Here is a 144179-nt window from a genome sequence, read left to right on the forward strand (position 1 = left end):
GAAGACTGAGGCCAGAGAAACAGTAGAATGTGAGGTTATATAACAGGCTTGTAGAAAACGCTGATGAAGAATTTATAGTAGGGTTAAATTCTGGAGTGACTTTCTGAGACTTAGTGAGACTATATTGTATTAATTATTTATTACTATATTGCCAGTTATCCCAAAATTGTTAAAAGAATAAACATTTAGTATCTCTGTTTGGGGTCAGGAATTTGGGCACAGCCTAGCTTGGTGCCTTTGCTTCGAAGTCTCTCACAAGGCTGCAGTCAAGGTGGCAACCAGGGCTGGGGTCTCATCTGAAGGCTCGACTGGGGGAAGATTTGCTTCTAAGCTCACTCACGTAACTGTTGGCAGGATTCAGTTTCTCGCAGGCTGTTGGACTGAGGGCCTCAGCTCTTCACCGGCTCTTGGCCTATGGCCTCTTTCAGTTCCTTAGCAGGTGGGATTCTCCAAAGGTCAGCTCACAATATGGCAGCTGGCCTCTCTCAGGGCAAGTGAGAGTGAGGGAGGGTGTGCAGATGGAAGACGTGCTCTCTTTGTGACCTTATCTCAGAATTGGTATACCATTGGTTTTGCCTTACTCATATGGTAGAAGATGCTCCCCACGCATAGCAACTCTCAAGAGGAAGGGATTACGCAAGGATGGGAACACCAGGAGGTGGGGATGATTGGGGCCATCTCAGAGGCTGCCTGCCACATTGCATGGAGTGTGCATCATAGGAGATAAGGCTGGGGAAGGGCTTTGGTCAGGTTGTGAAGGCCACGGACACCAAACTAAGGGATTGGAGTTTCATCGCACAGACTATTGGAGTCATGGGCGATTTTGAGGCAGGAGGGTGGCAGATCAGTTTTTAAAAGGTTTACTCTGGGTCAGGGTGGATGATGGTTTGGTTAGGGAGAGAGAAGAGGTTCAGGTAGAAGAGCCAGGAGCCTGTCTATAGCAATAGTCTCGAGAGAGTGATGATTTAAACTGGAAATTGAGAGTGGTTATAGGGAGGGAAAAATGGATTCAAGAGGCAGCTGAGCATTATTACAGGGTTCTCAGCCAGTCCTCCTGGTTGTGGCCCAAGGGGCTGCCCTCGATGAGGAGTTGAGCTGGGGTCTTGGGTATTTTAAATATTGGGAGGAAAGACAGTGGGAATCTCCCCAGCATGAGGTGGTAGCTGTTTCACCTTTGTAAGATGAGTGTGCCCAGAGGTAGGGGAGCCTCTGAGAGGGTGGAAGGGGTTGTAGATGGATCAAGTCATTCAGGGAAGGTGGGGACTTTTGTATAGAAAAACAGCTTTAGGAAAAAATGCAGATTTTTGAGAAGCGAATGAGGGTGAGCTGATTCAGAGTAACCAACTCAATAGGAAAACTTAAAGAGTAAGAGAAGGAGGAAACAGGAAGCAGAGAGCTGCTGGGTGGAGCCCGGGGGGTGGGGGCGACTGAGGTGGAGACTCAGCCACAGAGCTGAGTGGCGGGGCACTGGGCCAGGGAAGTCAGCTATGTCACAGGTTCATGGGAGGGGGCCCGGTCGGGGCAGGGTCATAACCGCTTGCATTTATACAGCATTTGACAGCTGGCAGAACGCTTCCACATAGGTTCTATTGTAATTTCACAACAGCGTGGAGAGGCAGGCAGGGCAAGGATCACAGCCTCCGTGTTAGAGGTGAAGAAAGAGAGGTTCAAGGAATTCAGATGACTTGTTCAAGGTGACCCAGCTAGTACTTGGGCCAGGTGCAGGGTGCTCCTAGGACGCCCGAGTCCAGGCCCAGTGCTCTCTCGGCTTCACTGTGTTGCCTAGAGCCAGGCAGCCAGTGTAGGAGGTCCCACTCCTGCAGGCATGCAGATGGCCAAAAGAGAGAGCACCTTCTAGGTCTGAAGAATGAGAAGAATCCCAGAAGTTGGGCTCCAGAGTTCACTTAGGAGAAACAAAGGGTGAGGTGGGAGTAATTGCAGAGATACAGGGATATCTGGTGGAATCCAAGGGTAGGAACCCAAGGGGCCCTCTCCAGGGAGGCACGGGAACCAGGAACCTGAAGCTGTTAGGAACCCCAAAGGCGACCTCTCTTCCTCTCTCAACACCCAGCTCCCCAGGCCCAATAGGAAAACCGAAAGGGTAAGAGAAGGAGGAAACAGGCAAGACTGTTTCCCCTATCTCTGTATCTTTATGTCGGTCACTCTGGTCTCCCTGCCTGTGTTGATCTCTGTCTGTGTCTCATGCCTTACCTCTCTCCCTCTCTCTGCACATCTGCTTCACCATCTCTTCATCAGCTGTTTTCTCTGCTTGTGTGTGTGTATGTGGGAGGGGGGTGTAAATGGGGCTGCCCCCTGGCTCTAGAAGCCACATCACAGCTCTACCTGAGAACAGACCAGACCATTAACAGAGTCTCCTGGAAGACGGGATCTGATAGGCTGAGGGAGAGCCAACACAACTGCCACCCCTGTGACTTTTAGAAAAGGGGGTCCCTGTGAGTTGAGACCTGAGAACCAGAGTCCTCAGTGGGGAGTAGAAGAGACTGTTTGATGCTGTATGGAATAATCCACCTCCAGGGACGCAACAGGTACTCACCTTGGCTAGACCCATTCCAGCCCCAGGGCCTGTGCACTTGCATTTCTTCTCTCTGGAATGCACTTCCCACATAGCCACGTGACTTGTTCTCTAACCCTCCTCAGGGCTTTGCTAAATGTAACCTTCTCTGCTAGCCCTTTCCTGACCTCCCAGTCTAAAAGCACACTCCCAGCCCCATTAGGCATTCCTGACCCACTGCTTCATATTTCTCCATCACACATCACTCTCAGGCCCACTATACATTTTGGTATTTATTTCTTATTGTCTATCTCCTCCTGCTAGCATGTGAGCTCCACACAGGCAGGGATCTTTGACTGCTCTACTCGTTTCTGCATCCCCAGAGCTTAGCAAATAGTAGGTGCTCAGTGAAGATTTGCTGAATGAACTAATTAATAAGTAAAATATATCTTGTCTTCCCAAGTGCCCTCTCCCTGCAGAAGTGAATGTGAAATGACTGAGTCTCATGAAGCGGGGACCACGGGGTCCCCTGAATGGATGAAAAAATAAGAAAGATTGTGAACCTAGAGGTAGACCTTTAGAAAGGAAATCTTTCTTTCTCTGGTCCTTACGGGTTGGCAGAATTAGCTAATGGTTTGGGAACGAATACAAATAAAGACTTTCTAGGTAAAATAAGAATAACTATAGATTATCCCATAGAATGACAAACCCTATGAAATGGAGTAAGTGGCATAAATGTTATTAGTGAGGGCTGCCACGGGGTGGGGTTCACCATGGTCCCTCCAGTGACACCCTATGGGCAAACACCTAGCCTTTTTATGACTAAAGCCGGCTTTCTGTGACCTGACTCCTTCCCTTAGGAATACAGAACATGCTACCAAGTGAGGAACTCTTGGCACAAGATGTTGTTGTCCAGCGTGCCAGGAGGAACCATCCAGCCTGGGCAAGATGCAGGCGGGGCTCAGAGCACAGAATTTAAGGAGGCACCCACTCTGGGGTTCATGACAGAGCAGGGTCAGTTCTTGTAGGAACCTGAAAACGGGAGCCTCCTTAAATCCTGTGCTCTTAATAGGATGCTCACTCTCAGGGCAAGAACCGTGATGACTTTTGGGTTCCTAGGCACTTTTGCCTTTGTTGACCCCTTCCTCACTAAGAAATATACATTAAAATTATATTTCAAGCTGTGTTGAAATAAAGAAAAATACAATCCAAGCCAGATTATATTTCTTTCTTTCTTATGACTTTAAAATAAATTAAAACAGCTTCATGGTTCCTAAACGGGTCCTGGGCCCTAGGCACTGTGCCTACTGTGTCTGATGGCTGTTAGCCCTAGTGAGGGGTTGCACAAACCCGAGAGTGAGTCCTCCTAGATTTTGCACCCTGGCTGCCTCACTTGCCTCACCCTAGTCCCAGTCCTGGGTGCAGGAAGATTGACAGCCCCTAAGTCAGCCACCTCCATTGAGTGATTTCATTTCCTTCACTTCTCTGAGCTGTAGTATCCTCAGGTCTAAAATGGTTATAATCAAGTAAGAATTCTTTATCCAATATAACTAGGAGAATACAATAAAATCACCATATGATCCAGCAATTCCACTCCTATGTAATACCCAGAAGAATTGAAAGCAGCGACTCAAACAGGAACTAGTACACCCATGTTCACAGCATCATTATTCACAATACCCAAAAGGCCAAATGTCCATTGACAGATGAGTAGATAGACAAAATGCAGTATCCACATACAATGGAGTATTATTCATCCACAAAAAGGAATGAAATTCTGATATAGGCTACAACATGGATGAACCTGAAAACATTATGCTAAGTGAACTAATCATATACAAAAGGACAAATGGCGTACGATTCCATTTATATGAAGTACCCAGAATAGGCAAACTCAGACAGAAAGAAGTTCAGGGTTTCTGTCTGGGATGTTGAAAAAGTTCTGAAAATAGATAGCGGTGATGGTTGTGCAATATCATGACTATACCTAATGCCACTGAATTGGAAACTTAAAATGGTACTTTTTATATACATTTTACCACAATAAAAAAAATAGGTTAAATGTCATACGAATGTAAGAAATCATTATTATTCATAATTACCATGTTGCTATGGTGGACGAGTGTTCCAAAGTTCACAGACAGACGGGCAGGCATAAAACTGCTTCGTGAACACAGCCTTCTCCAGCCTGGACCTGTTGCTCACCGCTCACTGATTTAATGACCAAGTTGAAGAATGAATGGATGATAGTCAAGATTCTTGAACCCTGAGTATCATAGAGCGTGCACTTTCAGCCTGGAAGCCTATTCTTCCTTGTTCTCCAATAGCACTCCTGTTGGGAGACTAAGGATTATGGGCGTGACCAAGAGATCTGAGATAGTCCTGGTGTTGGCGGCACCAGGAGACCCACCAGGCCCTGACAGTGGGCACTTTGTGCTGAGGTTAGCCTGATTCAATTTCCTGCTTTGGAAAGAATGTCCTGGCATCTGAATGAGCTGAGAGGAGAGCTCTGGGGGCATTATGACCTGGGACAGGGACCCAGAGGCCTCAGTGTCAGAGCTCCTTCTCTTTCCATGAGTAAACTTTATTTGCCAAGATAAGGTCTTAGAAAACACACAAAAGGGATGAGGTGGGACAAGGAATTCACAGGACAGGACACTACCCAAATGAATTCACCACAGGGTTTCTTCAGATAATAAGGCTGCCCAATGCAATTTTGGTTCCAGGTACACCCCACCTCTCAGGGGAGTCTGTGAATTTTCTGGAATCTGTAAGCAATGCATTGGTATTTGTGGGGAGAAAGTCTATAGCTTCCATTAGATTCTCAAAGGGGAGCATGACCCAAAAAATGCCTTTGAAACCACTGTTCCTGAGAATGTAAGATGTGGTCTTAGAGATCAATGTTTAACTTATACCCAGTTTTGGGGGCGGGGCTGGGGGCATATGCGTTGTTTCAATGACGTGTTGGCCTGTACACATCTAGCAGCAGAAGAGGTACGATGCTCCAGTGGGGTCACTGCTCAGTCCTCCAACCTTCTTCTCCTAAGGGAAGTGATTCATTTTTGAACAAGCAAGCTTTACATCTGTGCACAAACCAAGTGACAGCACAGCTCCTTGTTGACCATGACATTCCTCTGGCTTTTGTAGATACGTGTAAATGACACGCCCAAGTCACAAGTCAGCCCGGAGCACAGAGCCTGTAAAAGAATGACCCTCCAAGGCACACTGATCCCTTTAAGGACTCTTTGTGGTCTATTTTAATCCCCCAGTGTCTTAGGCAATGTGCAGGGACTTTTGGCCAGGCTGGCAAGCGTCAGGCGAATGGCAGCCTACGTGGCCCGGCACTTTCCCGCACAGGGCGGGGAGGCGGTAAGGAGAAGGGTCATAATGAACGGGTAATTTAAAGGCTCTGAAGAGTGACTCAGACATTCCAATGGGGCTTTTATTTTTCCTTTTTGTTGATGTGTGAAATGTAATTGTAGTCATTTTTTCCAGTGAGTTGATAAACAGTGATTATCCATGGCAGCTTCTGAGCTGGGGCCATCATGAACCCATCCACGTGCCAACATTTTTCTCTCCCCGACCCCCAACACCTAAGATAACCACCCCGAGCTTAAGGTCAGAGGTTTCTTGGTCCCAGGAATTTCAGCAAAGCTGCAGGCTGCAAGGGGTCAGAGGAGGCTTCCCAGAAAGGGTGGGCACAGTGGGAGGTTGGAAGCTTGTGAGCTCAGGCCTGACCCCTCTACACACACACACACACACACACATTTTGTTACCTGGGATGAAGGACGAGCAGAGAAATGGCTTGTTCCGCATCAGAGAGATGGTAATTGAGAAAGGGACAGAAGAGATATAACATTTGGTGAGCACTTTCTGTGGCCCAGGAACTCAGCTAACTGACCCCTTCCACATGCATCCTTTCATGTAATCCTCACAATAGGAGAGAATTATTGAAACCTAAAAACATTCTAAATGCCAGACATTACAATAATTATTTTACAATAATTACCTTAATTGGGTATTATTGTCTCCCTTCAATTTACAGAGGATGACACTGAAGCACAGAGAATTGAGTCACATGACCAGTCAGTGAGTAGCAGGGGAATCGGAATTTGAACCCAGGTCTCTCTAACTCTAAAACCCCTTCTCTCTCCATCACACATGGCTGCCTGCCGTCAGAGAGCTGGTCTTGCTGACCCACAGTAGAGAAATTCTCTTGGGTAGCAGGACTGTTGGTGGATCTCCAGGCCAGGATCCTATAGCCCAAACCTAGCTGGTGGTGTGGGCAAAGGATGGAGAAGCCAGCCAGGATTGGGGTGGTTCTTTGGGGGGCTGTTGAAGAGCATTCTAGCTGGACCGCTCTGGCGAACCCTTTTGGTGAGAAGCCCTGTCATAGTCCTGCGGGGTGGTGTTGGCACCAGCCTGGGGTGGGGCAGTAACAGTGGTGAGAGATGGAACCGAGTTTTAGAAAGGAAGTGCTGGCAAAGGTTTGACTGGGCAGGGCAAGGAATCAGGGGAATTGGAAGTGAACAAGAGATCTGAGGCAGAGATTAGAAAAATGGCAGCCCTTTTTTCTAGCAGTTTGTACTAAAGACTGGGTGAGGTTGGACCTCCAAGTAAACTTTTAATTAGATCCAAAACCATAATACTCACAATTTTAAAAGGGGGTGGGTAGAGAGGGGCAAGTGATTAACATGGCCACTGACACTGTGGGTCTCTGAGCCACCGTTTCTCATCATTAAAATGGGAGTGATCGCTCCTCAAAGCTGGTTTGTTTTGTTTTGTTTCTTGGGAGGACATTCAGGAGTCACTTGAATATTAATTCTGCTGAAGTTAATTGTCTTTTCCTTCCTGGCTGCTTTTCGGGTTTCCTTTCGTCTTAGGTGTTCTACATTTTAATTTGTGGTATGGGGGCTGGCCAGGTGGCACAGCAGTTACGTTCACACACTCCGCTTCAGCAGCCCGGGGTTCACGGGCTCAGATCCCGGGTGCAGACCTAGCACTGCATGTTAAGCCACGCTGTGGCGGCATTCCACATGAAAGAGAGGAAGATTGGCACAGATGTTAGCTCAGTAACAATCTTCCTCACCAAAAAAAAAAAAGTAATTTATGGTGTGTATTTCTCTTCATCTTTTCTGGGGGGATTCAAAAGCCTTCACAAATCTGTGGAATATTGTTTTTAATCATTTATGACAAATTCTCATCCATTTTCTTGTTGAATATTGTATTCCTTTCATTTTCTTGCTCATCTCCTTCAGGATCCCCAACTGGATATGTATTAGATATTCTGTCACTGCTCTCTCTGTCTCTACTCTATTTCTCTATCCTCAAAGTTATTGAGGACAATATTTGGAGCACAGAAAGGAGTACCTTTCTTGGTAAAGGTGAGTGGATATATAATTATTTGAGGGAGTGGCTGAGCCTTATATTTAAAAGACAAACTGAAACATGAATCATTGCAAAATACATTTATATGAAGAGGCATTGGGATGCAGAGTGGTCCTCTGTATCTTAGGTATTCAAGGAGTGGTGGTTCCTGGACCGGTAGCATCATCCTCACTGGGCAGCTTATCAGAAATGCAGAATCTCCGGCCCACCCCAGACCTGCTGAATCAGAATCTGTATTTTAACAGGAGCCCCAGAAGATTCATATGTATTGTAAAGTTTGAGAAGTGCAATTGCTTTACAAACTTAGCTGAATATTGGAATCGCCTGAGGCGTTTTACAAAACATGGGTGCCAGGGTCTCACTCCCAGAGACAGTGATTTCGTCGGTTTGGGGTGAGGGCCGGAAATCGAGACTTGGTGAAGCTCTCCTGAGATTCTAACGTGCAGCAAGCACTGAGAGCGCAACTCTGCAGCCCTGTGGTTCAGGCGCGGGGGGTGTTGGCAGGAGAAGCAGGATGTCTGCTCGGCTTTCCCAGGCAAAACCCACCTTGCCAGCAGGTGTCAGCCCTGGCTTTTGCCCAAAGGAGGTCGCCCTGGGATTCTAGGTTCTAATCCCAATTCTGCCTCCCCAAACAGGCTGTGTTTCGAGCCCAGTCACCATTAGTCAAAGGAAGGACCGAGTAAGTCAACTGTCCTTCTCTGAGTCCTGGTATCCTCACTTGAAAGTGAGGCTATTTATTCCCTCCAGCCATAAGGTCTAAAATTTCCCCTACATTTTCTGTCCCCCACTCTTCACGGTCCTGCTGAAGTGGGCTTCTCCCAGCCAGGTTGGCAGCACGGGGACCAGAAGCAGCTTAGACAGGGCAGGTGTGCTCCTGAGGGGTGCAGGGGGCGCAATTCCATTTACAGGAAGGTGGCGGCGGTCAGAATGGGGGTGACCCTTTGGAAGAGTAATTGACAGTGAAGGGACCCTGGGAAGCCTTCTGAGTGTAAAGGCATTCTTTATCTAGACCTGGGTGGTGGTTTTATGGGTGTATAAACCTTCACTGAGCTATTCACCTGGAAAGTGAGCACTTTATGTAAATTATACCTCAATTAAAAACGAAGAGCAAGTAGTGCTCAGCAGGCCCCCAGGGGAATGAAAAGTTCAAGTCACTTGACAGCCAGGAGCTGGGGGCAATGACTAGCTTGGGGACTAAAGCAGAAACTGGGTAGAGGGGGAGAAAGTGAGAGCCAGACAGACCCAGATAGACAGATACAGGCAGGGATGGACAAACAGACAGAGAAGGTGCTTGTGGGAATAAGCTGACCCAAATTCCAGGCAATTGAATTTGTCCCAGGTCAAAAAGGTGAGATTTGGCTTCCAAGTAGCATGACCGACTGTACTGGTTTGCCCAGGACTCCTGGTTTTTGCAACGGAAGTTCTGTATTCCTGGAAACATCTCAGGCCAAGTGGCGACAGCTCATTGCTCCGCTCCCAGGCCCAGGGCTGGGGCTGCTGGGGAAAGTGGAACAGGCCCCGGGTGAAGCTGTCCCCACCCAGGGCCCCAAGCTGTTCGGGAGCATCCCACGATGGGCTAAGTAGATGGGCTCTCTCCTCTTTGGCCAGAATTGGCCATGAATCACAGAGAGACTAAAATGAGGTAGTGGCCACCTGCTTAATGGTCCCCTCAGGTTTTCCCCAGCTATGCCCTCTGTCCATACAGCCTCAGCCTTCACAGCACCACCAGCTTAGTTTACGGTTGTTGATTTGCTTATGGGTATTTCTCTGGCTTTGAGCCCCTGGGGTTGTGGGTAAGGCTTCCTCGCCTGCACAGTCTACTCTGGCTCTGCTTGGGGCCCCAGCACCAGTGCCTCAGGAGGCTCTTAATATGTTTGTGCCATGAATCCTTTTGGTAGCTTGGAGGAGTTTTAATCTTCTCAGAATAATGCTTTAAATGCATAAAATAAAGTACAGAATGTTGCAAAGAAAACCTGAGATACAGCTATCAAAAGGGTTTTTAAAAACACATTTGTGATCAAGTCATAAATGTCCTTTTATTTTTTTGGTCAGGAAGATTGGCCCTGAGCTAACACCTGTGCCAACCTTCCTCTATTTTTTGTATGTGGGATGCCACCATAGTATAGGTTGCTGAGTGGTGTGTAGGTCTGCACCTGGGATCCAAACCCACAAACCCCAGGCCACCAAAGTGGAGCACATGAATTTAACCACTAGGCCAGCAGGCCGGGCCCGAATGTCCCCCTTTATTAATACTTTATCTAACGCAATCCAGCGGCAGGTGTGATTTTGAGGTAGTCATGACTACCATGGTAATTCATGATACCCGCAAGAAGCGTACTGGGAAAGTGAAAATACGTGTTTTCTGTTGGTGACAACCACAGGTGCTGCTGACGCTCCTGCGGTTTGTTGCCTACATTCCTAATAGCAGGAAATGCTAAATTTCACTTAATAGTTAATGAAAATATAATGTCATTTTTGTCCCATCAGAATTCACACGCACCCTTAAATTCTACCTATTGTCCCAGGTTAAAAAATGCTGTGTGAATGTGTATTGTAAACTGTAGAGTGCAGTGCCCTTGTGAATATTTTAAGTCCTGGAGGGATGGGGGTGCCTCTGGGATAGGCAGGGGAGGCTGGGAAGCAGGCTGAAATCAGCAGAGTGTAGGCCAGAAGCAAACAGGGGAGACTCTCTCTGTGTTTCAGAGCCGGCTGCCAATCCTCAATAGGCTTTGTTGTGGTAAAATGACACTTGGTATGACCCTCACCCCCTCCCTCCATGCCCCCGTGCGTGGGAGGCCTGGAGGCTGCCAGAGCTCGGGGACTGAGGGGAAGCAGGGAGCCTGTCTCTTCAGTCTGGAGAGAGGCCTTTGGGGAACAGTGGGAGGTGCTTTGGGGTCAGCACAGGGTCAGACCCAGGGGAGCCAAAGGAGAGGCTTCAGGGCTGCCGAGAAGGCCTCTGTCCCCACGGGTGCCCCGAACATGCCGCCTGTGAGACAAGCTTCGGGTAAGCCCTCCTGTGCCCTCCTTTCAGGTGAAGGCCCACCTGGGAGAGGTGGCACATTCAGACCTCAAGGTCTTAGCATGAGTGATTTTTCACATCCCCCTGTGCAAGAGTGTAGAGGAGCAGAGACCCTGGGGGCAAGGGGCCCTGTTCCTGGCACCAGCCCAACTGACCTCTGGTTGGAAAACTGCCCTCTAATTAGCAATCAGGAAATCAAGGCATAGCACGGCGCCAAGCAGCATGACCCCAGCTGTAGCCTGGTGACATTTCAGCCCTCAAACAGCAAGCCCCTGTCCTGCACGGCAGGGCTGCAGACTCCTCGGGTTATTTTTATCTAATGGCGCTATTGTTGGTCGTCTGGTAGCTGCTGTCGTGGGTTCCAGCGGCAGCGAGCTTGCAGCGAGGATTTCCTGTGCAGCTTCCTCCTCCTCCCTCATGTGAGGTTCCCTCCCTCCTCCAGTGCTCACCAGGCAATTGCCAAGGGCTGCGTGGAGACTAACCCTGGCCTCGGAGGAGGCCAAGGGCATCATGGCCTTCCCTGGCTTGTCCCCCACAACAGCCACTCAGGCTCTGCCCTTGGGTGCCTCAGTCCCTTTTCCTCTGCAGAGGAGGATGGAAAGCCAGTTTTCCTAGTCGCCTCTCTCCCACCCTACAACTCTCTAAGGCAAAAGCAGTGCTTTCTAGAAAGCCAGGTTCACTAAGTCAGTGGCCCTCAAACTGTGTGGAGTGGGACCTACAGCAAGAAAAATATCTTTCAAGACCCAGTACACACATCCATACAGATGTAGGAATGAAACAGTTTCAGGGAACAACACGACCTTCCTGTGTCTGCTACACTCTGATTTCTTCTTGTTCTAATCTAGCCTTTTCTATTTGTTTTCTTTTTGAAATTCTGGTTGCAATCCACAAATTAATCCATTTCACAACCCAATAAGGATTCGTGAGTCAGTTTGAAAGATACTGCACCAGCTACCTCATTCTGGAGCGATCTCTCTTTTCTGGATGAAAGAAGGGCACTCGAGTTTAGAGGGGCCCTCAGAACCAGCCACTGCCCTGGTTTTGGAGTTATATCCACTTTACAGAAAAGGAAGCTGCGACTCAGACAGGTTGAGAAGCTTGTCCACAAAGTCAGCCATGGTGGGAGCATTTACACCATGGAAACCGGCAAATGCTGCAAATCAGGGCTTTTTTTTTCCCCCTTGGAGAGCCAGCTCTTACACATTTACCAGCACACCATTGACTCTAACCCTGCTCTTTCTGGTTCCAGAGTCAGTATATTTCAAAGCCCTTTAACCTCAGCTTCCTCATCTGTAAAAAAAAAAAAAAAAACATTAAAAATGCCTACTTCATGGGAAAAAAATTATATCTATTGAGCACATTCTGGTAAGTATGAGGGACGACTGGAAGGAAATAAAAATGCAAATAATTGATTTGCCACTGTCATGGGATTTGAAAGATGAGGTCCCCAGATTCCACCATCTTATATAATTTCCATCATTGCCAAATGTAGTTTGTACAGAAAAAAGTTCTCTATAACAACATACACTGTGCAAAACTGTTGTGAGAATTAGAAGAAATGAAGATAAACCTCTAGCCTAGAGCTCTGTAAATGGTAGCAATATTAGAAAAGAGTGAATTCATGTTTTTCTGATTGGAAATGGCAAAGGAAGATTGCAAATGAACTGCATTTCAAAGTAGGATCTTCTACACAGGTAAATGGAGAGAAGGGAGCATTCTAATGAATATTCTGATTCGTAGACTAGGCCAACAAGCATCTCATACACTAATCACTAATTTTCAAAATTCTAGAATGAAGGCTCTACAGCCTCCAATTTATCCAGTGCCAGTGCAGTGGTGTCCCCTCCAACTGATGGATACTTCTGCCTGGTGACACCCAGAGAAGACTCTGAGCCTTAGGACAGTGTGGGCGCCAACGCTGGACAGTGGCCTTGGCCTGCCTGATAACCCCTCACATTCATTGCCATCTTGTCTCTAAGGCCACAAAGGAAAAGTCTGCGTCGTCATCATCATAGTTATGATAATAATGGCTGTATTAATCTCCTATTGTGGCTGTAACAAACTACCGCAAATTTAATGACTCAACATAAATTATCTTACCATTTTAGAAGTCAGAAGTCTGAAATGGCTGTCATTAGGCTAAAATCATGATGTTGGCAGGGCCGTGTCCCTTCCGGAGGTTTCTAGGAGAGTCGTTTCCTTGCCTTTTCTAGGGGTGCCTGCATTCCTTAGCTGGCAGCCGCTTCCTCCATCTTCAAAGCATTTCATCTTCAAATCTTCCTCTGACTCTGGCGCTCACTCACTGCCTCCCCCTTTCATTATAAGAACCTTGTAATTAGATTGGACTCAGCTGGATAATCCAGGATCTCCCAAACCAATGTCGGCTAATTAGCAACTTTATTTCCACCTGCAACCTTAATTCCCACCTGCCGTGTAACATAACATACTTGCAGGTTCCTAAGATTAGGACACAGAAATCTTTGGGGTGGGGGGCATTACTCTGCCTACCACAATGGTTAACATTTTGAACACTTACCATGTGCCTGGTATAGTTCTAAGCACGTTACTAGTAATAATGCATTTAAACCTCACCACAGCTCCATGAGGTGGGTACCCATTTTACAGATGAGAAAAGTGAGGCACAGAGGAGAAGGATAACTTGCCCAAGGTAACACAGCTAGTAAGAGGCAGGGCTGAGCTGCAGATCCAGGAGTCTGATCTCAGATCCCATTCTCCTAGCCACAACCGCCCTTCAGTAATTGGAGGACAGATATACAAAATGAATTCTGCCTAATTTAATCCTCCTTTGACAACCCAGCAGCTCCTTCAGGATGTGACAGTGCCTCAGATCCATCAATATGGACTGCCATTTGCCACCAGTCAGCCAACTCTGGATGGGCTGACTGGTGGACTTCCATGGGCTGCTTCCTTCCCCAGTGGGGTTCTCATGATGAGCAACAGAGATTCTAAACTCCGCTCTGTGGTATCAGACTTCAGCTACTTCTCTTTCCCTCTACTCTCGCCATACTAGCTTCACAGACATTCCTCAAAAAAGTCAAGTCAATTTCTACCACAGGGCCTTTGCATTTGCTGTCACCCCACCTGGAATCTCTCCCCAATTTACACAAAGCTCAACCACCACTTCAAACAGGCCTCTGTCCTTGTTATTTTTATTTATTTATTTTATTTTTTGGTAAGGAAGATTGGCTCTGAGCCAACATCTGTCGCCAATCTTCCTCCCTTTTATTCCCCTTTTTTTCCCTCCCTAAAGCCCCAGCACGTAGTTGTACTTCCTAGTTGCAGGTCATTCCAGTTTCTCTATGTGGGATGCCTCCACAGCATGGCCTGATGAGCAGTGCACAGCTCTGTGCCCAGGATCAGAACCAGTGAACCGTGGGCCACTGAAGCAGGGTGTGTCACCTTAACCACTTGGCCATGGGGCTGGTCCCAGTGTCACCTTTTTAAACAGCAGCTGAGCTTCAGGCCCACTGTCATGGGAATTGTCTCCTCCTTCCCTCGCCAATATTCGGGGAGGGGGGGAGGGGTGGAGGGGAGGCATTGAATTCCTTTCTTCTCTCTGCTTTTCCCCCCTCATGGTGATGAACAAAAGGGGGCAGACTAAGGGGGTTGCGTTTGTGAGCAGGGAGGTGTCTTCACCTAGAAGCTCCCCTTGACTCTGGTGAACACAAAGGACCTGGAGCAAAAAGCAGGGAACAGAAGACCGGGGCCAGTTCCTTAGCCACCAGATCTTCAAAGGGAAGAGAGAAGAAAGTCTTGACTTGTGGAGCACCTTCTGAGCACTCGACCTTCCTACCCGTGTGCAGGAGGTGCTAGTCTTATCCCCATTCCACAGACGGGAACTGAGGATCCTGGACATTAAGAAACTGGCCTCAGATCATGTCTGGAGGGGCTGAGCAGGACGTGGATGCAAGCCAGCCTGAATAACACAGCAAATTCACCAGCTGCCGCCCAATGCTCCTCCTTTAGGGAGAGAAGAGGCAAACTGGGGTGGAGTGGGGGCTGTGTTGAAGGGATTGGTCAACTATGAAAAAGGATTTTTTTTTTCTGAATGAGTAGTTATTCTATTTAGAAGGTCACAAGGAGACAATGGGAGAAAGAAGTGAAGACTCAGGTTTGCGTCCCCCAGGAGACTTTTGTACAAGAATATCTGATTGTTCCAGTACCATTTGTTGAAAAGACTATCCTTTCTCTGCTGAGTTGCCTTGGCACCTTGGTCAAAATTCAGTCAACCACAGACGTGTGGGTCTATTTCTAGACTCTGTGCTGTTCTGTGGATCTGTGGTCTGTCTCAATTCCAATACCACACTGTTTTGGTTACTGTAGCTTTGTAGTAAGGTTTGACATCAACATTTGAGTCCTCCAACTTTGTTCTTCTTTTTCAAAGTTATTCTGATTATGCTAGGGCCTTTATATTTCCACATGAATTTCACAATCAGATCGTCAATTTCCGCCAAAAGGCTTGTTGGGATTTTGATTGTGTTGAATCTGTAGATCAACGATGTCTATTTGGAGAGAATGGACATCTTACCAACATCGCGTCTTCAGATCCATGGACATACTGTACCTCTCCATTTATGTAGATCTTATTTAATTTCTCTCAGCAGTGTTTTGTAGTTTTCGTTGAAAAGATTTAGCACATCTTTTGTCAGATCTATCCCAAAATTATTTATTTATTTTTTTATTGAAGATTAGCCCTGAGCTAACATCTGCTGCCAATCCTCCTCTTTTTGCTGAGGAAGACTAGCCCTGAGCTAACATCCATGCCCACCTTTCTCTACTTTATATGTGGGACGCCTGCCACAGCATGGCTTGACAAGCAGTGTGTAGGTCCACAGCTGGGATCCAAACCCTTGAACCCCGGGCTGCTGAAGTGAAACATGTGAACTTAACCACTGTACCACCGGGCTGGCCCTAGTAGTTTATATTTTTTGATGGTAAGTGGTATTTTAAATTTCAATTTCCAATTGTTCGTTGCTGCTATATAGAAATGCAGTCAATTTTTGTATATTGATTGATCTTAGATCCTGCAACCATGCTGAACTCACGCGTCAGTTCTAGTAGCTTTTCCTTTTTTCTTTTTTTAGATTTCATAGGCTTTTCTACATAGACAATGTCATCCATGAATAAAGACAGTCATCTGAGAGGCTGTGTTCTAATAAACTCCATCCTCAGGCTGCAGAAGGAAATAGAGGGACAATCCAAGCTGAAGATGGTCGAGGCCAGCAAGTTACCCCACGGGAGCAGATCCATAGACCTAATGGTTCTGCTTAGGCTAATGTTACAATGGACTGACATTCTATTAACACCGGGGGACACCCTCAGTGTAGATCACTTGATTATCTATTCTCACCATGGTTATGAGCCCAGATGTAGGCTGACTAAAGGCAAAAATATCCAGCCTCGGGTTAGAAAAATGTCACCAACCCCGTCCACAAAGCACCACCTTCCCTCACTTCGACCTGCACGAAACTCCATCCCAGTCTCCAGGCCTTCCGTCTTGCCACTCCAGTCCCATCTCCATAGAGCCAGACGGCATAAACACGTAAGTGACAGCATTCCAGCCCTGCACGCAGAATAACACAATCCACCCTCCCCACCAGGCCTAAGCAGCCCTCTGGACTATTTCTTCCCCGTCTCCCCCAGCCAAGCTCGTGCCAAGGCTTCTCTCTGCGGGAAACATTCCCTCCACGCACCCTGTTTTCCCTGCCTTCCACTCACCACATTTGTCGTTTAATTTTACATTAACACAGCACTAGGAGGGCTGGGACCACGGCTCTTTTGTTTATCCCAATGTCTTAACAATGCCTGAGAACTGCTCAGTTGAACAAAGTAAATGGTTTGAATGACTGCCAAGCTCTCTCCAGCTACATACCCCCTCATCTACTCACGCCCAGTCTTTGTGAAGGAACTTACCCTGTATCTCGGGTGTTTCTCTTCCCTTAGAAAGGTGGCTTAAAACTGTGGCCGCGTGTTAGAATCTCCTCAGATGATTCTAGAACATAGTAACACTTGGACCTTCCGGCAGCCCACAGAAATCCAAGTCTCTGGGGGTAGGACCCACGGATTTTTTTTTTTTTTTTAAGCTCTCTTGGTGATTCTGATGTGCATCCAGAGTTGAGACCTACCAGCATAGAAGGAAAGGCTGTTTTCATTCAGCCAGGGGAGAAAGAACCGTTGAGGGGCTCACCCCGGAAAGGCCAGCAGGTGGGCTATGTCAGGAACCCCACCCACCTCGACTTCCCCCAGCTCGGCCTCCTGCCAGAGCTGCAGCTTAGTCCTGGGCTCTGTTCATTCCAGTGGAGCAGGAAGAAAGCAGGAAACCAGACCAGAGTGGAAAGCATTTTCAAACTTTATTTACAACTGTCACAGTGACAAAAAGTAGTTTGGAAAAAAAAAAAAATGCTAGTTTCTCCCTGAGCCTCAAAAAAGAACAGATAGAAGTTACAGGAGGTTCATCTTACAACAGGCATTTTTACTGAAATACTAGGGGTTTTTTTTCAATACGATCAGTTAGAAATACACACGTTACTTAAAAAAAAAAAAAAATAGAGGAGGCCAGACAGGAGCTCAGCCATTTATCCAAGAGTGGCTGGGTTCCCCCAACAGGCTCACCGCTGAGGGTTCTGACTTCAGCTGTCAGCCTCTGGCCCACTCAGACTCCAAATGGTCATACAAAGGGGTCTAGCGACCAGCAAAAATAATAAACCACCTCCATAAACACACATATACACAAAGTAGATTTGTTATGCAGTTTACAAGCACGTTCCCATCACACGGCAAGACCAGGACAGATGATAGAGAGGAGCAGATGAGAGGGGGACACAGAAACACGGGATTTTAAAAGGCAAGACCCCATCCACAAAGGGAGGTGGGATGAGAATGCAGCTGTGGGGAAGGAGAGCGAGGAGACTCTGCAGCCAAAACAGAAGGAAAGGGAGAGCGCGCATGAGAGAGAAACCCCACAGTGCAGGCTGCAGGCCTCTCCGCCTTCCACAAGGAGCTGGAAGAAGTTATTGCCATTGGTGTGTAACACAAGCAAACAACACAGAGGGAGGGAGCAGGGGGCTGGGGTGAGCATCGGCTCCCCGGGACCAAATCCTGCTGACCGGCAACAGCACACCTTCATCTTTTGTCTTCCTGCCTCAACACTGCCCAGAGCCACACTGACCTTGAGGTATTAAATACATCTCTACACTCAAATTCAAAACCGGGGTCAACCTGGACCAACTGGACACCTGAGGGGACATGGTCGGTGCCTTGGCTCCAGGGAGGCTCTTGAGCCCACCTCTTGGCCACTCAGTCCTGCTCTGAGATGGAGCCGGTTTGAAGTGTGTCCTGCAACCTGCTGCACCACATGGTCCCTAACTATGACAAGAAGCTCTAAGTCCAAGGCTAGCTTTCTCATACAACAGCCCTTGCAGTGGACAGGTGGGAGGTGGGGAGGGGTGAGGACCACTGTTCAGTGCTCCCTCATCACACCGTCTTCCCACTGGCATCCAGGAACAACATGGGGAGAAGCCAGGGCTCTCAGGACACCCTTTGGTTTCAGACTTCGATCCCCAGGCTGCAATACAAGAGCCTCATCACCCGCATCCAAAATTCCCAGCTTAGCCAGCTCTCGGCACCTGCGTTAAAGCTCACCTCCCCAACAATAAGCAGAAAAAGCCGCCTCTGCTCGCCACTCAGCTCCCACCAGAAAAACAGGCCACGCGCCCACAGGGGTGTGGCGTTCAGGCTGGCTGGAACCCACAGCACTCTGGGAACCACCTCTGCCTGACTGCCGTGGCCAGGGACCAGGCAGGGTGGCGGTAGGAGAAGGAGCGAGCAGCCTGGGAGAGCCCACCTGCTCTGCACTTCCACTCAGACTGGGGCAAGTCTGGGGAGCAGTTGGGGAGGGCCCTTCACGTGCAAGTGTCCACTTCAGGGGCAGCAACCAGGGTGGGAAGTGTTCTCACTACTCCAAAAGGGCCAGGGAGCAAAAAAGATAAATCAGGGGAGAGAAGCTCAAAAGCCCTGGCTCCTAAAACCCTCCCGGTTACCGCGGGTCCGTGAACACGCCACAGCGGGAGCACAGGGTCGGCAGAGAAGGAAAAGGGAGACCTTTTTCTCTCCTGCGCATCACCTCCAGCTGGCTTTGCAGGCAGCCAGTTTCCATGGCTCTCCTTTACCTGCCTCCCGGTATCAACACACCAGAAAAAAAGCAAAGGCAGCAGTGGGCGAAACCAGAAAGAGATGAAGACTCTGTTTTCTGATACCCCAGCAGCCAGAGAGAAGGCTCACTGGATACTTCCTGGCTGTACTTCTCTGCTCAATGTCTTCTTTAAAACGTGCATTTTCTCTTTCGTCTCGTGTTTGTTTTCTTACCCCAAATGTTCCTCGCTCGCTGTGCACAGCCCCTATGCCCCCCGCCCCCAGAGCCCACTGGAATCCCACCTCGGCCTCTAGCCTGCTTGAGTTCAGATAATGATCTCACAGGCGCACCCACTTCCCCACATCCCCCACCCCTGCTCTAAGCAGCTTCCTTTCTCAGAAGGCCTTGCAAATTGTCGCAGAGGGCTCCACTGCCCGACACATTTCAAAAAAAGAAAAGAAAAGAAAAGAAAATCAACTCAGTGATTTGCAGGTGCAAAACGGAAGCCATCGTTTGACATTTTCAGAACTATTGTGGCTCACTCTCTTCTTCCATCATAATGGGAAAGAACAGTTCAGGTACAGATGCTGTCTGGCACGACCCCGTGGGAATTGGCGGGGACTCTACTGCTCCTTGCTCTCTTTCACCGTCTCTTCACAGTTGTCCTGCTCATCCTCCTGGACCAAGAACTCCTCAGGGGGCCACCGGAGCTCCCCGCTCTCCACCTCCCCCTCTGTGGGTTCCACCACAATGGAGGGGAGGCGGTCCTTCAGTTTGCAGCAGCGGTCGAAGTCTGACGGGTCGGGGAAGATCTGAAATAAAAGCAGAGCGAACACCGGTCACATACAGATCCAAGCAGAGAAATCCCATTCCTTCATCTCTCAGACACACAGAGAACTGAGCACCCGCTGTATGCCAGGGACGGCGCTCAGCCCTCGGGATACTCAGGGGCACAGGCAGGAGCCAGGGAGTAAATTCTGGGGCAACATAGGAAAGCATCCCTCCGCAGACTCGGACTCTACTCCTGAAGCTCAAAGTTTTCAGGGCAGCGCCACAGAGTCTAAACGGGGCTGTAGCTCTGTTTGTATTTTTTATTTTATTTTCAAATGAAAGACTTCAAAATCATGTCATCCACAGTAAATCACACCTCTATTTGCATCAAGCATTTTACTCAAGCAGTCCAAAGCAGACAACAGGTTCCACGACATGAAATTCCTCCCATGTCGATTATTGGCACCTAGTATGAGCCACTACCAACTGCTTTGCATATATAATTTTGAACCAACACAGACATGCTAAAGGACAGGTGTTGCTGTGCCATCTTTAAAAAATTTCAGGCTTGGAGAAGGAGGTTGCCTAAACCATACAGCCTGGAAATGAGAGGTGGTTGACTGAGATTCTAACCATGTCTGTTTGACTCCCATGCCCCAATGCCACCTGCCCCTCAAGCACATGGGTCCTATCTTGCTGCAACTGTAAAGTCAAGGCCAAATCAGGGTTGAGGGCGTGGCCCCAGCCACAGGCAAGCTGGGAACAAAACCCCAGGCTCCTTTTTCACCTGTGAACAACTCCTGGCTCCTGGACGGCTCTGCACCTGGAAGAGTCTGTTTCTCTTCCCAGAGTCCCGTCAACGAGGCTTGTTTTTTCAATGCCTACTGTGTGTCCTACCCAGAGCTGGGAGAAATCCCAAACCAGGCTATAAAATCGAGGGCCATGTCAGGCTCTGTGGATTCCCTTTGCACACACTGCCCTGTGACTACCGCTGACCCAATTCTTTGCTTAAGCTCTTAATCCGATGGGCTGCTGGCCCCTTGCCACTCACAGTCCTCAGTGACACACCGAGAGCCAGAGAGAGGAGTCTCTGTCTGGGACACGGGGGCTCACAGAATCACAGATGTCGAGAGCCACATGGCACCTTCAAGCCCATCTCTTCAAACCTCTCCATTTAATAGACCAGGAAACCATGGCCCAGAGGGGTCAGGAGAATTGCTCAAGGCCACACAGCTTGTTAATGACAAGAGAAAGGAAAGCAAAACCAGGAGTAGGTGGAGACACACACATGAAGAGATCCTGGGGCTTGCCTGAGCCTGGCTCAGCTCGAGACAGGCCCACGGCAGCAGACAGGTATCCTCTGTTCTCAGGAGGTAGGAGAAATGCTCTCCTACAAACTCAGGCCATCTCAACTTCCGTGGTGCCTAACCTTACTGCACCCCAACCCCAAGCAGTGCTGTCCCAGTCAAGTCACTGAGCACGTCACAGGCCACGTGAGGCTTCTGGGAATCACGGGCCTCAACAAAACCTCCCCAATCCCTGTAGACGAGTGATTATTAACCATTTATCCAATAAAGCCCGATTGCTGGGGATTAAGCCTTAAGCCAGCTGCACAACCAGGCATCATTAAAGACTTAACAAGGCTCATAAAAAGTATAGTAATGGCAGCCAGGAGGAAAACAAGCCGGGGAAGGGGTTTGGCTAGTGGGGTGAAAGGAGGCGTGGGGAAAGTTCACCCCTACTCCAGGCTTTCTCTTCCTGATGCGGCCAGCCCTGCAGTCCTACCCTTGGACTGTGCTCTGCTCACGGATCCACAGGTACCGATAAGGGAGAGGGTCCGGTGGCCTCTATGGGCCCCTCCTCACTTCTCCTCTTGTGGAGCTCAAGCCCCTCCCTGGGGGTGAGGACACAGGCAGCTTCCAAGCACAAGCTTTTGGGAGTGAGCGAGGGGAACCCCAACGCGTGGAGAGCACGCCCTGGTTGACAAAGCTCTTTCAGACATCACCTAGATCTGCTGTTTTCAGCGTCTGTGCCTTTTGGAAAATGAATGGATGCCTCGGGGTCAACACACCCATTTCATAGATAGAAAACTGACCAGGGAGAGTGGGCAAGACTCTGAGCCCATTCAGCTGCTGGAGGCCCCAGTTTTAGGCACCAGGATGACCACCTGGGCTGCCAGGTCCAGAAGATAAGCTTCCCAGTCTGGACAGTTGTTCTAAATCCTCAGGACCCAAGACGGAGCTGTGAAACATCAGGAGGGGATGGACATCTGGCCCAGTACAGACCTGGGCCCTCCCTCTGCCCTCCAGGCCAGGGCAGCGCCCACCCTGTGACTCCCTGCTGAGAGATGTGGCAACCGGATTCTAATGATGATCCCCCAAGCCCAGGAAGAGCAAAAGGGACAAGAAGCAGCAAGGCCGGCAGAAGGACGAGGAGGACGGTAAGGGCGGAGAGTCCGTGATTTCATTTCAGGCTGGGAATAGGTCTTTAGCTAAAATTAGAGGAAAAAATGTTAAAATGATAATGATGATGATTATAGAAGATATGCCAGGGACATTTTCTGAGTAGCATCTCAACCTTTACAATAATCCCATGAAGTATGTAGTGGTGTGATCCCCATCTTATAGATGAGGAAACTGAAGCACAGAGAGGGCAGGTGACTCGCTTAAGGCCACAGGCTAGGAAGCGGTTAAATGGAGACCCAAACTCAGATGTATAAGACTCCCAATGAGCCATTCATTTGATGACACGTTGTGTCAAGCCAGAGACCCCACTCTCTCTATGTCCTTGACATCAACTGTATACCTTACCAATCCTCTCAACCACCTGTGCCTCGGTTTCTCTTTTTGAGAAGCGAAGTGACCTTCTTGTCTCACTGGATAGGTACAAGGTTTTGGCAAATACAAAGATAAAACGCTTTGAGGACATATGCTAAATTCGAACTGGCATGTCCTCTTTGGAGCCGTTTCAACAGGACAACGGTAAGTGATCTGCGAGCAAGAGGCAGCGGTACTAATACAGTAATTAAAATAACTCCAAACAATGCCTTTCATACCCAGAGCGGCACAATTAAGTCTTTTAAGTCCTTGGGGGAAGTCTGAGCATTGAACTTCTGATACTGCTTAGCTGCCAGAGAACTTTGCTCCTGGAATTACTCAAAGCAGGTGCCATTAAAATTTTCCTTTTACAAAGCCTGTTAATTGCATTTTAAAAAAGAACTATAATCATCTAACCCATCAGAGATTTTATTTTATTATCAGATAACGTCAATTTATGCCTCTGAAGATGGTAGCTTTCTCCACAGACAAACAAGATGCACCCAGAACCAAACAGCTTCTCATTTCCTTACACGCAGACAGAAAGCCTCGCAAAGTGTTGCTGAGTATTTTGCCAGCACAATCTTATCTCCAACAGCTGCTTAAGAGGCTGACCCTAAGGAGGTCAAGATTTTTCCACTAAGTCATGCTTTTTAATCATCTAGGCAGCAGAAAAATGAGAGGTTGCAACTGCAATTTGAAGGGGTGGGGAAGGCAGTGGAAAAAAGGACTCAAGTCAGACTTGCCAAGCACATGACAGGTACAGTTGATGCGGCAGGCCAGCCCAGTATGCTGTTTGCCTGCAGGAGCTGGCAGGGAATAAAGAACTGCCCCTGTTCCAAAAGGAAACTGCTTCTGGTTAAACCTCTTACACCAAAGAGCCCTTTCTCGCTGGATGGAGAAAGGAAAAAAAAAATCTTTTTCTCTTCTCTCTTCAGCAAAGGCTCATCTCCAAGAGTCCAGAAAGGAAGATAGGGAGGCTCTGAGAAGCATTTCCCACCCACACCCCCAGGGCAGGGCAGATCTAGAAGCATCCATCCCACACTGGGATTCCCTCAGCCCTGCCCCTTCCTCTCTCTGCCAACACTGGACTGCACATCCAGCTGTCACCTTTGGCTGCCAGGGCTCATGGCTTGGATGAAACTAATAGACACCAAGTCCCTCCTTTGCAAATGGAGTGAAGTCTTGAAGATCAAACACATCAAGAAGATCCTAGGTCCCTCATGTCCCCTGTGTAGGAATAGCAGGCATTCAAACTTGGTAATGGTGAAATTTATAGAACACATTTCTTCAGAGGCATCCTTTGCCAGGTGGCCTTCAAACCCAACAGGCCCTGACGTTCGGGGAACTCAAATGAGTTCACTGGAAAGGTCAAGGGAGCTTAGGACCTTCTAGGGGGAAGAAATGGTCTGTGTGATATAGTTTGGATGCCAATATACTGGAATTTCTGGTTGTATAGATCTGAGCTGTCCAATAGAACTTTCTGCGATAATGGAAATATTTTCTATCTGCACTGTCCAACAGTAGCCACTAGCCGCATGTGGCTACTGAGCACTTGAAACGAGGCTAAAACTTTTAATTTTCTTTAATTTTTATTAATATAAATTTATATGATATATGTAAATATAATATAAAATTAAATAGCTACATGTGGCCAGTGGCTACCACATTGGACAGCGCAAATAAATGGTTAAGTATGAGGAGAATGAAAGCAGGATTGTCCAGGAAAACTCAGGATGTTTGGTTGATGGACCCACGTGGGCAGCCTCAGAGCAGAGAAGTCTGGGGTTGAGTGTGAGCTCCTGCAGATGAGAAATTAGTCAATAGTCTCTTTGCTTAAGTATAAAAGTTGCCGGTCAGTCAGCTCCCATTTCACTCCTGGAGGGGAACTGAAAGGTAATACCAGGGCTCCAAAGGCCTGAAATTTGGGGGCCTAGCTATCAACTGTCTGCCTCTATGCCAGGTGACCTAAACCTGGCTGCCTCTGGGGTGGGGACAAGAGAGAGATGTCTGGCACCTAGGATGGAAAATGTGAGCGATTCTGGTTGGAGCAGCCCTGCCCTGTGTGTGTGCATCCCTTAGCCGTCATCCCTGACAAAGGACCCGAGCTGGCCACAAAGAGGGAGGAGGGCTCCGCAAAGAGCTGAGAGACGCTAATAGGGAAAGCGGACACCAGCAGGTGGAGGAGATGAAAGGTGGTTAACTGGACACAAAGGGCTAATTACTAGCTCTGCAAGCTGAGACCTCGACAGCTGAGACATCCTGCTCCTCTTTGCTGGGGTGGAACAGAGGAAAGAGGCATGCTAGGGTAGGGTGGAGAGGGGAGGTCGGGCAGAGGGCCTGAGATGAATAACCAGGTAGCTCCCCAAGGCACTGAGAGGGATCTGCTTCAGCATACAAAACCACACGGTGAGCCTCTCCCCTCTCTGGTTCCAAAGGGAAAAAAATCAACCTCAAACTTGCTATGGAAAATCACCACTCCCACAGGTAGACCGGAGTCTGAAAGACCTGGCTTTTACCTTGCCCCCATGTCGTCTTATCTTTACGACCGTAGTCAAGTCATTTTAACTTCTCTGAGCCCCAGCTGCCTCCTGAGTTAAACGAGGAAGGAATTTCCATTTTACAGTATTATTGGAGGGATTACAGGATGCTGCACGTGGGGTGCCAGCACAGAACCCAACAGGCTCAGAGATATGCAGGCCCATCCTCCTCCTGTCCTCATCTATACATTGGGATTAATCCCAATTCCCATCTTGTATGGCTTTGGAGTTCTGAAAACTTTAAATTCCTGATGACGATTCTTATTAGATAAAGCTGGGGTCCCTAAGGAGCATTTAGAATAAGAGACCAGAAAGTCAATAGCTGTGGCTTGGGACAGGAGCAAATTAGCATTCCTAGGCTTGTGCTCACAAATCCTAGGCCAGGTTCTTTGGAGAAATGGTTGCAACTTCATCACTTCCCTGCAGTGCCTCTGTTTTCCCAGGGCATGGGTTAGGCCAGCCGGAAGGGAAGCCACTGCTTTGTCCTGACCCCAGTCTTTCAATGGCAGCCCCTGCAACTAGAGGTCTTCCCATTACACACCTCCCCCTCAGCCCACTCCAGGGCCTGCCACCTGGGTAAGTCAGACCCTGTCCTGCCCCTCAGCTTCCCGAAGTCTGGAGTTCTTATTTTTCCTGGAGAACAACAATGGATTGGCTTTGTGTGTTTATTCCTTCCTAGGAGGAGCTGGTTTATAACAATAGGCAGATCTCTACCAGCATCCTGCTCTGCCAAGGGCTGAATGAATGAGCAGCAGCTAATTCAAATGAAAAGTACACCCTGTTTTTTGTCCTCTAACAATATGTGAAGGCAAGAAACATGTTCTTTGGAATTCTTGCCTCCCACTATTTTATCATCATCATCACCATCATCATCATTATTATTATTTGTATTTTACTGACTTTTCAAAGTGAAATGTGGCTGGTAAGAACAGAAAGAATTATAGCAAAGGGGCAGAGTGGCTACTGTCTGGATTCAGAGAGGGAAGAACATTCTCCAGTCTCCATTCGGATGCTAGTCACCTTATTCTCCATCCTTGAGACTCTTACCTAGCTCAAATCTGCCCTGGACCGGGACTGTGGGGTATCCACCTCACCCACTCCTAGCCTTCTCTGCTGTCTCTAATCCTATAAGAGACTTGAGCAGAGATTTGTGGCTTTATAACAACTGTTGGTTCTCCTTCCTTTGGATTAAAGAAGTTTAAGCCTCCAGCCTTGAAACTTAAAAGAAAAGGAAATCCTCTGGATAAACACCATCTTTCATAAACATCTCGCAAACACACACCCATCCTGCAAGTCAAGACTTCCAAATTCCATTAATTAGCACTAATTGCTACTATCTCTGAGCCCAGCTGACGGGGCTTTTGGAATGTTAGAGAATATTTCTCAAAGTTCTCCAGGGCAGTAGATCTGGCATAAGTGATTTCAAATACCCACATCCTATCAACTATGTCATCACTGCCCTTTGGAGAAAAGATATGCCTCCCAGTCACCTCTGGGCCTCTAGGGATGACAGCTCCCTTTCTCCATCCTCCTCTATTGGTACTACCCAAATGTCCCATAGTCACACCTCCTCTCTCTCAGAAAGCCCAGACTGACACGGCTACCATTTCCAACCATTCCCTCATTCTTTGTTTTGGAGACGAAAATTTTGGATATTTGGCCTGGTCCCACCACCTTCTCGTCCTTTTCTGGAGTTCCCTTCCTACTCCCTACCACATGGCTTCCAAACCCATCCTTGTACAGAAACAACTCTTTCGAGTCTCTAAGGACTTCATTACAGCCCTGCCCCATGGCCTTTGCTCAGCCCTCAGTCACCACCTCCTCTGCAGCACACTACCAGACCAGTCAGCCTACTTCATGCCTTAGGCTCTCTCCTGATTCTCATGACACTTCTCAGGTCCACCTGACCTGTCTAACCTCATCTTCTCTGTGCCTTCCCTGGACTCGATGTCACCCTAGGTTTTTCTTCAGACTCAGGCAGCTTTCTGGCTTCACCTGTCCATCTCAGACTGAGGATTCCCCAATCTGTAGCTGAACTTCCACATTTCCCACCATCTGTGAAACGTCCCCACTTGGATGACGTCCATCACCTCCAACTCACCTTGTCCCAAAGTGAGGTCATCAGCTAACTTATCTGTCTTTAAGTTGAAAACCTTTTAAACTCCCAAACAGGAAGCCTTGCTTGATAGTAGGTCTTGTAAAAGAGACCTGGAGACTTCAGTTGATCATAACTGCAGTATTGACGCTAAAACACTGAATAAACAGGGCTCTATTCCTGCAGCTCCATCATCTCATGGAGGCCGTCTATACCAAGGGGGAGGTGATGGTCCTGCTGTCCTCTGATGAGACATATTCTGTTCAGTCTAGAGTAGTGGTTCTCAAAGCTCAAATCCCAAGTTCCTCTCAGGGATGGAGTATCCATGGAGTTAAAATATTTTCTTAATAATACTAAGATCTTATTTGCTTTTTTCCCTGTGTTGACACTTGCACTAATGGTATAAAAAGCAACAGTGGGTGAAATTGCTGGCACCTTAGCAAGAATTAATGAATGCAGTGGCAGCACACTGTACTTATAGTCACTATATTCTTCACCACCTCACACTCACAATTTTTAAAAAACTTAATGTCCTTGATGAAGCAGTAAAAATTAATTTGTATTAAATATTGACTCAAGTATATGTTTTTTCAATGTTTTATGTGACAAAATGGAAAGTCAGCATAAAACACTTCTGCTACATATCAAAGCACAATGGTTGTCTCGAGGAAAAGCACTTACGTGATTGAGTTGCAAGCTGAACTAGCCACTTTTTCCATGGAACAGCATTTTTACTTGAAAGAATGACTGACCAACCAACTACAGTTATTCAGACTTGGGTATTTGGCACACATGTTCTCAAAAATGAACAAAACGAGCCCGTCACCTCAAAGAAGATGACTGATGGTATTTGTTACCAATGATAAAATTGAGCTATCAAGCAAAAATTAGAATTTTGGAAAACTTGTATCAGCCACCACAAGCTTAACAGTTTCCTAATACTTGAAGAATTTCTCATGAGACCAGTGGAGATACTAGCAAATGTAATTTTTTGATATTATATAATGAAATGTGTCAACATCGGGAAGATCTGTATAATTCAGTGAACCTGTATTTCCAAATGATCAATGTACCACATTACAAAACCATTCGTGGGTAAGAGATTCATTCAAAGTGCAGGATGGACAAATGGATTTTAATGTAAGAGTACAAAAAGTTCATTGATATGGTTTCAGATTCCACGTTGCCCCTAACCTGTAAGAAACTACCACTTGTCGAGTTTTGGTGAAATAGCAAAGAAAAATATCTGAAAAGGCTATTAAAATATTTCTTCCATTTCTAACTACACACCTGCATAGGCCAGATTTTCTTCATCTACTTGAACCAACACCTATCACAACAAATTGAATGCAGAAGCTGATATGAGAATCCAGCCATCTCCTGTCAAGCCAGCTATTTCACAGATTTGCAAAAATGTAAAATAATGCCTTTTCTCACTAAACTTTTTTTGTTTTGGAAAATATATTTATTTTTATTAAAAAGTGTTATTTAAACCAACCTGTAATGGTTTTATTGTTATTTTAAAGGAATTAATAAATAAAAAATGTAAACACTGTCTTAATATCAAAAGATATAACCTACATAAGCAAATATTTCTGGGCTCCTAAATAATTTTTATAAAACGTAAAAGGGACTGAGATGAAAAAGTTTGAAAACCTCTGACCTAGGGAAAAACTAGTCCCTGGAAGATGACCACATAAGTCAAGGTAGAAAGACAATATATTTTAAAACTGGAAAAGATCTGAGGGGAACATAAAGGGTGCCTTCAAATATCTGAAGGGCTGACATGAAGAAGAGAGCAGATTTTTTTAACTCCCAGGGGCTAACGTAGGATCAGGATGGAGAATTTCACTTCATTACACAACATTCCAACAAAAATGATAGAAACAACTCTCTCCATCGTAGACGGGGAAAATCAAGGCCCAAAGAGGTGATGTGAGTTGTCTGAGATGACACAGATAGCGGCAAAGCCAAGATTAGAAACCAGTTATCCAAATTCGTAGTCCATAATCCTGCTGTGCTGAGAGGCTCTGAGCTCTATGTCACTGGCAGCGGCCAAAGAACGTCTAGGTGACCCCATGCCAAACTACTGTAGAATGCATTCTAACGTCTGATGGGAGACTGGCCCAAGCTCAAAGGTGCCCTCCACTCTGAGATGCTATGGTGCCACATTTTGATTCCAAGGAGAGAGTATCTATCTGTCCATGATCTCTAAACTTTTTGTTTGTGTACTCCCTGAAAGAATTTTGAAAAACTGTGTCTCCTTTCATATGTTTTTAAACTGACACATAAAACTTCTGAGATATTATAAATATTAATATTTTAAAATAAAAATTATATACCACTCTTTTAAATATACTCAACAGCTTATAAATACTATAGCAACTTGATATCAACCATCACCTAGTAAAAAATCTCATGAACAAGCTCTTATGTCAAATCTTATTCCTTTCTCTACTTAAAACTCTATTTCCATTCTACTTCTCCATAGAATCTTATCTTAATATATTTTTATGCTTGAAAGTTTTTAGTCATTAGCTTTTTTTATACTTCCCTACAATAGAAAGATGTATTTACATATATAAATCGACAGTTAATGTTTTTATGTCCTGTGACCCTAAGGCTTGTTAGTAAAAAAAAAAAAAAAATCTGGATTGACATTACAGCTATTAGTTTATAACTGATCAGTAAACACACCACAAATAATTTTTAAACACAAAGGTAATTTTCTTGATTGGTCTTAATGTGATAGATAAGTGGCATTTATGGAGCTTCCTAGACAGTAACGTTTTGAATGGTCCATTTGTTTCATGCCCCAAAGGTTTCTATACCCTGGGAAAAGGCACCTTAAAAGATTCAGGCTGGCGAGAGGCAGGCCCTTCTCTTATAAAGGGGAGTGGGGCAATCTCGACAGGAAAGGTAGGAAAAGAAAATTGGTGAAGCCTGTCTTCAGGAAATGCAATTTTAGAAAAGCCAACCAAAGGAAGCTGAAGATGTGGAAATTGATTTCCCGAAAATACTCTGCTGTCACATCCCTTGGAAAGTTTCTGTGAACCCCAGGGGCAGCTGAACTCCAGTTTCAACGCTTTGTTTAAACGTGAAGTGGTAGACACAAAGAAGCATTATTAAGAAGTATTTTGGTGTGAAAACTTCCAATATTACGATGCCAAGGAAAACAGCCAGGAAGGATCCTGTTGCTTCAATTGCAATATCTGAGAGGACAAATGACCAAAGAAATTCAGGAATCATAATCTAGTATTCGCTGATCTTTAAGAATGCTTCCGTCTAATATGTTCAACTCTTGAAGAAAAAGAGTCCCTCATCTAACAACAGTGACACCAGCCTCAGGAAGTCAGACACCAGCGTCATTATTCCTTCATGTCCACATACACATTATGGCTCAACTATATTTTTTGTTTACTCACTTGTTTAAAATATATTTTTGTTAAAAATAAAATTCTATCACTACATAAATAAAAAATGAACATTACTTGTCATAGGTAATACATAAAATACCATAAAAATACACTATGTCTGTGTAACACCTAAATTAACTTCGTAACCACCAGCAGTACGTGGTCCTCCTGGAATATTGGCCTAGGCTATTTACTTGTTTCAAAGAACCTGGAGCCTTGCAGGGTTGTTGGGTAGAAGGCCCTCGGTACTGGGCCCAAGACTTCAATCATGTTCAGATCTACTTCTAAGAGCCCAGTCCATCCTTGATTCCAGGAAAGCAATATCTCTAAACCATGACCATTCCATGAGCCAGACCTGGAATCCCAGGAAAACCAAGATGGCTCAGGGGACTAAAGGTGCATCTGTCCAACTTTCATGGGTCTCCAGGCTGAGGTGACTTCACTTGTCTTCTTCAAGGTCACACAGTGCTCCAATGTCATTAATAGAATAAAGGAGACAAGTAGGGCAATCGTCGACCCATATACATTCGTAATCCACAGAGCGTGTCAACATACCCACCACGCTACAAGAATATGATCACCAGCTATTTTGCAATGCTGGCTAAATGTTGCCTAAACATCATCAATTGCTATCATCTCTTCTCAAAATAAGCAATTAACAAACTAGAGGAAGATATATAACATCTCCTAAACACTTTAAAATAACCAAACACCTTTCTGACTCTATCCACAGAGCTCCTCCATTATCCCATCTCCCTAGAATTTATACCCCTGAGATTCTATTTGCCAGAGCTTTCAATGCTGGGAGCTCCTATTTTGAAAAACTCTTTTATTTGTTTTCTGTTTTTAAGGTAATATATAATCAAGAGGCTTAATGATGTTGAATCTCTTTGAATCAGCAATTCTACTTCCAGGAATTTATTCCAAGGAAACAAATCAGACCTGTGCAGAGATTTATGTAAAATGATTTTCAGAGCAGTGTTCTTTATAAAAACAAAATATGCCACAACCTAAATATTCAGCAATAAGAAGTGGTACATAATAAAATGAAATGCCATTTTATAAAGAAAATCAAATAACAGGAACATAGTCACAATATTTTTTTTTTTTTGAGGAAGATCAGCCCTGAGCTAACATCTGCTGCCAATCCTCCTCTTTTTGCTGAGGAAGACTGGCCCTGAGCTAACATCTGTGCCCATCGTCTTCTACTTTCTATGTGGGACGCCTATCACAGCATGGCTTGCCAAGAGGTGCCATGTCCACATCCAGGATCCAAACTGGCAAACCCCGGGCCACCAAAGTGGAACATGCGCACTTAACCACTAGGCCACCGGGCCGGCCCATTATAGTCAGTGAAAACAAGATTCACTACAGTATATACAGTATTATCTCAACTTCATAATTTTAAAGGTAAATGCATAGAAAAATACTGGAAGTAAACATACCAAAATGTTCTGATGCTAGGAATATGTGTTTTTTTTCTTTGTACTTCTATATGTTTTCCTAAATTTCTAAAAGGAAGAAAGATTACTTTTATAATTATAACACACACACACTCTTAAACCTTTTGACTCAGAAATTCTACTCCTAAGGCTCTGTTCTAAGGAAACAGTATAAACTATGGACAAAAATGTATATATAAAATTATATATAAATAATTACATTATGTATGAGAAAAAAGTATACAATCTAAAAATTTCATCTATTGAAGAATGGCGAAAAAATCACCTTGTAACTTTATGATATAATATTGTGCAGTTATTAAAAATGCTGGCTTTGAAGGATTTTTAACATGAGTTGTACTGATGTGACGCTGGCAACTTAACATACTGTTATGTAAAATCACAGAACACAGCTCTGTGTGATTTGGGCTACATAAAAACACAAGTGCATTGGAAAAGAAGGCCAAAGATGCTCAAACGTTAACAGTTATGATTCATGCATGGTGAGATTATGGTGACTGGAAAACAAAAAGTTGAAAGAAGAAAATTAAAATTCCATATTGGACATATTTTACTTTTAAAATTTGAAAAGTAAGCATAAGAATAAAAAAATGCATACTTTATCAATGAAAATATGAAATTACTGAAAGGGGGGAAGGAAAAGAAAAATTTCCTATAATTACAACATTCCAATCTAAAACAACCAATATTAACATTCCACCGCCTGCCCTTTTGGTCATGAGTGAATAAGTGTGAGTGTGTGTGTATGAGTTCATGTGAGTGTCCGAGAGTGTGCAGGTGTGTGCATGCGAGTGTGTACGTGTTAGGGTGAGTGTGTGCATGTTTGGGTGAGTATGTGAGTCTCAGCAGGCACCTGGCCTCGGTTCATAGGGATCAGTGGCTGAGCTTGGCACTGCCCACACACCTTGGGCTAATGGTCACCTACCAAATTAGAGCTTATACACAGGGCTGTGTCTCAAGAAAATATTTAGGAATTTAGGAAAACCAAGGATGACTCTCAAATCTAGGGTGGTGAGTGTTTCAAGATCTCCAAAGTAAAGGCAGAGGTAAATTCAAGATTTACTATTAATTCTGTTTGGGAAGCATCTTCAAGTACAAGTTAGGAGAAAGTCAGACCTAGAGACCAAGCACCTGGACTGAGGTTTGCAAATGCCCTCCTTGCTCAGGTCAATTCTACTTTAGGTGAAAGATCCAGAACTTTCCTTCCCATTGGCTTCAATAAAATTACTGGCAGAGAAGCAAGTAGTCAATGCTGCTTCAGCTAAATGCTTGGGTACTTCTTCTATACACTTGACCTAAAAGGAGCTTCTGACAGTGCAAGGCAATTAATTCTAGCAGGGAGGAGGCCAAGAGAGCTCCCAAACTTCCCTCGAGGGCAAAACGCTAGCTGGACAACAGTTGGGGGAAATTTTTGACAAATTTTAATTTTTTGTTTGTTTATTTGTTAGGAAGACTGGCCCTGAGTTAGCATCTGTTGCCAAGCTTCCTCTTTTTGCTTGAGGAAGATTGTCGCTGAGCTAACATCTATGCTACTCTTCCTCTATTTTATGTGGGATGCCTGCCACAGCGTAGCTTGACAAGCAGTGCTAGGTCTATGCCCAGGATCTGAACCTGTGAACCCCGGGCCACTGAAGCAGAGCATGCGAGCTTAACCACTACGCCACCAGACCGGCCCCTACAAACTTTAATTTTTTAAAGACAAATCTGTGCAATAAGGAGCCCTCCCTCAGCTGAAGAGTGAAGCAGCAGACACAGGGTTTGATTTACTGATAAAGAATCCTCCCAAGGTAGGCTTGGGAACAAGGGAGGGACAGACAGTGAGGTGAGAGGCAGCAGAAGTGACAGGCGCAGCAGCTACAAGACTGGATGGGAGTGAAGGCCCAGCAACCCTGAGCCCATGTGAGTGAGGGCCTGTCTTCATATCCTCCGAGGATTATTTCAGGATTCAGGCCTGAAAGATCATTTCAGGACATTCACTAGACACCCAGGAATAGCTCTTGGCTCCAGTCACAAGATACACCACCCAAACTCATCCCGTTTCCTAATGGTACAATCCTCCTTTCTATCCAACTTGGGAGACCGGGTCGACGTAGAGAAAATGCTGATCCTCTAAAAGTCTATGCCACAGGATGGCCAAGTAGAGGGATAATCTCAGTGCAGGAAAGGGAGAGAGGAAGGGTCCAATCCATCATTCAGCACTCATTAAGCAACTATTTGTAAGACAGTGGGCCTGGCATTGCAGGAACAAAGAGCAGTCAGACATAGACCCTGGCTCTGGGGAGTGATGAACACCACCACTTGAGAGGCCTCAGGCCTAACACAGGTCCTTTGAGAGAAGGCTGGGTTGTATGGTTCTAGTGTGCAACACGTTGGCTAGGAAAATGAAGAAAGCTTGTTCTCTCCCTGGCCATGCTACAGACTCTCTGTTGTGACCACGGTATGCGTGCTGGGGGGGAATCCCCATGGGAAGAATTCCAGCCCTCTGCAGGCCCTAACCCGGGGGCATTCCAGAACAGTGAACACGATGTTTGTGTCAAGGCTTTGGGCAGAGGAAGGAAGGTGCTGGATCCCTCATACAAAGTAGACTTGATCTGAACAAAGTGCACACTGACTCAAAAAGAGGCAGTACGTGCGGACACAGGCCCAACGCCGCAGAAAGAGATGGACTCCTTGTGCTTCTGAACCATGTGGCCCTAACTGCCTGTTTTGCATCACATTATTATGATTTGTATCGAGGAAGGAGCAGGGTGGAGGCGGTAGGGACAGGAGAAAGAAAACTCCCTGTGATTCCAGTAACATGTTGTGTCCACTGGCTGGACGTCTCCTGCCAAATGCTTTGGAATTTTAGTTTTATGTCTCTCCAGGGACAACTCAGGCTTTTTAAGTCTGATGTGAAAGAGGATTTCTTGGTGACCATGGGACTTCCGTGTGGCTGCTCAGCAGGGCCTTCAAGACCCTTGAGAATACGTGGGGTCCCACAGCTGGGGGTCACCAGGGAGACAAGGGGCACGAGGAGGAAGAGACAAAGGTACGTGATGAGTTACGCCCAGAATGGCCTCGTGAGCAGGGGCTTGTGGGAGACGGAGGCAGGGACACGGAGGAGGAACGTCTCTGAGGGCTTAACCCAGGGGGGAAGCTCAACCCGTCACTTATTTCAGCATGTGCACTGACACAGGAGGGGATAGCACAGGGAAAGCCAGGCTCAGGGGGTCTTCATAAAGAAAGGCTCAGTGTAGATGTGAGTGAGGAGAAAGTGTTTCTGAACTGCTGCCTAACTTTAGTGATTAAACTGAGCCTGTTCTTTGAGAGACGAGTTGCTGCTTCTGATAAAGAGTGAGGAGGGGAGATTTGGCTATTGTTGGGCTTCAGAGAGAGAAGAGGCTGAGCATTTCTGCCCAGGGAGAGGCCAGCTCTCAGCCAGCGGAGTGCTTTAGACCTGTCCTAAGGCAGAGCTGGAACCAGGGCTCTCAGACTGCAAGAAGCAAACAACAGGGCTGTGGCAAGAGGTCAGCCGACCCCCCCATGCCCCCACCATACAAAATGCCGGGATATCCCTCTCTCCTGTATTGGGAAACACAGGGGAAGATGCAGAGAAGCTGTTAGCTCTGTGGATCAAAGGGAAGGCACGGAGCGCCGTGGCGCGTGAAGAGCTAGCTCCTGGTTTACAGTGCATCCTCGCTGGCTTCCCTGAGCAGGAGCACCCACTGCCCGTCTGACAGGAGGCTGGACGTCAGATGGTAGGAGTACGTGACCAAGAACAGCAGAAGGAATACAAAGAGTGGGCAGTAAGAGACATATGCTGATCAAAGAGGAATTTAAAGAGCCTAGGGAAGGATAAAGTTATCAGATCTTGGTCCAGATGCTTTAGAAGCAACAGTTTTAAATGAAAACCAAGGAGCCATATCTATATCTAGAACTTAGCAAGGGTGATAAAACTGCAGAAGCCTCAGCATGCAATGCTGTGGGGAAGTTAGGCAGTATGGCCAGAATCCCCGTAGCCCTTGGGTTGTGGCAGCATCAGTGTCCACAGGCAAATGCCCAGGACCCTTCCCCAAATAGAGCCCAGGCCAATTCAGGCACAGCACGGAAGGAGACGCACTCAGAGAGGCATTCCAAAACTCCACCTTCTAGAGCCCTGGAGCCAAGGGAGGGCCCTGCATGGCAGCCACTGACTTGCTTCCTTGAACTAGGGAAAGGAAGAAGGTGTTAGGTGACAGATATCTCTGTCCCAAGGGGCTGGAGAACAGGAGGCCCACGAACACAGTGTGAGGAGGGAGTTGCAGCCCCTAGGGACATAAAGGTCCTCATAGAGACCCTCCCACTCAGCCCGGTTTGCTGGCTGCCACCCACAGCCAACCCAGCCAGCCTGAAACACACTCAGACTTTCTAGTAACCATTTATTCACCCACCCAGCGAGTGTCATAATTCCTGCCAAGTGAGTGTGCAGACATGGATTTCATGTATTGAACTGACTCTCTAAATGCATGTTAAGACAAAACAAGGCACCGGCCCTGTCGATTTTTATACACGCCCACAACACAGCACTAACTTCCTAAGCACAAGAGGTAAGGCCTACCTGGATCTTTCAGGGGATGAAAAAGCATCATGTGAAGCCTTGATAGGCGTGAGCCTGAGGGGGCCCTTTAAAGATCCTAAAGCAGAAGTGAAGGAGGTGAGCTTTAGAGTCAAGAAACTCAACTTCACTGAGACCACCATCCACTAAGCTGCTGCTCTGGGAAGGCCCTGAGCCAGTGGGCACCTGGAGTCGGGGAGGGTGCAGGAGGGGTGATGGCTGATGTGCACGAAGAGGGTAAGAAGTCATCCCCTACCCTCAGAGACCTGGGCAGAGAGGAGTCAGGCAGGACCCATCTCCTCAAAGCCCAGGGTAGCATAATCTCAAAGCCCAAAAAGCCACAGGTGTTGAAAGAAGAAAGAGGTCACATCTGGGGCAGAGAAATCAAGAAAGCTTCATTTTGGGTAGGTCTAGAAGGAGGGGGAATGATTGACAAAGTCCAGTGTGCCTGTTTATTTTATGACCTTGTTTCAAGGTCAAATCACAAGCCTGAGGTTCTGTTTCATCTGCCAAGTGGGATTGACGTCTCCTTCCCACTTTTCAGTTCCTTGGAAAAGCAGGTCTCTGTAAAGCCATGTACTGTTATTACCCTCAGGAGGAATGCCAAGAACAGAGCTCTGAGATCTCCCACCCTCGGATCTGAGCCCAGCCTGAGCACGCACAGTGGACCGCCTTGGCCAAATGCAGTCCCAGCCAATCCCCAGAGCTCTGGTGGGAATGTGTTTAATTGGATAGCACTAGCTTTGAGTGGGCCCAGAGACTATGTCATCTGACAATTGTCAGACCAGCTCACTGCAGAGCCCTGCACCTGGCATAAACAGGGGCTAGCCAAGGGGTGTCTGAAGGTGCAAACAAATTAGATTAGAGACAGAGGTGCCCTCTCAAAGTCCTAATTTTCTTTCAAGAACCAGTCCCAGTCTGACCCCTCTCTTCTAAGCCTTCTCGTCGCAGCCCATACCTGCACAGACGGTAGCTTTCCCCTCGCTCCACCAGACTACCTGCGTTCTGGTTGTTACGTACATGCCTGCTGGTTTCCCACATGAGCCCAGGATCCTCTGGGCAGCGCCCAGCATAGCACGTTGCACACAGCAAGTGGCCAATAAATGTTGCTTGGTTAAAGATTACAACCTCTCCCCTTTTTCTTCATCAGGCAACCAGAAGACCTTTCTCAAGCCTTGTGACAGTGCTTGGAAGTTCCAGGTCAGGTATTTTGGAACTGGGCCTAGCCCCATCCCAGGTGGCAGGGACACATTTCCTGAGGGGCTGCGAGGACTAGCCGGCAGCCCAACCCACAGGGAAGAGTTGAGGGCCCTTTTCTCTGGTGCTCCTGAGACATCTCAGGAGCCCAGAGGCAATTTCATTTTCCTCCTGCCATGGCAGCCCCAACTCAGCCTTCCTCACCCAGCGGTGCAGCTGCTTCCACCAGGTCACGTGCCCTAACCCTCAGTTCCAGCAGAATGGCCTGAAGGGCTCAAAGGGTTGAGAAAACTGCCCTGTAGGACCTGACCTTTTAGCCTGGGACTGGTTCGAAAGGAGAATATAAAAAGCACACAGAAGACGTATCGACGACTGTGTTTGGAAATGTTCTGTGATGGAAATCTAAAACCTAGAACTGAAAGAAAGTCTTACCTTTAACCACAAAGAGGTTCAGTCTGATTCAGCGGCTTGGAAACTGGTATCCAAAAACAGCCCAGCCGGTGGGCCAGGAAACGTCTAACCTCCCACAGGCTGTGGGCCTTCAATTGTCTCTCTCAGACGTGCTGTGGGGTGGAGGGTATAAAACCACCCAGGAGAGGGTATTCCCCTCCCCCCAAACCACCTCAGGCTACCTGAATACTTATTTCCAGCCAGCAAAAGGGGCTTGACCATGTTGACACAAAACAAAAGGGCCTTCTTAAACCTCCCGAGCATGTCTGAGGGTGACTCTGCTGTCACTTGCCAAGTTACCTTACCCAGCCTTAGCTTTCATCTCGGCTCTCTTTGATCACCCTCCCTCCATCGCACCCACCTGGCTCTCTCTTTCTTCCTTTAGCAAATAAATGCCCTGGAATGGTTCTAAGGAATGACTAGCCAGAGCAAGTCAAGATTCTAGCCAAGAGCCAACCGAAGGTACAGACACAGGTACATCAGAAGAACAAGGCTCCAGAGTTCGAGACCCAAGTGACCCACTCAGGCTGAGCCTGTTTTCTCATCTGTGGAACCGACCAAAATTCCCCCAGAGCTCTTCTCAAGAGTAAACGAGGAACATCCGCCAAGCGCGTGGCCCACGGCGGGCATTCGGTTAGTATTTGCTGAATAGGCCCATGGCACCCCCCATTTATCTTCCCTGCGCCAGCCACCCTACACAATTTCCCCAGCCCCAAGGTCTTCCCTTAAAAACAGACTCCTTCCTCCCCTTCACATAATAACCTAGGAACTCTCCTTGGAAATCTAAAACACTTCACTGCCCCAAGGGTAACTGAAGGTGCTCTGAGGCTGTCCAGGAGCAGTGGAAAAGTGGCCTGGCAGAAAGAACACCAGGCGAAGAATCCGAAGGTGTTACTTAGGTCACTTCTTTCAGTCCTTAAGTATTTTGGATGTGCCGCACAGGATGATCTCTAAGCTAAATTCCAGCAATGGCCTCCCTGAGGCAGCCTCCCTTTGGGGGAAGTTCTCCTCAACTCTCAGTAGTTTGAACCTTAGCTCTCTTGGAATCAGCTGGTCAACCATCAGCCTAAGAAAGCAGCACTTGACACGGCTACTCCTCCACCAGACCAGCCTTCTCCATAAGCCTCCCCTCATAGTGATGTTTCTACTGCCCAAGGCACAGCTGGGAAGGGACGGTTCGTCTGAACTGACTGCACGAATCACTTCCCCCTTTGCTACCATGAATCTGAGAGTCCACAGCAGCCAGGGTGACTAATTAATAACATTGGCTCATGTTTCCTGAGCCTTTACTGTGCCCCAGGGACTGCAAATCCTTTATGCACATTATCTCATCATGTTGAATCTTCACCACAATTCTATGAGGTAAGGACTATCAATGCCCCATTTTACAGATGAAGAAACTGAGGCTTACTGGCATTAGGGGACTTTCCCAAGGTCACATAGCTCTTATAAGCAGCACCGGGATGCAGAACCAAGTCTGCCTCCAGCCCCAGCAAAAGCCACTAGGCTCTAAAGAGACAGAAGGAAGCCAGTAGTGAACTCACCTGATAGGAAAGGCCATCCTTTCGGGGGTTGAGGCCAATCTCCTCCATGGATGGGGTGTTCATCATCACCTCAGTCATCTCGGCTGATCTCAGATAGTCAGGGCTGCCAAGAAACCCAGACCAAAAGTCAACAAACATAGGCACTTTCACATTCCTACTCTCGGTGCATTCTGCTGTTAGATCAGGGGGCTGTCTGGAGGCAGGATGAGAGATGCTCAAAACAGAACTCTCAGAAAAACAAGCTCACACCCCAAGGAAGTGCCTTACAAGCCCAGAGCATCAGGGCTCTCAACCTCCACCAACAAAGCCCATTGTCTGAAAACCTCTCTGGCAAATCTCTCCCCTCCTCTCCTGTACTAGTCTCCACTGGCACAGAGCCACTCTGGATTTTCTTTTAAATGACAGAAGCAGAAAAAACAGAACAGTAGGTAGTTGAGTCTGTCTGTCTATATTAAAACCAATTCAACCCTTCTCCAGAGGTACTACATAGTATTATTATTACATAATAATAACAGGTCAACCTCAGGGAAACAAAGTCCAATAATGTTGCTGTCCTAAATTTTTCTTTGTCTCTCTAGAGTTCCTTCTTGCAAAATGTCCCACTTAAAGCCCCAAGGGGTCGGCTTTCTGCAAGCTTCACATCTGCCATCCAAGCCCTTTCTCTAGCCCCAGCCACAGCAGCTGCAAGCTCACAGCTTGAAAAACATCCCTGGATTAAAAGCCTTAAGGATGCCTGGACTCTGATTGCAAAGGAAATTTCCAGAGGGGCCAAGCTGGCCCACCATGGGCTGACATGTGAAAGTGCTTTGTACTCTGTAAGCAGGATACAAATGTTCCATTATCCTCACCCAAGCCTTGGGCACATACAGGGTCCCGAATGCATAATGCCAAATAGCACATACCAAAGTCAATGCCCTCGCTACACAACACCCGATATTTTCACCATCATGCCTTTAAACATGGTTAAAAAAAAAAGTGGGGTAGGATTTAGAGGGACTGTATCTAAAGAAACAGAGGTACCAAGCTCTTCTTCATTTTATGTTTACTATATAGGGTAGAAATGGCAATGGATTTGGAAACAGAAGCACTAGGTTCTGGTCCAAGCTCTGACACTCAAGAGCTGTTTGATCTTGAACAAGTCATATAATTTCTCTGAGCCACAGGTGCCCTGTTTGGCACCAGGATGCTAATAACGCATATCTCATAGTTACACTAAAGAGCTAACCTCTGGGAAACAAAACATTGCAAACCATGAAGTGCTAGTCAACTATAAAATAATTCTAAACCTTAATTTCTCAGGGGATAATAACCCTGATGGGCCCTAACATCCACCTTGGCAAGTTATGAGTGGCCAGGGGCACAAAGCTTCCAATAGCCTTCAAAGTCTCACCCACATGGCTGCTCACATACCACGGAGGTGGGGAGGAAGGGGCGCCCGGAAGGAGAGGGGTACGCAAGCCTCAAGAACCGGAGAATTTTTACTTTGAGAGTTCAGTCTCCTCTCTAAGCAGAGCCAGGCTGGGATGGGGGAGGGGAGACTAAGAGAAGATGCTCGACTTCCGGGCAAGTTCAGGGTCAGGAGATCGGACTCCAAAAGCAGTTTCCTCCCAGGTCATAGAAAGGCTGCCGCCGACCCCCAAAGAATTGGACCAGAAGAGCGCCCACAGGTCGCTCGCCAGGTTCTTTGCCTGGTGTAGGGGCGCTCGCTCCTCGCTCCGGGCTGTGGCGCGGACCCGAAAAGTTGAAGCCAGAAGGATGAACTTTCTGATTCCCGGGCTGAGCAGGACTGGGCTGAGCAGGACCGCGCCGAGCTACAGCCTGCGGGCCGGGACCCTCCTCGCCTGCACCTGAGAGCGCGCTCCGGGGCCGCCAGCGCTCGCCCCCCGGCCGCTCCTCCTCTTCCCCAGCGCAGGAAGGAAGCAGCAGCCGGCGCTCAAGTCGCCGCGGCCGGGGGCCTCGCTCCGCAACGAGCTAGGCGCCCGCGGCACATCCCTTCTAGTCCCGATCCCCGGTCTTCTGCCGCTCGGCCGGCCCGGGTTCCTTCCAGCCGAACTAGGCGAACACGGCTCCTCTCTAGCCCGGGTCCCCACAACAGCGCGTCGGGTTTTAGGGGTTATCGAGAGAAAGAGGATCGAGAGGGTGCAGCGTGTGCTTGTGCTGCTGCCTGTGGCTTCTCTTGGTTTACGTGTGGGGAGAGCGTTTTTCCCCCACCCCTCGGAGCTCTGCAAACGCCACCGCTGCACCAGCTCAGCCTGCTGCCGCCGGCCTCGACGCCGAGACTTGCATGCAAACAAAAAGAAAAAGGGGAGGGGCCCGGGGCGAGCAGGAGCCCCCTGCGCCAGGCGGTGCGCGCGCCTCCTGCAGCCCTCCGCATAAGGGATTTTATTAGAGGGGTTCAGGCGTGACCCCTGGTTCTCCCCCGACCCCACCACCACCATATACACACCGTCCCAGCCGTCACTGAAGTGAGGTCTTCGAGTTCACTTCCTTTGTCTGGATGTTCTCAGCACCACCTCCGCACCCCCCCACCCCCCACCTTTGCAACCTTCACGTTGTCTCTTGCACGGGCTGGGGCGGCGAGTTAGCGCCCAGCGTCCGCGCCGCCAGCTGCCCTCGCACCCGAGCCGGCACGAGCCGGCGTCCGAGGCCCGCGGCCACGGCCGCGAGACGGATGCCCGCCGGGGGCGCAGGATACTCACCAGTGAATGGGGAAATAAACAGACATGAAGTCCTAGGGGAGGCTGACCCACGCCCTTGTGATTTAAAAACGGTCACTGCGTCCCAAGTAAGGATGTCACGGGCGCAGACAGGCGCGGCGGGCAGGGACGCAGGCGGCCGAGTGCGGGCACTGGGCGTTCGCCGGTCCACCTTCCGGAGACAGCCCCACTGCCAGCTGCGTCGACAGTGAAGACGGAGCTCTCGGTTCTCCACCGAGCTCGCGGCCCACAAAGAGCCCGGGAAGCCGTATTTATAGGGGCGGGGGCGGGGCTCGGCCCCAGGAGGCCCCGCCCTCCCTCGCCCACTCCTGGAATAACGTCACCAAAATCATGAATGGCTTCAGCGCTTGCTGCTCCTGCGGGCGGCGGCTCGGGGGCGCGCTCGGCTCTGCTCCCCGTGGGCCGTGGTTTGCTGCAGCTTCCAGCCCGGCCTCCTCCCCACGACTCACACACGCACACACGCGCGTGGACACGCGCGCGCACACACTTGCACGCACCCGGGCTGGAGTTCAATGTCAACGCCGCTTCGCGCTCACAAGCCCGCCCGCGTCGGCGACCCCCTTCCTGCACACACCCTGGGGAACTCGGGGACAGAGGACTGTGGCGTGAGGAGGGCGCTGGGGCCGGCTCCGGACGTGACCGCTCGGCGACCGCGCAGAGCCAGGGGAGGGCGCCATCAGTCGACCAGCGCCCTCGTTTGCACCCACTCACTGTCCCCAGCCCATACCTGGGAGACCCCTCTTCAGCGTTCATCCCCCAAACTAGACCTCTTCCTGGCATCCTTGGCCGCAGCACCTCGATCGCTGCGCGGGAGGTGCGTCTCTTCTATCTCACGCAAGCTGCGTGGAAATGAGAGCACAGCTAAAACAGAGGCAGTGGAAAGATAAGAGGGGACGCGGAGCTGCGGGACCGAGTGCCTGCGGGGGTAGCATTAGTTTACAAGGGGCTGGTTTGCAGCACTGAGAACCGTGGAGGGTTTTATTTGTGTGAGAAAGGATGTTGTGTCGTCCTAGGATCTTTCCATTGGACACATAGTCATCCCGCCGGCGGTGCGGGGCAAGGGACGCGGATGGGCGCCGCGCAAGCACAGCTCACCAGCCTTGGCTCCCGGATCTGCTCGAAGCAGGAGAAACAAAGAGCTTCAGCCGGACCCCTCCCACACTGCCCTGGAATTGAATCTCCTGGGGTCCGTCCAGGCGGTCAGGCTGCGCAGCCCCCAGAGCCGGGATGGGAGTGTGCCCCTCTGTGGCTGGAGCAAGTTGCTTCACACCTCAACTTCAAACTCCTGTAAAACGGCTTTATAACCCTGACTTATGAGTGTATTGAGGACGGAGGAATTGGGGGGAAGCGAGGGGGGTCAAAAAGAAGGCAAAGTTAAATGTGCTTTGAAATCTGTCAGGTCTTTGAAAGGTAGTGAATGTATTGAATCCATGTCTTTGCGCTTAAAAGTGGAAACGAATAAACTTATCTCAGGTAAAGGATGACAGGATTCATGGTGAGGATTTAACAGTGGCAGGACCGTGTGGAGGCCCTCATAATTTTCATCAGCCCCACAAGCCAAGGCAAATAAAAGTAATCGCTAAGAATTGATAAGAATGATTAAATTTAAAAAACAACTTTGGTATTTTTAGTCATTCATATATACAAGCTGAGTAAAAACAGTGTACTTCCTGTGAAAACGCAGCTTCAAGAAAAGCCCCTTAGTTGCTCCCTCCAACCAGAGAAATTCCGGAGCTTCTCCCTACCCCCAGCCCACAGGATAAATCAGAAATTGCTTTGTGCTGCCAAGTACCATCTCCATTCTGCTTTTCTAGAGGTAGTGTCCTGATGGAGGGGGATGCAAGTCTTCTGTGGACAGGTGCTAAGGGGATGCTCCAGGTGTGGGTTTACTGCTAACAGGAGGGGCTGTTGTGCCTAGGGTAGGGAAGCTGCTGAAAATCTGAGCGTTGTCATCTACGAAGCCAAAGGAGAAGCCAATGCTTGGAGAGCTGGCTTCCAGGCTGGCCTTCCTGGGGCACTTAGAGGAGAGTGCCTGAGCTAGGCCCTGGGCCGGCAGGACTGACGCCTTCTGCCATCTCTCCCCAGGAGCAATCCCTGGCAAGACCTGGGATAAAAAACTGTCTCACCGCTTTTGCATACCAACACCCCCGTTGCATATTTGTGATTATTGCTTTGTGAAACTTTCAAAACTCAGAAAGCTATCCCCCACGCCCCACCCCCACACACACCTTGTGTCAAAATGGCCTCATTTTGGAGAAGAGGAGGGGAAGTAAGGCCCTTGCCAGCAGATAGCTGGCCTCCGGTAAAATTTCCTACACTGGAGAACATTTGGAGTAAGTTGGAGTGGAAAGTAAGCTTTGGGTTGTGACCCCAAATCTACACTTTCTGTTTCCCCTCTGGAACCACGGTGACACATTCATTCATTTGAAAATATGGGAGACAAGGGGCTTAACTTTGATACAACTATAACAAATATGTCATTTCTCAATCGTAATACTTTATATAGTATCTTGCACGTTTTTCAAAACATTTTCACGATCTTGGCTTTCAAAAGAATGTAATAAGATTAACATAGCACGATTTACAGTCCCCAGTTTACAAAAATGCTAACGGAGGCTGAAATAAACGAGGGGACTTGCCCTACTCTGCTGCATTGCGCTGGGTCACAGCATTCCCTTCATATCTCTCAAGACACAATGTACTTGAACGTGCAGACTAACCGTTTCTTCCCAATATCCTATGAGGTACGTTTCTATCCCTACTGCCTTTGAGTAAATGAAGAAACAGAAACACATGCAAATGAAGTTACATTGGGCCCCAGAACCTTAGAGCTGAAAGAGACCTTCCAAATCACCGAATCCAGTCTCCTCATTTTACAGGTGAGAAGACATCTAACAGATTAAATGGCCTGTCCAAGGTCGCCAGGCTATTAAGTGGTGAAGATGGAACCTAAACGCAGGGCTTCAGACTGATGGTCAAATGTTCTTTCCTCTACAACCCTACGCCTTGCAATGAACTTGCCAAGAAGTCAGCAGCAGAAGTCAAACATACCATCTGGACTGTCAAATCCCCCCCAGTCCACCACCAGCATTTATTGAGTATTTACTGTGTGCTGATCAGTAAACTAAATAGCCCTCTGCACCCCTCCCTTCTCCCACCTTTGTCCCCAGGACTAAAGGGTTGAATTGCAATTCTGCTTCAATAGAATTTCCAGGTGTAACCAGAACTGCCATGCTTTCCAACATTACATAAATCCAGTTTCCCAGCTCCTTCTCTCCCTCACCTAAACTAAGAATTAAAAACAGAATAAAGGTACTGAGCTTTCTATCTTATTAGAGCTACCTCCAGCACCACAGTGCCATGTATGCAGGATACGAGGCTCACTCTTCATCGAGTGAAAAAAAGTCTCCATCCTAATTCATTTAGCAACATATTCCCACACTTGATCTCCCAATTTGCCTAGTAGTGGTGAAGCTGGTCCTTTGGTTAGCTATAAGGGACTTCACAAAGTAGCTGTTTGCTAAGGTACACTCATTTCTGTTAGCACGTTTATGCCTCCCAACAACTTTAAAACATAAGCACTATTGCCCCATTTTGCAGATGCAGAAAGAGAGGCTCAGAGAGGTTAAGTAACTTGGCATGACCACCTGGCTCTCAAATGGCTGAACTTAAATTCAATTCTGGGGGTTGTTGGTTCTAAAGCCTGTGTTTCCTCCACTGTACCATACGTATTCTGGCCTCCGTGGTTTTATTCGTTTGTTTTAACAGCTAAACTATAAACTGAATTCAAAAGCGTTGGTTCCAGTAGCAAAGACCAGGATGACTGGTGTCTACCCAGTGGGGCAGGGCTGGCAGAATACATACATTTCCCACCCTGGGAATCTGAGAGCTTCTTAAAGACATCACTCCAAGGGTTGGGGTTGAAAAAAAGATTGAGTAAGAGAAAGGGAGTTTCTAGCCAATTTTTCGGTGAAACTCATTTGAGTACATAAGAAATCTGAAAGGCAAGAATGTGTGTGGGTTGATGTGAGGATGAAATGAGATAATGTTATGAAAACACTTGGTAAGTTGGAAAGCACTGAGCAGATGCATGGCTTGTTTTTAAGGTATCTGGGGGAAAAGAGGGGTTTCAGCAGAGTTGATTGCATCTGCTTCAGTTTTTCACTCATTTCAGCCACAGACTGCCCCAATTTCCCCTGAAGCCCTTGACTGAAGTTTCCAGCTTTTGGGGAGCAGACATTAGAGGCAGGTAATGAAGCTTTGCCTGGTGGGCACGGCTATGGTCCCAGTGTCCCAGCATCTTCCCTCACACCCCAGGAGTTCCTCCAGTCTTTGGTGCTTCCCAGCAAGTGTTCAGCTGGGTTCTGGGCACATGATGAGCTAGCGAGGCCTGAGAGTGTGGGCATGCTTTCCCACGCTGGCCATTGGGGAATTAGCAGCCCACAATACGAAGCAACCCAAACTCACCAGACGAAATCTTCTGCCTTTGACTGATTTTGCTGTAAGTCCTCAGGTAAGTTGCATGATCTCTGTGTGTCAGACTCCTAAAGCAATAAAGCAGGCAATAGACATCTCTTTTTAGCTCTCAGGGTGCTAACAAGGCCGAGAGAAATTGCTTCTATAAATGCTCAAGAGGAAAGTGCTTTGTGTCCTATCCTCTGGGCTCTGCAGCCCAAAACAAAGCCCATGGATACCCTTGCCATGCACCATCCCAGGAGGCGCCTGCTCTTTCTGCTCAGAAACTTCTCACCCCTAAAAGAAGCCTGGGATCTGGCAGCCCATGAACTCTTGCCTTCCCAAATATCAAAGAGATCCAGCCCTGGCTTTTTCTTTATTTCTATCCAGGGGCCTTTGAACCAAAGAGAATTTTCAGAGAAAAAACTCTATGGAATCTTTAAGGTCCAGGCTCTTAAAAGAAAACACTAAAACTGGAACCAGTTCAAGGCTCTCGTGTCCAATTAAGGAAATAGTCACATTCCTGTCCTGGCTCTGGCTCTCGTGTGCTTTCTCTCTTTCCACATCTACACAGGAATGCACTTTAACAGCCAGAAAAGAGGTTACTGTCACTAGGACACACATCCTATTGCAGATCGCTCCTCGGGGTGGGCTCCGGCAGGCTGATACCTTGCCTGAGTCAGACAAAGGGCACGGAGTATAGAGCAATCCAAATTTCCTTCATACCACTCCCTCCCCCTATTTCACCCACAACTCTGGACCAGAAACACTCTGAGGTACCTGTCAGGTTTTGAAAAAAGAGGAAAACACTTACAATAGTTTCTCGTGAAGAAAAGCACTTTCAGTTTTCTTTTCAAATCCACAGGATGTCGGCTAGCTTCCTCCAGGGGCAGCTGCGTCCCTGTGGCTTTCACACCCACGGCTCCTGCTTGGAGGAGCAAGCAGTGAATTATGTACCGCGGGGAGCAGCTCCTTCTGAACCAGCTGCCAACTCTGTAACCTGAGCTAACACCAGCTCACTGGAGTCCCTGGTGTACTTCACACCCACATGGTGCCCAGCCTTGGGATCAGATAGCTGGGCCCATATTATACCTTCCTGCCCTTTGCACAACAATTCTACCAACAGGCATTTAGCACCTACTATGTGCCAGATGGTGGTGGTTCCAAGGAGTCACTTTAGGAGAACTTCAGTTCTCTCCCATTCCCATCGCCCCAAAACCATCCCAAATAAACACACCCTCTAAGTGATAACAGTGTGTCTGCCAGGCCAACACAGCTTTAAGGCAAATTCCCTAAATTGCTTTAGTGGTCCCCTAAATAATCACAAAGCCGAGTAAAAACAGCCCACAAGCTATGCCAGTGCAGTTTGCATATAAGACGCCCAGCCTCCGCCCTTCCTGCCAGATTTGTTCCCCCTGAGTTCCTTCTAAAAAGAAATTAAGGGCTGCCTTTGGGGCTTGGCATGGTGTCTGTCACTGGGAGACTGGGAGGACCGGACGCCAGCCCCCCAAAGGCCATATGATAACTGCTGTAGCAGAGACATGTGACGATGGGGGTGGTATGATTACTCTTGCCTTGGAGAGAGGGGCACTGTCCACCAGGATATGAGCTCTAGAAGGGTAGGATTGAATCTGTTTTGTTTCTCCTGTGTCTCCACCACCTGGATGAGTGCCTGGAACACAAGCACTCCTTCTGGCACTCAAGAAACATTTGTTGAATGAATGAATGAATGAATGATTGGTACCAGAAGAAGCTAAGGAGAAAGAATGCCATTGAGCTGACCTCAAAGGATAGGTAGAAGCCAGAGGTCAATCCTAGCAACAAGAACAGCATAAGCAAAGGCCCAGGAGGGAGAAAGTGCCAGGGGTATGCTGGGAACTAGGAGGGAGCAGAAGAATCTAGATCTTGGGAGAGGGCACCAGAGACCCCCACGACTCCAAGTCCGCATGCTAAATGAATACTTCTTGTTAGTAAAGGACCCTGTGCTCTGCAGAAGGGACTGTGCACAGAATTTCTAGCAGGAAAAATGTCTGTTAGTTCTACGAGCCATAGCAGTCCAGTTTTCCCCACCTCTACAGAATCTGAGCTAATATCAGCATTTCTCCTCCAGTTAGGTGAGGCCGAAGCAGAAGTGTTAAGTAGGTCAAATTGAGCTTATGTGAAATGTGTCTTCTGAGACTTCCCCTTTCCATTCCCTCTTGTTTCACACCTCTCTTTGACCTGCCCCAGGTGCCCATTGAGCTCAAGAAACCTGATGCTCCCTTCATAACAGCCTCCCAAGCTCCAAAACTATCCATTTCTTTTCCATTGAAATGTTCATCCTTCAGCTTGCTAATCCCAGGCAGCTGCCAGGCAAGCGAACTTGATCTGACGAACAAATTCACACTATTGTGAGAATGACATGCTTGCAATACCTCGAGGGCCTCCATCTCAGAGTGGCACTTCAGGCAGGGTAAGTGGGTGAGAGAGAAGATCTTTGTGGTCTCAAAGGCTCACGATGGTGGATGGTAGCAGTCTGAGGGGAAACCGCACCATGGTAAGGCAGAGAAAGAACTGAACCCCTCAGAAGGGCTAGGTGGCTGCAACCAACAGGCACACATATAAAATGGCTTTCCGTGTCAGTCACAGCCCTTCTGGAGAGATCTGATTGGAATCCATGATTCCAGCTCTAATCTGACAACAGCACTTAGTGGATTACCTCCAGTGATCAATGGGAGGGGCGTAAGAAAGGTCTGGCAAACCCTTTTCTTCCTCCCTGTTTACTAAGAAGAGACAGAGCTTCAGGCCGAAGGGGACTCTTCCGAGTGGGCCCTAGGCACTCAGCACCCTTGCCCAGGCCCAGGCCAGGCAGAGCCACCCAGGTGTGCACCAGGAAAGGTGGCCCTGACCTCACTGCAGAAGTCCTGCAGTCCTGCAAAGCCGATGACAGGTCACAATGGTGAGACAGGCCAAATGCCTTTTCACAGGCTTAATGGGGCCCTCGGGGCAGCAGAGGCTTCCACAGAGGCTTTCTAAGCCTAGTGAGCAGATGGAGGGGCACATCTGGGGCTCGGGCAGGAGCCTTGCCAGCTACTGATGGCAGCAGGACACTGGCCGCCCACACCTCCTGCCCTGGCTTCTGGAGCCTGCGCTGCAGCAGGAACCTGGTCTTGCTCTCCCCCACTGCCCTCTGAGCAGGCACCTGGCTGTCTTGTTCCTCTTCATCCAGGCCTCCTCTTAGGAAAGGAAAACCAGAAAGCTGGAAGGAGATTCTCAAGGCCATTTTCCAACTTCATTCTTTGATGCCCCTGATGGTACTATTGAAAAAACTAGAGCATTACAGGTGTTTGAGTCCTTCTGGAGGTTGGGGGCCATTCCCCAGTCCTAGCCACCTGCTCTTTGTAATTGCCAAGCGCTTGGAGAGTGCACCAACAAAAGCCTTGACTCACTTTGCTTCCAGGTCCACCCTAGAGAGGGTTCCCTTCCCACAGACTCTCCAGGGTTATTCTCATTTTATTGCCTTCATCGACAAGACCCTAATCTTCCACAGTGCTTACTAATTTTTCCACTTAAAAAGAAGAAAAGGTAAAGATTGATGAATCACACACCAGATCTAATGTTGTCTGACATTCTTAACAGGAGAATGAACAGTCCTCTTCACTTGTCTGGCCTCCGTTTACTCATCTGTAAAATGGGCCTGATCTTCCCCGCCCTCGGCTCCTGGACAGTAAGATGCAATAGTGGCAAGCCCTGGGCTGCCTCAGCAGAAAGGTGCAGTGCTAGATTACCCTCCAGTGGATCTGCTTGGAGATGAGCAGTAAGAAGAAGGGAAAGTGAAACCCACTTCAATTACTTCATTTTGTTGCTGGTTAACAAGAAAACATAGCAAGGACAGCAAGTCTTTCTTGGTTCTGAGAAAGAGAGACCAAGCCAGTTCTCTTGAACAGATAGATGCCAAATCTAATGGTTGATATCCCATCTCTCCCTCTTCCCAGCACATTTCTTGGCATATTCACACTGGGTCTCACACTTGCCCATCTTGGCTGGAAGCACACAGTTCTGTGAGCTGCTGCACACATATGACAGTCTAAGGAGGTCACACTGGCCCTCACTGGCAGGCACACGGTCTCCCACCTTTACAGCCCACCCTTCTGCACATGGGGACACAGGCATCTTAAAGCTATTTGTTCAACAAGCAACATTAAGAAATACCCTGCTATTGAGTGCCGGCAAGTCACCCAGCTCTTCTATTGTTCTCAGGACCTCCACATGTCCACACAGGCACATACACTTACGTGCCAGGGGCATCTCGGCAGTTGAACAAGTGCTCTGTTTTCTGGGTCTAAGGTAGGGAAATAAGGCTGACATCAATCCAAATAGAAAAAGAAACTTCTCATCCAGTTCACATTGTTTTACAACCTTTGTTTGTGTTTGGGTATTTGTCACAAGCAGCAACAAACACCTCCCAGCACTTCAGGGGAAACAGGTGTGAGGGCCTGGTGTGACTCCAATATATCTAGCCTTCTCTTCCTTCTATAGAGCAATGATGGGGAACAGCAGTGGGGGGCCTCGCCGTGATAGGAGCCCACACGGGGATCTGACAGTAAGAAAGGAGGGGTTACACTGGAGAAAGGGAGGTCAGAGGGGGCTGCTGTGATAGCCCAGGAGGAAGCAGTGCCGTGGGAGGTGCAGATGGTGGTGAGAGTCAATGCAAAGATGGAGCCTTCAGAACTCAGTAATTGTTCGGATGTGGGAGCAAAAGGGAGAGGGAATTGGAATAGGCTTGGAGTTCTTGAGCTTGGGCGACTAGAAAACTGGCACCATCCACTGGAAAAGCACAGTCTGTAATGGGCTGGTCTGGGGAGAAGAGGGTCATGTCCATTTTACATTAGTGGGGTTTCCATGTAATGACTGCTTGTTGAGTTACAGCTGCGGCTACAAGCGTTGTCATACCATCCGTGCTCATTGTTTCTTATGCTCCTGGGTCCATGGTGGCTAAGGCTTCTGTTCTGAAGGTCACATGCCTGGCAAGTCTCTGTGCCTTGGGTGCTTCGACCCTGTTGCAAATGGGTTCTTCAGAGGCAGATGCAGAGACAGGGTTTGGGACCAACACTGATGAAAGGAAGGGGGAAGAAGCAGCCTGGGCAGATGAAGAAGTCTAACTGAAGTTCAGGCTCAGTAAATCTCAGGCAATCCCATGGGAGCTTTGGAGCTAATATTACCAGTAGGAGTGTCCTGATTGGGACAAAAGCCTGGTCCGTTGTTCCCCTGCCTCGCTTAGTCTGCAGCGTGGGCTGTCTTATCCTGGAGAAGGGTCTGTCTTGGGAGAGGTGGCTCTCTTTGGCTGAGGCCGATCTTGAAGGAGCTGACAGCTGGAGGCAGTCAGCTGACCCCCTCACCACAGCTGGGCAGCAAGTTCTCCCCTGAAAGGGGATCTTGGTGGTACATTTCCTTTTCTACGATAGATTCCAAAGCCTACAGCCCTGCTTTATCGCCTTTTCAGTTTGTCACGCATTGCAGAGGACTACAGCTGGGAGAATCCTTAGGGAGGGCACAGATTAGATGCTTGTCCATCTTTTCCATTTTGTAGGTGACAGAACTAAGGCCCAGAAAGAAGAGCTGCCTTTCCTCAGTTCTGACCATTGGTGAATGGTGAACTCAGGACCAGCCCTTCGTCCTCTGGCTCCTTGGCCTACGCCTGCTCTGTGCCCAGCAGGTCGTGGCAGGAAGACCATTGCTCCCAGCCCATGGATGCCCCCTGTCTTGCCCTTCAATGTTTGCAGGTTTGCTGGGAACACTAGGGACTCACTCACCAAAGCACTGAGTGAAGACCTGGGGAGCAGACTGAATTCAGATCTCAGAGAGGTGGGGCTCAGGGGGGCCTTAGAAATTGGCCCATCAGATTGCCAAAGCAGTTCCTTGCCTCGGACTTTTATCCTGGGATTAAGCCAGCTCAGGAAAGGTCTTTCTAGAGTCTTTCATAATGGCTTTCAATGGGCTGGGCATTGGCATGGCCATCAGCCTGCATTGGGGGTGTTTGTTATAGGAAACGTCCCTGTGAAACCCCCTGTGGGGCTTCTCATAGAGCTGGTATTGAGGACACTCTTATAACATTCTACTGTGTCTTCTGATGCTCTCTTATGAGGCCCCATGGGGAGCCCCAGTGTCAGGAATAGATATCCTTCCCTGAAGCAACTGCTTCGTTTCTTATTCATGGGTGCAGCGAATGCTGTACATGCTTTTCTTGCACTTTTGCTTTTTAGGTTAGGAAGTCAGAGCTTGATCTGAAGATGCCTTAGTCCAAGAGCACAGGACCTTAGAGTGTTTGACAAGGTATTGACCACATCAGGCTTTATCCTTTGTTACCTTTTATTTTCCCTTCCCCCGATTTTCTCTCTTCCTATTTTTTTTTTTAATTTTGTTCTATTTTATATAGTTTCTGTAAAATCCCTCAAATGCTTTCTAGAATGGTGTAATATGTAAACAACAATAGTAAATATGACTTCTTTGGAGTCCTTCAATTTGTTTCGGGGCTTGCCACTCTGAGTCTTTCCTTCTGTGTAGCAACTTCCCAGGGATGGAGTTGAAATGAACCTCCAGGAGGGCTCGAACCTGGCCTTCCCCACCCTGTGTTTCAAATCATGGTCACATCACAGAGCCGCCATGGATGAGGTTCAAATGCTAATGGAGTCCTGGAGCCACCCGTCTTGTTGAGTGGTCACCAAAATTCAGGTCTTGGAGGGTCTGGAGGGTGAGTCTCACATTGTCCCCACTTTGCCTTGTGTAGCGCGTGGCCAGGACCAGCCAGCCGGCTGCCTTGCTCCTTAGGATCTAGACATGATGCAAGTTCATACCTGGAAGCTGTCTGGGTTTTGCAAGAGCACACCATGGTTCTTCGAGGTATTTAAATATCTCCAGGTGGGTCTATCTGGTTATAATTGCCTTCTCTTTGGTGTTTCCACAAGGTGGGGCCCTTTTTTTTTTTTTTATGGTCCTGAATGGCCCTTAAGAGACATTCTTTCCAAGCTGACACATCAAAGCATCTGCTCCTGGTATGAAGAATCTCAAACGGCATGTCATAGGAGTGAACACATCAGCACCAGAGGGATCTGAAAACTAGACTTGTCCACCTTTCTGAGCAACAGTCTCTACTGAGGCCAGGGCTTACTAGGCCAAACATTGATTCCAGGATTCCTGAATTGCTGTGCTTGGCCCTGATGATTCTGTAGAAAAGGAATTACTCATTCTCGAGCGTTGAGAGGGCCAATAGCCACAAGCAGACAACGCCCAGCCCCACCACGGGGAGTTTATTGTCCTTTGTCTTTGGGTTATTTCAGATCACTGGGAAGGAGGGGGAAGGTAGTAATGAAATCTCTTGGAAATGATACATATATAGCACAAATTAGCCTTTCTTAGCATCAATTTCCTTGCATGCCAAGGAGGGGACGAGGATAATCACCTACCTTGCAGAACTGCCGTAAAGAGTAAGAGAGCAAGAGAACAGAAAACACCTGGTACCGCAGCTGTCAGAGAGTCATACCAAGCTCCTTAAATGGTAACTATTTCCACTGTGTAAAATGCACGCAGTCATCTGAACATTAAGATTTCGCTTGCTCGCAGTGTGGTCCATAGACAAGCACCGTTGACATCACCCTGCAGCTCTGCAGAAATGCAATTTTTCAGCCCTGCCCCAACCTGCTGAATCAGAAGTTACTTAAGGAGATCCCCAAGTGATCATATGCACATTACTGTTTGAGAATCATCAAATTAAGGGACATCAATCTTACCTTTGCATCTGGTGAATTTGATGGCATTTCTCTTGGCAACCAACAGACAATCAGTAAATGAGTCTGTCAACCAAATCCAGGCAACATTTACCTAACACAGCCTGCTCCCGGGCCAGTTGAGCTCTGTGATGGCTCTGGCCAGCCTGCCGCTCTCCCAGCTCACCTGCCTCCTGTGGTCACCTGCTGGGTGGCCAAGGCTCTGGGGAGATGGAGGGCTCCTTGTTTACCGGGCAAGCACAGATAAGGTTTCTCACAGCCCCACCTGAGCTCCTGTGCCAAGGTAAACTTGCTCTCCAGAATTGCTCCCTGACTGGAAAATGTGTCAGTCTATTTATTTCTCACTCCCACTGGAAAAAAGGTGGGGTGGGGGAGTGGTTGGTCATGCTGTCATTCTTTCCACGGAACTTCTCAAAGGCATCGCATTTCACAGTGACTTCCAGGCACTGCTTGTGTTTCGCTGCACAGTACGGAACAGAACTGGCCAAGAACATGAGTTTCTCTTCCTTCTCCCTGCACTCTGCCCCTCCCCCCACCTCTTTCTGGGGCTTTTACTCCCTGAGGGTTTTGCAGGCAGCCCTGAAAAGGAACCTGGAAAGCAAAGAGATGCAGAAGTTTTCTTAGCGTTTCTCTTAGAGAAGACCTGCATCTGGGGAAACAGTTGCTGGTTGGCGGGATGGAGGGCAGCTGCCGCTGGCTGCAAGCGGGAAGGAAAGGGATTCTCTGGGGGCAAATCTGCCACTTTCAGACACATCAGAGAATTGAGAACAAATAGTGAAATGATTTTCTAAAACCCACACAAGGAGTCAGCAACACTTGGGGCCATTGCGTTCATTACAATTCTTATTTACATTTCTCTGGAGAAGAGCTAAGATTTTCTAATTGGGTTTCTGACTCTCACAAGCTGATGAGCAATGCTGCAGGCTTGCAGACAGCACTGGAGGAAATCTGGACTCACGCTGGGAGTGCAAGCCCGTCATTCATTCCCCTCATCAAGACCTCCTGCAGTTCCTCATTTCCATCCCAAGTCCGAAGTACTTACTAAGAAAACAGGAGCTAGTAAAAGGAGGGGCCTTATACAGACCAGTAAAGATAATGTGCCATGAATCGAGAAATATGATTAATCCAGTCCAATTTAAAAACTGTTTACAAAATGTATTTGTAACACTTCAACATGTAGATAAAATCGGAGACTAATACAGTGAACCCCTGTGGACCCACTTCTTAGCTGTATCATTCAGGACAGATTTGGTTGTGCTGTGGTAACAAACATCCCCAAATCCCAATGGCTGAAGGCAACAAAGGTTCAGTTCTCACTTATCCACCCGTCCACCACGGGTTGCCTAAGGATATCATGTCTGCTTAGGGACTGGGGAGGAGAGAAGCTTTGTCTTCGGCTGCCATGTTGGCCGAAGTTTTGGGCACTGGCTCATGAGGCCAGAAATATAAGTCACTCCACTCCAATTCATTGGCCAAAGTCTCTAGGCCACCCCTAACTTCAAATGAATGGGAAATGCAATCCTACCATGTGCCTGGAAGGCAGAGAGCCAGACATACTTGGTGGGCAGCATTAATGATGGCTACATCAGCTTTAGCAAATACTACCATATTATCTTATTTGCTTCAGGTCTTTTTACTTCAAAGAAAGTAAATATTAGGAGCCGACCTGGTGGCGCAGCAGTTAAGTTCACACATTCCGCTTTGGCGGCCTGGGGTTCACCTTTTCGGATTCCTGGTGCAGACCTATGTACCGCTTGTCAAGCCATGCTGTGGTTGGCGTCCCACATATAAAGTAAAGGAAGATGGGCATGGATGTTAGCTCAGGGCCAGTCTTCCTCAGCGAAAAGAGGAGGATTGACAGCAGATGTTAGCTCAAGGCTAATCTTCCTCAAAAAAAAAAAAAGAAAGAAAGAAAGTAAATATTAGAGATACAACTGAGTTCCCGTATGTACTCATCCCCATCCCATTCTCCTCCCTCATTTCGCAGAGCCTTGCTATTTTGAATTCAGTGTTAATCATCCTTATAGATGTTTTGATATCTTTTACTATTTTTATTGTACTTTTGTGTATCCATAAACATTATAAAGTAGTATGCTGTGCCAGCTTTTAAATTATATATATGTGTGTGTGTGTGTGTGTGTGTGTGTGTGTGTGTGTGTGTATAATATAATCTTCTGCAATGCACATTTCTCCCTTAGCATTACAATTGCGAGATTTTTATCTATGCTGACACATGCTGTATTGTATTCCATTGTACACCTATAATACAGTTTAGTCATCCGTCCTCTTGTTGATAGGCATTTAAGTTGTTTCCATGCTGCAGCAAACGTCTTAATACATGTCTCCTTGTGCAGACAACAAGACTATTGGCTAGGAGTGGAATTTCTGGACATGACCACCTACAACTTTACTGTTACTGCCAAATTGCTCTCCGAAGTACTTGTATCAACTTACAATCCCACTAGCGGTGAATGAGGCTCCGCGATGTAACAGATCTTTGCTGGCACTCGGCATTGGCTGACATAAATTTTTGCTGATCTGGTGGGTGTGAACAGTATTTCAGCATTGTCTCGATTTGTATTTCTTTGATTACTAGTGAAAGTAAGTATCTTTCTGTGTTTTTGTTGACCTTCTGGGGTTCCTCTTCTACAAAGTGATAGCTTATATTCTTTACCTGTTTCCCCCATGCCCACCCTCCTCCCACGTGTGGTTTGTCTTTTAATTGGAGAGATTTCTTTACATATATTCATTGCAAATATCTTCTTCCAGGCCATGGCTTGTTTTTCACTTTGTTATAGTGGCCTTTTCTTGTGTAGAAGTTAATTTTAATGTAGTCAAAATTAGCAGCTTCTTATGGTTTCTATTTTTTGTTTTTTTTTTTTTAAAGAAATCCTTCTTTATCTCAAGGTCATGAAGAATTTTTCTGTGTTTTCATCTTGTGTTTTAAAGTTTTGCTTTTTGGTTTTAATTCTTTTATCGTCCTGAGGTTGATCTCAGGTAGACATCTGATTTTGTGTTTTCCATATGGATGAAAGTTGTGCCTAAGACTCACTTATTAAACAGACCACCATTTCCACACTGACTTGTAACATCATCTCTGCCTTATATTGTTTCCAAACATGGGCAGGCCAGTGGTTGGGCTCTCTATCTCCACTGGGCTCACCTTTTGCCCGAACTCTATTGTCTTCATTACTAAATATTTTGATAATAAATCTTGATATCTGGTAGAGCCAGTTCCTCCACCTTGCACTTTTTCAAAATTGCTTTTCAGTTATTCTTGGCCCTTTGGTCTTCCAAACCAATTTCAGGATCAGATTGTCTAGTTCCAAACAAAACAAAACACCCTATTGGACTTCAAATGAAATTCTATAGATGTATTTGACATCTTTATGATTTTGAATTTCCTATTTATTCATTTTCTTTTGTATAGCATGTGCTCATGATTTCCAAGTCCTCCATAAGACCCCTCATTTCCTCCTCTGCTCCCCTCTCCAACCCTTCTTACTTTGACTCAGACATGGCTTACTTCCTATTTCTTACTGCAGCTTCAGTATCTTATAATACTTGCCTCTTTCAAAGGTCTCCTAATTTTTCCAACTCTCCTCAGTATGCAGAAGGTAAAACCCAGACACACATTGTAATGATAAGGGGATAGGTGAGTGTTCTGATAGTCTCCTGTGAGAAGAGATGACAGTGTAATTACCTATGGGGAGGGAGGTGCATAATAATCTTCTCTGAGCTTCAGGGGGTAGTGTGGGTAATGGTAAAGAAGCCAGACTCTGAGTTTGAATTCCAGCTCTATCTTTTACCAGCTCCAATCTTGGGCAAATGACTTAACCTCTCTGTGTCTCAGTTTTCCCTTCTGTAATGTAGAGATACAAATATTAATTATCTCATAGCAATACTGTGAGAAATAAATAAGCTAATGTACGTAAAGTACTTGGGACAGTGCCTGGTATATTGCGTGTTATCTATTACTATCTTTACTAAGATAGGATTTCCGTAGCGCACTGGGAAGTGGTTGGTTTGAATGTTCCAACTAGATAATGTCAGAGTAACTCGCTAATCTTAACACCAGACAAGGAACTTGCTGGTTATCATTCTATCTTCTCAGTAAGCAGAGGCACCATCCACATAGTTGAAGGTTTACTCATTAGTGATCATCAGTCGTGCTAGTTTAGTGTTAACCATGTTGTAATTTTCACAGAATCAATGAGCTCAGGGTTGGATGGTGTCCAAGATAATGCAATCTAATTTCTCATCTCATGCTTGAAAACTTTCAAAATAAAGCTACAGAAAAGGAAGACTTTCATGAAAAAAGATCAGAAAGGCAGGAATATTGAAAGGGCACCAGAGGTATTTCAAAAATAAAACTGAGGAGATGGTAGAAAATAGCATGAACTGATAAAAGTTCAAACGTTCCTGGGAGTGGCCATTAAGAGACCCCAAAGTGAGGGGATGGTTCTAGAGAACTGAGAGCCTAGGTCCAGGGGAGGAAGGCTTATCTAGAAAAATCTCTGTGTTTTGGAAACCAAGGGAGTATTTCTCTGGACTCTACATTGTTGCCTAAGTAAGCTATTTGAAGGGCTTGGAACATCTCCGTCCCCTCTCCCCACCAGCAGGCTGCCAAGGGACCTGACATTTCCACCATTGGTGCTCCCTTTGGGTTAAGACCTTGGATGCCCCTATTGAAAGAAAATATATATAACTTATGAGATGTAAGCCCATATCATCCAGGAGATCCTTAGATTGAATTCCTCAGCTTAGGCCTGGCTGAGCGTGGGGTCACAAGGTGTGAGAGTGGGGTAACAGAAGTAGTGAAGGCAGCTCCACTGGGCAGAGGGGAGGGAAATGCTCAGAGTGTGTGGCCCTCTTACAGGCAGGGAAGGCAAGAATGGGGACCCGATGAAACCAGAGGAGGAGATGATGGGGGGATGGAGTAGGAAATACAGCATAACGGTGTGGATGAGGGTGTGGGAGGGGAGGGTGAAGAGTAGATGGAATCACCAACCTGGAGTTGCTTCTTCATCAGAAGGAAAGCCGGCTCTGGCTCCCAGAAGTTTCTCGCCAATGATCTGAAAGCCACAGACCTGTGGGGTATCTTGCCCCCCCTCTAAGGAAGCAGAATTAGATCAAGGACTCCACATCACCATCTGGAATCTCCCTTCAGACTCAGACTCCAGGCTAGAGGTTCTTACGCCAGCTGTGGTATGTCCCTGATACAGTGGCACCTCGTGTGTGCAGCTCTTCACACTTACAAAGTACTTAAACATCTCTTTTGCTACTCCTTACACCATTGGAAACTGGACAGGACAGTGTCATTATTCCAATGTTATAGAAGAGAAAACTCAGGGTCAAAGAGGAGGGCTACTTGCCATAAGTCCCACAGCCAGACAGGAAGAGGTCAGACCAGCCTCACAACAGGATCCCCACAGCTGTCAGAATGGAGCTTCGGGCCAGATAGAGAGCTGGTTGATGAAATGGCCAGCACTTACCTGAGGTCATTATCTCAGAGCATGGCTGGGCTGGGCTGGGCTGGGCTGGCTGCCCAAGTGCTCATTCTCACAGGGAGGGGTCTGTTAAAGGGGCTGCCACCCTGATAGAGGTTGTGCACCCAGGTGTGGGCACACAGTACTATCAAGCAGCTTAGTTGCTGCCTGGCCCCACAGCACCTCCTGTTCCAGCCCTGTGGCCACCCCTACTCCTCCATTCTCTTAGTTCATTCATTCATTCATTCATTCATTCATTCAACACACAGTGGGCACTGATGCACCAGGAACACAGAAACAAAATAGGACCCTACTGCTTGCTGCCTTTCTCAGTGTGTTGGAGGGAGGCAGGACCTAAACAGACAAGGGCAACAAAATGTTGACTCTCTTTCCAGAGAGGGAGGATAATGTAGTGGTTAGGAGCACAGCCTTTGAAGCCAAAATGGGAAGATGAATTATGGAGAGAGGATATATTTGAAGGTATAATGACTGAGAATTTCTTAGAAATAAAGAAAATATAAAACTTCAGATTGAAAGGACTCAGTGTTAAACAAGATAGATAAAAAAAGAATTCACAACTAGATACATTGTAGTGAAATTTAAGAACATTAATGACAAAGAGAAAATTCTCAGAACATTTATAAAGAAAAAGTAGATCAACTAAAAAGAAAAAAAAATCAGAATGACATGAAACCTCAATAATGAAACTGGATACAAGAAGACAGTGAAGTAATATTTTGAAGTGTTGATAGAAAAAGACTTCAAATCTAGAATTTTATATGCAACCAAACCATCACTTAAGTGCAAATAAAATAAAAATAGTGTCAGGTATTAAGACTTCAGATGGCTTATCCCCACACTTCTTTTTGAAGCATTCTTGGAGCTAATTTTTCAATGCAGGAAGGAAGCTAGAAAAAAGTTCCAGAACAAAACTGAAAAAAAAGAAGAAAAAGAGAGGAAAACATATATATAAGGTCAGAAATCACAGAAAGAGAGTGCAGCAACAACAGGACATTAAACAAGCTGGTTTTTAAAACGGTTATAAACTATATAAACACATGACAAAATTAATGAAGGAAAGAATGAGAAGATGAAAACATGCAATAAATACTGAAAGAAACCACATGCACAACCAAAATTTTAGAGTTAACAGCGTTACAAAAAATTGTAATTTGGAGACTTACTAAAATTGATACAATTCTGGAAAAGTATGAAATTCCAAAATTGGAACAAGAATAAATAGCAAACTGAACTGTCAAGTATTCAATTAAGCATTACAACATAATAAAAGATCTCCCCCTTTCCTGAAAAGTTCTAGGCTCAGACGGTTTTACAGACAAGTTCAACCCAAGTGTAAGGTTGAGCTAATCCCCTGACATATATAAATTGTTCCAGAAAATAGAAATCTGTTTCTCCTTTGTTACAAGGCTGGTCTAACCTTTATTACAAGGTCAGATAAGGATGGTAAAAACAGAAAAAAACCTATAAAGCTATTTCATGTTTGAATATAGATTTGAAAATTCTAAATAAAATATTAGCTAACTGTGTCCAATAGTGTATTTAAAAAGTTATGACCAAGTAAGGCTTATTTTAGAATATGGGAAATTTTAATGTGAGAATAAACTATTAAAGTAATTTTTACCACTGATGAACTGAAGAAGAAAAATTTCATGATTGTCTCAAGAATTTTTTTTAAAGCCTTTGATAGACACCTTTGAATTTAAAGAAATCTCTCACAAAACTAAAATAAATGCATATTTTATTAATTTAACTTGATGAAGCCTATATATCAAATATCTATAGCAAATACAGTACATGAAGAAAGTTTAGATCCATCCCTGCTCTCAAGGGTGCCTGCTGTCCCTGCCGTGGTTTGGCATAGTACTATAGGCTTAGCCAGAGCAATAGAATCAGGAAACAAAGAAGAGCAATAGGAAGGAAAGAGAGAGAACCACGACCAACCACACTGAAAAGTCAACATAATCAACAAATTATTAGAACCAATAAGAAAACTCAGCAAGTTTTCTGGATAAAGATTATACTACAAAGATTAATATCTTTCCTCTACATTGACAATGGAAAGTGGATTAAAATAGAAAATATATTAAAGACATACAATTTTTTTCAGAATAACAAAAACAAACATAAAGTATTTGAGAACTGTTTTTAGAAAGAAGGATAATATATTTAAAGAGAAAAAACTTAAACTAAAAAATTAAACCTACAGAATGGGACAAAATATTTACAACTCATATATCCAATAAGGGGTTAATATCCAAAATATATAAGGAAATCATACAATTCAATAGCAAATAAACCCCTGATTTTTTAGAAAGACATTTTTCTGGGGCTGGCCCTGTGGCCAAGTTAAGTTCATGCACTCTGCCTCTGCAGCCTGGGGTTCACCTTCGGATCTTGGGCGTGGACCTACACACCACTCATCAAACCATGCTGCAGCGGCATCCCACATAGAAGAACTAGAATGACCTACAACTAGGATATACGACTATGTACTGGGGCTTTGGGGAGGAAAAAAAAAGAGGAAGATTGGTATCAGCTGTTAGCTCAGGGCCAATCTTCCTCACCAAAAAGCATAGATAAAAAATTAAAAATAAATTTAAAAAAAAAAGACATTTTTCTAAAGAAGACATACAAATGGCCAACAAGTAAAAAGGGGCTCAACATCACTAGTCATCAGGGAAATGCAAACCAAAACCACAATGAGATATCACTTCACGCCTGTTGGAATGGCTATCATCTAAAAGACAAGAGAGGAGTTTTGGCGAGGATATGGAGAAAAAGGAACTCTTTTCCACTATTGGTGGGGATGTTACTCGGTGTAGCCACTATGGAAAATAGTATGGAGGTTCCTCAAAAAATTAAAAACAGAGCCACCATATGATCCAGGAATCCCACTTCTGGGTACATATCCAAAGGAAATGAAAACACTATTTCAAAGAGATATCTGCACTCTCATGTTCATTGCAGCATTATTCACAATAGGCAAGATTGGAAACAATTTAAATGTCCATCAGTGAATGAATGGATAAAGAAGATGTGGTATATATATATATACAATGGAATGCTACTCAGCCATGAGAAAGAAGGACATCCTGCCATTCCTGACAACATGGATGGCACTTGGGAGCATTATGCTAAGTGAAACAAATCAGACAAAGACAAATACTGCATATCATTTATATGTGGAATTTTAAAAAGCTGAACTCATTGAAATAGACTAGAATGGTGATTACCAGATGCTGGAGGTTGAGGTTAATGGGGAGATGTTGGTCAAAGGGCACAAAGTTCCAGTTATAAGATGAATAAGTTCTGAGGATCTAGTGTACAGCATGGTGATTATAGTTAATAATACCATGTCATCTACTTGGAAGTTGCTAAGAGAGTAGAACTTAAATGTTATCACCACAAAAAAGAGATGGTAATTATGTGACACGATAGAGGTGTTAGCCATCTCTGTGGTGGTAATCATTTCGCAATATAGACGTATATCAAATCAACACCATTGTACACCTTAAACTTACACAACGTTGTATGTCAATTATATCTCAATAAAGCTGGGGGGAAGAAAAACCTGAGTGTGCATAAAAATCCCCTGGGAATCCGGTTAAAATGCAGATCTAATTTAGTAGAGCTAGGTCTGCCTGAGATTCTGCATTCCTAACAGGCTCCCAGGTGATGGCAATGCTGCTGGCCTGGGGACCACATTTTGTGTAGCAATGCAATAGATCTGTGCTGTGCAATAGGTAGCCACTAGCCACATGAGGCTGTTTAAATTAATTCAAATGAAAATTTAGCTCCTCAGGGGCTGGCCCCGTGGCCGAGTGGTTAAGTTTGCGCGCTCCGCTGCAGGCGGCCCAGTGTTTCGTTAGTTCGAATCCTGGGCGCGGACATGGCACTGCTCATCAGACCACGCTGAGGCAGCGTCCCACATGCCACAACTAGAAGAACCCACAACGAAGAATACACAACTATGTACCGGGGGGCTTTGGGGATAAAAAGGAAAAATAAAAAATCTTTAAAAAAAAAAAAAAAAAAAAATTTAGCTCCTCAGTCATACAAGCAACATTGCAACTGCTCAACAGCCACATGTCGCTAGTGGCTACCATATTGCACAGCACAAAGATATAGAACATTTCTGCTATCATGGAAAGTTCTGTTGGACACCACTGCTCTATCGTTCGACTATTAAAGAGTATGTAAAACTTGTAAGAGGATCAAGATCAAAGCAAGATTATCAATGATTTACTGTCAGCCTTTTAAGGAGTTTACTTGAACTTTTAGGTGATAGTTGAGGATTGACCTAATGTGGTTGATTCTGGACGTACTGATTCTGGACATACTGACTTGAATGAAGGACTCAAAAGCATGTACAGTATATAAGCAAATAATACAAAGTGAGCAGGGAAACACCTCCAAGGTGAGAATTAAAGTCCAGAATAATATAAAACAAATAAATATAGAGTAATTAATTAAAAATAAATAAAAAATATAAATAAAGCCAAAAAGAATAAAACAAATGAAATAGGTACAAGTAGCAAGTAATATATTTAGGGATGGCAGGAGTGGGGGATGAGTAAATCATATAAATATAAGGTGGGAAATGACTAGGAATATAGCAGAAAAAGGACCAGAGGTTAGAGTCCATGAGTTGGGAACAATAACAAAAAGCACTTGTTAACAGCGTCATAAACACAGTATTGGTCAGAAATGCATTTGGCTCTAAGCCTCCAAATGAATGAATGGTGAATGAATGAATAAATAAGTAAATCAACCAATGAACCAAATTGGAGGGGGTGCCCATTTGAGAGACAAGAAGGGGTGTGGAGGAATGGAAATACAAATTGGGGATGATGGGAAAATGAAATAAAATTAAACAAAACAAGAGAGGATCTTTGCACAGCTTGAGAATGATAATGTATCATAATTTGAGAACAAAGACCTTATATTTCCATACCAGAAGTTAAGAAAGAGAGCGAGCAGACGGAGAGAGATGGAAGCTCTCTCTTGGTGGAATCATTAGCAAAGATGGTGTCTTTAGGGCCATAAGACCAGATTCTGAGTTTTGTGTTTTTTTTAACCACTGTGTGACTTTGGGCAAATCAACTAAACTTGATGAGAGTTTCTTCATCTTAAAAAAAATGGGGTTAAAGGCATACCGATCCTACCTCCCTCTCAGGATTGTTGGCCTGAGGAACAAAGTCACGAACTTCCAGGAAGTTGAATTCCTGGGCAGAAGTATAAACTGCTGTCATTGTGTCCAGTGCCAGTTTGGGAGTGAACTGCTAGAGACTTATGGGGTACCTCACCAGCAGCATTTCAGTTCTGAGCCATTTGGCTGGGAGAGGACTCTGCCCGTGATCCCTGGGGCTGAGGGAGCTGGGTCACATCGTTGAGCCTCACACCCCTCAGCTGCTGCCCAGGCACGTTCTGCGCTTTCCTATGAGGACATAGGACCCCAGAGCTTAGGCACCCCATTTAGAGCACACCATATGGGGATGGAGTGTCCTGAGGTAGGGTGACCCTGACCAGAGAATGGGGGCAGTGGCATCCCCTTCGCCCTCTGCCTACCACTTCAGAGCCAGACCTGCGCCTCCTCTGGCAGCCTTCTGACGCCGGCATCAGCAGCTCCCGTGCTAGTAAGAGATGCTAGGGGAGCATCCTGCGAACTCAGCTCAACTAACCTGTGTGCACACTTTATAGTTTGCAAAGTGCTTTTACCCTGATAATTCCAATACCCCCGCGAGGCAGTTATTGTTGTATTCTTTTCATGGAGGCAGAATCAGGCTGAGAGGGATAGTGACACAAGCTAGACAATGGCAGATTGAGGACCCCAATCTTGGATTGTTTACATTCAAATCCTGTGCATGTTCCCGGGTCTTGTGCTGCAGTGGGCCTTTTGGAGGCTTCCTCCTGCCTTCTGGGCACAGGCCATGGAGGGGAGGGCTTTTCTTTCCATGCCCCTGGCTCTCAGATGCGTGCACCAGAAACCAGCCTCCCCAGCAGCCTGCACTGGCGCTTTCCTGCTCGCTCTTCAGGTTTGCTGTCAATGAAAGGTCTTACTAGGCTTACTCCCAGATCTACCTGGGCTTTAAAAGATGTAAACATCAAGAATGGCAGGCATCTGCCCCCTCCTGGTGACTTCTGAACATTGCCCTGACAGTAACCCAACCATCCAGTTCCACCAAATCCATTTCTTCTTTGAGATCATTCTCTTTTATGAAGATAAATACTCTATGGAGTTTTTCAGTTCTTACTATGTCTAAACAGAACACAAATCATGACATTATACTATAAGTATCAGATTAAAAGTCAGGAAAGCTGGGCTTGAACCACTTGTCTCGTGGGCTAGTGAGCAAATCTTTCAGCTTCTTTGAGCCTCAGTTTACTTATTTGTAAAATGTGTATATCATCTACCTCTTGGGGTGATTATGAGGATTGAGCAATAGAACATAGTTGAGTGTCACAGAGCGTGGTTCCAGGAGCATTCCGCTTAACACTTGTCCATAGTCATTGCTTTGCAGGATTGTCACTGCTCCTCCACTTGCAGGAGACCTTCTGAATTCAATTCAAATATTTCAAAGAATCATAAAGTTGGAAGACAGTCAAAGGCAGGCCGCAAAGCAGTTTTTAGAGGTTCCCTGTAAGGCACATTAAAAGCAGCCAACACCCTATTCATTGTTCAAATAGTCTGGCTCAAAACATCACCCCATAACCTCACAAAAGGTTTTTAGTGCGGAAACTCACCATTTCCTCTCTGGCCAGCTTCGCCTAGGAGCAAGTGTTCTCTCCCTTGCAGGCAAGGACCCCGCTTGACCACACTTGCTGAGGTCCAGAAGCAAGTCAAGGAGCAGGCTTGGGGCATATGTTATTTTCTGCCAAAATCCATTTGCTTTATTCTCCAGTGGATTAATTTAAGTTGGGGCTGCCTGGTTTTGCATTTATTAAAATATCTCATTCTTGAATTCCCCCACTTTAGCGTGGTTTTTGGAGGAATCGATTCCTGCCTTATAATGCAAATGTCCTTGAGCGGGTCTCTTGGTCTTTCTAGCTCGGGATGGAGTCCTGCAGCACAGGATCCAGAACCACCCTTGCTGAGAGGCAATTTGGGGACAGGTAAGCCTTGATGGGGTAAGGAACCTAGAGCAGTGTGGGTACCAGTCGAGGCCATCTGGGAAAAAAGGGTAGGGGCCAGAGAAGTGTTCAGAAAAGGAGGTAGGAAGAGAGTGGTGAAGGCAACTTGTTACTTGACAGTCTTGGCAGAGGAGCTGCTGGGAATCATCTCGAACGCAGCATTTGCCACTTGTGGGCAGGTTTTGCATTCCTGCATTAAGAAATCACCCCGTCTGGAAGGCTACTTCTCAGCTTCCAGATGCGCTGCCCACTCACCCTGGAACTCAAATGTGAGAGGCAAGCATCTGCCCTGCAGCTCATTATGTTCCTATTGAATCTGTGCTCTATTCCCTCTGGGAGGAAAGGAGAGGAAAAGTCATGAAGATGAAGGAGATATGCACAGGTTCTCCTTCCCTCCTCTCCTTCTATTTGTACATTACAGGCAACGTTTCTCTGTTTCACTATTTGTGGGGCCTCTAGACAAAATTAATTCTGCATGTCTCATCTCCCCTGCTTGACCGCGGGTGATATAGGAACTGGGACTTATTTACTCATATCTCTGGAGCCTTACCTAGTGCCTGACATATGACAGGTGTGCAAAAATGTGTGTTGAATTTATTTTATTTTATTGAGGAAGATTAACCCTGAGCTAACAACTGGCAATCTTCCTCTTTTTGCTGAGGAAGACTGGCCCTGAGCTAACATCCATGCCCATCTTCCTCTACTTTATAAGTGAGATGCTTACCACAGCATGGTGTGCCAAGAAGTGCCATGTCCACAGCCGGGATCTGAACCAGTGAACCCCGGGCCACCAAGAAGCGGAAGTGCGTACTTAACCACTGTGCCACAGGGCCAGTCCCTGTGTGTTGAATTTAAATGAACAGCAAGTCATCTAAAGGGTTTAAACTTGGAAACTTGACATCATTTAGTCTAGTAGTTCTCAAACCTGGATGCACGTTAGAATCATCTCAGGAGCTTAAAAAAAAATTAGTATCCTAGCCCCGCCACAGACCAATTAAGTCAGAATCTCTGACAGCAATAATTTCATAGTAGATGCACAGAAAGAGCTCCTCACCTGAAGTCATGCTTCAGAAGGAATCCTTTTGTAAAACCAAGATCACTTTCTAATGCACAAGAATTATTCACTGTATTATGTTTGAGTTATCATATAATGCATTTTCTTAAAGTTGAGCCCATGTGCACAAAATATACAGAACTTGAATTTTTAAAAAAGTAACTAGGAAATACAGAAGGGAAAAAGGTAATTTTCACTGGGTATTCGGAGACTTGCCCATTCCTGGAACAGCAAAAAAATTCAGTATAATAGCATAATGATTGAGCTGAATTTCATTAAAAAATAAAAAGACAAGCCAAAGGGATGGAACGGAGACTTCATGTGACCTGTAGGGACAAATTCTGGTCCAAAGACACCTTCTTTGGAAATTTGAATGTCCTTATGTTTAAGCAGAGCAGGAGTGATAAAAATCTAAGTGTAAGTTCTAATTATATTAAAGTGTCTTCTAAGAGAAGTTTGCTTGGCCAGCATCTTGTCTGCACAAACCCAGCTGCTTGAAGATGGCAGAGAGAATTTATCAATCACTGCACTTCAGGACTGGAGCAAAGTAGAGACAGGAAGAACTTCAACATCTGCTTCTCTAAGCATGGTCCTGAACTAGCAGGCTGGATCTCATCTGGTTGCTCCCTAGACCCTCTGAGTTTGAAGGTGCATTGTAACAAGATCCCTAGATGATTTACAAACACAGGAAAGGTTAAGAAACACTGTTTCAATGTTGCCGCACTCAGCCTCCTTCTGATGATTGCCCCTGGCTTCACCTGGAGAGAGGTATAGCTTTTCTTTCTCACCCCAGTAGCCAATATGTAACTCTTCCAATATTTTAACAACCTTTCTGAGCCCTCCTGACTTTTTCTCTTTAAAGGGAAAAGAAAAAAACAAAAAATAAATGAAATAGCTGTCATCACTGATTTGAGGCCCAGAAGGAGAGAGGAAGAGATCAAAAGTCAACATCTGTGATTCTACAAATAGAAAATGAAATGTTTCCCAGGCAGCCTGGGAAGCAGCTCTCAGGTGATTGGCTGGCTGTCCATGGTCCCTTTCAGGTGGCTGTGTTCAATCCAGAGCCTTTAAAGGGAGCTCCAAGCTGACCATCATGGGAGGTGGGAGTGCTCAGCCGAATTTCCAGGGAAACTCAAGGTGGGTCTGGAAAGGCCCAGGCACCAGCAGAGCAGGTCACTGACAGCCTTTCTGCTTACAGGACACCTTTCCAAAGGAGTAGGATGAAATATCACCTGTACGTAGAACACTTCACACAGGTAACATCCAGTTACCTCCTCCTCCCCTCAGCTCTGAGCCAGCGCCTTGTCCCTCTTCTATGTGGGGATCAGGTCTATGTGGGAGGTGGGCAAATGACGTAGAGTCTTGAGTCTTCTTCCTGGTGATCCCATCAAGCTGTTGCTGTAAGAGAAAAGCCAGAGTATTGTAGAGTAATCAAGCCATGAGCCTACTGGGCTGGGGACAAACATGGGGGTGGGGGTGGGGGGAAGGGGGAAGTAGGCACGTGGGGAGAGCTAGGAGTGAAGGGGTTCATTCCAGAGACTAATCTCTGTGACTCACACTTGGTTGGGTTCCCCCATCAGGGCTCCCAGAAGAGGTGATGGAAGCAAAAGTGGTGAATGTCAGAACTGGCTTTAGTGAGCTCCTCGTGTGGGCCAAACATGCGACCAGGCCCTTTGCAAGTGTTGTTCTTCTTATTCCAAACAGGAACCTTAAAGGCAGGTAGTCACTGTGTTACAGAAGAGCTCAAAGGGCATGAGTATCATCCCTAAGTTCAAAGAACTGATATGAGGCAGAGCTTGGATGGGAACCCAAGTTCTGTGATCTTTTCTCTACTGCACCTGCCTCTGTACCCAGGGATCAAAAAGCATTCAACTCTAGTCCCAGCCCTTTAATTCATTAGCCTGCAACCATAAACAAGCCCTTTTGTTTCTCTTGGCCTTGGTTTGCTCCTTTGTAACAAACGGGAATATTAACAAATCTCCCTTGTATCGTAAAATGCCTGGCATATAGCAAATCCCCAATGGATGCTACTTTTCTTCCTTTTGAAATGAAGAGATGGCCTTGGCTGTGAGGCGTAGAGGTTTAAGACTGTGTAACTGACCACCCTCAGGCCAGGACTGCTATCTCAGGGTTGAAGGGCTCCTCCAGCAGAGTTTCTGCATGAATCAGCACCTGTGTGTTTTTGTTTTCCTTCACCACCACACCTGGCTCCCAGCTCTGTGCACCCCTCGTCCTCCACGTGGCTCAGGGGCCTCCAATGAGATAGGTTCACCTTGGCCCAAGTGTGGTTTCCTTTTCCCTGCTCTGAATTCAGGCCAAGAGCAAACCTCAGCTGCAGTGGCCTCAGGAACATCCCCCCTGGTGGCACTCCCATCCTGGAGGGCTCCTATGGAGGAGGGTGCTGGGAAGCCAGGTCTAGAAGGGTGCCTGAGCTCTGCCGTGAGGTGTCCTCTCCACCCTGCATCTCTCTCCACAGCAGGCAGAACACACGTCAAGAGCAGTAGGGGATAGTGGAGCAAATCAGTGCCATGGACCTGTGCCCCACAGTCCCCTGGCACCCTGAGCTGGGTGCTCATCGCTGCCTGGGCTCGTGCCTTGATTATTTAAGAAGCTGAACTGGATATGACCGAGCAACTATTCATTTCTGACCTCGGACCAGCCAAACAGTCAGAATCACATGCGTTCCTGGCTTGAGGGTTGAGAATACAAACTCTTTCTTTGGATATTTTTTCTAGATGTTTGGGTTATAGTTTCTTTTGGGATAAAGGTTTAAATGTTGGTGTCCTTCAACCAGCAATTTTATCTTCCTGAGGACATTTTCAGGGACGTGAACAAAGATGTACACAGATATTCACGACACTGCCACTTAAGGTAATGAAAAATTGAAAATAGCATAAACTTTCAACAATAGCAAAATGGTTAAGTAAATTGTGCTGTATATTTATGATGGACAATAATACTTATCAAAAGTGATGTTTTCCAAGAATTTTAATGACTGAGAATATGTAAGAATCATGTGAAGAGAAAAGAGGGATTCAAAACTATAATAAAAAAATTATTTATAATTGTGAAGCTATATAGAATGTATGTGTGTATATACATACATACACATGTATAATGGAAAAATATGTAAAAGAAAAATCCCTAAATGTTAACAGTACCTATCTGTGGATTATTTAGTAATGATTTTATTTATTTGTTTCCTTGTTTAATCTCTTCTGTATTTTCTGTGTTTTCTTGACAGAATTAAAAAGTATATTTTAGAGGAGAGAAACGTGTTTGTATAAAGGGCACTCCTTAAACCCCATCCAATCAGCACCTATCATGCAGGCTGGTGCTGGGCTTCTGGCTCACCTCATTGGTGGTGGGCAGCAGCTGAGTCCACTCCCTCCCTTCTCCAGCCCCCACCCCAATCTCCTCCTGCTTCTCCGAATCCTGGACCAGCTGTGTGTGCAGCTCTGTGGGCTACCAACTCATCCTGCAGGCCACAGGCATCATTGAAGACAAACGCGAACTCCACTTGCTCCTCCAGGGTCCAAGTTTGTCTTCGTGGGTTCTAGTTTGTGCTTTTCTCCCCCGCATCATGTCTATCTTTCATTCCCAACTGCTGGCCCTGAGGACTTCAGGCCCAACCCTGGACACAGAAGCAACCACATTGCGTAGACTGCTTAACCAGAGCCCACAATCACGTAAGGTCTAATTCCTCCCAAAAGTCTTTATGTTATCTCGCTCATAGACGTTCTGCCTCTGATCAAACCCTGATGGACATAGTGAGAGTCTCAGAGATACACAGATAAATACCAGGGCTGGGCTTTGATCCCAAAACACGTTACAAAGCCCAAGCTTCTTCCATGACAGCATGCCCCCCAACTTTTAATCTCTGACACTCAAGGAATCTCTTCCTCAGGACAACTGGCCCAATTTCTGCAGCAAGTCAGTAGCATGGAAAAAAAAAAATAGAGGTGAAGAATGGGGGAAGGTGGACTGCCAGATTATAAGAAAATTAAGAGGCAGAACATCCAAGTGCAATGTGTGGACCTTGTTTAGATCCTGATTAGGATAAACCATCTCTAAACAGATACTTTTGAGATAAGTAGGGAAATTTGATTAGAGACCAGCTATTGGATAATCAAGGAATTATGGTTCATTTTGGTAGGACAATGAGATTGGGTTTCTGTAGGGAAATTTCTCATTTTTGAGATGTATACTGAAATGACATGATGCTGAGGATTTGCATTAAAATATTTCAGCAGAGGGAAAAAAGGAAAAAGGAACAAATGAAGCAAGTGTGGGACATTTTTGATAACTGTTGAATCTGGATGACGGATAGTGGGGGTTCCTTCCGCCGTTTGCTCTATTTTTTGTGTACGCTTACATCAGGTCATTCTCACAGCCCTGCTCTCTCTGGCACATGATGGGGTTCAGGTCCAAGTCTTCAATCATCTCCAGTTGATTTTCTGCCTGAGAACAAAGTAGGGCCATGCTCAACTCCCCATGTTCAGATGGCTTTCCCCCAGCGGGACAGTACTTCATGTGTCGTTTTCCCAAATGCTTTCCAGAGCTCACGGGGCAGAGGAATTCAGTTATGGTGTGTCCCTTGCCCTGAGGCCTCTGACTCATGTTGCCTGGGTGGCCTCATGAAGAGGAGGCCGAATGTGCTGCTCTTGGCTGAGGCAGTGGGGACTAGCGTCAGGGTTTTCTGTGATCCACAAAGAGCTACAGCCTCCACTTCCTCCATCCCAAGAGCAGCCACTCAGAGTTTTGACATACAAATTCAACTTTGTGTAGGTTTAAATGGGCAAAGACACAGGTTTCTGCAGACCAAGAGTCTGAATTCCACACCCGCTGTGGTCAGGACCATGCACGAGGTGGGTGCCCTGTGCCAGGACTATGAGGGGCTCTTTCCCAGAATTCCATGGCAACAAGTGAAAGTTTCCACTCTCCCCTGCCCCCATTCCCCCCCACCACCAATTAACAAATATTTATTGACCGTAAGGGCTGGCAGTGACCTTAGAAAAATTGTAACTCTCCATCTTAACATGGAGATGTGGAAACTGAGGCCCAGAGAGAGAAGCGATGACCTTCCCAAAGCTGCTCTGGTGGAAATTTGTCATTTTAGCTAGCTGTCATCTGAATGCTTTCCTAGGAGGAGGATTTCTGAGATAGCTGGGAGGCAGGGACTTCCTGTACCTTGGAAACCGGAAGCTGAGGAAGGTCAGATAATCCATGTCTCAGCCCCAGCAGATGGCAATGGGCACGTGACCCAGGTGAGGTCACTGCAATACTGCTGTCTGAATCCCAGGGGGTGAGATGATAGTGTGAGATGAGACAGGATTGGGCAGCAGCAGCACATTCCCACAAAGGCAGTGGCAAGAGTCCAGTAGAGGCAGTGGTGTCCAGAGCAGGCCATTCCTGGGGCAGGGTCTCACCTGTGCCTGCCCACCTGGGCCAGATTCTCCAGCCTCCCCATCAGTCCTCTGAGCTGCCTTCTCTCCTGCTGTATTAGTTTCCTAGCACTGCTGTAACAGATCACTACAAACTTACTGACTTAAAACAGCACACATTTGGGGCCGGCCTGGTGGCACAGCAGTTAAGTTCACACGTTCTGTTTCTCGGCGGCCGGGGGTTCGCCAGTTCAGATCCCGGTGCAGACATGGCACCGCTTGGCAAAAGCCATGCTGTGGTAGGCGTCCCACGTATAAAGTAGAGGAAGATGGGCATGGATGTTAGCTCAGGGCCAGTCTTCCTCAGCAAAAATAGGAGGGTTGGCAGTAGTTAGCTCAGGGCTAATCTTCCTCAAAAAAAAAAAAAAAAAGCATATATTTATTATCTTAAAATTCTGGAGGTCAGAAACCTGAAATAGATCTAGTGGGGATCAAACGAAGGCGTTGGCAGGGCTAATTCCTTTTGGAGACTCTAGGGGAGATTCCATTTCCTTGCCTTTTCCAGCTTCTAGACAATGCATTTCCTTGCATTCCTTGACCCATGACTCCTTTCTCTATCTTCAAAGCCAGCAGTGGAGCATCTTCAAACTTCTCTCTGACCTCTCCCTTCAACATCACATCTCTCTGACTGTGACCTTCTTGCCTCCCTCCTATAAATACCCTTGTAATTACGTTGGGCCCACCTGGATAATCTGGAATAATCTCCCCATCTCAGGATCCTTAATTTACTTAAGTCTGCAAAGTCCCTTTTGCTATGTAGGCAATACATTCACAGGTTCCAGGAATTAGGACATGGATATCTTCAAGATATCATTATTTGGCCAACCACACTCTCCAATAAATTCTTATTCTATTTGTGAAAACCAAGATCAGTTTTCAATTATTCGCAACTGAAACCCTTGACTAGCACAGTTACAAACTGTTAAGTGTTAGAGCTAGGGCTGGAATCTGCTTTCTCTGAAGAAAACAGAACCTGCAGAGATTCAGCTCAAGGCTGAAAAGAGTCTTTCCCACCCAGTATCTGGCAGAGCTGTTTGGCTCCCATCACCTTGAGTCTCTCTAGCCAGAAAGGGAAATTTTCTTGTCCAGTGCATGACCACAGAGCAGGCACTCGATCTGGGTTTCCAGATAACAGGTGGGCAATATGCAGGAAAACCTGAAAAAAATCCACACTGTCAGATTCAATAATTCCCCTGGCAGGAAACTATCCGGAGGAAATAGAGACTAAGAACACAGCGGTACACACTGCTGATGATGCCATTAGGGCCCAGGGCACTGCAGGCTGCAGACTGCAGCTTCTCTCCACCATGTCCAGGGAGGCACTCACAAACACAGATTCCAGTGCCCCCTCAGACCTGCTGAGTCAGGCTGTCTGGAGAGTGAAGTTAGGGAATCTGGATTATAAATAATCTCCGCAAGTGCTTCCTCTGTACTCTACAGCTTGAGAAGCCTGAGGGAGTAGAGTGGGTCTTCCTTTCTCTATCCATGTGTTCAGACTGTCTCTGATATCGACGCTTTTTGGAGGAGCTGCTCGTCTCTTGCTTTTATCCTTGTCACCATTGTGTGCTCAGGGTCATCAATCCTGGAATGGATTGCTATCTGAAGGCTTGACTCCCAGGCTGGCGGCCTGCCTTTAAGCCATGATCCTCCTCAGCATCTGGCCAAGTAGCTGCCAGTTGGCTGCCTGGGGAAAAAGGGCAGCTGACACTCAGGCCAGGGAGAAAGGTCAAGGGTGTGCCCCACTTGAGTAGGGTGGCTACCAGTGCCAGTTCACACAGGGCACCCACATTGGAACAGTAGTAGCCTCCACTGGACATGCAGCCAGGAAAGGCCACCTCTAGTAGACTCAGGCTTTCCACTATAATGGGCTCAGCCCACTGAGAATAGCAGGAAGAACTGGGAGACACATGATGGATCCAAAAGCCTGAAGCCACACTGGTCCACACGCCTGAAGAGTCTGAAAGGGCTGCTGGGCCTTTGTTCTAAGGAACTGAGTGTTTTGCACACTCTCACAATCCAGTTCCATACATATTTATCAAGAGTTTGCAATGTACTGAGCATGGGTTGGGAACTGAGGTACATACAGGAGAAAGTCTGGGTCTCATCCTTCAAGTTGCTCACGCCCTCACTGGGGGCGAGATGCACACGTGTGGAATCCTGACTGGAAGGCAGAACTGGAAGGGGCCTCCAAGAGCTTGCCAACCTTTCCTCCCCCATTATAAAGAGGAAACTGAGGCCCAAAGAGGCCAAGAGTACAGGGTCAAGAGCCAGAGTTGGTGGCACAGAATGCATTACATGCTCTAGGTGGAGAAAGGAAAGGGACGCACAGGAGGGCTAGCGTGGGCAGGGCTGAGGTGGGACCTAAACAGAGCTCCGAAGGAACAGGAGGCAGACAGGCAAAGGACAGCAGGGAAGGGGGCATCCAGGAGGCAGGAAAAGAATGAAACAGTACCCAGGGACTTGGTGCCCATTGAAGGACAGGAAGAGAGAACCCAGGCGAAGGGCTGGCTACATAATTTGGGGACCCCATGCAGAAGAAAAATGTGCGACCCCTGCTGGGTCAGGAAAGTCACTCTCCCTTTCCCATGGCCCACTGGCCACCACTCCAATCCACAGAGGTCAAGGGATTGCAACCTCCAGGACACACTTGTACCTCCATCAGGAGTGGGCAGGAGGTTCTGGCTGAGGCACAAATGCCAGCCCTGAAGGAGGATAGCTGCCAACTTGCTCTACCCCAAGATGTCATGGGGTGTGCTCCTGACCCTGACCTTCTTCATGTGAGTACTCAGGACTGTGGGTCTGTACCTGCTGAGCAACCCAGATGCACACCCTGGGCAGAGGATGGCAGTGGTTGCAGGACAGAGGTGGGAAGGGGAAGGCCAGGCAGGACCTAGAGCCCAGGGAGTGGGGAAGGGGTCCCAGGAGGCAGCAAGGGGATGGACCACAAATGAGACCGAGCCTCCATTGTCCCATCAGACTTCACTTACAAAACACAAATTCAAGGACAGAATTTCAAGATGGCAACTGCAGAGCATTAAACCCCAAGTGTGAGGCAGGGGTGTCTTATGAGCATGTGGCCCTGTGTGACTGTACAGGCCACATGTCCATAAAGCTGGCCCTGCCCAGGGGACCTTGCCTGTGGCCCTCTACTCCATCCTAGGGACCTCCATGCCCAGCTTCTAGAAGACCCAACTAGTCATTAGCAACAGTCAAAGCTCAGTGAAGAGGGAATCAAAGAAATGAACATGGAAGCCAGTGCAGATGGGCACAGAGGAGGCAAATGCTGAGGGAATGCAGCGGAGACAGAAAGAGAGAGAAGAGACCATACCTGATAGCCGCCAGGGAAAAAAACTGTCTTCTTTATTTTTTATTGAATATCTTCTGTGCCAGCTAAATAATGTCCTATTGCTTTTCTCTTTTTTTAACAAAAAGCTCTATTTTGATTATCTGTCCCTACAGACTGTCATTTGACATTCAAAACTACACCAGTACCACAAAAATAAATATGTGGATGCTTGTAAGTAAACAATTTTGGGGAGCTATAAAAATATTTTCTATTGGTGAACATTTTTTGAAATCCTAGTCTAAATAAGTCTGTACACAAGATTATAAAACTTGTGATGTTTTCTTAGTTTTAAACGTTAACTTAAAAAATAGAAGTAATTTTTTTTTCAAGCTGTCTATATTTATAAAGTGCTGTTTTCGTTTTTGTTGTTTACATCTGTTTCATCATTTGATTATTACATCAACCCTGTGAGCTTAGAGGCAGGGGACTAATGGCTCCCAGTGCCTGCCATACTGTGACACTTATCCTAGAAAGTGCACCCACACACTGGCTGTAAGTCCTAACTCTAGGACCTAACTCTCTTTTCCTCAGTTTTCTCATTGTGAAATGGGAAAAGTTTCATCTCTCTTATATCGTTGTTGGGCATTGTGTGTTAATCAGACAGTGTGTGTTAAAACACTGGTATAATCTTACAGAGCAGACTGACAAATAAAAATGGCAAGTAATAGGATATATTGGAGTATATGAGGAAGCCATTTGGTGTAAACCTAATTCGGCCTGACCTTGTCTTTCCAAAAGGGCCTGAGCGAGGCCGTTGAGCATGCATTGTATATCTGCTTTAGAGATTCCCTATGGCAAAAGCAAAGGCCCTTGAGATAAAGGTGCAACTTCCCTCCCCCTCCCAACGTTGGCATCTCCTTAAAGATTAAGCATCTTTCTTTAGGCTGGGAACCGATTGCAGCGCTCATCTGTGACCGCCCAGCCCGAGGCAACACACCTGCCACCCCGCGGCGTTCACTGAGACAGCAGACCTATCTGCCGTTTCCATCAATCGCTGTGCTGACAGAGCAGCCTCGTGACTATTGTAAAAGGGACATTTCAATCATATGTGAAACATACTCTTTGAGGGTATATAACCACCCTGTATATCCCCACTTTTTTGGAGTGCTCTGTTCCTTTGTGGAAAGACTCTCCTGGGTTATAATCCTCAGATTTAAGCTCAGAATAAACTCACCCAAATTTTCATTTATAGATTGTTTATGGATTATTTTCGTCGACAAAACATTCACACGGTAGTTCTTCATTAAGTCCCTTAAAGTTTCCCCCAAACCTCATGTGAGAGGTAGGATCATCTCTGTGTGCTTACACAAGGCAACAAGGGGCCTGGTGAGGAGAAGCGTCAGGAGCCGATGTGCCCCACTCAGGGCTGAGTTTCCTCCATTCCCCACACTCTCAGTAACCAGGGCAGTTGCTACTGTCCCCATTTCACACATGGAAACTGAGGCTCAGGGTCCCACGGCTTGTAAAACGAGTGGGGTCATGTTTAGACTCTAAGTCAAAGACTAAGAAATGCCTGTGAAGTGTTCAGCACAGCTCCATCAATGATAAGGAAGAGGTGGGGAGGATGCGGGAGGAGAGGAGGCAACTCGCTCTCTGCCACAGCTGCCTCCCTCCCCCAGCTCAGCCTTTATGTGGACGTAAGTTTTCCAGGCATGTCATTTTTAAGAAGGTACAAGGCAGAGAGGGAGATAAAGGGTTTTTCATACATCACGAATGAATTCCAGGTGATTTCATAATTTATGATGCATTTTCTTGAAATCTTGAGACCAGAATCACTTTTTACAATCATCAATGGAAAGATAACACAGGATTTCCTCCTATAAAAGCCTTTCTTTGACCTTCCTTCCCTGCCATCTCCAGCTCCAGAAAGCGCCAGGTCTTTCTCAGCGGGATCACAGCTCCCAAAAGCTCTCAAGAGCTTACAACACTGTCTTCCACATCAGATTGCAAGGCCTTGAGAACAGGGAACTGTGTCATTAATCTTTGTGTCCTCAGATCCTAGCAATTGTTCAAAAACTATTTAATGGATGCACACAGGAAGGAGGGGATTCTGTCTTTCCTCTACTCTAGAAGCTGAATCCAAATTTCCATCTGTATCTACAGCTGAATCAGTTTTTATTAATGTCTTTTGTCAAGGCAGTAGGTGGTATTGTTATTCCTACTGGGATGCAAATTCCAGGGTCACAGAGCAAGTCCCCAAGACAGGAATAGAACCTGCGTCTTTTGTCTCAAACCAATCTCCTCTCTCATCAGTTTGAGCCCAATCTTTCCGGAGCATCACTCTCTAGACAAAGAATGAACTTGTTACTGGCATCAGGGAGGGACAGACTTTAGCCAACAACATCATTATTCTAACAATATGCCAGCCACTTCTGTAGGTCAACTGCAGCTGAAAAGATGAGGAACTGGCCAGCCTTGCTCCACACCAGCATTTTGAGGTGAAGAGAGAAGAGGAACTCAAGGCCTGCTGCCCTCCCCCAGCTCATCCTGGTCCATTCCCTTTCCCAGAGTTCAGCCAAGGAACTCTGGGTTAGGAGCTGGGTGCTGGACCTGGATTACCTGGTTTAATCCTCAATGCAGGTGAGGTGCTGCTATTATCCTGTTTTACAGATAACAAATCCAAGGATCAAAAAGTCTGTTGACTTGTTCAAGACCATCCATCTTGTAAATAACAAAAACAAGCTATACCCCAGATCTAACAAACTCCAAGCCACATGTATTAGTTTCTTGTGGCTTCCATGCCAAAGTATCACAAACTGGGTAGCATATAAGAATAGAAATATATTCTGTCACAGTTCTGGAGGCTAGAAGTCCAAAACCAAGGTGTCAGCAGGGCCATCTCCCTCCGAGGCTCTAGGGAAGAATCCTTCCTTGCCTCTTATAGCTTCCGGTGGTTGCCTATAATCCTTGGTGCCCCTTGGCTTATAGATACATCACTCCAGTCTCTGTCTCTGTCTTTGTGTGGCTTTCTCCCCTGTGTATCTGTGTCCAAATTTTCCTCTTTATTTAGAGGAATTTAGAGACCTCTCTAATCCTGTATGACCTCACCTTAACTTGATTGCATCTGCAAAGATCCTATTTTCAAATAAGTTCACATTCACAGGTTCCAGACATTAAGACTTGAATATAGCTTTTGGCAGGATACAGTTCAACCTATAGCACTATGTTTTTCCCATTATTTCAGCTGCTTCACATGAAACACGACTAAAATGTCAAATGCTTCACTCTCAGACATTATTTGTTGTCAGTTCTGCTTGAAGACTTCATAGTATGGTGGCAAGAAACAAGACTGGTTCTTGAGCTGTGGGTTGGGATCCCAACTCTGCTGTACACTAGAAGTGACTACTCTCATTTACTCTCCTTGGGCCTCAGTTTCCACATATGTAAAATATGGAAGTTCAACCAGATAGGTAGTAAGGTCCCATTAGAGCTCAATGTGATGGGCTACAAAGACTATAACAATAAAATCTTCTATAGCACCTCTCTCTGTCCGAATCATAGCTATTTTAACCCAATTCAATAAATATTTACTTAGCACCTCTATGTATCCATCTCTAATTATATTGCATTTCCTACTACTAGATATGTTCCTTAGGGCAGCGATCACATCTAGTGCCTGGTGTGGGCTCAGGGAATGCTTCTTAATTCAACGGTATAATGGAGTGGTAGGAATGCAGGAGATAGAGTACTAGAATGGGAAACTATGTTGACTTGCACACCAAGTGCTGCATGGGTTTATGCCTTGTTTCCCCAAAGGGAATTTGAGCTTCCAGTGGACAGAGCCTTCCTCTGTTCTATACAACACCTGGGGCAGGCTACAGACAATAGAGATGCAATACATAGTTTAATTCCCTGCCATCTTATTTGCTTTTACGTAAACACATACATTTAATCCTATCGTACTCATTGGCTGTGTTTTTGCTGTTGATCCCTTTGGTTTGTTTCCACTTTTCCTCTCTCCTCCACCCTCTTCAGCACCCACCACCACCCAAAAACCTGCAGGGAGTAACTGATATTAATAAGCTGGTATGTTTCTTTCCATATTTTTCTCCATACACGTAGACTCATATACAGGCACATATACCTGTACATAAGTACTCAGGTGCATAAATGAGGACATTGTCTGTCATTGTTTTATATGATAGGATCATATTTTAGACGCTTTATAAGCTAAAGTATCTTGCTTTTCTCACTTAATATCTGGTGGAAATCCATCCAAGTCCATTGGTGTAACTCTAATTTGTACTTTTAAATGGATGCACACTATTTTATGGTGTGGGTGTACTATAATTTATTCAGCCATTCCCTGGCAGATGGGAAATATTTGATTTATTGATTACTTATTCTTGAGGAAGAGAGTTGCTGAGAATTCTCTAATCTTACTGCCAAATTATGTTGTCCTCATTTACTGCCTTCCTCCTCCCGCCTCCCAGGTGTCCACATGAGCCTGCTGGTACTTGGAGTTCTGACTTCTCCCATCAAATCTGAATCCACACGTTTCTCAATATTTCATTTTAATGGGATCTGAGGCTTTTAAAAATGGAATCCAGATTTTCTGGGCTTCTTCCAAAGGAGATGACTTTTTACTTAATGGCATCAACCCCACTAATCTTTTCTGAGATCTAATCAACACATCAGACAAGGGAAGAAAATACTGTTTCTTAGGTGAAATGGAACACGTTTTCTCCAATAAGATGTGCCTCCTCTGGATCAGGAGCCCTGAAACGAGGGAGGGGCAATATCCAGGGGCCTTAATGGGGTGAAGGAGGTGGTCCCTGCAGGAAGGGGCAGCAGAGCCTGACCCGGGAGCTGGTCCTCTGAGCTGAAGCCACTCTGCATGGGGGTCCTTCCCAGAGCCTGAAATCTTCAGCTGCATCAAGAGAGCAACAACTAAGTTACGTGGTTAATTGTTGAAAACTGCTTTTAAATTGTAAAACATAAATGTTATGCCAAGTTTTATGAATTACTCTAAGTGGCCATCTGTGTGACCACCTCCAGGTCAAAACACAGAATATTACCTGCACTCCAGAATATTACCCACTCCTACCCTTTCCTAAGGGGTTACTTCCCTCCTCCCTAAAGACAGCCGTGTCCTGAATCCAATCAGTTGAAGGCCTTAAGGGCAAAGACTTCCAGGAGAAGAAATTTTTCTGAAGACTGCAGCATTGAAACCCTGCCTGAGTTTCCAGCCTGCTGCCCTGCTGAGTTCAGACTCAAGACAGCAACATCGACTCCTACCCCAGCTTCCAGCTGCTGGCCTGCCCTGGGGATTGTGGACTTGCAGCCCCCACTTCACGTGAGCCAATTCCTTAAATTCTCTCTCTATATATACATACAGAGAGAAAAAGAGATATCTCTGTCCGTTTCTCCAGAGACCACGACCAACACATTCACTTCATCTTTAAAGCCTTAGTTTGCTCATTTATAAAACAGGAGATAATTAAATCAATCTTGCAAAGTTTTTGTGAGGATCAGACACAATGCGTATGGAATTCCTAACGCAAGTGTTTAATGGGTATTTCATAAATGGCTATTAACAAAAATATCTAATTTATGTTAAGTAGGTTGAAAAAGGGATATGTGCCCAGGTTGAAGGAAAATTTAGTAGAATCAAAGGGTGTAAAATGAAAGATAGTCTCTCTCTCAGTCCAAAGAAAACTACCATTAATGGTTGCTTGTATTTCTTCTAGAAATTTTCTATGCTAAAACACACACAAATGGAAGCAAGTTATTTCAATAGTCCTGAGCCTGAGCTTTAGTTAAAAATAGATAATGGATATAAAACTGTCTCCACATGGTCCAGATTCTGAGCAGTGTCCTAACCACAGAAATATCCCCAACAATCAAAAGGTAATTTAAAATGTACTCAAGTTTGTAATTGTATTTTTTGAACCACCTGAAGGGTTTGTCTTAGAAAATCCCGCTTCTCTCTCCCATCCAGGCGCACACACCTGAACTATCCTGCATTTCATGCTTCAAAATGCCCTGAAAAACTTCTCCCTCCGCATGAGTCCTGGTTCCTCTTCCTTCTCTCTTGGTCCTTCTTTCCTTTCACACAGGAAAAGCTTGTAGAAACTTCCTTGGCAAGGCAGGACCCCTCAGAGCTTCAGAAAGAGGAAGATACCAAGTCTTCTCTAGAAGTGGAGGACGAAAAGCCTGGTGAAAGGGCAGTGACAACCAACATGAAGATGATGTGCCAAGTGCCGGGCACTGGGCGTTACCTGTATTGTCTAACTGAATTCTAGCGCAAACCCTCTGAGATGGTTGCTGCTATCACTCACATTGTACAGATGAAGAAATTAAACTCACAAAAGCTAAGGAGCTGTGTTTAGGCACTTATCTAAATAGCTAGCTTATTCCAGAGGCCAGGGTCAAACCCATGACATTGGAGAGATTCCTGCTCACAAGCTAATAGGTTTTGTCCAGTTCCCCTTCTCCTCCATCCATTTTTTGTGGACCTTCCCAAAGAGATGGCTAATGATACTTCTTATTAACTCTCCCTTTACACAGGCTCAAACCTCCCTTCCTTACATCATAATCTTCTTAGAACCATACTTAATTTCTCTCTAGGAATTCTTTGGATACTTCTGGCTGGAGCCTGAATGAGTCCATCTTAACCTCCTTCTCACATGCTAGGCTGGGGATGGAATGACACCATGACAGCAAAAGTCTTAACAACATCTTCCAATCCCTACCCTCTTTGAGCTTCAATACTTCAGTTATGGTGAGAAAAAGGGAATGTGGGGAGCAAGCAGCCTGTAAGTGCTCCTATTTGTCATAATCCATATAACCATGAAGCTTATAATGGTTTTAAAATAGGCCCACAAATTCTTTGACACTCCTCTCTCCAAAAGATGGAATCTAATCCTCCCCTTACATATGGCTTGGACTTAGTGACTCAAGTCTAACAAATGCGATGTGGCAGCAGAGATCCTATGTGACTTCTAAGGTTAGGGCATAAAGAGGATACAGCACCTGCCTGGTTCTCTCTCTTGGGACTGTGTCCTTAGAACCCAGCCACCATATTCTGAGGAAGCCCAGGGCACATGGAGAGGCTACATGTTGGTTTTCTGGCCAACAGCCAAGCTAGGCCTTCAGCCTATAGTCAGCATCAAGTCAGCTGTATGAGTGGATGAGCCTTCAGATCATTCTAGCCAGAGCCTTTGCACCTTCCAGCTAAGGCCCCAGACATAGTGTAGCAGAGACAAGCCATCCTCATGGTGCTCGGTCTGAATTTCTCAGCCACAGAAACTGTGAGAGATAATAAATCACTGTCATCTTAAGCTATTAAGTATTGGGCTAATTTGTTATGCAGTAATAGACAACTAATACAAAGCCATTTCCAACACCTCAGTTGTTAGGGTCATCCTACTCACACTGAAATTTCAGAATTTGAATGACTAGAGTAGAATGTTCTCGTTTATTGACTAATCTGCCAAATGGAAAGCAAATTAGAGAATTGTACCCAATACTTGAGAGTCCTTGGCAGGGTAACCTGCTAGTCTACATAGCCCGAGACCTGGAATGTCAGGGATCTGTCCTCAAAGGGTGGAGCCACACCAACCTTGGCTCTGACTGAGGCCTGCCTGGACATCTCTGCTCTGAGCTCCACCTGTCAGCCCTGCTTCTTGCTGGCTGCTGGAGCTGCTTCTCTTTCTTCTTCGGCTCACTGGCACTCACATGAGATGGTACCTCAGAATAAAAATAAGAGCCAATACCCTGTGGTTTATTAAGTTTTGGATGTATGTCACTGTAGCAGGAACTCAGTCAGAGTATGCATGGACACCCAAGCCTTGTTCTTTGAGTCCAGGGCAGAAAGTACACCATAATTGTTTTGGGAGACATCAACGTTCCCCAAGTCCTTGCTGTAGGGTTATAAATTCAGCATATCCATCCCAATTGCTATCTACCCTGCCATATGCTCATTTCAGAGCTGTGAGTGTGACCCACCCAGAAATGTTCTCCTGCCAACTCCCCTTTGGGTGGGGCCTAGGAAATCCTCACTCATGGCAGCATCTCCCTGTTCTGGTGTCTATTCATCCTTTTGCTGTTTCTTTAGCACATTCTAACCCCTTCCCAAACCTTTTCTCTGCTCCCCAGCACAGGTCTCCTTGCAAATCTTTCCAGTGGAATGTACTCTGTTCTGGTGCTTCCCAGATGTTCAGTCCTCAAGGCAGCAGCTGGTGGGCAATCAGGGTGCCGGCCCTGAACCAGCCTGACCAGCCTACTCTGATTCCACTAGGGAGTCTCAGCGACTTCCTCAATTTAGTGACTCACATAATCATTCTCCACTTGGAACATCCAGTTCTGAACCATGCCATCTCCCAGAAATTGTAATTCCAGTCTCAGCCTCATCTTTACAATGTCCCTTTGGCTTTCCAATGGTGTTCCAGGAAACTTGTTCCTGTGGGTCCTCTCTCTCTCCCCTTTCAGGCGGCCAGGATGAAAACACAATTTGGGCTCATATCCAGGAGTATGATTTTAATTCAAGATGCAACTGGGCACTACTCCTTAGTTCCAAAATTCTTAACAGCAACACTCCACCCCCAAGTCGTAACACTCACAAAGCCACCCACATGTTACAGTTTTAGAGCTGTGTAATGATTAATGAAATACAGTGTATTGTTCTACTTCATTTAGTTTAATGGCTGCATCATGTACCATGGATGTCCCATAATTTGTTTAACTAATCCCCTATTGAAGAACATTAAGGTAATTATTATTGTTATTAGACAAGCAGCTGAACCTTGGAAACACGCTCTTAAATGCTTTCCCTCTGAGGAAAATGAAGACGCTAACTGCTTCTTATCAAGCTAACCATGCCCTTGGAGATTACTGTACCCCAGCCTGAGAGTCACTGGCATCCTCAGAGATGGTTACAGATGGGAGTGGGCCACTCAGGGGTACAGGGTGGGAAAAGGTTGACAACCAGCACAGCCTTTGAGGAGTGAATTCTCAGTGAATCGAGGAGAGTGAAGAACAAACCTCTAAAACACCCACTAGTGAAAAAGTAACCAAACTTTCTTGTATTTGCCTCTGATTATAATCCTCAGACCCCTCTTTTGCCCAGCCATGGAATGTCTTCCTGGATATGCTTGTGGTCTGATGTCACCTCCTCTTATAAGTTCAGAAAGGACTGCTTGCTGTAAATGAGGGAAGCCAAGAGACTGGAGGTGTCTGCACAACCACAGCCCTCCTCAGATGAAGGTAGGCTCCTCACTCATAATATGCCGGGCTTTGTGTCTTGTGACAGTGCTTCATAGCCAAAGGCAGCCACATTTAGGCAGACAAGAGGGAAGCCAGGCCTATGAGAACTCTCCATACACAAGGGAGACACTACACTGAACAGTGACAAAGAAACCTAATACAGAGCCCAGGCTTGATGGTGAGACCGCAGAAAGATGGTGTGGAAGCAGGACAGCTGTCAGAAGTGGCTGCTCTATGGCAGACACTCTTCTAAACACTTAACAGGTTCCAACTCTTTTAACCTCATAGTAGGCTGTGAGATAGGTGCTATTATCCCATTCTAGAGATGAAGAGACTGAGCACAGAAATGCTCAAAGTAAGAACCTGATGGCACTGAGATCAGAATCCCGCAGTGTGACTGATTCTCCTCCCTTGACACTGGCTGTTCTTCAACGTAAGCAGAAAGTGGCCACAGTGGGAAGCAGTCAAGAGTAGATAAAGAAACATAGTTTGGTGATTGCCAGGAGGACTCAGGTTGGGAACTAAGGGCACCGACTTCCGGGGAGAAAACAAGATGACCAGGTCACCAGGACAGCCATTGGCCCCAGAAGGATAAGAAGCCCTTCCTCCCATGCTCCAGGGGAGTAGGGCATAGCTTCGATGGTTTCTAAAGCTCCCTCACCAGGCTGCATTAGGCCTCGAGTTACAGGAGCCAGTCTTTGTTTCCTAGGGCCTGAAACAGCCTAACCAACTTGCTTTATTATGTTAATTGTGAGGATAACCGTTACAGCTAAAGGGTCAAAGAGAAGGGAAAAAGAAGATTAGGGTAAATAAACCAGGAGCTCCAGGGCCCAGCTGAACTGCAGATCAAAAGACAAAGGAATTGTGTGTCTTGGGACTTTTAAATCAAACAAAGCCGCCTCTGTAACTACAGCCCTCTGTACCTCAACACAACTAACTGCCAACTGAATTTCCATTATGTTTCACAGTTTCAACCATTTTCATGTACTATGTTTATTTAATTGTCCCATCAACCCTATGAGGCATGCCAAATAGGTATTACAATCTCCATTTTACAGAAGAAAAAGCTGAGGCCTAGGAAGGTGGGAATTGACCAGGGTTATACAACTAGACAACGGCAGAGCCAGAACTAGAACCATGATTTCCCAGTGGTGTATGGAAGCTGGTGGGTCATATCAGCTCTTGAGAGGCATGTGCACGCATCTCTTCTCAACTCCACATTCCATGACATCACTTTGTAGCTTGAAATTAGTCATAGTGAGAGTATTTACACCTGGAAATCAGCAAACACCGCATATCAGAGCTCCCCTACTCCCCCTGCCACCCAGAGCTGGGTGTTGACCATTTACCAGCACACTACTGAGCATATCCCAATAATTTCTCAAGTTGGTGCTAAAGAAAATGTAATGGCCCTTGAGAGAAGTTGAAGCATAATAAACGAGGTCGGAGAGGACTATTTTCCCAAACCCTTCAAGTTTTCCCACTGTGGCAGCAGAAATCATAAGAACTATCATCTATTTTGTGCTTGCTAAGTGCCAGGCTCTGCGCTATGTGCTTTATGCATTATCTAATTTATTCCTCATCACAACCCTTTTCTAATGATGAGGACACTTGAGAAGTTAAGTAAATTGTTCAAGGTCACACAGCTAGAAAGTTGTGAAGCTGGGATACAAATCTAGGTTTGTCCGAACTTCTCAATCATTGTGCCATTGTCTTAATCACTATTATTATTTCATAAGTAGAATGGACTTTTCTTCTAAGTTCCACTGAACCCCTCCTTCTCCCGTCTTGTAAACATATAATGGAATTATAACTAAAATCAATCAAGACAACTAATTTCTAACACACAATGAATATTTTAAGGGCCATCTCAAATCTCAATAAATTCTATAACCTATTAGACCATTTTAGTAATTTATAATCATTGCCTATAGAGAATGTCAGAATTAATATTCTGCTCTCTTATTGTTTCAACCATCAGAGATATCTTACATGATAATTGGCTCTTGGCAGCCACAGTCTAACTCAATTTATTTATGAATAACTTGTATTTATATTTTATAGATATTGTTTTAATTATTAAATCACTACATCTTGGAAAGAAATGTAATTTTGTTATAGAGCAAATGTTCTTCATGTTGATGTCTGTAATGCCATTTTAAAAGTGTATGAGGATAAAAAGATTGCCTAGGTTTCAAAGACAAAATTTGTTACAGTTTGCTGGAAAACATTTTTTCAGAAAATAAATAATACACGTGCAGAATTGTTGAGAGATCTAAAATGATTATCTTGATGATTAAGGGAAAAAACCTACCTGCTAATGCACTTTAACCTATATGTCCGGAATTAATATACTAATTCAAAGAGATGCGCTGACTTGAATTAGGTAACTAAGTCAGGAGGGCGGTGTCATTGAGTCAACAGAGCATGGATTTGGGATTGACAGCAGGAACCTGGCTTCAAATCCCAGATCTGCCGTTTTCCATCTGTATGACCTTGAGTGAGTTGCTGAACCCACTCTGAATATCAGTTTCCCACTTGAAAAATGGGAGCAACAATACCTACCAAACGATAGAGTTACAGTGAGGATAGGACTGGTTATATAATTTGCGGAGTACAGTGCAAAATGAAACTGCGGGGTCCCTTGTTAAGTTAAGAATTTCAAAGCAACAGCAGAGCACTAAACCAAGTGTGGGCCCTTCTGAACACGGGCCTTTATGAACTGCACGGGTCATACGCCCATGACACTGGCCAAGGGTAAGGATAACATTAAATGCAACAGGTAAACTGCATCCCACCTAGGAGGTACCTGAAGAATGTCAGCTATTTCTGTTTTAGCTGTTTGCCACCTTATTTTTATACAACGCGGAAAATAAATCTAATAGTCACCTTTTTTTGAAGACAAGTGCAGGTCAAGCTTCACAGAATAAGTTCATAGATATCCAGCACTGAAGGGTTCAAAGGCACAACCATTCAGGGTGGAGCAGGGCACAGGACCCAGAAAGTGGCACCAACCCCCAGGCTCACCTGCCCCGTTTTGATTGTCGGTCAATTTTTGGAAAAGGAATAGAGAACGCAGGATTCTGTTTCCTAGTGGAGGTCTTGAAACCATAAAGCTAATCTCATTGGGCTTTGCGCTACATTGAATTAAACTCCTAATTCTAATTTCACCAAATAGGGTTACCGGGAGAACAGGAAGTGAAGCTTGATAACTGAGTTCCACTGTCCAGAGGGAGTCGAGAGAGAACAGAAAATCAATTTCCTGACTGCAGGGAAGCGGGTGAAGCCATTCTGATCTGCTGGGAGCAGCTTGTTTCTTTTTAAGGAAGCGAAGACATTTCTGACAGACTTTTCACATAGAGGGGGCCATAATAGTTTTCTAACCATTTTTCTTTGGGGATCGTCTTCATCGCAGGCTAAGGGAGCCCCCGCTGATTTTCTTTGTTCTTACCTACTCCAGGGAAGGGTACCCTGACTAGACTAAGGATTAGAAAGGTGAGTGTCCCTGAGGTGGAGGCGTTGATCCATCTCACCCAGATATTCAGGGAGTTCCTTTTTGGATTATTTTCCTTAAATGTCTGTGTCCAGCTTCTTCTCAAATCCTACGGCTTTGATCTTCACAGCTCCCCACTTTCTTGCCTGGGCCAGAAGGGGCCACCCCAACTTCCCAATGGTTTCAGAGCACTTTCTGCTTTGCACAGTGCCGTGCGTTTCTGCCTGATGGCCTAGACTGGAGCTGAGCTTCACAGTTTGGAACACCTCTTCCAGCAGGTAGACCCAGGTCTCCACTTCATTCTACATGCCTTGACAGTGGGAGACAAAGACGAGAGTTGTTTTACAAAGAACTTTTACTTGTAGTATCCTGAGGAGGATTTCTGTTACTCATTGACTTTAGAATCCTTCACAGCACTTAGCACAGTGCCTTCCATGTAGTAAGTGCTCAATCATTATTTGCTGAATGAATATATTTCTATGGTGCCATTTCTTTCATCTACTTAGTTTTATCCTGCCATCTAGACCATAAGCCCCTTGAAGCATTCATTTATAAAAATATTTGAGTGCCTGCTAAGTGACAGGAAAATTATGAAAACGAAATGAACGAATGTGACTATCAAATACTAAAATATATGCTCCTCTACAATAACAACATGACGTATCTGGAGAGGGAAAGTGACTTGTGGGGCAGAAAAGAGCTGGTTCAGTCATCTAACGACAGACCTTCCCAGGGCCTGGAGTTTACCTCACTGCTGGGACCGAGATCTGGGAAGGTGAGGGTCCCAGTGTAAGACACAGGATGGAGAAGCTCAGCTTTAGGATACTTTGTGATGATAATCATGGAATCAGACTTGTTGTCAACTGGGGTCTTCCCCAAACAAGTTATAACCTGGTGACTCAGTCCATTCGGGCTGCTATAATAAAAATAGCATAGACTGGGTGGCTTAAACAGCAGGCATTTATTTCTCACTGTCTGGAGGCTGGGAAGTCCAAGAACAAGGCGCCGGCAGCTTTGGTGTCTGGCAAGAGCCTGCTTCTGGTTCACAGATGGTCGTCTTCTTGTTGTGTCCTCACAAGGTGGAGGGGGAAAGGGAGCTCTCTGGGGTCTCTTTTTTAAGTACCTCCCAAAGGTCCTGCCTCCTAATACCATCACATTAGGGATCAGGTTTCACATATGAATGGGGGGGCGGCGCTGGGGCACAAACATTCAGTCTATAGTACCTGTCAAGTGCAAGTTTGTTTTTAGAAGCACCAGGGCATAGTGAGATAAACACATCAGACAGAATGATCTTGTCCATTATGAGCTGAGCTTTCTGGGGCAAGTCATTTCACCTCTCTGAGCTCTGCTTATTTCACCTGTGGAGTGCAGTTACTTAAATTCGTAGACACCTATTAAGGGCCTATTGTAGAACTGCCACGGGGTGAACTGAGGCAATAACTGATCCCTCTACAGCAGTGCTTGTGTACACAACCAGACCCAATGACCCTCTTTCATGATATTTATTTTAATGCCTTGTATTAGTCAAGTTTCTCCAGAGAAACAGAACCAAAAGGATATCTATAGATACATAAGAGGAGATTTATTATGGGAATTGCTCACACAGTTATGGAGGCTGAGATATGCCACAATACGCCACCTGCGAGCTGGAGAACCAGAAAAGCTGGTGGTATAACTCAGTCTAAGTCTGAAGGCCTGAGAAACAGGAGCTCCAATGTCTGAGAACAGGAGAAGATAGATATCCCAGCTCAAGAAGAGAGAGAAGAAATTGTCCTTCTTTTCCTTTTCGTTCTATTCAGGCCCTCAAGGGACTGGATGCTGCCCACCCACATTGGTGAGGGTGGATCTTCTTTACTCAGTGTGCTGATTCAAGTGCTAGTCTCTTCCAGAAACACCCTCACGGACACACCCAAAAACAATGTTTTACCAGCTATCTGGGCATCCCTCAGCCAAATTGATGCATAAAATTAACCATCACATGCCCCTTTCCAGTGTTGAAATGCAAAATTATTAAAACCTAGCTATATGCATAATTTCAAAGAATTAAAAATAATGCTCTGCAATATAAAAGAGAAATGAAAAGCAATTTATACTACTACTTATATGTGTATATTTCAATGTGTAAATGCTTGAGCACACCACATCAGAAGATAAAACATGCCTTCCCCAATTTCCATAAGTCCTCTGGAGGGTGGTTCTGCCTCCCATCCAGTTCTGTGGGAAAGGGGAGCAGATAGCAGGGACCATTCCTAGGGCCAGGGATCAGCCAACTCCCCGGGCATTAATCTTTGCCCTCTCACTGCTTTGGGTGACCTCCCACCCCCAGCCCCTACCCTGACCCCATACACCCGCAAGGAATGAGGTGAAGCATCCAGGATATATTCTACCCCTTTACTCCCTCCCCTGTAAAGCTCTGCCTCTCCTGGGCCAGGAAGACATAGCAGAAGGTCCTAGAAGGACTTTGATGCCCTGGGTCTGAGGCTCAGAGGAGATGAGGGCCATCCAGGCTCTCTGTTCTTTCTGGAGGACACAGAAGAAGACCGGGGAGGTATGCTCAGCTGTCTCACTCAACTCCCTCACCTCCCAGGAGGAACTAAAGCGCCATACTCTGAATCTAGCTGTCTCTAGCTTGCTGGGTGGCCCTCGTTTGGGCTGGCTGTCTGGTCCTTAGGTATGGTCCCTGATTTCCCAGCTTTTCTATGTTTGGGCACACTTAATTGACAGGGCTTGGCTCCTTGAGGCTGGGCCTGGGTCTGCAAGTAAGTGATGAGGGACCCCAAAGCCTCAGGCATGAGATGGGGAGTGTCAACTGCCCTCCTGCAGCAGGACTGTCTCACATGCTGACCATGAGGCAACCACAAGGGCGCTCACTGACAGCTTGGGGGGCTGGGGTACACCAGGACAGCAGAGGGAGCAAGACCTGTCATTTGGACAGGCTCTCTTTGGCCCTTTCTTCTCAGGGGCAAATGAGTCACTGGGAAGAGAAACAGAAACCCTTCCCCAAATGGTACCTCATGGCCACAGCACCCCTGATCAAGGTCTTTGCTCAAACCCAAGAACAGGAGCTTCTCTGGCCACTGGTGAGTTGTATTCAAGTCTGCCCAGAACTTGCTTTAAAGCCATGAAGCAGGACTCTGAGCTGTTCTCTAGGCTTTCTAGCTACAGGGGCAAGGGGCCTACTCTGAGTTGATTCTTGGGGCTGGCTGTTACCCTGGGACCACCGTCAGCTCTGTCTACCAGAAGCAGGGGCCTGAGGTGGCTGGCCTGTTTCCTGGTGGGTCTGGCATTTCCTCTGGCCCAACCTCAGTGTGCCCACTGCTTGAGGGAAGAAAATGCCCACACAGCCAGACCAGAAAATGGTTCAATGGTGCTCCCTGCTGTTCACACACTAGACTGCGTGGATTTGCAGACGGAAAAGCCAACTTGTTTCTCACCTGGAAGGGAGAGGAAACTTTTTTTAAGTGCTGTATTACTTAACCATTGCTGCATCACAAATGAGAGGCTTAAAACAACAATACACATTTATTATCTCGTCCTGTCTTTACGGGTCAGGAATTTGGTTTGGCTGGGCAGTTCTGGCCCTGGGTCTCCCACAAGGTTGTCATGAGATGTCAGCCAGGCCTGCAGTCATCTCAAGGCTTGACTAGGGCTGGGGGCTCCACTTCTGAGGTGGTGCACTCACATGGCTGACAAGTTTGTGCTGGCTGTTGGCAGGAGGCCTCAGTGCCTCTCCGTGGGACCCTCTCCACAGCTGCTCACCGAGTCTCAAGACATGGAGACTGACTTCCCCCAGGGTAGGTGATTCAAGAAGCTGAAGTGAAAGCTAAAATGGCATTTATGTGTGGCCTTGGAAGCCACACACTGTCACTTGCACTATCTTTACACAAAAACTAGCTGTGATTCATTGTGGGAGGAAAATACATGAGGGTATGAATTCAAGAAGGTGAGGATCCCAGGGCGCCGTCTTAGAGGCTGGCTATATCAGGGACCTACCATATGCTAGGTGGTATACAAATAATGTAAAACAACAACAATCATAGTATACAATTAGCAATTATTTCATGCTTCTTATGATGTATCCAGATGCTAAGTACTTTCCCTGAGTTATGTCATTTATCTTCACAACAATCCTACAAGCTTGGTTATTATCCATTGAAGAGGTTAGGAAATTGCGACTTAGAGAGGTTAGGTTACTGAGGCCATACAGCCAGTTTAAGTGGTTGAATCAGCATTCAAGGCTTTGTTCTGTGGTCACCATGATAAATGTCTCCCTAGGCATTTGGCGCTAGTAACCAAGGAGGTGGGCACAGATGAGGGAACTGAAGCTCAGAGAGGTCAAATAATATAGTCAAAGTTACAGAATCAGAAAATGGCAGAGCCAGGATTTGAACAGAGGCAACTCCAGAACCCATGCTCTGTCTACCTTGTGGCATTGGTCCAGAACAGAGGAGAGAGACACAGAAAGGAGACCAGAATTCAAAAAACAGGGCAGCCAGCTCATCCAGCGCCTTTGTACCTATCAGAAACAACACCTGCTTCTGGACAGCTGTAGCTCTGCAGGCGCTGGGCTTGGTGGGCTCAGTCTCCACTTTCTTCCTCAGCCGGGGTCTCCTGGCCAGGGCAAAATCTGAGTGTTGTAGCCCTAGGGTAGGAAGTTAACACGTAGACAAATGGGAGAAAGGTGATCATAAGCATAAGAGGACGGTTGCAGGGGAAAGAGAAAGAGGAGAGAAAAATTAATAAACAGAAAAAAGGAGAAGGGAGAGAGAAAATTAGGAGATGAGGAAAGGGAGGAGGAAGAAAGGATGAAAATCAGACCAAGTGTGTGGGGTCTGATTAGTCCTCTCAGGCCTACGCCTGGGACCTTCTCTACATGTGGCTGGCAGCTCCAGCAAGGCCGGGGAAGCAGAAGACCAAGTGCACGGAGTCCTGGGTGGCCAGTTCACACGTTCCTCCCTGCCCTCTTCCCCACCTCCATTACTAGTCTGGGCAATGGGGAGAAGAAAAACCACTCCAGCACGAACTGGCCAGAGGACAACCTAGTCTCAGGTAAAATGGGGTGGCAGCAGGGTGAGCAGCTTCCTGGGAGACCCAGGGAAACCCAATCCAGAGGATAATCACTAGAGTATCAGGGAGCTGACTGACGGATTGATTAACTAGAAGAGAAAACTGGGAAGTATAATTGGTGGCTTCACCATTGTGCTTCTCTTTGCAGTTTGATCCCCAGAGCTGTTTAACTGTCAGGTTCAGCCAACGATTGTTACGGGCCAATGATGGATTAATGTCTACTTGCCTTTGTGTCTGAATTTAAGCTTTACTTTTCACTCAAGGATATGGAGAAAAAAAACATCTGGAGGAGCTGATAATTTAAAGTAAGTATGAAGAATTATGAGATTCAGAAGCAGAAAGACCCGGATTTGAATCCTCTTTTTACCAGTAGCTGTAGATGAGGAATCCCTACCCACCCTGTTAGCCTTAAGAGCTCCCAGTCCTGAGAGTTCAGCAGCCTCCCAGAGGCCAGTCCATAGCAGGAGGGTGAAGCAAAAAAAATCACTTTTTTCCCACCTCTAGCCTCTCCCTACTCCAATGCTATCTCACAGTTGCAAATTGGCATTCTAAAAAAATCTATTTGTTTATTTCACTCTTCTGCTTATAAGAAGAAGAGTGGTTTCCATCTACCCATAGCATAAAATTCAAATTCCTGAGCATGGCGAGTCAAGCTCTTCATTGTCAGCCCCTTACTACCTTTTTAGCTTTATCTTCGATCAGTTCCTGTGTACCTTGTTACCTCTGGGCTTTGCTTATGCTGTTACTTTTTATTGAAAATATTTCTCCCTCTCTCTGCTTGGTACTCTCCTATTCAATCTTCAACCTGATTATCCACCTATCTATCCATCCAACCAACCATCCATCCTGCATCCTGAAACTCTACTTCAGTGCTTCTCAAGCTTGCTTGCACATTGGAATCACTTAGGGAGATTTAAAAAACACTAACGTCCTGTCTCACCATCAGAGATTGTGACTTAATTGGTCTGGAGTGTGGCTTTGGAATTTCCAGATCCCCAGGTGATTCTAATGTGCAGACAAGTTTTGGGACCACTGCCCCACTCTATACCAGATATTGAATAGCCCCTGAGGACTTAGAGATAAAAGTTGGTCTAGACTAGGAATTTAGTATAGAGGAGAAACAGATCAGTAAGTATATAATTACCCAACAATGTATGCAAGTGCTATGAAAGAGGTAAGCCAGGGTATTCTTGGGCAGGTACAGGAGGAGCACATAACCTAAACTTGTGGGACTGAGGCATGGGTGGTCAGAGCTGCTGAGTCTTCAAGAACAAGCGGGAGTGTTCCAGGCAAAGAAGGGGGTGGGCATCCCAGTCAGAGGGAATACTGAATGCAGCACAGTGAGCTGGACAGAGCATGTCACTTACGCGGCTGGACAAGAACTTAGGGTGACTGAAGCTTTGGGGGCAGTGAGCCTGCAGAGGCAGACAGGAACTTGCAGGGAGTAGGTGTCAGGGATGGGACCTGGCCAGACTTAGTGGCTGTGAATGCAGGAGAGGTAGGGCGGTTGGTGAACTGGGAGGGGAGATAGTAAGAACTGGTAGGAAGGCCTTTCCTTCTCCAGGTAAGTCTCCCTCACATATTCTCCACCTACACACTCCAACAGAGATCCTAACCATCTTTTTGCCTCTGGCCCATAGCTCTGTGCCTGTCAGAGAATAAATGCTCATGCCTCATGCCACATGGTGAGGCAGAAAAAGCACAGGCTTCACAGTCAGGTCAATTTGATTCAACACCCAGTTCCACTCCTTACAAATGGTGTGATGTAGGGTAAGTCAGCCAGGTTCTCTGATCTTGGTTTTCTCCACTATAAAATGGAGAAAATGCCAAACTCATAAGAGAACTTTGAGGATTGGGAAAAACTCGTTTGTAATCCAGGGACCACAGTGTTTCTCAAAGTGTTGTCCCTGGACCATCAGCTTCAGCATCCACCTGGGACCTTGTTAGAAATGCAAATTCTCGGGTCTCACCCCAAAATTGCTGAATCAAACTGAGAGTGGAGCCAGCAATCTGTTTTAACACACCCTCCAGCTGATTCTAATGCATGCTAAAGTTTGAGAAAGACTGGTGCATGTAAACTGCTTCATCCCTATACTTGCTTTTCTGGAAGGCTATACTATTAAAAACAGGAAAATTCCAACTGGCCACCTGGCTCTGGCCTCTGTTCCAAGTCCCTCCTTTTGCTTTCCTTCCCAAGTTGGTCATTGCAGATGTAAGGCTTAGGGGGCCCAGGCTTTGAAATCAGAGTCTGAGAGGGAGTTCCATACCAGCTGTGTGTGTATGTGTACGTGCACAGATGCTTGACCTCTAAGTAAAGCTGTGTGACCTCCAAGCGTGCACTTCCTCATCTGTGAATGGGAGTGATAATACTCACAGGCCAGTCACTGATCTAAGCACTTACTACACATTAGCTCATATTATCCTCACCACAGCACTATGAAGTTAGTACTATTATTATCCCTGTTTTAGAGATGAGAGAGCCAAGGTACAGAAAGGTTAAAAAACTTGGGCAAGGGCATAGTTATTAAGTGTTAGAGCTGGGATTCAGGCACAGGCCTTCCATGCACAGAGTCATGTTATTAGCCAGTCTGCCTCCCAAGGCTGCTTTGAAAATGTTCATATGTACAACCTTTAGCGTACTCTGCTGTGCTCTTTGTTGTGTTGAAACACCTCACCCTGAGCAGTCTTTGCCCTGCTACTTACAATAACTTGGCTTAGTCACTTCACATCCCTTGGCTTTAGTTTCCAAATGTTTAAAATGAGAGAGTGGACTAAATGAGGGATGTAAGCTGGAGCCCCTAAGGCCCAAAGAATAAACTGTGTTTGACTAGCTATTTTAAGTTGAAAGTGACTGTCTTTAAGTGGTATATGCTCACCCTCTTCACGCTGTAACCACCACTTTCAGTAGCCTTACAGCAGGCCCACTTCCCTTATTTTAATGAACTCTCTAGCATCCAAAGGCATTTAAGTTTGAGATCGCTGATCAGACAATGCTTAAATCTGAGGACCTATGAATATACTCTTCCTTTACCTTCCTTCACCTTTCTTCTTTCCCCAACTCCAACTTAAAGAGCACTTTATCTGAGATTTTTCTTGTGCAAATAATGCTCTGAGCCTTGACTCCCACCTTTGTTACAGAAGTCTTCTACTTGGCAGGGCTGTCAGATGTGAGCTGATTTCTTATTGCCATGGACCATGAAAATGCTGATTTTCTATTTGCTTCTGGAAGGGAGACAGATGAAGCTTGTTGTAGAATGTAAGGTTAATCCAATCTCAGAATCCACTGCACATGGAAAGATGTTTCCTGTTGTTTTCATTTAATCTGGAAGGTTTCTTCTTTCCAAACTTAGAAATTAATCAATAGCTGGAAGAACGAAGGCCTTTTATTCTGCTTCATGAGCTTACACACCCCTACGTTGCATGCCTTTCATTTCCTGCAGCAAGAATATATTCAGTATTGATACAGTGGCTTTGAGGATTTTTACTGGGCTTTGCAAACATCCTTCATCTGGCCGCTGGGAAGGAGGTGCCAGGTGTTGCTGACTATTAGTGTATTGCCTGACACATAATCGGCACTCAAATATTGCTGAATGGATAAATGAATGAACATTTTAAATGCTTTCTAGCAACTGGAGCCTACATTAGTTAAATAACTCCTTGACACTCAATTTATAGGATTATATTTTATTTTTAGATACTGTATAGCTTATAAAGGGTTTTCACACACTTTCTCTAGAAATTACTTTCCATATTTTAAGGTTGAGGAAATGACGCTTCAAGAGGTTAGCTAACTTCAAAGTCATATGTGACTTCAAGTTGTCATTATCAAAATAAAAGCCAATATTAAAAAACAGTTGTTGAAAAAAGTATTTTTTGAAGTTGTGTAAGCTAAAGCCTTAGATACTAAAACATAGGAGGAAAAAAATGACTTACCACAAAAACTGGAAAGAGTACTATTATTTATATGGTACTTTATAGTTTCCAAAGCATTTTCTCATATGATTTCATTTGAACCCCACGACACCTCTACTCCATTGGAGTAAAATCGTTTCTTGCTTCAGGTTAGGTGACAGACTACCTCAGATACTATTCTTTTCCAAAAGATGGGTCAGGTCAGAGTGGCAGTTAAATATTCAATTTCTTGCACACTCATGCCATCTACTGGTACTTTTCTGGTACCATGGGTTGCAACTGCTTTTATATTAAAAAACATTTTTTCTTCACTGTAAACTTCAGCGAGACCACTCAAATGTTTCACGCCTTCTAACTCAAGTCCTTAAAAAGACCCTCCCTGCCATCACAATCTTTGAAACTCTTTTTGTAAGGAGGCTACTCTGAAACTGGACCTAAATCTTACTTAGGAAAGGGATTGAAATACTTTTATTCCTTTTGGCATACTGACAGGCTTTAGAAGTGCCTCTGAGCACCTTCCAATTGGCTTCGAAACTGGGGGAAGGGAGACGGCTTAGCTAAGGACAGAGAGCACTCACGGAAGCTTCACACTTTCGTGGTAATGCTTCCCCTCTGCCCAGTATTTCCCGAGGGGTGTGGGTAGAGCGGCTTAGCTGAGAAGATGGTAGCCCCAGACTGACAGCTCACTCCATGGTGTGGCAACAGTTGGCGGAAGAGTGACACTGAAGAACAGCTGAAGCCAACCTCTGACTCAGGGGCACACCAGGGGGCTTTCTCAAGCTGCACCAGCCCCTGAAAACCTCTGGTCAATCCTCGGGAACACAAACACCACCTTCTTCAAAGCTGGGCTTTCAAATTTGCTCTGGATCTGAGATTTTTGAATTACTGGAAGGAATCTGTTTTTGTACTTTGCTTTAAATTCAGATGACTTCATCTCTGGGGCAAATTGGTAGAGGAGGGTTAAAATGAGATGATTTGTTATGTATATAAACCATTTCTCTCACAGCCTTAGGATTCCTTAAAAACCAGACTAACACCATTACAGCAGTAGTGTGAAACAGGCTGAGATAAACACAGGAGAAAGAAAACTGGGTTTCAAAAGTAACTAGTCGGTACCTATTAGTGGAAATCCTTGTAGGATTCTTCTCAAAAGTCATCTTGTCTGGGAGGGAAAAAATGGAAGCTTTTACATTTTTATTTTCTTTCTTTATCATTGAGGTTGTATTCAATGAACCTTTTTTTAACTTTTCTTCCTTCTGCTCCACGGTAGGAGAAAAACAGAAGTTTTGATGATTTTTGAAAGCAAAGTAAAATGTCTATTATAGCAGATTATGAAAGATTCCTCATGACTAAGGTCAAGTTAGCAACATTTGATAAACAGATTTCAGGCCCTAATTTGCTTAATGGTTTAGTAGCATACATCAAAACCAGGAAGGATTTAAAGAACTTTGAAAGCATCTAGTCATTCTCTAATTTAGAGCAAAATCAAATTGTGGTTTGTTCAGTATTACTCAGAGTAGTTATTCCATACACTGCTCATTGCTTAACAGGTTTTTAGGGCATATATTTCACTATATTCCAACAAGAATCAGTTAAGATAGGGCTTGTTTTTTCCAATTCTTACTTGAGAAGACTAAGGTTCAGAGGTGACGTCACACACTTCCCAAAGTCACACAGGAAATAAATCAGAGAGTCAGCATTGATGACAGGTCTTTAAAGTCTAGTGATCCTTCGAGGAAACCTTTTTCCCGGAGACTTCTCGTCTCCTTAAAGTCAGTTTATCTAACTGTTGCACTTATCCAATTTTAAGTCAGTTTTTAAGCAGGTGGAAATCATATCAATCTGTTGCTTATTGACACTTCTAAGGCTGTGGGCCTCTTGTGAAAAAACACCTGCTTTTACCAGGCGCTAACACACCACAACCATAATTTTGAGCTTGAATAACCCTTTGAGTAGTGATTCTCACATATTAGCAGACAGGTTATCTTTGCAGCTTGGTAAAAAATCTGGATTTCTGGGTTCCACCTCAGAGACCAATCCAGTATTGGCAGGGGGCAAGCAGTCATGGGGACATAAATCACTGTTTAACAAACCTCCCAAGTGTTCAAATTGCTGATGACTTCAAAAACCTAAATATGTAAAGTGATGCCCAGGATCACAAAACCCTTAATGGAGCTTTGGAATGTATATTTTATGCCTTAACATAGAAGTTTCAATTTGGGAAGCCCCAATATTTTAGAATGAAGCAGCCATAAAATTCGCACCCAATTAAAGATGAGTATCCCAACTTCTCCTTAGTTCTGCTTTATTTCTATAATAGATATCTTCATATCAATGCAAGAGCTGACCTAACAGGAGTTTTTCAGTTTAATCTTGCTCTATTCCCAATTCACATCTTCCCTAGAAGAAACAGTTTTGGTTTTATATGGCTCCTGGTGAGAAGCTGGTGTTAAAAACAGACATGCAATTAGTGGATATCTGTTTAAACTGTGAGATATTTTTGTAACTGTTGTGGAAATGAACCATCATAAACATGTCCCTGAATATTTTATAATCGGTAGCTTCCCATTCCTGCCTGATCAAAAATTACCTGTGGACTGATTCCACCCTAGCCTGGGGCCCAGACTCCGCATTTAAACATCCCATATGACTTTCATGAATAGGTAAATTTAGAAAACAGATATGGCACTGCTATTTTCCCCTCCAATCCCAAAGCAGCCACTCACAATTGTAACTTAAAGCATTACATAATTACTAACAAATTTAGTGTCTTTAAGTAAAAGCACTCAAGTTTCTTAAGATCACAACTTATGGTCACTGTCACCTAAAACTAAGAGAAAGGATTCTCAAGTCTTCCAAGGCTTAATCTCTATACTCTTCAGTAATCCACTTACTATGCAGTATATTCACCTTCCTTCACACCCCAAAGCAAAACCATCCCCATTAGTGGTTTCCCATCTCTAGTGAACAGTGTGTTTGCTTTTCTGTAAATAATCCAATCTGACTGGATCTTCCATATTGCCTTTTTTTGGGCAAATGGAATAGTGTTTAAAAGGAAGGCATAAAGGAACCTGTTGCTGTGGTACATGCCACAGTCACCTGAAAGCTAACCTAGTGATGTGACATTTAGTCGCTCACTGCATAACAACGTTTCAGTCAACAACAGACCACATATACAACGGTGGCCCCATAAGATTAGTGCCATATAGCCTAGGTGTGTCGTAGTCTATACGGTGCAGGTCTGTGTAAATACACTCTGTGATGTTCACACAAGGATGAAATTGCCTAATGATGCACTTCTCAGAATGTACCTGTAGTTAAGCAACACAATTGTACTTTATTTGTTCATATATACTATAGTTGTCAGTGTCTAAGGCAAAAGAATCTCAGAGAAGTTAATATTGGCAAACTCAGTTATCTCCAGGTGTAAAATTAGGTAGAGTTAACTAAGCCAGACTGTCACCTTATTACTGACAAGTGAAGAAAGCTACAGCTACTCAAAGGTATAACATACGTTCATAGATAAAAATTAAGACAAGATGATCACTAGACAAGGATCAGTGGAAAATAAGTAGCAGTATTGCACCAATGCAAGACAAAATATACTTTATTGTGACAGCAAATGCACATAGTGCTGTAGGTAGGCATGCTACTAGGAATCTGCATATAATCAAAGGCAAGTATGGAAATGAATGGGAATGAAGGCTGTTTCTTAATGCTTGAAGATTTAGTCCATGGTAAAACAAGGATAGAGAAGAATTTGTGTCCACTTATCTCAAATGCAGTAATATACACCTACTTAATCAGAGACCTATGCCTCTAACCAAGAGCCCAAAGGCAAATAAGAGAAACAATCTTAACTGTACTAAGGAGTTACCTCTAATATCAGAGACAGATTTTGTTAATTGAAGCAAATTTCCTTTCTAGACAAAGACCTAGAAATTGAGCACTCAAACATCCATTCACTCATTTAAATAATTAGCCAATTTTAAATGTCACTTTTCCACCAGAAGCAAATACTAGAATATCTAGAAATAGTTTGGATAAAGAAACATTTACATTTTAACACTTCATAATGTTGTAAATTTGGGGCTAAAATAACACCCTGAGTCAAATTTGATCCCTTCAAGTGGAAAGTACAGTTTCTATTTCGACAGCTGAACTTCTGAGGGAAGATCTGAGAAAATAATGCTAAGAGATCTAATCCTTTGATGAAACTATTAGGCTCTACAGACTTGTCAAAATCAATGCAAAATTGAGGAGGAAAGGCAGAAACACTTCATGAAGCAGTGTTTTTAGTTAGGTTGCTGCATTTTCCCCCTTCTTTTAAAAGAGATGCAGATGAAATGCTTTCTGCATGAATGCACACTGATGTTCTGTTCAACTGTTTTCTAAATGCAATATTGTGCGTTTAAACAGTATGCTTTAATTTAAACAAAGTAATACCTTATACACAGTCAATTTAGCTTAAGAGATGAAAAGAAACACTACTATGAAAATTACTTGTCAAATACCCTGCTCTTTTTAAAGGTGTTTTTAAAAGCAACACAGGACCAAAAACATCCAACTATTACTTTATTTATATTACTATGCTTAAGTTACATGGAAAAGACAACCAAGCAGTTCTGCCCCACTTCAGGAAGTTTCCAATCAACACCAATTATGTGGTGACAAATAACTAAGAATGCTGACATCTTTGGGTCAAGACTGACAAGGAAGAATGGGCTCTGGTGCTACGGTTCATCTCCAACAAGAATATGGCACAATGGCCAGCACAAGCCATACTAACACTGAACCTTTAGCGCTGGTCACAAATTCGGATCTCTTCTCTGAAGCTAGCAAATCAAATGAAATAATTGGGTTTTTAAAAAAAGTCTTAAAATGAAGCTCAAATAAGTTTAAAAACCATGCTCTTGACACATTTTCCTTTCAAAATTTACAGAAAACACACTTTTTCACTCTAATAGCCCAGATTTTTTTCCTCACATAGCCCACCATGTAGCTGCAGACAGACTATTCTGCCTCAAGATGTAAACATCGGGGAAAAAAATTATCGGCATCTGCATAATATTCTTTCTACACACTGCTGTTGGATGGAAAATAGAAAATTTTAAAAAAAGAAAGAAAGAAAGAAAGGTTCCATCTTAGATTCTCACAACCTCTTGTTCCTCAGTTCATGAATCCGACTCTGATGCTAAGGTGACAGTGTATGTAAGTAGATTTTTGTTTTCAGTGAAGGAGACCTGGGAAAAGATGGAGTTCTCTCTTTTTCTTCAAGAGTTATCAGATGGTACATGCTCCTCAAAGCCCTCACTCTCTCGAACTAGAGCACGTTCCAGGATCACACGGCCTTCCTTATAACGCTGGCTGTCTTCAGTGGCAAACTCATAGATCCATCCCAGTTTGCTATTGCAGTTTTTGCAGCTCACATCTCGAACCATGTGGCGGCCAGTGAGCATGACCCGGTCTTGAACTTCACTGTACTGCAGGTTAACCACCTAAGGAACGTGTGAATACAAAATTGCAAAGGCATGTAAGTTATTTGTCAAAAAAATACACAATTTTTGGCTGGTGCAATAACAGCAACTTCAGAAAAGCAAAAAGCAGTAGTTACTTCAGTCAAATCCACAATATCCTACCCAAGAGCTATTTTTAGAAGCTGCTGGGAGAGGTAAACATCTGGAAATTGCACCACATTGGACATCTAACACAATCATGAATTATTGTACTAGTCCAAGCCACACTGTTCATACATACTAGTTATGTTTCTGGGTTGTAGTGGAGAGTCCTTGACCTGGAGTCAAAAAAACGTAGGATTGGGTCTAACTGTTATTCATCATTAAGTGATAAGTGCAAATAAGGCTACCAATGTAAAAGAACCTGGACCAAGTTTTCCATAAAAAACTAGACCAGGTAATTCCATAAAAAGTCTGCCAAATTTGTTTCTGAAAATACATTTTATACATAGGCTGGGAGAGACTAAGCCTACTACAGACCACACATTGTAATATATAGTTGTCAAGTGGGTTCAAACACTCTATCAAGAATTTCCAATGATTCAGAATACCCAATAATCTTCTACAATTTACTTTTCTGTAAAGGGCCAGATAGGAAATATTTCTGGCTTTGAGGGCTATATGGTCATTTTTTTCCTTTTTGTTGAGGAAGATTGGCCCTGAGTTAACAGCTGTTGCTAATCTTCCTTTTTTTTTCCCTCCCCAAAGCCCCAGTACATAGTTGCATATCCTACTTATAGGTCATTCTAGCTCTTCTATGTGGGATGCCACCACAGCATGGCCTGATGAGTGGTGTGTAGGTCCGTGCCCTGAATCCAAACTGGTGAAGCCTGGTCCACCAAAACAGAGTGTGAACTTAACCACTCGGCCACGGTCCAGCCCCCTATATAGTCTTTGTTCTAACTATTTAGCTTGCTATCGCAAAAGCAGCCATACACAATGCATAATGAATGAGCATGGCTGTACTGCATTAACTTTTATTTACAAAACAAGGCAGTTGGTCTGCCGTAGTGTGCTAACCCCTGCTCTATACCTAAATAGAGATCAAGGGGTATATATCAATTCCCTGAGAGAAAAACTTGTTTCTAAATGAACAGAGGGGTGTCCACAGGGGAAGTTTCGTTGGCCTTCTAAGAGCAGGACCTTGGACTAGTTCTGTTCCTTTGCCTAAAAGATTCAGAAATTCAACTTTGTCAGTACACATTAGACTCCAGGAGGCATAATCACATCAACCAATTTCAAAGCAAGCCGGAAACTATAGAAGCAGGCAGACAAGACACACATTTATAAATCAGGAAAACATTCTTCCTGCCAGCAACCTTATGTGACAATCCAAATCATAATTAGGAGGATGATTGGTGAGCAGAAATTAGAGCAAGGGAAGTTGGTTAGATGATCTTTATTCATCTGCATTGTCAAGCTATGTCAAGTTATGCGTATGTCAAGTTTAATACAGCTACCTTCCTATAAGGATAAATCAGTGTCTCAGCCCCTTCTTCCAAAGTCTGTGAAGTCACTACCAAATTCTTACACAGAATGTTTTCTGAAGCAATGGAGATGACCCTTCTCATTATAAGTCTTTAAACTTCCAAGGTTAAAAATCACATTCTAGTATTGCCTTCCTGAGGTCCCATCAAAGACAAGCTAGTGAGCAATCATTTCTATAGACTACAGCTCTCATTCTAACTCTTCCTGTTATTTCTAAGCTCTGAGGAGTATTCTGATACTGCTGTCAAATATATCTACTAAACCCACTTAGGAAATGAAACTGGTTATCCCACCAACCTTGTTAAAAAGAAATGCTCTGCCAGTGGCGCCTGTGAACCGAGTGGAGATGAGTTCTGAGCGGTTGGTCAGGATCGTATCACAGTTTGCACAAGAAAACAGACGGGTACCACCGATGTGATCAAGGAAAATTCTGCCCATTTTTACAGTTGAAGTTCTAAAAACCTAGGAGCAAAGGGAAAAGGAGAAGAAATGCATTATGATTTAAAAAAATGTGTTACTATTTGGTAGGGGTCACAGAGAACCTTTTCTATATATGTGATCTCTACTTTGTAGTACTCAATATGTGAAACAGCTGACTCTGAACAAAAGGATCCAAATTCACACACTGAACAAATAAACAGGCATACCCAAGCTAAGAATATTTTAGAAGCAGTGAGCCAAGGAAGTAAACATGCTTAGGCAAGGCCAAGGAATGTTATCACCTCTCTTTTGATTGCTATGAAAAAAATAGGAAGAAAGTGGAATATCAGCAAGTGAATGATGAAAAGTACATGCAAAAAGGTGAGAAAAAAGGTCTAGCCTAAGTGTTAAGTACACATTCTGAGTACGTATAATGTGAGAGAAGGCTTGTGGGGCATGAGTGGGATGAGCAGATAAGAGTAGAAAAAGGGGCAATCAGAAAACTAGAAAAGGGCAGTCTGGTTTGAGAGCATGGGTGAGCAGGTCTCTGGTCATCAGGTGCATCTACAACTGTGTACAGGTGATGGCACCAACATTAGTAAGTTTGAGTCTGTGGCGCTTTACTTATTTCAAAATCATCATGGCAACTGTGTGAGGTTATCACCCCCACTTCATAGATTATCCAAGGTTATTAACTGTTTTCAAGTACAGAAAATCATGACTGGAATGCAGTTCACCCAACTCTAGGCCAAAATCCTTCCATTACCGTACACTGCCTCCTCTAAGAGGACACACAAGACGGTCTAGGCCTGGCATAAGGTTAGGAAAACAAGAACAGAGAAGGGAAACATGAGCCATTATTACATAACTTATATTTAAGAAATCGTACCGATTCAATAAATCACAGAAGTGCTGAAACATTTGGGGAAAAAAGCTTTGAATCCAACTTTCGAAACAAGCATAATCACACTTCAATATTTCAAAAGTTGGGAGAGTTAATATATGTAACTCCTTAAATTCACAGCAATTAATTCCCTAAAAAACAATATTTTTAAATATCTATATGGAGTCAAGAATATACTATAGCTTTCAGTTAAAAAAGAATTTACTCCTGGGTATAGTTATCAGCAGCTATGTTTTAAAAATTTAATATTACATGTCTTTAAAACGGCATGCAGAGCGGACAGAGCTGCTACTATGAAAAAAACCCCTAGAATCTATGTCTGTAATAAGAATTCATCGCCATCTTAAATTGGGGGAATTCCATAACAAATTAAAAAGAAAATTCTATTCCTTCTTACATCTGTGAAATTCTTCAGACATTAGGCAGTCGAAATGTCATTGTCATGAAGATCACAATGATTCCCATTAAACAATATGATATGGAAGTTTAATAAGGAATGAAAACAAATGAATATAATCACAACTGAATTATATATATTTACTTGTATATAAATACAATATATTTATAATATATAATATTTATATGTATAAACACAAGTGAACATAATTACAAATTTGTAGCTAGTAAAAGGAAAACCAGTGCATTAACAAGACTGTCAATGAATAAACCATAGGTAAAAAAAAGACTTAAGAAATGATATTTAGCTTTCTGATTACATTTCTGCAAAATAACAACAAAAGGTAAGACTCACAGCCTACTCAGTCTTTAAGAGAGCATTACTTTTTCCAGATGCTCTCATTTGGTAGTGCAGGGACACAGCGTGAACAAAACAAATGACCCTTCCCTCACAAAACATAGGTGGAGATGTTTTATTTGTCCCACACACTTTTTCATCCTTAATAAAAAAGTTGAGCCGCCACTTAAAATTTGAGAGATTTCATTAAAGAGCCTGTATGTTGGGCTTTTTTAACAACGGGGATCTGGCAACAGGGGGCATGTGTTCTCCTACAGCAACAACTGACTAGAGCTGAGTGGTGGCTGCAACTTCCCCCGGAAGGCCGTGCCATTCGCTCCGTCTACTCTGCTGCACATAATTACTTTACCTGTAAGACATCTGAGTTTACCACTCTCAAAATAAATAAAACATTCAACGACCCTGTGAGTTGATTCTGGTCATCTCTCCTAATACTGGTCATTTACAGAAAGGAATCAACAGTCTCACCTCTTAAAACATAGTCCTCGGATTCTATATTTCTCTACAAACTAGTATTTGTGCAGTCATTTAGCCTCTAGATTGGGATTCTGGGACTCGTTACTTTAAAGCCAATTTTCCTTCAAACTCGAAAAAAAATATTCATACCGTAATTTATTCCAATCATAACGTTGGAGTAACTGGATGTTTTCAATTGACCGTGGCAGATACAATGTTATCATGGAAAATGTACTGAACTTCAAAATGAATTCTCCCTATACTTTCTGCCTACATCATTCTATCTTTGGTTCAGAATTACAATACAGCTGTGACCATTTGCTACTGGATACAAGCAAGCTCTTTATTCCTAAATGGGTAAATAGATTTAACACGCTTTCTCTTCCCTGCTTCAAGTTGAGTCTATTTTTAGTCTTTTACTCAAGTATTTTTACTGGATTCAATTATGATTCATTACCAGGACCAAAAATATCTGTGCAGAACCACTATTCCTAGTTGTGGTTACCATTTATAGAGTACTATAAATGTATATAAAACTGTAAAATGTAGTTCTTATTTGCCACAAGAGAGAAGCTAGAATGCCAGGGAATCTAGCAAAAGCAAGCAAAACATCACTTGCTGTCAAAGGTCTTTAGGAAGCAGAAAAACTTCTGCAGGGTCATTAGGTTCCATGTGTTAAGCCTGGGCGTTGCAGGGGCTAGAAACGCAACCTAATACTGACACTATCCAAACTCTCAAGAGGCTGACATAAATAACACAGTGGCATTCTATTTGAAGGGGGAAGGTCATTAAAATGCTAAGACAGAACATGTGAATCAGACTTCTCTGGATCTGGATGATATACTGAACTCTGCCTTAGATCTAATAATTATTTAGTGTCTACACTGTATAGGATACCATACTTGGTACTTTACTTAGCACATTTAATCTTGACAATTTCTACAGTAAGTATTTTTAGAGGAAGAAATAAAGATTGTGTGACTTTCTGAAACCAGCCAAGCTGGGATCTGAACTAAATCTTGCTCCAGTTCTTTTCACTCCACTCACTCTCTAATGACCAGACGGCTCCAGATTCAGTCTTTCTCCCTCAGATTTATCATGTATCCTTCCCGCCTCTGTGCTGATCCTCCTATATTCCCTATCTTGGTTGGTGGCAATTCCAATCACACACTCTCCTAAACGAGAAACCCTGGCAACTTCTTAAAGAAAATGCAAAATCAATAATACCTTCTAAATCACTTTTGGAGGTCTTTCCTCCCTCCCCCTCATTAACGTCTTAATTCAAATTCTCATCACTTCTAGATAAACCTCTTGTGGTCAGGGAGTGTCTATTATTACTAAATGCAACATAAATTCACAGGTACTACTCCATTTGTGCCAGACAGTGCTACAAAAATAAGGTCAAAGGCATGTACTCCAGCCATCCCTTTCAAAGAGCTCACACAGACCACCCCTCTACAAACTTTGAAACTTTTTTCCTGACAGGATAGAGTATAGCTGATTCTTTAAAAAAAAAAAAATTTTTTTAAAGGAATAATTTACATACCATAAAATTTAGCCACTGTCAGAGTACAACTGAATGATTTTTTGTAAATTTACTAAGTTGTGCTACCATCACCACAAACCAGCTTCAGAAGATTTCCACCACCTCCCACAACCCCTTCTGCAGTCATGCTCTCCTCCCATCCCAGCCACAGGCAAACACTGATCAACTTTCTGATTGTCTTCACATCCAAAATATTTCCCAGATATGCTAATCACCTTGCTCGGGACTTAGAAGGCTCCCAAACCTCACATATTTCTAAAACACCCTAAGAATGAGCTGCTTTCAAAGATGACTAATATCCTCTGTGTTGATTCTGGGGGCATCTTACTATGTCCCTAAGTAATAAAATGTGTGCTTTAGTATCTGTTAGTGTTGAAGTTCAAGTTTATAACCATAACTAGGGCCAAACTCATCATAGCTAAAGCTTTAAGACACTTTCTTCCTTTTCAACATTTCAAGCAAAAAACAGTAACTGAATAATCTTAATTTTTGTAAGTACCATTCCCTAGATAATTTTATAATTAAGGCCTTTTTGGTACTAGCTTTTCTTAGTTCCAGGTTATTAAAATCCTTAAAAGGTTGAAATAAGAAAAGTGCCAAACTTGGTTGTTGAACTAGGAGCTTATTTATCAGTTTATCTGAAATTACTGGAAACAGTGAGGGCCAGGTTGAAAACGTAAGTGAAACTCATTTAGATGTTATGTCCCTCATACTTCAGTAATTGTTTTCAATTCCTACCCCCTTCAAGAAACAGCACATTTAGCTACCTAGAATTTTCAATTTCTATTTTAATAGGAGACTTTGGTGAAGCAATCACACTCTTAGGACCTCTTTCTTTTCTACAGAATTTTCAAAACATTTACAGGATTTACATAATCTGTAAGAGAAAAAAAGATTTTCTCTTTCAGAAATCCATGAAAAACAAAGTTTCCAGGAATGTATTTTAAAAATTAGACATTATGGACCATATTAATTTCCTAGTTTGAGTCCAGGTCAATAAAACAATTTTCTAAAAAAGATATTTTTCTAAATTGAGGGTTTTTTAGAGCAGTTTTAGGTGCACAACAAAATAAGGTAGAGATTTCCCAGATATCCCCTGCTCCCACACATGCATAGCCTCCCTCATTATCAACATCCCCCACCAGAATGGTGCATTTGTTACAAGTGACAAAACTACACTGATACATCATCATCACCTAAAGTCCACAGTTCACATTAGGGTGCACTCTCAGTGTTGGACATTCTATGGGTTTGGACAAAGGTATAACAACACATATCATTATATTATTACAGAGTATTTTCACTGCCCTAAAAATCCTCTGTGCCCCGTCTGTTCATCCCTCCCTTCTACCAACCCCTGGGAACCCCAATCTTCTTTGCTCTCTCCATAGTTTTGCCTTTTTCAGAACATCATGTAGTTGAAATCATATAGTATGTAGCTTTTTCAGATTGGCTTCTTTCACTCAGTGATATGCATTTAAGGTTCCTCCATGCTTTTTAATGGCTTGATAGCTCATTTCTTTTTAGTGTTGAATATTATTCAATTGTCTGGATGTACCAGTTCATTTATCCATTCACCTACTGTGGTTGCCTCCAAGTTTTGGCAACCATGAATAAAGCTGCTACAAACATCCATGTGCAGGTTGTTTAGTGGACTCAAGTTTTCAACTCCTTTGGGGTAAATACCAAGGACTGCAATTGCTCGATCATATGATATGCTTAGTTTTATAAAAAACCACCACACTATCTTCCAAAGTGGCCATACCATTTTGCATTCCCATCAACAATGAATGAGAGTTTCTGTTGCTCTACATTCTTGTCAGCATTTGGTGGTGTCAGTGTTCTGGATTTTGGCTATTCAAATAGGTGTGTAGTGGTACCTAATTGTTGTTTTAATTTGCATTTCCCTGATAACATATGAGGTGGAGCATCTTTTCATATGCTATTTGCCATCAGTATATCTTCTTTTGTGAGGTGTTTTAAGGTTTTTGGCCCATTTTTTAATCAGGTTGTTTTCCTATCATTGATTTTTAAGAGTTCTTTGTATATTTTGGATAACAGTCCTTTATCAGGTACGTCTTTTGCAGATATTTCCTCCCAGCCTGTGGTTTGCCTTCTCATTCTCTTGATGTTGTCTTTCAGAGAGAAGATTTTAATTTTAATGAAGTCACCTTATCAATTATTTCTTTCATGGATCATGTCTTTGGTGTTGTATTTAAAGTGACTGCCATACCCAAGGTCATCTAGTTTTCCTCCTACGTATCTTCTAGTTTTATAGTTTTGCATTTTAAATTAAGGTATGTGATTTGAGTTAATTTTTGCAAATGGGGTGTAAGGTCTATGTTTAGGTTCATTTTTTTGCAGAGATGTCCAGTTGTACTAGCACCATTTACTGAAAAGACTATCTTTGCTTCACTGTATTGCCTTTGCTCCTCTGTCAAAGATCAGTTGTCTTTATTGATGTAGGTCTATTTCTGGGCTCTCTATCCTGTTTCATTGATCTGTCTATTCTTTTGCCAGTACCATACTGTCTTGATTACTGTAGCTTTACAGTAAGTCTTAAAGTCAGGTAGTGTCAGTCTTCTGACATTATTCTTTTCCTTCAATACTACTGTGTTGGCTATTCTGGGTCTTTTGCCTTTCTACAGATTTTAATCAGCTTGTAGATATTCACAAAGTAACCTGCTGGGAGTGTGATTGCACTGAGTCTACAGATCAAGGTGGGAAGAACTGATGTCTTTTTTTTTCTTCTTTTATCTCCCCAACCCGCCCCCGTACACAGTTGTATATCTTAGTTGCAGGTCCTTCTAGTTGTGGGAGAACTGATGTCTTGACACTGAGTCTTCTTACCCATGAACATGTTATCTCTCTCCACTTACTTGACTTCATTCATGAGTTTTGTACTCTTCCTTATAAATATCTTGTACACATTTTGTTAGATTTATACCTAATTATTCCATTTTTTTGGATGCTAATGTAGATGGTATTGTGTTTTTAATTTCAAATTCCACTTATTCATTGCTGGCACTGGTGTGTATGTATATGTAGACTGACTTACATACATATATATGTGTGTGTATATATACATACACTTATAAATTAAATATGGTATCTTGTTCAATAGTCTGACTCATTGCTAAATATTGTCCTTAAAAGCAGGGGTCCGAAAACTAAGGCCTATGGGCAAAAGTCAGCTCACCATCTGTTCTTGGTATGGCCCACAAGCTAAAAATGGTTTTTACACTTATCAGTGGTAGGAAAAAAACATCAAGAAGAGAATATTTTGTGACACATGAAAATTACATGAAATACAAATTTCAGTGTCCATAAATAATGTTTTACTGGGACACAGCCACACCCATTTGTTTATACTAGGCTGCTCTCTCACTACAATGGCAGAGTTTGAGTAGTTACGACTGAAACTTTGTGGCTTGCAAAGTTAACAATATTCACTATCTGGCCCTTGACAGAAAGTGTGCCAACCCCCGCTTAAAACTTGTTCAGACAGTGAAAGAGCTTTTCATTTAGAAAGTAGACAGTTTTCTCAGAGAAAAAGTAAACTTGGTCAGTGTTTATGTTTAAGGATCAACAGGAGTACAGGACAAGATCAATTTAATCCCATTCTCCTTTTCTCCATGGATTTTCTAGTTAAAATCTTTAACTTTCTGTAATCAGTTCAGCATGGTGAAGATCAACAATGAAAAGATTATAAAAACAGATAATATATACCCAGCCGCTGCCTCCTTCTCTCCTGACCCCCAGGATTTAAACAATGTAGCCCAGATACTTGAACTCAGTACACAGCCAGACTGCCTGGATTCAACTCTTAGCTCTGCCCCTTAAAAGCTGTGTAAACTTTGGGGAAGGTATCCTCCGCTTCCCCATCTGTAAAATGGGAATAGCAGTATCCACCTCTGAGTTGAGAGAATTAAATCGAGGTAATACATTCTGAGAACAGTGCCCAGCACACAGTAAATGCTAAATAAAGGTAAATCTAGTAAAATTAGATTACCTTCTTCAACATTCCCCACCACAACTTCCCCCTCCTATTACAGGTGAAGAAAGCAAGGCTCAGAAAGGGTATGAAATAAACAATAATTAATTGTTGGCTTCACCTCCTGTTAATTACTGCAAAGCTAAGTGACCACGTGACAGAAATTACAAGAGGAAGGTTAGAAACCTTCTAAAGCATCTCAAATTCTTAGTGTCACAGTTCTAGGTTTTAAAATAGGTACTTGCCCTCCCTATAATTAATAATCCAGTTAAGATTCAACCCTGGCAAGCAGAATTTGCCCAAAGGAGGCGTCACACTTCCCAGCCCTAAAAATACCAGGGAGAAGAATAGTAGGTATTGCTTTGCATCTCTATGGACCCTCTGATGGGAAAACACCCAGTTCACAGACAGACTTTCCCTTTGAAAAGGAACTATTTCCTCAGGGCATCTCCATAGACCACAGAACACACGGGCCACCAGAACTCTATCTATCCTTGGACAGGTGAGAGGGGCTTTTCCACCACACCAGAAGGTGGTGGATGGTGGGTTCCCTGTTCTGCAGGGAACTGACTGTGCAGAAAGGGTTAAAGCAGTCTACCCTTGCAGAGGAGGGTGTATTTTGCAATGGTCCTACTAAAATGGAAACATGCAGAAGCATGCCTGTATATCTGGTTTTCAGTATCTGCCCTTTCCAAAACAAAGGAACAAAACCCAAAGAACTTTTAACAGTGCTGGGTTGATTACTATAATTAGCATTTAGTGCTATTGTAATTTCATCAACTATTTTCATACTGATTTGTGATTAAATTCTACTGAAAACCTACAAAGGAAAATAATAAACTGAGTTTGATCCCTAAAAGCCAATTTTCCAGTTTTTGTACAAAATTTTCACTAAGCCAAGGTTTCTCGGTAACACAAGAAAGCTGTTCTTTCCTCTTATGAATTCCCTTGCAATACCTGACCAGTTACTGGTGTGTCAAATGATGTTCTGGTTGTGCAATCAGGTCTTCGTTTGCCAGTAACTTTTATATTTTTGTTCTTGCCCCTCTAATAATGCCTTTGTTGTTCTTAAACGTTTTTCAAGTTTACTATATTTCTATAATACTTATGGTTTAGCAATCACTAGATAAGGCGACCAGTCAGATAACTCTGTGAGTCAGCTAAAACAATCTGAGTTGGTAGTCTCCCCAAAACAACTTCTGGTAAGACAAATTCAAGGTCTCTCATTTGTTGTGATGCAATACCATGACTCAAAAAAGCCTCTAATTGGATGAAGCCAAGTACAATTTAACTGACTAGTTTCCTGATTCTGGTGTCAAGTAGCAAGTTCAAGGCATAGCCCAGGTTCAGTTCTGACATTACCAGAAAGAATTACCAGAGAAACTGACAGTACTGATTTATATAGCCATTTAGGCACTATAAAACCTAAAATGATATTCTGGTCATGAATATAATTAGGACTATCTTCACATCTAATGAATATATTTAGGACTAGCTTCATGTCTCAAAGGCTGTTTTTTTGGAGGGTGGTAGCTAGTTCAATCTCTTCTTTTTAGACTTAATTTTGGCCTTATTTTCTTTCCCTTCTTATTGTTTCTAAACCTTTTACTCTCTCCCACCACTTAAGCACAGCAAAAGGCAAATAAGTCTAGGGAAAAGTTCTCAATGATCCAGATATTTTAAAAGACGCTGCATGTACTTTACTTTTTGAGAAAATTTATTAAAATCCAATTTACTTAGTTCCCCTATAGAGTTAAATAATTTACTTGAGGAAGTTTCATCACCTCCCTCTCCTATAGATAAGATGGTTGCTAGAGACAAACTAAAAAAAGCCAACCAGGAGGCCTGTATTGGGCACTGAGCTGAGTGAGGGTGTCCTTTCTGAGGAGCATTCACTTTACCTGGTATTCCACTACATACCCAGAAAGATAATGGGATATGTGGAAAATATTTTGCGTGCCAAATTCCGCAAGCTCCACTTCTCACTATTTGTAAATGATCCAGGCCTCTGGTTTTCCTCCCAGGCTTCTGCCTGCCCAATGGCAACCCAAAGCCTGTCCATTTTCTAGGTCTAATCAATACCAGGCCACTTCGAAGGCTTCCTACTTCACTCTTATTTCTCACGGCTCCATTTTTGAATTCTTCTAACACTCATTTCATAACCTACTAATATTTAACTTTATATTGTTACTCAATTTCACTTATCTATGACTTTTCACTAAACGGTAACCTTCTAGAGAAAAGATCGTTAAGTTCTTGTAATTTCCTTCTTACCTAACACAGTACAATTATGCAATAAACTTTTAGGAAAATAATCCACCACGACACTTCACATCTGGCACAAATATGTACCTTGGAAACACTTCACGCATTCTGGTTCATCTTTGTTGGCATGCAGCTGAAACACTGCAAATGCGGCTGTACAAAGTTAGCTAAGAGCCTGTTACCCCCAGTTAATTCACCAGCAAGTTTAGTTTTCCAAAATCACAAGGTTAGCCTGAGGTTACTTCAGGTTTTCCATCTGTCAAGGAGATCTAGAATAAAAATCCTCAGATTACCAACGGGCTCTGTAAACAGAAAAAGTTTAAAAATAAATGAGCTGTACACCTTCCCAGACTCGCCCTCGAAGGGGGGATTAACAGGCGTCAGGATTAAACACGTCTTTGTAGCAGTTCAGTTTTCCATTCCCGCTGTTCGTAATCCTCATTGTCCTACCTATCCACGCGGGAGCGTAGAATAAAGGAGCGGCAAGAGCACGCCTCCTTCCCCAGCAGCGAGCAGCGGAAGGACGCGCCCCGCCGCGGGGCAGCGGGCGGCCGCACGACCCCCGCGCCCCGTCCGCTGGGCCCGCAGCCGCCCAGGCCCCGCCCGCCCCGCCTGCCCCCAGCTGATTGCGGGCACGTGACGCCACGGGCCAATCGGGAGGGGCCGGGCGCGGCGCGGCGGGGCCTCCTCCGGCACAACAAACACGGGCCGGAAACAGCTGAGCGGGCGGCCCCCGGCCCGGGACGCCCGACGCTGCCCGGGAGGCAGGGACCCCCTCCTTCGGGCCAGGGGTCAGCTGGAGAGCAGGAGGGTAGGGGGCCTACGGGGCAGAAAACAAAAGCCAGCGCCGCCCCCCCCCCGCCCGTGGCAAATGCCAGTGGGCCGGAGATGTGGCCCTTTTTGAGCACGGGCCCCGCCGTGGCGTAATCACGGCCCCACACCTCGGCGTCGAGTTCGGACTTCACTTGGGGGGGCCGAGGTCGCGGCGAGGCGGCCAGGCCTCCGGGGCGACCACGGCGGCGCGGAACCCCGGGCGCGCCCCCGACACTGCGGCGGGGACGCGGCCCGTGGGGGCGGGGCAGCCAAGGCGGGGGGTCGCCGGCCAAACTGCCCGCCGAGGGGGCGCCCGAGGCCTCGCCGCGACACGCAGGGCCTCCGAGACGGCGCCTGGGGTCCCGCCGCGGCGGGTGACTGCGGCGGGAGGCGCGGGCGCCGAATGAGGGGTCGCGGTTGCTGCGGTCGCCGGTCCCCCGGCTGCGCGGCGGGGGCGGGCCGACGACGGCCGCCGCGCCTGGGCCTCACAAAGAGGAAACAGGCCAGCTCGTCCGCCCGCCGCCCCGGCGCCGGGGCCCGCCCACAGGGGCCGGGGGCGCCGCGCTGGGACCCCGGGGGAGCGCGGCGAGGAAGAGGCACTTCCTTCCTGGGCCCCCCGCCCCAGGCCGATCCCCGAGTGCTTCGAAGCCGCCGACCCAGAGGGCTCCTCAGTCCCCAGCGGGTTCCGAGCGCAGCCCCCGCCCGCTGCACTCACCCCGAACGGCTGTGAGATCCGCGGCCGCCAGCGGCTCTTCGCTCCTCAGCTAGGATGAAGCCCCTCGGTCACCCGAGTCTCCAGGTTGAGTCAGGCCCCGGCCTTGGCCCCGCCTCTCCCTGGTAGGGCCTCAGCGTCAATCATCGAGCGTAGCTCCGCCCCTCGAACAGTCGGCTCTCCCGGTTGGCTGCGAACGCCCTTCATTTCTAGGCCCCGCCCCCCTCCCTGGCGCCCTCCCCCTTCAGCTGGGCCCCGCCCCTCTCCTGGCTCACCCTCCCCCACTCCCGTTCCCTTTCGCGTCGCGGCCCACCCCTTCCAGAAGCCGCAGACCCAGGGTGAGCTCCCGGCCGCTCGCCCCGCCCCTGACCCAGCACCTCGGGCTCGTACAGCCAATGAAAGAGGCTAACTCTCCTCCCTCTCCCAAGACGGCCAATGTGGGGAGGCTTAGGATACACCCCCCCCACCCAGCTGAGAGCATACAACACAGCGTCCACGTGAGTCTGCTTCTTAAAGGAGCCGGCTGAGCCTTTCTAATTAAGGCTGCTGTGAGACATCGCGCGTCATCAGCGTCACCAGGTGGTGGCTAAGGCCTAGCTTTCTGAGGCCTAGTGATGACAAATGAAAACAGGCTGTTTTTCTAGGCAAAGCAGGTGCCTAGATAGTTAAAATGCACCATGTAATGAATTTCTCTGAGTTTGCTTACACTTGCCACTCCTTATAGAGGGCCACCTTTTATTTACAAACCTCAAACCCTTTGAGTCTGGGCATAGAGGAACTCCTGAAGAAAGGATTTTTCAAGTATGCCTGACTTATTTACAACTCCCTAAGTCTTTTCTTTTTTAAGACTGGCAACTGAGCTAACATCTGTTGCCAATCTTCTTTTCTTCTTCTTCTCTCCAAAGCCCCCCAGTACGCAGTTGTATATTCTGGTTGTACGTCCTTCTGGTTGTGCTATGTGGGATGCCGCCTCAGCATGGCCTGATGAGCAGTGCCATGTCCGTGCTCGAACTGCGGAAACCCTGGGCCCCCAAAGCAGAGCGGAGGAACTTAATCACTCCAGCAGGGGGCCAGCCCCCCTGAGTTTTCTTTTGGTAGTGGAAGTGATTATCAAAAAGATGAGAAAATTTAGAGTCTTCTACGTGCAGGTTTTCTGCCTTAGAGAGTCTGAGATTTGTTTGTTGAAAAGGGTAGCTGTTCCCTTAACCTTAATCAATGCTTAAGATGGAAGGTTTTGTGTTTCCTTCCATTGGAATTTCCCAGGTAATTACATTGATGATCTTTGGCCAACTTTCAAGATAAAGCATCTATATTTGATGATGCCTATTTCTCAGGTAAAAAAAATAAAGACTAACATTTTAGGTTATCTTCAAGGTGTTTAAAGCATCTTTAGTGGGGTAGAGGTTTTGAAGCAAATCCCAGCCTTTGACTCCTCGTCAACCCCAAATTCACCAGCATTTTCACTCAATTTCGATAAAAACCTGAATATCAAATGCAAAAGGACTGACGATCTTTTGATAAGTGAGTTTTGCAAGATATAAGGAAGTTTTGAACATATTTTAGTTTTTTCCTCTTTATTATTCCTTTGTTTCTACTTAGCTCTAATTACAGAAGTAACACTTGTTCATTGTAGGATGGTCACAGAGCCTCATTTCGTAACAGAGACCTCTGTCCTCTTCTTACAGCTTCATGTGTATCCTTCTCTGCTTCCCGAAACAAATGTGCATTAAAGCATGTTGTACTTCTTATTCTTCAGCTTGCTTTTTTCACTCAATATGTTATGGCCATACTTCCATGTTAAATGTGCCTTTTATCTACAAATTTACCTTTGTCTCCACAGTTTTTCGTAGTATGACCTCATCTTTTATTAAATCTTATTTTTTCTACTAATAGACATGTAGGTTGCCTTCAATCTTTTGCTATTAAAAATATTACTGTAATGAACACCTGTGTTCGTTGATAAAATATTTGTCAAGTATTTCTGAATATAATCATTTGAAAAGGGCGTGCAATGCCCAAACCCACAGGAATGAGTTTTTCTCAAAGTGAGCGCTTTAAGTACCAGGTGAAACAATGGGGAAGATATTTATTAACTTAACAAATACATATAAAATTCTTACTGTTCTAAGTGATTTAAAATTATTAACTCACTTAATTTTCATAACACCCCTGTGAGGTAGATACTGTTATTCCCATTTTACAGATGAATATACTGAGGCACAGTGATTAACTAACTTGTCCAAGGTCACTCAGTCGAGTTCTTGAATAAAATATTTGTAAACTTGGAAGACAATGATAAGAATCGTAGTTTTAAAGAATTAATCTAGATGATGGTGATGTGCAGAGTTAGATCCAAATATGAGGTAAGGAGGGCAGATAGGAATGTAACTGAAGGGGCAGGTTTAACTTTAACAAGAATGGCTGTGCTGGACTGATTGTTTACAGGTGGATAAGAAGAGGAAATTTTCAAAGATAAGCCAGAGATTTTATCCTACGTGACTGGTAGGGTGATGATTTCTCTTTGCTAGATATAGGGTGGTTGGGAAGGTTGATTTAGGGTGAAAGATGATGGGTCTGAGATGACAGTGGCATGACCATTAGAAATAAAGCATATATGATTGAAGATAATATAACAAAAATGGAAAAGAAATGAAAAAGAAAGGGTGAGAGATTTGAAAAATACCTTGTTGGGCTTTTGGTTAGAGTTGTGTTAAACCTATTAATTTAATTTGGAATAAATTGACACTTCATAACACTGAGACTTTCCCACCGAGAACATGGTATGTTTCTCCATTTATTCAAGGGCTCTTTTATGTCTTTCAGTAAAGTTTTATGGTATAGCCGCCTTCCTTTAGGTTGTTTATCTATCTCTTAGGATTTATATTTAGGTATTGCATATTTTCTGGGGGTGTTATGGGCTGAATTGTCCCCTGTCCCTCGCTGCCCCCCCCCAAGCCAATTCATATGTTGAAGTCCTAACCCCCAGTACCTCAAAATGTGACTGTATTTGGAGATAGGGCTGTTAAAGAGATGATTATGTTAAAATGAGGTCATCGGGGTGGGCCCTGAAACAATCTGACTGGTGTCCTCATAAAAAGAAGATGTTAAGACATACAAAGAGACACCAGGGATGTGTTCACACAGACAAAAGACCATGTGAGGGCACAGAGAGAAGATGGCCATCTGCATGCCAAGGAGTGAGGCCTCAGTAGAAACCAAACCTGCTGACTCTTGATCTTGGACTTCCAGCCTCTAGAACCGTGAGAAATACATTTCTGTTGTTTAAGCCACACAATCTGTGGTATTTTGTTGTGGCAGCCCTTGCACACTAACACGTGGGGTTACTGTGAAGGGCAAATTTTCTTATTATACGTTATACCTTAATTGAGTACTTGTTATTTTGTAGGAAAGATAATCATTTTGTAGTTAACTTTTACAGAAGAATTTTCTGTCGGCAAATGATCATAATGTTGCCTACTTCTTTCCAGTCATTTGCCTTTTATTTCTGTTTAAATATCCTTGCACGTGTATCTTTGAGTACATGTGAATATTTCTGTCAAACAAATTCCTAGAAGTTTTGCTAGTTTGTAAAATTTCTTTTTTAAAAAGTAAATAATGGGTATGAAATTTTATCAATACCTTTTTAGCATCTACTGAGATAAACATTACCTCCCCATTCTATTTCTTTATATGCTGTATGACATAACCCATTCAACATTAAACCAGCTTTGCATTTTTGGCATAAAAACTCCTTTATCATTTGACATGTGCTAACTCTGACATTATTTGAGTGCATAAAATCAGAAACATGAGTGTACCAACATATATCAACATAGCCTGGTGCTTTATTCTGATTGTTGACTATGCTTTCTGGCTGTAACTATCTGATATACCCCAAATAGGTGATTCAGTCTAGTAACTACAAACCCTGGGTCACACTTTCAGAATGCCCTTCTGTTGCTGCTTCCATGGGCCTCACCTTTGCTCTGACTTTCCTTCTCTTGCTTTGGAGGACTCACACTGGAGCTGCTCCTTTAGAGGTAAGACCACCTTTCAAGTGAGTGCTTCATGTGCAATCAGCTATAAGCGCCCTGTTGTGTCCTCACGCTTCCCACGGCCTACTAAACCTCCTTGCTCCCAAGCCCTGAAACACTCGGGCCTCCACCCGTCTATCTCACTCTCTGCAGACAGGCCTGCCTCATAACTTAGAGTGAGATTAAGACTGCTGGAAATGAGCTATCTCAAATTTCCTCTATCTCAATGTTTCTTCCTATATCACCTATTGTTACTTTCTCCAGTGTTGTATGAAAGACAGTCTTTCTTTTTTTCCAAAACCTGATGGACACCTATACCTGGAGAACACTCTGGATCTTGAAACTCAGTCAGTCCTTAACAGAATCCATATCTTCTCTCAATAGCAGAGACAAACAACAAACATTTCCCTAGACCTAGGATTGTCACTCCCTTCTCATGTCTGTTAATGGACCACAATCCCCCCAACTCCTTGAGTTGCTACAAGTGTTTATCGTCTTTGTCATGTTTGGGCCCTACATACAAGTGATCTGCCCTCACACATCCAACACTCTGGTTTAGACCCATATAATCTCTTATAATAACTTATCTCTCTTTTCCCTTGCTTTATATTAACATTGCATTCATTTTTTTCCCTCCGTCCTGTTGCCTCGAATGTGGATGCTGCCTGGACCACAAGGACCAGGACTCCATTCTGGGGATGGTGGAGCAGTGAGTTGGAAGGAAGCTGGATCCTGAAGGCTGCATAGAGTAGAGCTGCCATACTAGCCTGAGGTATTTTTACTTTAACCTGAGCTTATGAAAACTCTGGGTAATCTAAACAGAATAGCTCCTTTAGGGAGAAACAGATATATGCAGTCATAATCACAAATTAGTAGTTAACAGAAAAATATTAATAACTTATTCTGAAATGCCCTGCCACTTTACTAAAAGCTATCTCAAAGGTCACTGATCATAAAATTCAGCCAGATCTTTTTCGTTTTTGAATTCATCAACCACACATTCATTCTTCAAACTTTTTATTCTCTTGGCTTTGGCAGTATAGCAGTCTCCTGTGGTAGACAGAATAATGCCCCTCCCCACCCCCCGCCCAGGGCAAGATGTCTATGTCCTAATCTCCAGAACCTGTGAATATGTTATCTTACATGGCAAAGGGGACGTTGCAGGTGGGATTAAATTAAGGAGTTTAAAATGGGGAGATTATCTGGGGTGGGCCCAATGTAATGACAAGGGTCTTTATAAAAGGGAGGTAGGATGACCAACAAGCATATGAAAAGATGCTCAACGTGAAATCAATGTCTAGAAGAGATATTTGTACACCCAAGTTCAGAGGAACATTATTCACAATAGCCAAACAGTAGACGTATTCTGAGTCTTCATCAACAGTTGAATGAATACGCAAAATGTGGTATATGCATTCAATCGAATATTATTCAGCCTTAAAAGGAAAGAAATTCTGATACATGCTACAACATGGATAAACCTTCAAGATATTATGCTAAGTGAAATAAACCAGACAGAAAAGGACAAATATTTTATGATTCCACTTATATGAGGTATCTAGAGTAGTCAAATTCATACAAACAAAAAATAAAATTGTGGTTGCCAGGGGCAAAGGGGAAGGGGAAGTGAGGAGCTGTTGGGTAATGGGTATGAAGTGTCAGTTTTGAAGGATGAAAAAGTTCTGGGAATTGGTTGTGCAACAATGTGCACATACTTAGTAATACTGAGCTGTACCCTCCAAAATGGTTAAGATGATAAATTTTATGTTATGTGTATCTTGTTATAATTTAAAAACTAAGCTGGGTTTTCTAACAAAAAAACAAACAAGAAAAGGGAAGTAGGAGAGTCAGAATCAGGGAAGGAAGTGTAAGGATGAAAGCAGAGATTGGAGTGATGCACGGCCACAAGCTAGGAATGCAGGCAGCCTCTGGAAGCTGGAAAAGGCAAGGAAACAGATTCTTCCCTGGAGCCTCCTGAAGGAACACAACTCTACAGACACCTCAGCTTTAGCCTTGTAAGACTCACTTTGCACTTGTGACCACCAGAACTGTAAGATAATACATTTATGTTATTTTAAGCCACTAAATTTGAGGTAATTTGTTACAGCAGCAAAAGGAAACTAATATATCCCTGATTTTCCGAAAGTCATATTTTATATTGTTTTCTTATTAATTACTTTGTGCTATTTATAATTAGTTTTAATTCTGTTACCACACATAACTGTACTCTTCCTAGTGTATATGATTTCCATAAGTCTGACTTAGCAAACACTCAAGTGGTCGGTGACAAATAGAAATGGCAAGCAATAGGATATATTGGAATGCATGAGGAAGCCATTTGGTGTAAACCTAATTCGGCCTGACTGCTTTTTCCAAAAGGGCCTGATGTGGCCATTGAGCACACATTGTATATCTGCTTTAAACATTTCCTATGGCAAAAACAAATAGCCTTAAGATAAAGGTGCAGCTTCCCCCCACATTGGCATTTCCTTAAGGATAAGCATCTTTCCTTAGGCTGGGAACTGATTGCTGTGCTCACCTTTGACCACCCAGCTCACAGACCTGCCACCTGCTGTGTTCACTGAGATAGCTATCTACCTGCTGCGTCCATCAATCACTGTGCCGACAGAGCAGTCTCGTGACTATTGTAAAAGGGACATTTCAATCATATGTGAAACATCCTGTTTGGGGGTATATAACCACTCTGTGCACCCCACTTCTTCAGTGCCCTTTCTTCCTTCGGGAAGAAAGGCCCCAGGCCATGGTCCTCAGATTTTAGCTCGGAATAAACTCATCCCAAATTTTCATTTATAGATTGGTTATGGGTTATTTTCGTCGATGTCAGGGAACAGAACCTCGGCCAACAAACCCCTGGGCCTTACTTGCATCAGGTTGCACCAACCAAGAGGATATGGTAATATCCTCCCTAAGTTTACTTAAAACCAACAACAAAAATGTTAGTAAAATTTCTACAGACTTTCCCCACAATAAAAACTTTTACATATCAAACTCTGAGTCTTGGGGTAAGGATAGATAAAGGTCCCAAGTCAGGCGGGGCAATTTGGAGAGCAGAGTAAATAGTGGTGAGGAACAGGGGCTTCACACTTGTTTAGTCTGAGCTGACCCCCAGCACTGCCGCTTCCTAGCTGTCTAACCATGGATAAGAATGCCTGATAGCTTAGAGCCCAGAGACCTTTGCTACTGACTTTTTGTGTGCAGGTAGGTTTTGAAAGGAGTTGAATGGCTCATTTTTCACCTCCATGATATAAATCATGTCAGACATTGGCAGTATTTCAAGTACTCTTGCGATTCAGGGTTGAACCACACAAGAGAGCTATCAGGCATTTGCAGTCTACGAGGTGACCTTAACATTCTGTAATGTGGGTGGTACAGGGAAAACAGCAAAACCTGCTCACTCAAGACTCAGCTTCATAATCAAGAGTCATGGAAATAATAACAAGAACCAACGCAACAGCAACTTTTATCAAGCGCTTAATAGGTGCCAGGGACAACAGCTCAGCCCTTGACAGCAGTTGCATGATTTAATTCTCACAATAACAGTAAGACTATCACTATTTTGAGTAATTAAATTGAAGTTCTTATCCGTGGTTAGACAGCTAGTGACAAATTTTATTGCCACAAGCATTTTTAAGTCTACTTTGCTCTGAACTGTTATTGAGGATTGATACAAAAAAATGATCATGTGAAGAATTTGCACCTTCTGCAAAAATATCAGTATCAGTCAACACTGGTAGGTTGTGAGTAGCAGAAATCCAGCCTGAAGTAACTAAAGCATAAGAAGGAAATTTATTGGTCCACATTACTAAAGAACAGGAAGGGTGGTTTGATTTGGCCTTAGGAAATGTAGATGCAGTCAAGAATAGCTGATTCTGTCTCCATTTCTGTTTCTCTTTGCAAGTTGACTCCTTACACTTTCCTGCCATGGCCTCGAACAAGCTCTGTGCTTACATCATAATGGCTACCTGACCCGAAAGGAAAGTCATTTCCCTGCAATCTCCAGTTAGGAAAGTCCCAGAGAAGGATTCTGATTGGCCTGGCTGGATCAGGGACCAGTCACCATGGTCAGATGTGTAGGGTCTTGTGATTGGCAGCCCTGGTACCTCCCCAGTACCGTAGGTTGGAGTTGGCGGAATGGCTATCTTAGTCAATATGGGCTACTATAGCAAGCCACATAGACTTGGTGGCTTATAAACAACAGCAATTTATTTCTCACAGTTCTTGAGGCTGGAAGTCCAAGATGAGGGTGCCAGCAGGGTTCGTTTCTGGTGACAGTCCTCTTCCAGGTTGTAGACTGCTGACATCTTGTATCCTCACATGAGAGCGAGCTAGCTCTTTGGCCTATTCTTTCAAGGGCACTACTCCCATTAATAAGGGCTCTATCCTCATGGCCTAATTACCTCCCAAAGGCACTACATTCAAATATCGTAGTATTGGGGATAAGGGCTTCAAGATATGAATTTTGGTGGGGAGACACAAGCATTCAGTCCATAACAATGGCATTCCCCAAAAGAAGGGTGGTTCTGGGCAGACAGAGCCATATATTTTTATTGCTCAAGAGGTTGCCAGGATGCATTCCAGCATCTGTTTTAAAAGTTCCTTGGTAACCAATTAGCCCTTAAGCAAAGGCTCAGAGATAGGAAGTGTCAGTTTGCTTGGGGAAGACAGGAAGACTGAGGGACTCTTTAAAAGAATAGCATCTATAATAATGGGTAGTGGCCATAGACAAGGTTGGAAGCCCTGGCTGATAATAGATCGTAGACAGACCATAAGGGCCAGTCTAAGAAATTTGACTGGACCAATACATTTCTTTTAAAGTTTAATTACAGGTAAGTTTGTTTTTAATCCCAAAGACTTTAAGGTCTTAAGATCCTCAATTTCAAGTTTTTCAAAACCTATGTTTTTAGGAGCAGAAGCCTCACTACTGGAAAGGGAATACTATATGCAAATTTTTATTGAATATCAGTTGAGTCTGTTAAACATATATAGGTGACAGGACTGATGAATTTAGGAGTTTTATCAAGTTACTGTATTAGTCATGGTTCTCCAAAGACACATAACCAATAGAATATATATATATGTAAATCTCTAGAAAGAGATTTACTATAAGGTATTGGCTCTTGCAACTATAGAGACTGAGACTTCCCACATTTGCTGTCTGCGAGCTTGAGACCCAGGAAAGCTAGCGATGTAGTTCAGAGGCCTGGAGGCAGAGCGCTGACGGTATAAATTGCAGTGTGAATCTGAAGGCCTGAGAACCAGGAGTGCAGAGAGCAGGAGAAGATCCATGTCCCAGCTCAAACAGTCAGGCAGAGAGAGGTTGAATCCAACCTTCCTCCGCCTCATTGTTTTGTTCAGGCCCTCAATAAATTGGATTCAGGGAGTGCAATCTGCTTTACTCAGTCTACTGATTCAAATGCTAATCTCTTCCGGAAACACCCTCACAGACCTACCCAGAAATAAAGTTTAACCAGATATCTGGGCATCCCATGATTCAGCCAAATTGACACATAAAATTAACTATCACAATACCTTTACATCCTTACTATAATTCTGAATTTTAACTCGTGCCTGCTGAGCAAACTTTGATCTGAAAAGATTTCGTCTTATAGAGTTCACAGAAAGAACTTCATTTTGAAAAAGATTGTAATTATTTCAGTAATCTTGGAGGTGACTCATGGCTAGCACATTTTTGACCTCTGCAGATGTGTTCTCTGGCTCCAAAATGGACTTTGGAGAATGAACAAACTGATCACTTCTTGGGGGGAAAAAAGAGACAGAGAGAGAGACAGGATTTCAAAGATACAAAGATAATGACCACATAGTAGATAGAAACATAGATCAATCCTTGTTTATCAAATTATAAATAGCCTTCTATTTCCCCAGTGTCGTGGCCATTGTGTTCCATTGTGTTCCTGGGAAACCTCACGTCATTTAACATGTACCAGGCAAGTAGGGTTAACTGGACCCACTTTAACAGCTCTGTTTCACTCGTGCAGCTTAACTCAGTAAGAATTCTGCAGAAAGACTTCAAGCAGAGCTGAGCTTTGTCTTTCGTGGATGTGCCTTCTGAATTTCAAGATGAACACACCATGAATAATAACCAGTGCCTTTTGGGGATGGTACATGGCAGTACAATACACTGGAAGCCTTTTTTAAAAAAAATTTTTATCGGAGCTGCACTATGTCATTGTGTTTATTTCCTAGAAATTATTGAGAAAGTTTAGGACTTAATTTTTTTAATCCAGTTTTTTTTTTTCATAGTTCAATACTTTAATGTGGTGAAATACATATTTTTTTTCTTTTCCAGTTTTTTTTTTGTTGAGTTATTGATAGGTTACAATCTTGTGAAATTTCAATTGTACATTAATGTTTGTCAGTCATGTTGTAATTTTTAAATCCAGTTTTTGAGTGACGTATGTAGAATGTAGAGTAGACCATTTGTAGTATTCTGTGTGACGTGTGAACAAGTTGAAAAGGCTGACAAATTTAATAAAGGGTGAGGAACTCAGGTAAAGGGAAGGAAATGGTAAAAGAGAGATTTTTATAATTTAAAAATTTTGGTTTTTTAAACCAAAAATTGTATCAAGAGGTATTTAGTTACCCTGTGCTTCACGAAGTTTTGCTTTATGTGCTCCCAAATAAATCACAACAATAATAACAATGATAGTTAGTACTTATATAGTATTTATTATGTGCTACTGAGTATTCTAAGTATTTATCCAGATTTTAATTTATGTAATCCTCACAACAACTCTATGGGATGGATACCATTATTATCCCCATTTTATAAAAAGATAGCAATACTGAGGCATGGAAAGGTTAAGCAGTTGGCCCATGGCCCACAGTAAACAGTAGTGCTTACTCTAGCCCTCACGCAGCCTGGCTCCAGAACCTGTGCTCTTAACTGCTATGCCACACTACCTGATTACTAATTTTTCCATTTGTACAGAAGTTTGCATTCTAGAAGATACTTGTATACTCATTACCCTTATGAATAAATTGTAGGTGAATTTTGCAGTTCAGGATATTGAGTCTCCAAATGACTTCAAATGTCACAGAGTAAGTGCGTGGCAAAGGCTGGATTCAAATACAGAGCTTCTGAAGCCAAGCCCACACTCATTCTCCTAGTCCACAGTTCTCTCTTTAAAGTCAAGTAAGACTCTAAACCAACAGTTCCAGTTTCTGGAACTTAGACTGTGAAAACACTTATCCAACAGTGCAAGAATATATGTAAAAGAGAGTTCTGTCAAGCACTCTTAGTGATACAAAAAACAAACAATCATGAAATGATCTAAATGCCTATCAGGAGGGAAGTGGTTCAGTAAAATACAGTACAAACTTAGCATGGTATCTTGTGTTAGGAAGTGGGTTCATAGGCACTGACATAGAATGGTGCTTGTGTAATATTTTTAAAGTGAAAAGAGCAAGTTGAAAAGGGTAACTATAGCACAAAATCATTATTTTTAAAATCCTGGATACGTACATGTTTTCATTCTTTCATTCAGTAAATATTTACTGAACACTTACTATGTAGCAAGCACTGCTTTAGAAACTGGGGACTCAGTGCTGAATAAGATCATGAGTGACGGACTCTGGTGAGAGAGAAACTGAACAAGGAAGTAAGTAAACACTCGCAGATTATTGCTAGGAGCCTTGAAGAAAACCTAAGTAGTATTTAGGGTAGGGGTGAGACAGCTATTTGTGGTTGTGTAGGAGGAGATATTTGAGAAGGAACACCACATGAAGATGCTAGGGAAGAGTGTCCCAGACAAAGGGGACAGAAAATTGAAGGTCCCTGCGTGGAAGGAGCTCCACGTAGCCTAGAAAGGCTAGTGAGCCTGGAGCTCAGGGACTGAAAGGAAGGGGTTTGAAAGTGGGGCAGATCTGGTAGGACAAAAGGGGTTGGATTTGATTCCAAACGTAATGGAAAGTTAGTCCTTTAAACCTCGTTCTTCATTTTGCATTTTAAACAATTCCTCTGACTGCTGTTGGAAGCATGAAGATCAGTCAAAAAGAGAATGCGGTAATCTGGGTGAGAGTAGACAGTGGCTTACGCTAGGGCAGTGCTAACAGACACGGTGAGAAACAGCACAATTTGGGATATATTTTGAAAAGAGAGTAAACAGGCTTTACTGATGCATTGGATGTGGGATGTGGGGGAAAGAGAAACCAAGGCTGACTCTCAGATTTTAGCCTGAGCAATGAGATGAATGTTGGGGCCTTTAGTGATAGGAAAGCACTGGGGCCTCAAGGAATGGGTTTGAGCAGGAGGGGTGGACAAGAGTCAAGAGGCCTGCTTTGGACTTGGTAAATTTGAGCTGCTTATTTGGAATACAAGTAAAAATATGGGAGGTGGTTGTATATCCACATGTATGCGTTACCAGCTGGGAGTTGACTAGAATGGCAGAGAGGTGAAGCAGAATTTATACTTTTTCTTCACAAGCTTCTGGATCTTCTAAAGAAATTTTTTTTTACAGTAAGCTTCTGTTTCATTGATAATTTTTTTGTGTATGAGGAAGATTGGCCCTGAGCTAACATCTGTACCAATCTTCCTCTATTTTATGTGGGATGCCGCCACAGCATGGCTTGATGAGCGGTGCTAGGTCCGCACCCCAGTTCTGACCCTGTAAACCCCTGGCTGCCGAAGCAGAGCATGTGCACTTAACCACTACACCACCAGGCCAGCCCCTCTTTGATAATTTTTAAAATTCAAAAGAGAAAAATGTATGTGAGTGGAAATATATGCATTTGTGTAAAATAGAGAAAGGTCTGGAAAGAGAAACACCAAACTGTGAACAATGATAACCCATAAGCAGTTTAACTTTTACACTTATGTATTTATTGGCTTCTTTTTTAAAATTAAATAAAGAGCCTTTCTAGTTTCAATAAAGAAGTCAATGCAAGTAAGGGCAGCTTGTGGTCTCTATACCACCTCTGCTTCCAGCAGAAACCCCAGGCATCTGTCTCCGTCCTGTACCCTGAGGCCTCAGTGCCTCTCCTTTCTTGTCCATTTCTTATCCACTTCTGCTCTCCTCTGCCTGGGATTAATAGCTACACTGTTTGTGAGAAAGACTCATTCTTCTGTTTAATATTAGTGGTTAATAAAGAAAATCCATCTTTCTCTTTGAAAATAAAGACCACATCCACAAATTTGAAATCTTAACAAATTCAGTTTGTGGAACCATAGAGCTGAAGGGACCTGGAGATTGTGTAGCCCAACTCTCTCATTTTACAGGTGAGAAAATCAAGGTTCTGCAAGAACAAATGATTTTGTCTTCATCGCAGGTGGGTTATAAGGGCAATAGCACAGTCTGATGAAGCATGCTGCCACTTTGCAATCAGTCAGACCCCCGTGGTCCCTTATCATCATCAAGGTACCATGGTAGTTGAATTCTTCAACAGGATTGAAATATGGGGGCTGGTGTGGGGAATGTCCTACCTAAGCTCTGGGGAGGATGGATCAAATCTCCCCAACACATAGCAGAGGGCGTGGGTCACACATGCTGAGCCCCAGCCAGGCTCTTGCTCCATCATACAGTCACAGATTCTCTCTGTGGGTCAGTTCGGGTCTTCCAAGGAGCAGATGCCAAGATAGGATTAGGTGTGCAGAGAGTTAATGCAGGAAACACCTGCAGAGGCTAGAGGGGTGGAGTGGGTGTTCTTGATCCCCTCATGGCTTGTACTATACACCTTGCTTGGGAGAGGTAGGAGTGTTTCTGCTCCTCATGTGGCTTCCACTAAGACCATAGGAGGAGTGGCTTCATTATTACTGGTGGTGAAAGTCCTGACTCTCCAGGAGGCCTCCTCTGAGCCTCTGACACCAGCCCAGTGGAGAGAAGGAGAGACACTTCATTAGTGCAGGATGGGGATGTAAGTCCAAGATCACTATGTGGCCTCCACTGACACTACATGTCTGGTAGTGGAGGGGGAGAAGGTAAGTTCTAGCTCCCCAGTAAACCTTCATTGACACCACTCTGGCAGGGGGCTTGGGTCACCTTGCTACAGCCTGGTGAGGGTGGAAGTGTAGGCTCCCTCAGCTGGTGAGGGTGGGGATGGGGATTTTTTTCCTGGTATTTGGCTGAAGTTGAGTGTTTGGTGTCTAAAATTTTCTCATTTGCTAGACTGCACTTTTCTTGATTCTTTGGATAGAGAAAGCAGGCTTTCGTTGCTGGCTTTTTTTGGTTGCCGTTTCTGAGTTGCTGGCTTCTTCAGCACCAAGTCTGGGATATATGAGGCAAAAGGAAACTCAAGGAACTCAGCACTGTGTCATTCCTTGTGTTCCAAGGCCCCTAGCCTGTATTCCTTCTCTCCACCTTCAGAGTCTTCTTTTGTTTGTATTATATACAATGCCCAGGGTTTTTAGTTGTATTTAGCAGGACAAATAGGGAAAAGTACACCTACTCTAGCCTCCTGGAAGTCCTTTTGTAACATTTCACAAAGGTAAATTGTGAGAATAAAATCTAATGTCAGCTCAGTCCTTTGTTTCCTCAAGAAGCCCCCCAGGCCCTGAAGGAGTCACCACACCAGAAGAAGTGAGGAGGGGGAGCCCGGTGAGGCTCCTGTCACAGGCTGGCTCCTCCTGGAAGCAGACTCTCAGATGGAGCTAGCATGGAGGAAGTTCAGTAAGGAGCGCTTGTGGGATCAACACCCCGGAAGAGAAGGGAAGGGGTGGAAGCATGACTGTGGATAGGGAGATGTCAAGTGTCCATGGAAGCCTCAGCTGACCCTACAGGGCATTCTGAAGGTGGCATGAGCTTTCAGAGCCGTCCTGAGCTGGTAAGAGAGGGTCAAACCTTTTATACTCCCACATCATCAGTCACAGGATGTGGGTCATCCTGAAGAGGGATGTGGACATGGCAAGGCAGTTTTCTTCACCAAGGTCATCCCCAGAGGGGGCTGACAGCTGAGGGTGGTCTGCCAGTAGTTCTTCCAGCATCTGGAGAATAAGTTTGTCATCCTGAAGGGTGCTCTGTGTGACACATCACAGCTTTTGCCACACATGCCTTTCTGCAATGGACTAGTGACAGAGAGCTCTGATTGCTATCCTTAAGTTGTGGCCAGACCTGGGGGTTCTCAGTTCCCTACTGATTTTCTATGTTCTTGATTACTGTTTTCAAGGAAGGGATAAGCCTTGGATGTGGGCAGTTTTCTCTGGCTACATAAGACTAGATTGTAGCAAAGGGTGCAGTGTTCTAACCCGGTCCTACCCTATCATGTCTGGCTCCGGTTAGCTTTGCTTCAATTTAAACTCTCTTTCTTCAAGACTGAGCTGCTGTCTTTAACGGGAATGTAAACTGGTGCAGATACTATGGAAAACAGTCTGGAGATTCCTAAGAAAATTAAGAATAGAACTACCATGTGATCCAGCCATTCCACTTCTGTGTATTTATCCAAAGAACACAAAAGTACTAAGTCAAAAGATATTTGCACCTCTCTGTTCATTGCAGCATTTTTCATAATAGCCAAGATTTTGAAACAACCTAAGTGCCCATCAATGGATGAATGGATAAAGAAGATGTGGTATATATACACAATGGAATACTACTCAGCCATAAAAAGATGAAATCTTGCCATTTGTGACAACATGGATGGACCTTGAGGGTATTATGCTAAGTGAAATAAGTCAGAGGGAGAAAGTCAAATACCATATGATTTCACTAAGCAGAAGATAAAAGCAACAACAACAAACAAATACATAGATACAGAGATTAGATTGGTGATTACCAGGGGGAAGGAGGGAGGGAAGAGGATGAAAGGAGTAAAATGGCACATGTATATGGTGATGGATTGTAATCAGTCTTTGGGTGGTGAACATGATGTAGTCTACACAGAAATAGAAATGTAATGATGTATACATGAAATTTATATAACATTATAAACCAACGTTACCTCAATAAAAAAATAGAAAGAAAAGACTGAGCTGCCACCTTTAAAAACATTAATGTTACTAATAATATGACTATAATTTACCAAGCATCACTGTGTTTCTGTCAATTTTATTTCATTGAGTGCTCACAACCACTCTATGGGGTAGGAATTATTATTCCTCATTTTGCAGATGGGGAAACTGTGGCTTAAAGAGATTAAATAACTGGCCCCAAATCTACAAGCAGAGTCAGAATCCAACTCTTGTGCCTTATCCACCACACCGTGCCATCTGCCGCTGTTCACTAGGGTCTCAGGCAGCTTAACAGAGACATTGTTATGTAGCGTGTTCCCTCTATGCTCTGTACAAAATGAGACTGGCACGTGTAGTTTCAGTTTTAAAAGAGAATTTGGAAGAAAACATTTCAAAATATTTACTGTGGTTATCTATAGATTTCTAGGGTTACAGGTGATTTTGTTTTCTTCTATACTTTTCAGTGTTTTCTAAAAATTTTATAAGAACATATATTACATGTAAAAATAGGAAAAAGCCTTTTAAATAAGAAAATAAACAGTCAGACAAGAAAGATTTTCAAAGATGAAGCCACCTGTCAGTGGGCAAAGTGTGAAAGAAAAGCAACGGGGTCCAAGAATAGACTCAATTTATAAACTCTGCCCTCATTTGTAGAAAAGATTTCATTTATGTACTGGATGAGTTTCTGAAATGTGGATTCTAAATTAGTTTTTCCTAAGGTGAAACCTATTTTAAAATAGGATAGGGAAAGTACTTACATAAGTAAATATTGTAGTAATTTCCTTTGTAAAGTTATAATACATTTATCTGGACTTCACAGTTTACAAAGTATTTTAATATATACCCTCTAGTTTGACCCTCCCAACATCGATGTGCAAGACATTGCTTGCTTTCTTCTTTTTACAGGCACCAAACCAGCCTGAGATTCAGAATTTTCAGTACACTGATCATTACAGCTAGAAAAAATTCCATCTAGGACTTAAATTCATGTCTTATGACTGCTCAACCTGGCCATCTTCCCACTATACCAGCCTTGAATTTATTTATCTTATAAATAATAATTTCCATGTCTACTTGACGTGAATTTGTTTATAAAGCATTTCTTTCATTAATCTATTCTAGAGCTATTGAGTGCCTGCAATGTGCCAGGCCTCCTCCCTTGAGGGGGGACATGAAACAGACAGGATCCTAGTCTCTTGAATGTAGAGCTTGGGGACCACGGCTTGGGGTCGTGGGAGAGAAAACCAACTGAACAGGATCACGTCAGATGGTGGCTGAGCATGATAGTGACAAGTGTGATCCTAGGGCAGAGGGAGGCTCATGGGTGCAGGGGTATGGGGTTTCTTCAGGAGGGGTCTTCAGGGGGCTTTCTGAGGGAGTGGTATTTGGGCTGTACCTGGATGAGGGAGCCAGTAATGACTGGGGAATTAGAGCATTCCTGTAAGAGGGAGCCAGAAGAGCAAATGTCCTGAGGTGGCAAGAATGGACTTGGTTTGTTGTAGGAACTATAGCAAGGTCTGTATGACTGGACTGGGGGCTCTTGTAAGGCTGGTGGACTATGGCTAAGAATTTCCCCATGACTGACTTTCAGCCTCCCACAGAGCAGGGAAGGGGCACCAGGTTCTTCCCAGGGGCTTTTGTGTGAGCCACGGCTAGTGTGGTCTGGTGGGCTCCAGACCTGGCCCTGGCCCTGGCCCTTGCCCTGGCCCTGATTCCGTCCCATTCTTGGACAAACGGCTCCTTATCCGTTTCTCAGCCTCAGCTTCCACACCCGTGTAGTGCAGAGGTTGTCACTGTCCTTCTCTCCTACTGACTTCATTTTTTTTCCCTTCCTCAGGAGATTGTAAGCTCCATGAAGACTGGAATGAGGTCTCTGTTTTATATCCAACTTCTCCACACTCCCAATCCATCCATCCACCTACACCCAAAAGCATTGAGGCCATTTTTGTTAAATCAGGACAGATCAACTGGTACAGAAGATAGGGATTTAAGAAATACACAGAGGTTAAAATAAGCTGGATTTGTTGACCAATTCTAGAAACTAGCAATTAAATTAGCTATAAAAAGGAAAAGAGGCACGTGTAGGCACTGCAGCTGGCTTGTGCTAGCTCCCAGCCAGCCGTACCATCTGGGGCCTGGGGCGGAACTCCACCCGCTTATCCACTCCCTTCCTCAGGGGTGAGTTGCTGGGAAGAAATGTGCTGTCTTGCCTGATAGGCTCTTTGAAAGTCAGGCCTCCTGGTCTACAAGTCTTTTTTTTAAAGTATGCTTTTTGGTGAGGATGATTGGCCCTGAGCTAACATCTGTTGCCAATCTTCCTCTTTGTGTTTTTTCCTCCCCAAAGCCCCAGTACATAGTTGTATTTCCCAGTTATAGGTCATTCTAGTTCTTCTAAGTGGGATGTGGTCACAGCATGGCTTGATGAGCAGTGTGTACATCTGTGACCAGGATCCGAACCTGCGAACCCCGGGCTGCTGAAGCAGAGTGTGTGAATTTAACCACTCGGCTACGGGGCAGCCCCAAGTCTGGAAGTCTTTCTGGAATGAAATTTACCTGCCTGAACAGCCCATGTTTAGTATTTATGGCTCTGCCCTAACTACATCTTCTCTGAAGAAATTAGTAAAAGAAGGAGTAGATGACGTTTGCTCAGCTTCAACCCTAGGAATAGAAGAAGGAGCTTTCCAAATTCAAATCTGAGCATTCACTCCCAGGTTGCCTCCCCTGCCCCCCGCCCTGGGGCTCCCCATCCTCAGAAGGAAGTCCAATGTCCTTATGAAGCCTTTTAAGTCCCCAGAGTCCTAGCTCCTGCCTCCTTTCCCAGTGTTACCCCGACCATTCTGTTTCTCTCGCTCTATCTTCCCACCTTCTCTTGGCCATCTGGGACTCTCTCCCAGGGCTGGGAGTTCTCTCCTCCCTTCCCCTTGCCCCGGTCTTTGGCAGGTGAACGCGTTCCTATCATCATCTCTCACGTCTCAGTTTAACTATGATTGACTCTTGGAGATCCTACCTGGGACAGGGCTTCTTCTGTTCACATTCCCTGAGCCTTCCAAGTCCCCCCAACTCTTGCACCTCGTTGTAATGTGCCTTTAATGCCTGGCCTCCCTGCGGGCGGGGGCTGTGTCTGTCTTGTGCACATGGTGGCCTTTCTGCTTAGATTTTAGAGTGAAATTTAGAGGATCTCTTTAACTTGTTTCTTTTTTCTTTCTTCTTCTCCCCAAAGCTTCCCCCCGCCCCCCAGTACATCGTTGTATATTCTAGTTGTGAGTGCCTCTGGTTGTGCTATGTGGGACGCCGACTCAGCATGGCCTGATGTTCGGTACCACGTCCGTGCCCAGGATCCAAATCAGTGAAACCTCAGTCGACTGATGTGGAGTGTGCCAACTTAACCACTAGGCCATGGGACCGACCCCTAACTTGTTTCTTTGACTCTGGTAATTGTTGAAATGAACAGGGCCTGTGGCTAGGAAGGGGAAGGTGAGATAACGGTAACTATGACAGAAATATTTTTAAGCTCTTACCTATGTCAGGCTCTGCTCTAGGCTCTTTACGTAAATGATCTCATTTAAGCCCCACAATTGCTATTATTATCTTCACTCTGCAGTCAGTCTTGGGGTGGGGTGAGCAATGAGTATTAGGTGGGAAGAAAATCAAGAAGATGGTGGGAACTTGAAGTAAAAAGAAAAGCAGGCTCAATCTGGGGGTCTGCTCCAAGAAAGGGAAAGGGCCCCAGGACGCTGGCGTCCAGGCTGGGAAGTGCTTCTGGTTGCTTTGTTAACAACAGATAGGGTTTACGTGGCGCTAGTCAAATGCTGGGTGTTGGGCTAATAGTGCTTTATATGCATACCTCATCTCATCTGCACGACAGCTCACTGAGGAAAAGGAACTTCAGCACAGTTAGGTCACCTGCTCAGTGTCACCCAGCTGGTAAGTGGCAGAGCTGCACCTGGAGCCAAAATTGACTCCTGACTTAGTCTGGAGCTGCTATAACAAACTACCCTAGGCTGGGTCACTTAAACAATAGACATTTATTTCTCACAGTTTTGGGGTCTGAGAAGTTTGAGATCAGGGTGCTGACATGGTCAGGCTTAGTGACAGCCCTTTTCCTGGCTTGCAGACAGCTGCCTTCGTGCCTTCTTGCTGTGTCCTCACATGGTGGAGAGACTGAGAGCACTGGTCTCTTCTTCTTCTTATAAGGACACTTGTATAGTCCCATTGAGGGGGCCTTACCTTCATGACCTCATCTGAATCCAGTTACCTCCCAAAGGACTTATCTCCACATACCATCACACTGGGGATTAGGGCTTCAACATATGAATCTTAGGGGACATGAACATTCATTCCAAAACAACCCCAAAGTCCGCTTGCTCACTGGGGCATTCCAAGATGGTCAGTGAAGCACCAAGTTCTAATTCACTTCTTGGGTGTAGCCGAATGCATTTACTTGAAGCACTGAGGCTGTGTTAGGGATTTATACAAATGATACACCACCCAGATCAGCAAGTCTAAGTCTGTAAGGGCAGTGCAGAACCTGACTTTGTCCCAGTAAAAGACAGACAATTTTAACTGAGATCCCTCAGTCTGGAGGCCACCAGAGAATTCCTTGAGCTCAGCCTGGTCTCTTGAATCGAAGATATTTGGGGCTAGTGCCCCAAGTAATTTCTCTGCTCCCTGGCTGAGCCTCCTCCCTCTGATATCCACAAATCCCAGCCTCTTCTATAAAAGTAAAAATTCTCTTTCTCAAGCTGAGCCTTCTGCCGCAGTCACATGCCCAAGGTCTATTCTTTCCTGCAGTTTCTTCTTCCTGAGCCATTCCATCTCTCCAGATATGGTGACCAACTCATCCCTGTTTGCCTGAGACTTTCCTGGTTTTAACACTGGAAACCCTTTGTCTTAGGTCCCCATTCCATCCAAGTCAACATGGACAGGTGGCCACTCTACACCAGAAGAGGGCAGAGGAATGTTTTTTCTCATCCAGATACCATTTCTTCAGCTCTCAATGTATGCAGCCTGTCTGATTGTGTGGCAAACTTTCACCAACGTCCCAGAAATTAGCAGGTTAACAGCGAAAAATTTACTTGTTCATAGTTGACTTGTTTCGTGCCCGCATGTCCCCTTTTGGACACTAGATGGCGGCCTCTCCCCCCTGGTTTAAAGAAAGAGGACCAGTATCACTCAACGGGCCTTTTGGAAGTGCTAGCCATCTGGGAAAACCATGGGCCAGAGGATTAAAAGAGAGAGAGAGATGTGAAATATATGTATTTGTGGGACAGACTGGAATAAGCAGATTAGTGAAATGGCAAGTGATAAAAAGCAAAAAATGTCAGATTTGGCTTAAAATTCAAGCATTTAGAATTTAGGATGGCAAGAAAGGCATGCTGTTTCACTGCAAAGTGGGTCTAATTTCACCATCTGATCCAAATAACACATCCATTGTGAATAAATTGTATAAAGGAGGAAAAAAGCTAACTGGAGTTAGAGAAGCCAAACGCATGGAACAGAAGACCTTCTGGGTCGATTTAATTACAGCTTCGGTTCTCTGGGTGAGTGAACAGCATAATAGAGAAGACATCGATCCCTTCAGGTGTGTTTAACCAGGCTGGGCTGACTGGTTGAAGACAGGCCGACAAAGCTTGCAGCAGAGGCCCCTTGTGAGGCTGAATGACTCATACCACCTGCAGAGAGCACAGTTGCCATGAGCTTGCTCATCCTCCTCAAGGAGCTAAATTTACATTCTGAGAAAAGAACACTGTGGTGCTGGAGCTGGCGGGAGGGAGCAGGGAGGAGATGGGAAAGGAAAATGGCATCATCTTGGGGTGAGTCCCAGCTGATTTTAAATGGAATCACATGATGAGGGATTCGTGAGCGAGGCCAAGGGATGTTTTATGGAGAAAGTAGTATCTGAACAACTCTAGTTTTGTCTTTAAGCATCTGCCCCCCCCCCCTTAAATCTCAGGAAATACTAACATTGAATGTATGAAACCCAGAAATTATGCTACTGCCCACCCCCCATCAAAACTTGAGTTAAGGATGAGCACACTGCCCTTCACAAGCCATACTCGTTAACTCAGAGAATGATGGAGCTGGACTGGCCCTCACTGGCCCAGCGGTCCAGGGGCTTTTCAAACTGTTGGAGAGTCCTAGCTCTCCACAGGGTTACCCAGGGGTAACCTTAGACAGTGATGCATTTGATTCTGCACATAGAATATTTAAAATGTCTCAAGAAACTATCACTTTTATTATGGGCTCTGGAAAAATTTGGTTTGAAAAAAATCTCTTATTAAACATACAAATTTGAAGCCCACAGATCAATTTTTTAGGCCCAGAGGGATGAAATCAAACAACGGCTTTCCCTAGAGCTGATGATGCAGGGTGAGTAAACCCAAGTGGACATGGTTGTTCCTGGCAGAGCCTAATCAGAAGATACACATTTCCTGTCCTGCATCCCAAGTCCTTTGAATTCAGAGGAACAAGTCAAAAGAGGTCTCCAAAGTTATGAGCCTGGAGTGGAGTCACCAGTGTCGGCGACGAGGAAATTTTGAGGAGAGAACTCTGGAGAGGCGTCACCAAATGTGCTGCAGCTCAGACGTTGACGATAACCTCGTCCTTCAGAGATTGCGAGTTCAATACCTAAAGAAGTTGTATCTGCTTTTTCTTAGACTCTTCGGCACTAGAGGAAGGTTTTCACTCTTGTGCCCTGCAGGTGGGAGTCTGATAGGCCATGAGCTGAGGACAGCCCTGAACTGCAGGACTGTTGGGAATGTCCCAGACTGGATAGAAATGTGATGTAAGTTGTGAGGGTAGTAGAGTGGAAGGTGTGCTGAACAGAAGGAAAAGAGACCTGGACCCCTTAATACCTCTGAGACTCAGTTTCTTCACCTGAAACATTAGTGATAATAATAGGGATTCTACCTACCACTTAGGGTTGTTTTGAGAAACAAATCAAATTATACATGTGATCAGGTGTTTTAAAATAGAAAGTTGAATATTAAAAGTAGCTGACAGGGGCTGGCCCCATGACTGAGTGGTTAAGTTTGCACACTCCACTTCAGCAGTCCAGGGTTTGCCAGTTAGAATCCTGGGCACGGACCTAAACACTGCTCATAAAGCCATGCTGTGGTGGCATCCTATGTAGAAGAACTAGAATGACTTACAACAAGGATATACAACTATGTACTGGGGCTTTGGGGAATTAAAAAAAAAGAGGAAGATTGGCAACAGATGTTAGCTCAGGGCCAATCTTCCTCGCCAAAAAAAGAAAAAGGAAAAGGAAAAAGCATTAAAAACATCCAGTTAAAAAAAAAAAGTAGCTGACAATTTTTGAGCACTTACTATGTTAAGCACTTTACCACGGCCAGTTCTCACAGAAGGACCTGTAATGAGCAATGACACCTTAACACAATGAATGTGGGAGTCCTACATTGTACTAGCTAAGAGCAGGAACTTTGGTATCACCCAGACCTGGGTTTGATCCTCTCTCTGACGGTTCCCACCGTTGTGTGAGGCTGAATGGGTTACTTAACGCCTCTGAATTTCAGTTTTCTCAAAGGCTTATAGGATTGCGGTTGTACAGATTAAACAAGATAATGCATATAAACCATTTAGCAAAATTGCTTATCAATTGCTTACAAATATCAGATTAAAAAGGATACTTTTATGTGAACTTCTGTTGAGTTTCTGTCCCAGACACTAGGGATATATTAACATCAATAGGACATTGTGCCTGTGTCTGCCCTTGAAGTGTTTGCCACCTAATTGGGAGGTAAGACATCAAGATGGGCAGATCACTAACATGAGGCAGTCAGTAAAAAATAACAAGTTAGTGATCCAAACTTTATATATTTTAAGGAATTTAGAGCAAGGAGAGAAGTAGTTACAGGGTAGGGGCAGGGAGCAGAGCAGGAAGATTTTTTGCAAAGCCAATTATATGTCCATACATTTGAGTTTTTTGTCCCCATCAAGGCAACCATGTAGGGTAACTCAGGGATAATCCCAACATCTGGTCCTTGTTTACTCAGGTTTCCTGCAGGTCTCTCCTATTTTGGGTTCAGTTTGTATGGATTGACCTTGGCTGTTTGTGGGTATAACATGGAGTAGAGCAGAGCTGCTCAAACTTGAGTGTGCTCAAGATCAGCTGGAAGGCTGTTAAAAAGTCCATAGACCCCACCTCAAGAGATTCTGATTCAGTAGGTCTGGGGTGGAGCCCAGAGGTTTGTACGTGGGTCTGGGGACCACACACTGCGAGCAATGCTGGAATGAGAGTGGTCAAGGGCTGCGCTGGGACTGGAGCACACACCTGGGTCACCTGTTTCCTGGTGTGATCTCCAATTTGTTCCTAGAACACGGACTTGTCTCTGTTCAAACAACCCTACTGCTTGCCTCTTGGGTGACCTGGGAAGAGCTTCTCAGTCTCTCAGAACATCCATTTCCTCACTTGAAAATGGAAATGACATCTACAACACAGGGTTGCAGAGAGAATTAATGAGATAATATAAGGAGAAGCATATTGCACAGTGCCTGCTTGCCTCAAGCCTCCCCTCCCCTGCCACAGAACCCACCAATCTCTCCTTCCTGACATCTCTGAACTCTGTCTCTCGCCTGCCATCCCAATGCGTATGTCTGTCCCTATCTGTTGTGGCTGATTCCTTCTGGTCCTGTAGCCTCTTCCAAGACTTGGCCTGACACACCTAACTTACAGGTCTGTCAGAACTCTTCTCATTGACCCAACACCTAGTCATAGTTCCTCCTTCACTGTCTTTCTTGTTATGATCGATATAGTCAGTTCAGGCTGCTATAACAAAGTACTACAGACTGGGTGGTTTACAAACAACAAACATTTGTTTCTTACAGTCCTGGAGGCTGGAAATCTGAGATCAGGGTCAAGTTCTGGTGACAGTCCTCTTCCTGGTTGCAGCCTGCCAACTTCTCATTGTGTCCTTGCATGGAGGAAAGAGAGAGAGCTAGCTCTCTGGTCTCTTCTTATGAGGCCACTAATCCCATTCCTGAGGGTGCTACCCTCATGACTTAATTACCTCTCAAAGGCCCAACCTCCTAATACCATCACACTGGGGGTTAGATTTCAACAAATAAATTTGGGGGGGGACACAGACATTCATCCCATAACACTTACACATTTCTGAGATAATTCCTCTCCCGAAGTTTTCACATATAGATATCTGATCTCTGAGAACCCTTCTTGATTATTATAGTTAAAACTCTGGTGTCCAGAATGACCAAAACCTGGGAAGCTCTATTTTATAGTGGTCGTATGTCATTTTGACTGTTCTTCCTAGTCAGTCACAGAATGAGCACATGAGTCAGGCTAAGCTCCTCCTTGTATTTCACCCTCTTCACTGCAATAATTGGTCAATGGAGTGAGCATTGACTAAGGCCAGGTTAGTCAGTTCTCCCTGGGACTTTTCACACAATAATTAAGAAAATCTTATATATCAGGTTATGGAGTGTGGTAGATGGTATTTTTCAAAGATGTTCACAACAACATCTCCCAGACTACAGCTCTTTTTATGATGTGACTTTTTCAGTCCTCCTATTGAGAAGTGGGGTTTATGTTCCCTCTCCTTGAATATGGGTGAGTTTGGGATTATGGTAGAAATCATGTTTTGTGATATCTGAGGCTATATAATAAAGATAAGGCACTTTCCACCTGGTTCTCTTGGGATACTTGCTCTTGAAACCTAGCCACCACGCTATGAAGAAGCCCAAGCAGCCACATGGAGAGGCATGGATAGGTGTTCTGTCTAATATTCCCAGCTGAGGTTCCTAGTCAACAGCTAACATCGATCACCAGACAAATGGGTGAGGGATCCCTCAGATGATTCTAGATCCCAGCTGCCATCACTCCTAGTCTTTGAGACCCAGCTGATGCCACAAAGACTAAAGATGAGAGCTCTGCCCAAATTATAATAGTAATAAGTATTATAGATTCATGAGCAAAGTAAATAATAGTTATTGTATTAAGCCACCAAGTTTGGGATGGTATGTAGTACAGCAATAAATAACTGACACATGGAACTTGGTATTAAGAATTTGGAATTTCCAGCAGCCACGTCTGCTATATGAAGAAAACTTATTGGTGGTAGGGGAGAACAATGCCAAGCAGAGATAAAAGTGAAAAAAGAGAGACAGAATTCCAATGATGATTATGTCTCCAAATTCAGTCCCTGAAGGCCTCAGATCTGCTTCTGCAGCTTTTCCACTCACACCGTGAGCTACCTACTCAGGCTTCCTTCCAACAAATCACTTTCTTACTTGAGATAGTTTGATTTGGGTTCTACCACCACTTTCACGAAGAGATCTTAATATGC

General features: G+C 44.8%; 2 protein-coding genes and 1 long non-coding RNA gene across 9 annotated transcripts; all 3 read right to left on the minus strand.

Moving 5' to 3' along the window:
• Positions 1 to 11874: 11874 nt before the first annotated feature.
• Positions 11875 to 16917, minus strand: LOC138917705 (uncharacterized). The gene is made up of 3 exons (XR_011426128.1): positions 16854 to 16917; positions 13020 to 13231; positions 11875 to 12209 (listed from the first exon to the last, which is right to left on the minus strand). It is a non-coding gene; the product is annotated as an uncharacterized lncRNA (long non-coding RNA).
• Positions 16918 to 17271: 354 nt separating this feature from the next.
• On the minus strand, positions 17272 to 55203 carry LBH (LBH regulator of WNT signaling pathway). Of its 4 annotated transcripts, XM_070235620.1 has the most exons (6): positions 54875 to 55203; positions 49523 to 49623; positions 47923 to 48033; positions 47121 to 47197; positions 39937 to 40039; positions 17272 to 19883 (listed from the first exon to the last, which is right to left on the minus strand). In XM_070235620.1, the coding sequence occupies exons 5-6, from the start codon at positions 40012 to 40014 to the stop codon at positions 19695 to 19697; spliced, it is 267 nt and encodes an 88-aa protein (XP_070091721.1). In that variant the 5' UTR covers positions 40015 to 40039; positions 47121 to 47197; positions 47923 to 48033; positions 49523 to 49623; positions 54875 to 55203; the 3' UTR covers positions 17272 to 19694. The 4 variants fall into 4 exon arrangements, with proteins under 4 accessions (XP_070091721.1, XP_070091722.1, XP_005600155.1 ...); XM_070235621.1 differs by lacking the exon at positions 49523 to 49623 and having other exon boundaries at positions 54875 to 55182; XM_005600098.4 differs by lacking the exons at positions 49523 to 49623; positions 54875 to 55203 and having other exon boundaries at positions 47923 to 48482.
• Positions 55204 to 102624: 47421 nt separating this feature from the next.
• YPEL5 (yippee like 5) lies at positions 102625 to 118042 on the minus strand. 4 transcript variants are annotated; one of them, XM_070235622.1, is made up of 4 exons: positions 116829 to 116928; positions 116466 to 116647; positions 106337 to 106501; positions 102625 to 104533 (listed from the first exon to the last, which is right to left on the minus strand). In XM_070235622.1, exons 3-4 carry the CDS (start codon positions 106475 to 106477, stop codon positions 104309 to 104311), a joined length of 366 nt encoding a protein of 121 aa, XP_070091723.1. In that variant the 5' UTR covers positions 106478 to 106501; positions 116466 to 116647; positions 116829 to 116928; the 3' UTR covers positions 102625 to 104308. The 4 variants fall into 4 exon arrangements, with proteins under 4 accessions (XP_070091723.1, XP_023475066.1, XP_005600157.1 ...); XM_023619298.2 differs by lacking the exons at positions 116466 to 116647; positions 116829 to 116928 and adding an exon at positions 117907 to 118042; XM_005600100.4 differs by lacking the exon at positions 116466 to 116647 and having other exon boundaries at positions 116829 to 116966.
• Between the last annotated feature and the right edge of the window lie 26137 nt (positions 118043 to 144179).

Source organism: Equus caballus, chromosome 15 (assembly GCF_041296265.1).
Source record: "Equus caballus isolate H_3958 breed thoroughbred chromosome 15, TB-T2T, whole genome shotgun sequence".
Taxonomy (NCBI): domain Eukaryota; kingdom Metazoa; phylum Chordata; class Mammalia; order Perissodactyla; family Equidae; genus Equus; species Equus caballus.

Bases quoted from the DNA above. Each gene is read 5' to 3' on its own strand.
- LBH (XM_014731231.3), bottom strand. From the start codon at position 42,661: ATGTCTGTTTATTTCCCCATTCACTG. The intron at 40,040-42,635 runs GTGAGTATCCTG...GTTTCTTGGCAG, and splicing joins GTTTATTTCCCCATTCACTG to CCCTGACTATCTGAGATCAG. The intron at 19,884-39,936 runs GTGAGTTCACTA...CTTTTATTTCAG, and splicing joins AGGATGGCCTTTCCTATCAG to ATCTTCCCCGACCCGTCAGA.
- YPEL5 (XM_023619298.2), bottom strand. From the start codon at position 106,477: ATGGGCAGAATTTTCCTTGATCACATCGGTGGTACCCGTCTGTTTTCT. The intron at 104,534-106,336 runs GTTGGTGGGATA...CACGTTCCTTAG, and splicing joins GAGCATTTCTTTTTAACAAG to GTGGTTAACCTGCAGTACAG.